This window comes from Notolepis coatsorum, assembly GCF_963971535.1.
Source record: "Notolepis coatsorum genome assembly, chromosome: 9".
Taxonomy (NCBI): domain Eukaryota; kingdom Metazoa; phylum Chordata; class Actinopteri; order Aulopiformes; family Paralepididae; genus Notolepis; species Notolepis coatsorum.
This window is the reverse complement of record NC_140173.1, coordinates 95,917,851-96,027,971: the sequence shown is the minus strand read 5'-3', so window position 1 is coordinate 96,027,971 and position 110,121 is coordinate 95,917,851. Positions and strand designations below refer to the sequence as shown.

The following is a 110,121-nucleotide window of genomic DNA, read 5'->3' as shown; positions in this document are numbered from 1 at the left end:
ACTTGACAGCACTGGTCACTAGCTTACTTGACAGCAGTGGTCACTAGTTTACTTGACAGCAGTGGTCACTAGCTTACTTGACAGCAGTGGTCACTAGCTTACTTGACAGCAGTGGTCACTAGTTTACTTGACTGCAGTGGTCACTAGTTTACTTGTAGATTACCTCACATAGGTAAGACTGCTGATGTTTTTTGTTTGTATTTTATTTTTTTATTATTTTTTAAACAAACATATAAACAAACATGACAACACACGATAAGATATACAAGCATTAATTGTCAGGGCACATCCAATGAGATCACATTTTAGTTAGTTGTCTTATATAAGATATACCCCTAATACCTGTTATCTAAAAAAACATCCTACACACATATGCTCCAGCTCGAACCCCCCCCTCCCGGACCCCACATTGAGAAGTACCTCCACTATCCCTCTCACCTAACCAGACACTACCATTATAAGCTAGCTTTTATTCTCTCCACCACTTCTAACCACATTAACATTTTGGATTCATTGAGACCCAGAATTCTTGCTGTAGATATTTCTTGGTAAATTACATCGAGATATGTAAGAGACCAAACTTTACGGCAAATCTTTTCCGGTTGAAACCAGCGTGATGCGATCAGCTTTTTAGCTACTGTGATACCCGATAAAACCAATCTCTTTAGCTGTGGATTCACTGCAAACTCAAAAACATCATTCAATAGTAATACCGAGGGGTGTACAGGTATATTCCAAGATACTAGTTTTGATATTTGTTGGGTCACATCTTTCCAGAATGCCTTAACTGGTGAGCAGTCCCAATACATGTGCATAAATGTCCCTTCGTCCCCATTTGTACATTGGGAGCATTTGGAGTCTTGTTTAAGCCCCATTCGGCACAGTCTTATAGGAGTCAAGTATGTCCTGTGAATATAGTTAAGATTGATTTGTTGATGATCCGGGTTCCTTGATGTAAGTCGGACATTTGCCCAGGCTCCTTGCCAATCAAAGTCATTTTCCAGGTCTGGTATATCCCTCCTCCAGACAGAGTCTAGTTGGAGGGTTTCATACGAGGACGTTAGTAATTGATGATAAAATTCTGAAACAAAACCTCTCGATGTCTCTCTTTCGTAGAAGAATTTGTGGTATCTGTGGTGTTCAATTGGTCTGTCTAATGGAACACCGTGAGACTTCAAACATAGCTCTAACTGTTTGTAAAAAAGCCATGTGGACTTGGTGAGATTAAATTGTTTGCGTATTTCTTTATCACTACAAAAACCCTGTTTGTTAAAAACATCCCCTAATGAGTGTATGCCTTGCTCTTCCCATATAGGGAATCTTATAGGTTGTTTTCCAATTAAGAGTGCATTGTTATTGAATAAGGGAGTATGATTGTGCCATTTTTGTGGGTTAGGATATTTTTTTTGTGATTCACGCCATATCCGGATCGCATGAGTAATTATGGGTCCAAATTTTCGTTCACAGTACTTGATTGGTAGTTTAGTGTATGCTATGTCCTTCAGTCTATGTGGGGCTACTATGTTTTCTTCTAATTTTCTCCAGGATACTAATGCTTGGGGGTGCTGCTGATGTTTGACAAGATCTATTAAAGTGAAGGATGGGCCAAGCACAGAGAGGCATTTCATCAGCAACCCAATGCATGTGTGTTCCTGTGTATGTGTGTTCATGTGTGTCGCCCATCTCACATGTGTGTGTTCATCTGCATGACAAATAAAGACTTCTTCCTAGAATAGATCACTTACACTAACTAACCCATGAAATGAATTACCCTAAAACCATACTTATATTCACCACGGTATAAAATGGGAATGTATGGATGAAAAAATGATTTCTTTTTCACATGTTGAACGATAGATACTCGATGTCAAATGGGCAATAGTATTGTATCCATAGCTATAATATATAATAGTTATAGCCCTGCAAACACCGCCACGTATTTCTATACTTTAAAGCGTTGGCCTTTCAACCACACAGTACACAGCGCCCTCTGGCGCTGAATGAGTTAAGCCCGAGCCCTATTTTCTGAAAATCCGCCTACTTCTACAAGGTCCATTTGCATGTTCTTGGTATCTAGGGATATCTATGGACCTCAGTGAATGTATTCCCAGTGTAAGAAATAGTGTGTATTACTAGGCTTGCTTAAATTGTGATGAAACAAAGAGTATGAATTATGATTTTTCTTTGCATCTTTGACAGTGAATAACACCATGCTAAAAATGACCAGACATGAAGAACTGCCACTGAGCTTGCGAACCTTCTTGAGATCATGTGTACAAAAAATCTAAGGAAATGAATAAAGGAAAGATGATTAAACAAAGGTTTTGTAGATACAGTACTGAATTCTCCCATCCGGACCAATGCAATTTGAAATATTATTATAGAATATAGAATAGCAGGCCTTTAAATGACCTTATTATAGCCAATTTGCACATTTATGGATTGTGCCAAATCTTATCTTTCAAATGGGGGAGTTCAATTTGGATTTAGTATCACCAGGCATGCATGAAGAACAGAGAATGAAATCTACTGTATGTACAGTAGGTTTCTTATTCTTGCAAGAGTTCAGCCATTTTGAAACTGATTTCAAATCCGATTGTTGCTAAATGCTCAATAGGGGAGACAAACTAACTGCGCTCCAATATATGCCAATAACGTTCAGTTTTGTGGTATATTATCCAGTAATAAGAGATATTTAAAAAATTTACCTTTGGGAAGTGTATTTTAAGTGTATTTTTTTATTCCAACGCTCATTGAAAGCTCTGGATGTCCTCTTCAAAATCAATCAAAATTACTACAATTACCGATGGTAGCTTTTTCAAAATGGCCGGCTTTCGTGATCAAAACACAAAAGAATACTAAAATCGCACTAATAACACTTTAACCTATTGGTAAACTAACGTATTGATGATATACATTATAACTGCTGTTGTGACATGGTTATATTTATACTTGAATACGTTTGAAAAATAAAATGATAATTTTGTCAGACAGTGTGGAGAGATTGCGGCCCGTGCGGACCGCACCGGCAGAAGAAGTTAAAGGTAGTTGAAATAAGTAGGCCTACTTCCTGCCTTAACTCATTGACTGCCACGCTGGCCGCGCATCCTGCGGTCAGTAGGCCAGCTTTTCGTGACTGTTTTCGCGATATTTCATGATCTTTGCGGAGCTATTTGTATATTCTATATTATAGCTATGGGGAAAATGGTATGGCTCATTTGACACACTATTTGCAGTACAATATGTAAAAAGCCGTTAGTTTCTACACTGTAGTTTATTACACGCTGAACATCGCCCATTTCCGAAAGAATCCAGTCTTTTTCCATAGATCGCAAGATAGGACGCTTTATGTGCAATAAGCCTGAATCGTTCTGGTTGATTCCCTGAACCCCCAAATCAAAAAGGTATATAACATGTAGCTACATTATGTACCTTCACAAAATCATCATGGGGGGGTAGTCTTACCCGAGAATCCGATCGTTAGCCTCGCTTATGACCGGTACAGTAAGCAACTGTGATCGTTACATAACCATGTTTCACATTCGGTAAAATAGACATAGGGGGTCCTTACCTTAGCCAGAAGGTAATCCAAAAATAATAATTCCAATGATCCCATCGGCGATCGCGATTACAAGTGTATATGTAACTAATTATATATACATATGGATAGAAATATACCTTAACACACTTAAAAGGAACACGCCAACATTATAGGAAATGTACTTACCGTCTTCTACAGAGTCAGACAAGAAGATAGATACCAATTTCCTCTCTGGATGGACCAACTAGCCTCCTGGAGTTTTAAGCTAGGCTAGTGGTGGTCCCTATCCGCTCATTTGTGCTAAGCTAGGCTAGCTTGCAGCCGGGCGATATGGCCAAAAATGTTATCACGATATATCACTAACATTTTTCATATCGTTCAATATCGATATTTTTATTAGTATTAATTTTTTTTTATGATTATTTAAACAACAAATGTATGTTCATTTTGCAGCAATTCTTTGTCGTTGCCACCATCTTTAGTGTTACAGCCCCTCACACTCCAGTTCTCAGGCTGCAGCTGGTTTGGAAGCGAAATTACCAAAATAAGGTGGCTGTGGCTCCAGGGCAGTTGAACAGTTCTGGCTCTGCTAGTTTCTTTTCTAACTTTTGGTGGACAAACCACACATGCACCGTGACTCGCGACTGGAGACTAGCTCACATAGCCAACTGTGTACAGACGGTTTCAAACTGTATTTTAAATTAGTAAGGAAACTAAATAAATGGACAAGAGAAAAATAAATCTCAATTTGGTCAGTATTGTTGGACAAGCAAAGCCATTACTTTAAGTTGCAGGCAAGAAAGACAAGTCTGTCCACTGTTTTAAAGCTGCCCTGTTGCAGGTAAAAAAATATATAAGAAATAATAATATTTAAAAAAAATTATTATCGATATTATTTGTATTATCGATTAATTATCTATTATTAAAATATATCGCGATAATTATCATTATCGTTTTATCGCCCAGCCCTACTGAACGCACAGAGAGGAAATTGGTATCCATCTTCTTGTCCGACTCTGGAGAAGACGGTAATGTTGGTCTGTTCCTTTAAGAAACACTTCCCCATTAACACTTTGAGTGCCAGCGACAAGATATCTCGTTAGTTCATGCCAACCGACGAGATATCTCGTTTTTAATAGTTATTTTTTTTATTAGTGATTTCCATTCATATTTCATCAATCTAGCCTCACGTTACCAGTGGGGATCTGTCTGAACTCGAATAGGGAAAATACCGCCACCTATCGTCTCCCGGATGGTAATGCATGCATTGGAATGGACTCAATGAAAATGGATGAGAAAAGAAAAATCCGGAATCCCCATTTTACTTCTCAGGCAAGTAACCCGAGCCGATCGGACTCATTGTGGACAGTCAGAATAGCGTGGAATATATATTTCCAGTACCCAGGGTTGGATCAATAAACGCGATCGATATTTGGAATGGCGATCAGGAATTGGAATAATCTTTTTGGAGAACATCTGATCTGAGGTAAGGAATCTATTTTACCAGTATTGGGATAATCGGAGCTATTTTCACCTATATATCAGCGTGTGCCATGTGTGTGTGTGTGTGTGTGCGATCAGGAAATAAGAGAATCGATTTTTCAGCCCGCTTCTATAGCGTGCATAAGTACACATATACTATCAATAATCTAGCGTTTATTTGAAAACGATTCATAAATAGGCCGAAAAATGACAACGTGTTTTGTGTATTCCAGTAAAGGGCGTTTATCACAGAATCTTCTGAAATCTTCTGGAAGTTTCAAGAAACAAGCGTTTTTCAAAATGGTATGAAACGGAAATGAACAGATTAAAAAACAATCCGTTTCGACAACGTTGACTGCAAACAATAAGCGACGGCCACATTAGACACATAGCCATAATTTAAGCAAATATGAGAGCTCCATCATTGAAGTGGGTGGTGGCATTCAAGGGGGTAAATAGGAATCGGAGGCCGGCACTGAAAGTGTTAATAATAGTCTGTTCTGTTGGTTACATTTCAGAAAATGGCGGATGAGCTTTAGTGGGGGTCTGGGGGATGGTGTGTACTGTGTCTGTTGTTAGACGGTCTGTAGTTGGTAGAGTTTATTTCCTCTCTTCAACAGGAAGCCCTGCTCATTCAGAGAGCTGATCAGACCTTCAAAGTCCAGGACCTGGAATAGACAGACAGAGACGTGAGTGAAATAACTGTCAGTATTAGCTAGCTCTGTCCATTCAGGGCTGTCACATGTAGTTTACATTTACATTTACATTTAGTCATTTAGCTGACGCTTTTATCCAAAGCGACTTACAAGTTCTGTACGACAAGCCATCAGGAAGGGCACAACTCTATCAGCTGAGCAACAATGTTCATCAAAGTGTTGAGTGCTACAGTGTAGGTTAGTTTATTAGGACAAGTGCATGACAGTACGGTTAGTTAGGGTTAGATTTTTTTATTGTTTTTTTTTTTTTTTTTTTTTTTTATTCAGATAATGGTTGAAGAAGTGCGTCTTTAGTCGACGGCGAAAGATTGGACGTGATTCGGCTGTCCTAACTGGGGTGGGTAGTTCATTCCACCATTGTGGGGCAAGGACTGAGAATAGGCGACTTCTCTTTGATGACCCTCCCGGAGCTTGGATAGGAGTAGGTCTGAGGCGGCCAGAAGATGCAGAGCGTAGGGGTCTTGAGGGTGTGTTGTGGCTATTATAGTTTGTTGTGGCTTAATTGAAGCCTGGAGTTATACCTTAATTAGCCTCTAGGGGAGGGATGATTCAATTCAACCACTTCTTTCCGTTTCTTTAGGTTTTCTAGCGCCCCGGACAGACCAGACGTGCGCGGGTTCCGTGCGAGATCGCGTGCCTGGCCTGGCACACCTACTCAGACTTCAGAGCGCGCGGACGACAGACTGCAGCGCGAGCCCTCCATAGAACCAAAGGAATTCCCAGCAGCAGCACGATCTCTCTCTCTCCTAATGTACAGTCCCCTCCCCATCATATGTATATACTCTGTCAGGATCTATGGGTAACAGTACTGTATATTTGAATATCGTATATGTCACAAATGTAACAGTACTAAATACCTGTATGTCATGTATGTCCCTATGCCATAAATGTCATGTATGTTGTGTATGTCATAAATGTCACTATGAATTGAAAATGGGGGACCCTGATGAAAACAAAAGTCTTTCTCTGGTCTGCATCCCCTTAACAATTGTGTGTATTGAGCCGTACTGTATTGTACCCATTCTGCAATCTGTTAAATAAAGTTTTCATTCATTCATTCATTCATTCTCTCTCTCTTTCGGGTATTTCTATGTTTACTTCTCACAACTATTGGACTTTCACGTGTCAGGCCAGGCATGGGGGGGGGGGGGGGGGGGGGGGGTTGTTGTGATTTTTGAATAGGGCCTACACAACATGCCTATAGAATACAGGCTATTTTTAATTATTATTATTTATTTATAATAATAAAAAAAAAAGGCCAGTAGGCCATGACCAAAATAAATAAATAAATAAAAGTTATCCAGATTTGGACTGATATGATACTGTAGTGAATTCCTGTGATTGTGGTCATAGATAATTAGTCTTACAGTATGTGCAGGGATCATTTCCAGAAGTATTTAGAAGTAGGTTATATAGGTGACAAGGTGGATTGACTGCTATATCCTGCTATTATTATTATTATTATTATTATTATGCAACATTGTAGGTTATTATATATATATTTTTTATCCACTTTTTCTCTTTTCTATTTTTCTCCCATCCCAATTTTGTATCGTCCAATTCAACCCTCCCCTGTCTCAAACGCTGTTTCTTGCCTCCCACAAGCCGGCTGCAATGTGGACGAAGCCATACATAGCACGAGTCCCCTCCGATACTCGAGGTAGCAGCCGTCGCATCTTTTCACCTGCGCGGCGCGATCTTTCAGCGTCAGGGGTCTGCGCTTTGGAGGGGCGCCGCCCCCATCGCTTCTTGATTCTACTGTGCAGGCGCACCAACCGACCTGTAGGAGTCGCTGTCCACAACGTCCGATCCCCACCCCTCAGTTTTCCCTCCCCCTAATACTGCCAATTGTATTAGTACGGACGACCAGCCAAACTGAAAACAATGTGGAGAGCTGGGCTCGAACCCAGCGTCTCCAGAATTGGTGGTGAGTGCCTTTCCCACTGCACCACCTAGCCGCCCTGTAGGTTATTATTTGATATCAGTATATAGTTATAGATATAGTTCTTCAGACGGATTCCTACGCCACTATAAAACTACATTATCAATGGTTTGGCTGAACAAACAGACAGACAGACAGGCAACCAGATATACAGACAGATAGACAAACAGACCAGACAGACAGACAGGCAACCAGATATATAGACAGACAAACAGACAGACAGACAGACAGACAGACAGGCAACCAAATATATAGACAGACAAACAGACAGGCAACCAGATATATAGACAGATAGACAAACAAACAGCAAGGCGCGCGCCCGCTTGCGGTCAGTGTGCACAGCTACGTCCGTTAACATGGGAGCGGAAGTGAAGCGGCGGTCGCCCGTCCGTCTGTCCGCCTTGAATCGCGTCTGGTCTGCCGGGGCCGTAACAAACTTTCACTGGTTCATGTTGTACCTCTGGCCAACCACTAGAGGGCATGCTTACTCTGTGTTCTTGTGTTACACATGTTCCCTCCACTATGACAATTAGAATATTGGAAATTCTGTCGAAATTCTGGGACAGGTATTTTTGTCAAATGAGGGTGTTTTTGACCAATTGCAGTTCAAATGAAACAGGAAATGTGTTAATGGTCTAACTGCTGGCAGGTCAACAGGTTTACCACCACAAAGCCTGTTCTCTTGTCGTCCTGACGCTGTCCCAAATGATAATACAGGATGTCCCAAATGACATCTCAAGCCCTGGTGTGTGTCTGTGTTACCTGTATGTTCAGCCTCTGGGCCAGTGCTCTCAGCTGCTGCAGGTCAAACAGCTTCTCATTGGTCCTCTGGGCATGCGTGTGCAGCGCGTTGATCAATCGTTTAGCAGTGCTGCGCTGACTCATACCCGCCCCTAACTGTGAACGCTCGAAGTCCAGACCGCCAAGACCATCTGAATAGGTATCTGCCAGACTGCATGCACACGTGTACACACACACACACACACACACACACAAACACACACACAGATTCTGAGCTTCATTCTGAGTTGAATTCCAGCTGGATTCAGAACCAGAACCAGAGCTTATCGTTAAACGCGACTCTTCCTGTTAAAGTCTTTAATGAAATAAAGGTATCTGCCATTCTGAGGTCATGTTAGTTTGTTTGAACTCTGAGCTCTGTGTAGTAACCTTATCAGGGCCCTGTTCCTCGTACCTGGCTAACTGAGTTAGCCGGATAATTTTCAGCATAGCTTGACTTAAGCCAGACATTTCCGTTCCCCGACGTCGGATTGTCTAAGTCGCTATGGCAACAGATCAGAAAGTTTGAACCTGGTCGAAGGCAGAGTTTAGTTCAGTTAGCTGGATAACCTGCATGGCCACACCCTCGCAAAGAAATGCAGCTCGCTTCCTGAAATAATTCTCACAGTCTAGATCCCATTATACCATTCTGAATTATGTTTTTGTGCTTCGTTCTTCTAGAGGGGGCTTTTGAAATGTAAAATAATATACCTAAGATGCTGATAATAAATCACATTCAGCCTATAGATTTACTTTGTCCTAAATAATGCACATCATATTTATACGGATACGGCGCTCGGAGTCGCGATACACTGCATGTGGTTTTTTTAATGGAGGCACATTGCAAATGTGAATCCCGCAGGGATATTTTTAATGAATGAAACCTATCGGGCGTTTGGCTCCGATTAGTTTAATATTCTTCGCTGTGTATTTCAAGCATACATTGAAGCGTCTATGCGTGGATTGTGGATATGAATTATGAGGAATCTGAATCTGTGGATTGTTTAATTGTATCACTGTCACTGTGACAGTCACGCGTTAGTGATATTGTAACTGGGTTTAAAATATGAGGAGATGCGCTGTTTGATGGATTTGATGACGTGATGTGACTTGATAAATTGAATGAGCCTTTGACTTTGAGAAAATGCATTTATCTTTTCAAGCACTGTTATCTGATGATGAACATGAGGTGTCACTGGTATAAACCAAAGGTTAATCAATTCAATGCATGTATGGATGATGTCAAACAGATTAAAACCTGATTAATAGTGTAACTGCAAGCCTCCCTCCAAGCCTCTCTTTGGGAACCATGTATTTATATAGTACATAATACCTAAGCACATACAGTACAGATATCCTCATAATATAATTCGTATCAATTAGATATACTATTTGGGCTTGTTTTATCCTTATTCTGAAAGAGTTGAACTAATTATTTTCGCTAGCAAGATCTCATTTGATTATTCATTCCATTAAGCCTACTGCCAGCAGGCACATTTAAAGAAATATAATCAGATTGATTGGGGTAATGAGGGACTTAAAATTAGCCTATAGATTATGCATTTAACTTCTCTGCGAGGCTATTGAGCCGTACTGTATTGTACCCATTCTGCAATCTTGTTAATAAAGTTTTAAATCAATCAATAAATCAATCAATGCCGTTGGAAAATCAGGATTTCTGCGATCTACACCTGCTGTCTTTTCAGGTGAGGCGGCCGCGTGCAATTATCCAGAGTATCAAGTCTGGTTCGAATTAACGAGACTGAATCCACCTTCGAGGAACAGGGAAAGCCTGGATTCAAACATCGGGTTAATTGAATCTGGATAATGGGACTTTTGATCGACTTAGTTGAACCAGGTACGGGAAATAGGGCCCTGCTGTTATATGATGATGTCATGCTGGTAGGTTAGTGATGATGTCATGCTGGTAGGTTAGCGATGACGTCATGCTGGTAGGTTAGCGATGATGTCATAGTGATGATGTCATGTTGGTAGGTTAGTGATGATGTCATAGTGATGTCACCTGTGTTTCATGATCTCCACCACATCTTCAGCGTCGCTCCTGGTAGCGACTTCCCTCAACTCCAACCTGGCCCGAGCCTACACACACACACACACACGTCGGTATTGGCACCAGAAGATAGACAAGACAGCCAGAGACAGACAGACAGACAGACGGACACTAACCTCAGTCAGTCTGACCAGGGACTCCAGCTGTCTGGTGGTGATGGGCGTGGCGTCAGCAGAGTGGGCGTTGGAGCGCAGCGTCAGGTAGAAGTCCTGCAGCGTCTGAGCCGCATCCGGAGACAGAGACGGGTGGACGAACTGTCGGGCGTAGCTGATGTACTTCCTCAACAGACAAGCGGGGACAGCGTCCAATGTGTCCCCGGCTGGGACCTGAGACACACACACACACACATCTATAATACACACACATTACACGTACACAACTATAATACACACACATTACATAGACCACCGCAACACTTCCGGGATTCTGAAATCATGGAGGAGATTGCGGGGGGAGCAAATGAATGAATGTGGATGACAGCCTTGATGTAAGTAGTTGCAGCTACGTTGGAATGCTCCCGCCCTCTGATGAAACATTCCAACGCGGCTTCGCGCGCCTTCAGAATCCTTTAGCAATCTGCGCATGTGTACGGGGAGTAGGTGCTGAAAAAGGGACTTTAGCTAGGCTGATTAAGTTCCGATCGATTTGGTCGCGCCGTGTTCAGGAGACTCCGGTACATAAAAGTCTATTCGATCATGTCTCTAGCACCCACACAGCCGTAGCTGCAACCACTTACATCAAGGCTCTCATCCACATTCATTCATTTGCTCCCCCGCAATCTCCTCCATGAGCTCAATGTAACGCGGAAGTGCAGTGGTCTATACAGGACTATAATACACACATTACACGTACACAACTATAATACACACACATTACACATACAAATTACACGTACACAACTATAATACACACACATTACACAACTATAATACACACATACAACTATAATACACACATTACACGTACACAACTATAATACACACACATTACACATACACAACTATAATACACACACATTACACTTACACAACTATAATACACACACATTACACGTACACAACTATAATACACACATTACACATACAACTATAATACACACATTACACGTACACAACTATAATACACACACATTACACATACACAACTATAATATACACCCATTACACATACACAACTATAAGTCAAGTCAAGTCAAGAGTTTTAATTGTCACGGCATACAGGTATACAATGAAATGCGGCTGGTCTTGCCCGCGACGATGTGCAATACAGTGGTACAACATATAATAGAATCCAATAAAATACAGTGGTACAACATATTAATAGAATCGAATAAAACAGTGCAATAAACAGGTACATGGTGTGCCATCTCGGTATCTGTACATTAGTATTTACAGAGCATATAGGACATGCTAGGTAGCTTTAGTAGTGCAATACACTGTTCCTGATGTTATACTACTTTAAGTGGCCTTTCCTCTGGCCATAAGTGTGCGTGTGTGCGGCATGAGTGTTAAAGTGGCTGCTAGTGTGTGAGCGTGCTCAGCGTGCGTGTCGTGTATGTGCTTGTGTGTGGATAGTTCAGTTTCTGTGTCTCTCAATGTTCATTGTTCAAGGCTCTGATGGCCTGGGGGAAGAAGCTTAGCCTAAGCCTCTCCGTCCTAGTAGCTGGAGTTCGCAGGCGTCTGCCTGACCTCAGCAGCTGGAACAGGCTGTTATTGGGGTGGTGGGGGTCTTTCATTATCCTGCAGGCTCTGGATTTGCACCTCTTGTTGTATAGAGCCTGCAGGGGAGGTAGCGCAATACCCGTGGTACGCTCGGCTGAGCGCACCACTCTCTGTAGGGCCTTCTTGTCCTGTGCCGTGCTGTTCCCATACCAGGCAGTGATGTTTCCGGTCAAGATGCTCTCTACAGCTCCTGAGTAGAAGGACTGGAGTATCTTCCCCGATACTCTGAACTTCCTTAACTGTCTCAGGTGGTAGAGGCGCTGCTTCGCTTTCTTTACTATAATACACACATTACACATACAACTATAATACACGCATTACACATACAACTATAATACACACCCATTACACATACACAACTATAATACACACACATTACACATACACAACTATAATACACACACACATTACACATACAACTATAATACACACGTCATGGGGCTATCCCATGCCCTATAATGGTTGCCTGACTTGCCCGTCTTAATTGGTTTAGCCCTGGTCCCCACATGTGGTCATACTACCAAACATTTAGCTTAGGCCTTTGGCATTGTTTGGTAGTATGAATTGGTGTGCGTGTGCGTGCGTATCTGACCTGGAGGCGTTCAGACAGGGGTGTGTCTGAGGGTTCCAGCAGCAGTGAGCTCTCTGATTGGCTATCGTTGGCCCTGGTAACCATGATACTGCTGACTCCGCCTCTTCCTGCCCTGGTTGCCATGACGTGCTCTGACAGGCGACGATCATGCGACTCCTCAGGGACGTCCAACAGCAGGAAGACGATGTCGAACCGAGAGAGCAAGGCAGAGCCCATCCTGACACACACACACACACACACGGTTTGCCGATGACATGCTTTATCGGGGTGTGTGTCTTGGATGGGGATGTGGTGGGGATTGATGTGTGGGGTGTTTGGGGGACTGGCTGTTTCGTAATTTTTTTTGTCTTTTATACCTATTCTTATGTCTGCAATTCATGCATTGTTTTTTATTCTGTCAATTATATGCAGATTTTATGCCTACGTTCATTTTATACTAATTGCTGTGGGGCACTCTGGACTGCGGTCCATGTATGAAAAGTGCTATACTATATAGATAGTTATTAATATGTATTATTATTATATTGTAAAAAATGTATGCATTGAAATGTCTGTAAGTCTCGACGACATTGAAAATGAGCTTGACCTCAATTGTCCTTTCGAGAATAAATAAAGGTTTGAATGGAATTGAATTGACATATACTGTACCTGATTTACACATACCAGTCTGATCTCAGTCTGTCTGTGCGTCTATCTGATCTATGTAACTATCTACCTGTCTATCTACCTACCTACCTACCTACCCATTTATCTGATCTATGTAACTATCTACCTGTCTATCTACCTACCTACCTACCTACCCATTTATCTGTCTATGTAACTTAACTAACTATCTATCTATCAATATCTATCTATCTATCAATATCTATCTATCTATCTATCTATCTATAGTATCTATTCATTCAATATTTATTTAATCTCGAAAAAAGATAATTGAGCAAACTCATTTATAATGATACTGAATACAGCACACAATAAATATAAAAATAAAAACAAAAAAGGTCAATTAATAAAACAATTAAAAAACAACTGCAGACTGGGGTGAAATGGTTGGTGATTAAGGATTTAAACTGACCAAGTGATACTAATCATGTATAGTAAACAGATGGATAGCAAGCTAGCCACATAGTATAACTGTAGATTGTATAGTATAGCATTGTATAGTAGTGTACATAAGACCCAGTGCCTCATCCGTAGCTAACAGTGTATTGCACTATCGCAGGACCTCAGCATGTCTACCATGCTTTTTGTAAACTTTATGTACATATACCTGATATGTCTTTATTCTTATTACTTGTATTATTGCACAATGTCTTATTCTCATCCTATTGGATTCTTATTATTGTATTATGGCATTATTGTATTATTGCACAATCGTTGCGGGCAAGACCCCCCGCATTTCACTGTATACTTGTATGCCGTGACAAATAAAACTCTTGATGTGACTTGACTAATATCTTGGGTTTGAAACTGACCAAGTGATACTAATACTTTGGGTTTTACGGGAGGACCACCCAACCTTATGGGCAGAGTGATATACAGAAAAACTGCTTCAACGTCCCTCTTTATGCTGATCATCAGGAAGCTGGTTCTGTTCCTGTACAGGAAGCCAATCCTTTGCCGCAGTTTAATGGCACGATTGTCTATTTGGTATTTAAAGGGGCTGTAAGAGCCAATTTACTGGTAAAGTGCCATATGTTATATTTTATGTATTTGTTTTGATTTCTGCCATTATATGCATTGTGCCTGCCAAGTTGGGTTCATGGCAGCAGTTCCCTTTGCTCACCAGTAGGTGGCTTACCTTGTGTTTAGAGCCTCTATGTTTTGATCAGACGAGTAGCCTACACAAGCCACAGACACGTCAATTAAGTTCTAGCCGGTTTCAGCCTCCTCAGGGCTTGTAGGTTTATTGTTTTTCAGTCACAAGGTAATTCAAGCCTTTATAGGGGTACTTTAACAAAAAACAACAATTTATTTTGCACATAATCCCACACATATCCCAAGGCTCTAAACTGTTTTGCATACATTGATGTAGATGAAAACATTTTGATATAATGATTGCAATAGGGAATCATCATTTCATTACATAATTTCATTGAGCTGTAATTAAAAACAACACAAGGATTCAGTGTCCTCTGATGACATCACAGGAGGATATATTCAAACTTGTGAACTCTCAAACTAAATGAATGTGTGCAAAATATTTTAGAGCCTTGGATAATGTGTGAGATTATGTGCAAAATAAATCGGCTTTGTAAATCGGCTTTGTTGAAGTGCGGTGAAGTGCCCCTTTAACTGTAGATGTGTCATCCAGCCCGTCTGTCTGTCTTACTTACTTGAGGTTCTCGGAGACGGTCTTGGCTCTGTTGTAGTGGCCTCCGGTGGGGTTGGCAGCAGCGATGACGGACGTCCTGGCGGGGAGCGAGGACACGATGCCGGCCTTCGCCAGACTGACTGACTGCTGCTCCATCGCCTCCAGTAGAGCCTGCTGCTGAGTCCCCAGCTTATCAAACTCATCTATACAGCACACCCCTACACAGTACACACACACACACACACACAGTTTATCAAACTCATCTATTACAGCACACCCCTACACACAGTTTATCAAACTCATCTATACAGCACACCCCTACACACACAGTTTATCAAACTCATCTATACAGCACACCCCTACACACACACACACACACAGTTTATCAAACTCATCTATACAGCACACCCCTACACACACACACACACACACACACACACACACACACAGTTTATCAAACTCATCTATACAGCACACCCCTACACACACACACAGTTTATCAAACTCATCTATACAGCACACCCCTACACACACAGTTGATCAAACTCATCTATATAGCACACCCCTACACACACACAGTTTATCAAACTCATCTATACAGCACACCCCTACAGTTTATCAAACTCATCTGTTACAAAGGGTCAGATTAAACCGAATATATATATTTATTACTTGAGATATATTGTATAATATTTGTATATCGTTTGATATCCCTTGTATATTCTTTGTACATATACACGGAATATCCCTTTACCTAGGTACAGGCCAGACCATAATATTCGTTCTCCTATTGGACAGCGACCCCCCTAGGCGCCACGGCCATACCCCCAATGTCTAGTTCAAAGTCACCGCTAAGACATGTCTCAACATGCCCAGGTTTGCGCAGGAATACGAGACAGAAATGAGGTTGGCACTAGATTATTCATCTTACGTATATAAATACGTCGCAGGTGGATACAGAAGCACTTAGTCTTAGTTACCCTCAAACGAGTTAACCCAACAAGTTGAAGCCTTCATCACGAGTCAACGACCAAGTGAAGTGAGCAACCTTGCGTCTAAATAGAGCACTTAGAACCGTGTGCGAATAGGATAGTAAAAGTGTCAGAGCTTAGTGAAATAACGTCAAGTTCGACCTAGTTAATGTGAAGTACCGTGCACAGGAGAATCTACACCGGTGAATGCAGAGCCTTTTCCGGCTGGATTATATTGATTTTGGTACCGTGGTTGCTGGAGCAGAGAACCGTCTACCCCGCTGCTGTGTGGGATTTACCCGTGAGGAGCATCACTCGAGCCCGTCTCTAGGAAGAGGCTGGCTGGCTTTCATCCATGCTGCACGCATACTTGGATTATAGCTGCTGCTTTCGTCTGCCGATCGAGGGAGTATATGTACCGCCTCCCGTAGCTGGAGCTTATTGATTCCTCGTTGATCCGGACTTTTGCATTCGAACGTTCCTCTCCCCTGCTGGCTTACAACCGGAGGGAACCCCCTTAGTATCTCCAGCTGACCTACGAGTGTGCCTTATATAATTCTTATGCTACAGGTGGTATTAATTATCCCCTTCGTAATATGCTCATGGACTTACGCTCTTGACCTATTCATGTACATTCTTCGCCTTACAAGCGCAACTCTCATTCTTAATAAATGTAAGATAATCTTGGTGCTCTTCTAATAAATATTACAAACAGTACTTTCTTGTTAAGCCGTGTTATTGTGGGGGTGTTCATCACATATACATGTGTACTGTATGGCCAGTAGTAATGTACATAACGCAGTAGTGGTTTAATGATACCAAATTGTACCCCTCAGTTACATCATCTATACAGCACACCCCTACACACACACAGTTTATCAAACTCATCTATACAGCACACCCCTACACACACACACAGTTTATCAAACTCATCTATACAGCACACCCCTACACACACAGTTTATCAAACTCATCTATACAGCACACCCCTACACACACACAGTTTATCAAACTCATCTATACAGCACACCCCTACACACACACACAGTTTATCAAACTCATCTATACAGCACACCCCTACACACACACACACACACACACACACACACACAGTTTATCAAACTCATCTATACAGCACAGCACACCCCTACACACACAGTTTATCAAACTCATCTATACAGCACACCCCTACACCAGGGTTTCCGTTAGAAAAAATTGTTGCCGGTCTCCGTGTCCTGCAAGATTTCAATCTACCGGACAAATGGGATCAATTCCGGTCAGAGTTTATTGAGCTTAAAAACAATTGATAGGCAGGCTATATAAAGAATGACATCCTCAAGGCATGTAGATTTATAATATTTTTTACTTAAAACTAGGCTACTTTTGCATATACAGTCATTATATTCCAAATCAAATAAGTCCAGAGACTCCGTGCTGCTGCTGACTTTAAATCAAATAGGTGTCTCTGGGCAGTCGGCCCGACATTAAATACAGCAGTGTGTTATAATCACATTTTTATGAGCTAACGAATTCCGTTATATTGGACATTTGTATTAATTATCGTGAAATATAAACGTTGCGTGATGACTATTATATCTCCACCTCCCAGTCCCAACGAAGAACATACAAATAGTATGCAACTGCAGAGCCGCAGAACCAGCGGCGCTTTCAGGTCCGGTCACAGGCCCGCTCAACAGCGCCACCCACCCAACAGCTGAATTGCCAATGGCTGAATTGGAGTATTGCACTGTGCGTGCACAACTGTCAGCTCTGCGGCTCTGCAGTTGCATGCTTCTCGCAAATCTAGCTCCCGCTGCCAAAACAAATGAATCTCGACATCGCTTCACCAATAGTCGTTATCAGAACACTACACACATATCATAATAGAACACACATCGTTGTCATTATTAGACCTGCTTGGTGAAGCAACAATGAAACAAATGTAACTATTTTAATACAATTCAAATTGTGCTTAGAGGGAATTATTTTCACTGGACATTATGACCGGAGAGATTTAAATATGTCGGACTTCAACAGATTTTGCCGGTCAAAAACCGGTAATTACCGGACAACGGAAACCCTGCCCTACACACACACACACAGTTTATCAAACTCATCTATACAGCACACCCCTACACACACAGTTTATCAAACTCATCTATACAGCACACCCCTACACACATACACAGTTTATCAAACTCATCTATACAGCACACCCCTACACACACACAGTTTATCAAACTAATCTATACAGCACACCCCTACACACACAGTTTATCAAACTCATCTATACAGCACACCCCTACACACACACACAGTTTATCAAACTAATCTATACAGCACACCCCTACACACACACAGTTTATCAAACTCATCTATACAGCACACCCCTACACACACACACACACACACAGTTTATCAAACTCATCTATACAGCACAGCACACCCCTACACACACAGTTTATCAAACTCATCTATACAGCACACCCCTACACACACAGTTTATCAAACTCATACTCATACACACACACACACACACACACGCACCTTGATCAGCCAGGACCAAGGCTCCAGCCTCCAAAGCGTAGTCCCCTGAGCCTGGGTCTCTGGACAGACTGACTGTTAGTCCTAGACACATAGATATTATATTATTCTGAGCCTGGGTCTATGGACAGACTGACCGTTAGTCCTAGACACATAGGGATGCACGATAATTATCGGGTCAATAATTATCGGGCCGATATCAGCAATTATGACGTCATCCCGCTAAAAGTATTGATAGCTCCGAGAATAATTTCTTTTTTACACTTTTTTTACACTTTTTTTTTCCGTGTCAACGTTCACACGCACAATATATGCTTACTTAGGATTTGACTTGATTCAACAACAAAGCAGTCGGGGCAATGGCAAGCCGAAAACTGTCGAAAATTTGGTTATTTGAAGTTTGGATTTTTTTTTTTTTGAGACTAAAGTACCGAAAAAAGGTACCGTTGGGTACCGGTATCGATTCACAGGTACCGGTACCGTATCGGTTCAAATGTGAACGGTACCCATCCCTACTGACAAAGCACAATACCTGTTGGTTTTTAGTTCACTCATTGTTCAGGGAAACACATTGTTAATGACATTGACGGATTGTGAATTTTGTGATTGACTCAAATTATATTTATTTGGAAAAATAAATATAGTCACTTTATTTGAAGAGTCAAAACTGTTCTCTTGGCTTTGTTTTGTTCATAGTAGTAACGCTCATGTCATGATAAATCTGGTTAGGTCAAAACTACATTTAAAACTTTTTTTAAATACATAAAAAAAAAAAATTATAATACAATAAATATATATATATATCGGTTATCGGTATTGACCTTGAGGAGCATAAAGTTATCGGTATCGATATCAGGGTAAAAAAATCAATATCGTGCACCCCTTATATTATTCTGAGCCTGGGTCTCTGGACAGACTGACCGTTAGTCCTAGACACATAGATATTATATTATTCTGAGCCTGGGTCTCTGGTATGTGTGCAGGGTTTGCTGATTAATAGTAATTCATTGAGCGCTTATCCTTAACATTAGGGCACAAGTATCTTGTGTTGTTTCATACATTTGAATGAATTAATTGTATTAATTAATAAATAATATTTTACATGTATTAAAAATAATGATTTACCTGAGGTGGTGGTGCTGTTGCCACACACATAGATCCCTCTGGGAGCCACATTACACACAGCCTACACACATACACACACACACCGTTTTGTTTGAAACCATCAATCAAATTCTACATACAATGGGTTAAATATCCTAGAGGTTGAACATGGTTGAAAGTAGAGATAGGCATTTACAGGCATAGTACAGGTGAGGATAGGTGGGCATATCAATGTTTGAATATCCCTGTTAACCGTCTGTAGTGTGGTAGTGAAAGGGTTACCCTCCTGTAGTGTTTCAAGTTTCAAGTTTCTTTAATAGTTGTCATACAGAAGTACAGAATACTTTCATACAAAATGCTTCTTACTGTTACGCTCCAGAGACTGTGCTAGACAAGATAGTATCAAATAACATAGAATTTAGAAGAAGAAAATGAGGTCACAGTATAGACATATGTACAATATTCTGAGTTACCATATAATATACAATACTATGCAGTGTACTAATGTACAGTACTATATAGTGCAAAGCAGAAATGGGATGAGGTACAATTTAGGTACAATTTACAGTAAGGTGTACGAGTTGTAGTGCAATCCTTCATCAATAAATATAAAGTGTGGGGAGTGGGTGCTACAGTGTGTTTGTTTAAAGTGGGTGTGTGCTATAAAGTGTGTGGAGTGGGTGCTACAGTGTGTTTGTTTAAAGTGAGTGTGTGCGTGTGGATGTGTGTGCTATGTGCGTTTGGTGGTTGTTGTTGTGTAGTGTTCATTGTTCGTTTAGCAGCCTGATGGCCTGGGGATAGAAGCTTCTTCTGAGTCTTTCTGTGCTCGCCTTGAGACTCCGGTATCGCTTGCCTGACCGCAGCAGTTCAAAGAGGCAGTTGTTCGGGTGACTGGAGTCTTTAATGATTCTCTTAGCCTTGCCCTTGCAACGCTTGTTGTAAATGTTCTGGAGGGTGGGGAGCCCCCCTCCAATTGTGCGTTCGGCTGAACGTGTCACTCTTTGTAGTCTGCTTCGGTCTTGTGCAGTGCTATTCCCAAACCAGGAGGGGATGTTGCCAGTCAAGATGCTCTCTATTGTACATGAGTAGAAGTTCTTAAGGATCTTCTGACTGACTTGGAACTTCCTTAGGCGCCTGAGGAAGTAGAGGCGTTGTCGTGCCTTCTTCACAACACTGTCAATGTGTGTGGTCCATGTCAAGTCCTCGGATATGTAGGCTCCGAGGTACTTAAAGCTGTTGACTCTCTCAACCGGTGCCCCGTCGATGCTGAGGGGGCTGTAGTCCTTGACCCCCGACCTCCTGAAGTCCACAATCATCTCCTTTGTTTTGCTGACGTTCAGGGAGAGGCTGTTTTCCTGGCACCATCCCGCCAGGACCTTGACCTCTTCCAGGTAGGCCCTCTCGTCGTTGGCAGAGATCAGGCCCACCACCACTGTGTCGTCAGCAAATTTGATGATTGTATTGCTACTCCGCTGAGCCACACAGTCGTGTGTGTACAGGGAGTAGAGGAGGGGACTCAGAACACAGCCCTGGGGGGCCCCTATGTTGAGGGTGATGGATGAGGAGGTGCAGTTGCCTGCTCTCACCACCTGGGGTCTGCCAGTCAGGAAGTCCAAGACCCACTGGCAGAGGTCATAGTTCAAGCCCAGGTCCCTGAGCTTGGCTATGAGTATGGAGGGGACTATGGTATTGAATGCAGAGCTGTAGTCGATGAATAGCATTCTCACATAGTTCCCCTGCCTCTTGTCCAGGTGTGATGCTGCTGTGTGCAGCACATGGGCTATGGCGTTCTCCGTGGACCTGTTGGGGCGGTATGCAAATTGCAGAGGGTCCATGTTGATGGGGAGGGAGGAGCAGATGTAGCCCTTTACTAGCTTCTCAAAGCACTTCATGGCTATGGAGGTGAGAGCTACAGGGCGGTAGTCGTTGAGGCAAGCAGGCTTGGATTTTTTGGGTACAGGGATAATAGTGGACTTCTTCAGGCAGGTGGGGATGACAGCCTGTTCTAAGGACAGGTTAAATATGTCAGTGAATACTGGGGCCAGTTGGTCGGCACAGACTTTTAGGACGCGGCCGGGGATGCCGTCCGGACCTGCTGCCTTCCTGATATTCACTTTTTTAAAGGTCCGCCTCACCTCATGCTCTGTTACCCTGAACACTGCGTCTCCATCAGCAGCCGACCCCCCCCCCCCCCCCATTGCCGTGGCTTGTGGGCTGGTGTTGTTATTACCAGCATCAAACCTCGCATAGAAGGTATTGAGGTCATTTGCTAAGGAGATGTCACTGTTCAGTTTGAGGGAGGCGCCTTTGTAGTCTGTCATCGTTTTGAGCCCCTGCCACATAGCTCTAGAGTCAGCTTGTTCAAACTGGTGTGGTAGTGAAAGGGTTAACCCTTTGTCATGTGGCAGTGAAAGGGTTATCCTTCTGTAGTGTCACAGTGAAAGGGTTAACCCTTTGGTAGAGTGGTAGTGAAAGGGTTAAAAAGATGTAGGTAAATTGGATGTAATGTAGTCTGAAGCGTTATTTTCTGCTTAATGAGCCTGGCTTCTGTCCTTCACTCAACAAATAATCACAATTATGTTCCTTTAATTTATTTCATTATAGTAGTAGTAGAGTAGTAGTAATAGTAGTAGTAGCAGTTTGATGAACATTGTTACTCAGCTGTAAGAGTTGTACCCTTCCTGCTGACTTGATAAAAGCGTTAGCTAAATGACTAAATGTAAATGTAGTAGCAGTAGTGTGTTTACCTGAAGCATCTGGCTCTTGCCCAGGCCAGGGTCGCCTACCACCAGAATGTGAGGGTCTGCTCTGATTGACAGACTGCTCCTGTCTGTCTGCCTCTGTCGCCCTCCAAACAGACACAGTGACAGGCCTGCTTTCACCAGCTACACACACACACACACACACACACACACACACACACACACACACACACACACACACACACACACACACACACACACACACACACACACACACACACACACACACACACACACACACACACACACACACACACACACACACACACACACACACACACACACACACACACACACACACACACACACACACACACACACACACACACACACACACACACACACACACACACACACACACACACACACACACACACACACACACACACACACACACACACACACACACACACACACACACACACACACAGTTATGTCTGTCTCCCTCCTATCCGGGTTCAGTAATCGTATCTGTAATCTGAATTGTGTAATTCCACTTTTACCATCTAAATCTGTCATCTAAATCCCATTTCTAATCAATAAAGTATAATGTGTAATATGTAATCCCTAAAGTATGTGTAATCTATAAAGTATAATGTGTAATCTATAAAGTGTAATCTATAAAGTATAATGTAATCTATAAAGTATAATGTGTAATCTGTAATCTATAAAGTATAATGTGTAATCTATGAAGTATAATCTGTAAAGTATGTGTAATCTATAAAGGATAATGTGTAATCTGTAGTCTATGAAGTATAATCTGTAATCTATAATGTGTAATCCGACTCACCAGATGGCCGTAGATGGCAGGACACAGAGAACTGAGAAAGGACAGGAGGAGATGATGTAGATATGATTATGTTATGATAATGATATTGTGATAATCCTCTGAGACCCACATAGACCCATTTCTTGTATTTTTTTTAGGGGGGGCAGGGGGTCTTTAGGGGGAAATAGCAGGTCAACAGTAGATGCCACATACTGTAGAAGTGGTGACATCATCTGAAAACTGGGAACCTGGAGATTAATTTGTAATCTTAATTAATTTCGGCAATGGAAAACCGAAAAGGCTGAGTAGAGTAGAGTCGAGTCGAGTATGTACCATGCAGTGGAAAAGCACCAAAGACCTTGAGGAACATATTAACACATTGTCCGCCATGGGTTATATCCATCAATATAGCCAGTCTGCCACCGTTAAAAGCCTATGGAGATGTTTACCTTCTTTGCAGGGCTATAACTTTTTAAATTGTATTGCTATATTGACATTACTATGGCCCATTCAACATTGATTATCTATCGTTCCGGATGTGGGAATGTTATATTTTTTCATTCATACATTGTTGTGTTAATACCGTCTTGAATATAAGTATGTTTATAAGCTTTTCTGCTGTAATTCCAAAAACACTAGTTATAGGCCCAAACGCATATGATAGATTATCGATTGCCTTTTCTTTCCTATACACGCTATATTAAAAAAATTCAAATGTATATGATCGGTATACATTATGCTTCATCATGCGTGGAGGAAAGGGGGGGCGGGGGTCGTCTATAATTCCTTGATCGTCAGTAACGGCTTTATGTAGTATGGGTTGATATATTGATCAGACTGTTTGCAAACAAAGAAACGCACAATCGGGTTGAAAATAACGTTACTGTTCTCTTACCGTGTGCCGATGAAACTGGCGGAGAAAGATCCCAATTATTCGACGGCGATCACCTAGATCCATTTCCGGTTTGTATGGCGCAATAAACGCCGAAATCATATCGATTATTGCGTTATGGCAGCGATCCATATGCACTATATTGTTTGTCTGTAGTCCCGTAGCGAGATGTGACTGCCGGAGGAATTTCCTCAACGCACCGATAATACTTTCCGGTTTTTGAGTGTGTAACTCGCCCGACCATCCACCAGGCGGCAGTATTGAGGCGTTGCAGTACAGCGATGTTGTACAGCGATGTTGGCGGTCAACGCATGGCGGGCAATAACGCTGGACAGCGTTTTTGGTGCTGGATGTGTTAAGAAAGAGTGCAATAAATTCTTTTATTGAAAAAATAAGAATCGTGTGAGAATCGTGATCTCAATTCTTAGAGAAAAATCGTGATTCACATTTTAGCAAGAATCGCCCAGCCCTACTTTGTATATATTATATTTATCTATTTTTTACCTTATTTTTCTAGCACTCGCTTGTATTTAAATATGTTTAAGTTAAGTATTGTGTGATTTTGTGTGAAGGGCGGACTAGCAAAGTAAAATTTTCATTGTATGGCAAACTGTCTGTTTAACTGTGCACATGACGATGAACAATCTTGAATCTTGATTGACAGATTGTAGAATGGGTACAATACAGTACAGCTCAATACACACAATTGTTAAGGGGATTCAGACCAGAAAAAGACTTTCGTCTTGTTTACATCAGTGTATGTCATAACATTTATGACATACACGACATACCGATATACAGTACTGTTACATCCAGACATTTATGGCATACAAGATACAAATATACTAGCATCTTACTGTAGTTTTGATAATAGTGATACTAGCATCTTACTGTAGTTTTGATAATATAGTGATTCAGATTCAGATTCAGATTCCTTTATTGAGCCATTTGTGTAAAACACATGTAATTGTTGCAGCAATACAGTGTATGCATTTTCTTTTCTTTTTTCACAGTAAACAACACCTGTGGAGTGGAAGTCCTTGTTTCCCGCAACCAGCCACGGAGTTCGTCCATTTTATACTAGCATATTACTGTAGTTTTAATATATAGTGATACTAGCAGCTTACTGTAGTTTTGATCATATATAGTGATACTAGCATATTACTGTAGTTTTAATAATATTATATAGTGATACTAGCATCTTACTGTAGTTATGATCATAGTGATACTAGCATCTTACTGTAGTTATGATCATATATATAGTGATACTAGAATCTTACTTGAGTTATGATCATATATAGTGATACTAGCATCTTACTGTAGTTATGATCATATATAGTGATACTAGCATCTTACTGTAGTTATGATCATATATAGTGATACTAGCATCTTACTTGAGTTATGATCATATATAGTGATACTAGCATCTTACTGTAGTTATGATCATATATAGTGATACTAGCATCTTACTGTAGTTATGATCATATATAGTGATACTAGCATCTTACTGTAGTTATGATCATATATAGTGATACTAGCATCTAACTGTAGTTATGATCATATATAGTGATACTAGCATCTTACTGTAGTTATGATCATATATAGTGAGAGAAAACGGGGTTTATTCAATGTATGTGATGTATAGATTGGGGGGAGATGGTAGCATCTAAAGGTGCCAGGTCAGAGAGGTCGAAATGTGCTTGGCTTAGAAGACGGTGATAGAAGAAGCGGTTCAGAGGCAGTATGCCAGCAGAATGTTTAGCAGGGCCGAATGTTGACATTCCGATCTGGAACAAGCTGATAGCGCCACAGAGCGAGGGAGAGGGGTGACATCCTTAATGAAACAGTAGAAACTGCGTTTTGATGTGTGTAAAGGTTAAACGCGGTTGTCATGACAGCGCGTCGCATGACAACCAGAAGAGGGGCGGGGCTATCGTTGCTATGACGAAGATCTATAAGTCGAACAGTGTTTCCGGGTGTGAGGCAGACCAAAGAAACAAATCCCACAGGAGGGAAGAGACCAAGAGACTCTCTCCTCTCATCACGGAGAGGGGGGGGGGGAGAATGACACATCATCATTAGCTTCGGCTAACACGAGGAGGGTTTAGGCTACGACCAGGCCTGACCACCATTGGACTGAATAGCAGGAGGACGATAGACTGAACACACCGAAATATCATTAGAATAGATCTTACAAGGACAATACAATCTGTTAACATCTGAGCTGAGGCTTCTGTTTATATCAATAAACAACGCTTCTCCTTGTAAGGTATTACGCTGTGTCAAAATGTCAAATTCTTACGAAGGTGGAGAATTATTATGGTTTGCGGATCGCACTAACGGGGAGAGATAAGGATCATATCAGCCAGTATATGAGACGTCAGGACCATTAAAAGTACACAACGCAGAGGAATTGGATGGAGAGAGGATAACACAAGAAGACGTGATACTGGCCAGATTGATCAGAATCTAACAGTTGGTGCCGTGACCCGGATTTGCAAGAGATAAGAACAACGGAAAAAGACTTTTCAATGCGGTGACAAGTGAACAACAGCCATCATGGACTCGAGCCAAGCCGGCAAGCGAGGCCAGCCAACCATGGGAGAGAGTCGAGTCGAGCGATCAGGAGGCAAACCAGCGCTGTAGGAGAAACAGCGCTCAGGAGAAAGATGTGAGTTCACTGTGCACACACGGTTGTTTTGATCTTTTAAGCCAAATAAAAACGAACAGATAGGGCATCCGTAAATAAGGAGCGACAGAGAAGCCAGCTGTAATAATATGAGCAGAGAGCCATGGGGTTTTGAAAAACCGAGATGGGTGTTATCTACAGAGAAGGAAAAACAAACGGGGCAGGCTGCACGGTTTTGGTTTAAGGAGGGAAAATGCGAGATGAGGAAAAGAGGGGGGAATGCTGAACCAGACTGAAAAATTGTTATGGCGGCATTGTTATGACAAGACTGTCGCCTGAGACGGCCCACCTTAAACTGGTTGCTGTGGTCTCAAGACGGCCGGAATTTGTCGTGGCGGGAGGAAAGTCGATTGGGTATTTACCTTAAACTGTGTATTATGTCCGATAAGCAAGAGTTTAGTCCGGGAGAAGCGTCCCCTGATATGGATAGGAAAGAGAGAAAAAAAGCAGTGTTTTTAGGCCTTGGAAGGAAGGGCAGCAACCGTTTGTTTGAGAGAGTAGCCATTATGAGCGAGACAAGATGGCCGCTAGGAGCCACGAGGAGGATGAGATAAGATGAGAGGAAATGTCAACAAATTTGCACCAAGACAAGATGGCCGCAAAGAGCCACGAGGAGATAACAACAGATAAGAACCAGGAAGTGACACGTCAACTAAAACACCATAGAGGAGGAGTAGGTGGCCACCTAGTGGAGGAGGGGGGGTAGTGCTGGGGAGTTTATTACCCATAGGGGAATATTTAGATATAGGTCTGTACTACCATCTAGTGGCGGAGTGGGGGAGTGATTCAAGTTTAGAATCTACTGGGAGAGGGTAGATCTATTATAATAATAATATTGATATACAGGTTAATTAAATAGAGTTTAATCATACAATGGATTAAATAAGAATTGCACAGAGAGAGGAGGTGCAGTTATTTGAATGGGTTAATTATGGAATAAAGAGGGAGTTTGAATTCTAGTGGGGCTTTCTCACACCTGATAGATAGGCAGTCTTCAGAAGACACGTCACCAGAAGAACTGGCGCGTGCTGGGGGTCAACCTGGGATGAAGATGAGAGAGCGGAGTGGGTATCGGTTATCTGCTGGTGTCACGACGGAAGATGACAAACAGGGACAGATATGGGTGTGGAGAAGGTGGTAGACTAATAGCAAAACAAGGGAAGTCGAATGTACAGACGACTGCTGGTGTTGTGTTTCTGCTTTCAGCGGGGGGAGACACCGACAGCGGTGGAGATGACCAGGAGACAGACTGGAGGAGGAGGAAGCAGCAGGGGCCAGGCACCGCAGCCTGGCACACAGATCATCCACGACGAGAGAGAGGAGATGGCGGCGGTGGGAGAGCAGATGTGGAGAGGACAGCCAGAGCACTGAGGCCGTAGCAGACCAGAGGAGAAATGTTTGCCTAGAGGACCGCGCCCTGGAACGGGGACCAGCTCAGGAAAGGAGCCATCACTGAAAGGGGCCCTTGCCCTAGAAGACGGGACCGGCCCAAGATGGGGAGTGTACTGTAAGAGGGAAGGGAGCGCTCTGATTTGACGTGGGGTGTACCTGAGTAGGGGGGCCAAAGGGTGTGTTGTCTGAAGTTGCAAATCTGTGTTTTTCTCTGTCTCTCTCTCTCTCTCTCTCCTCCCTGACCGTTGTTTGTCCTTTCTGGTTTAGGTGTGATGCGTGTAATGGAAAACAATAAGGCAACAGGATAGAATTGTTGAGAGCAGACGGAGGGGCCCTAATTGTTATGAGTCTATTTTTGGGTATAATTAATTGAAAAACCAAGTAGTCTGTTGATTCTGAAGGTTGATTAAGAATCAAAGGGGGGAATGAGAGAAAACGGGGTTTATTCAATGTATGTGATGTATAGATTGGGGGGAGATGGTAGCATCTAAAGGTGCCAGGTCAGAGAGGTCGAAATGTGCTTGGCTTAGAAGATGGTGATAGAAGAAGCGGTTCAGAGGCAGTAGCCAGCAGAATGTTTAGCAGGGCCGAATGTTGACATTCCGATCTGGAACAAGCTGATAGCGGCACAGAGCGAGGGAGAGGGGTGACATCCTTAATGAAACAGTAGAAACTGCGTTTTGATGTGTGTAAAGGTTAAATGCGGTTGTCATGACAGCGCGTTGCATGACAACCAGAAGAGGGGCGGGGCTATCGTTGCTATGATGAAGATCTATAAGTCGAACAGTGTTTCCGGGTGTGAGGCAGACCAAAGAAACAAATCCCACAGGAGGGAAGAGACCAAGAGACTCTCTCCTCTCATCACGGAGAGGGGGGGGGGGGGAAGAATGACACATCATCATTAGCTTCGGCTAACGCGAGGAGGGTTTAGGCTACGACCAGGCCTGACCACCATTGGACTGAATAGCAGGAGGACGATAGACTGAACACACCGAAAAATCATTAGAATAGATCTTACAAGGACAATACAATCTGTTAACATCTGAGCTGAGGCTTCTGTTTATATCAATAAACAACGCTTCTCCTTGTAAGGTATTACGCTGTGTCAAAGTGTCGAATTCTTACGAAGGTGGAGAATTATTATGGTTTGCGGATCGCACTAACGGGGAGAGATAAGGATCATATCAGCCAGTATATGAGACGTCAGGACCATTAAAAGTACACAACGCAGAGGAATTGGATGGAGAGGATAACACAAGAAGACGTGATACTGGCCAGATTGATCAGAATCTAACAATAGTGATACTAGCATCTTACTGTATTGTTATGATCATATATAGTGATACTAGAATCGTACTGTATTGTTATGATAATATAGTGATACTAGCATCTTACTGTATTGTTATGATAATCAATAGTGATACTAGCATCGTACTGTATTGTTATGATAATATATAGTGATACTAGCATCTTACTGTATTGTTATGATAATATATAGTGATACTAGCATCTTACTGTATTGTTATGATAATATATAGTGATACTAGCATCTTACTGTATTGTTTTTTTTTTTTAATATACACTTTTTCTCCCATTTTCTATATTTTCTCCCATCCCAATTTCGTATCATCCAATTCAACCCTCCCCTGTCACGGACGCTGTTTCTTGCCTCCCACAAGCCGGCTGCAATGTGGACTAAGTCATACATAGCACAAGTCCCCTCCGGTACTTGAGGTAACAGCAGTCGCATCTTTTCACCTGCGCAGCTCGATCTCTCAGTGGCGAGGAGTAACGCGTGGGAGGCTCACGCTGCCCCCGACACTTCCTGATTCTACTGCGCAGGCGCACCAACCGACCTGTAGGAGTCGCTGTCCACAACGCCCGATCCCCACCCATCAGTTTCCCACCCCCTAATACGGCCAATGTGTATTAGTACGGACGACCAGCTAAACTGAAAGCAAATGTGGAGCGCTGGGCTCGAACTGACGAGCCCAGCGTCTCCAGCATTTCGTGGCGAGCGCCTTGCCCACTACGCCACGTAGCCGCCCGCATCTTACTGTATTGTTATAATAGTGATACTAGCATCTTACTGTATTATTATGATAATATATAGTGATACTAGCATCTTACTGTATTGTTATGATAATATATAGTGATACTAGCATCTTACTGTATTGTTATGATAATATATAGTGATACTAGCATCTTACTGTACTATGAGTCTCAGTAGGTCAGGCTGGGACTGAATTTCCTGGATGGCGTACAGCTCCTTCAGACTAAACTCCTCCCCTCCACAATCACCTGACACATCCGACCTTTGACCTACACATTCAAAAACAATCAAACTTTATAGACGCACACATTCAATAGTAAATCTTTATTAACACACACTCAAAGAATGCATGGGGACCCAAATGATGTCTTTGAATGTGTCTTTGATGTCTCATTTCTTCAGAAACATACTTCAACCTCATTCATTTCCACTAACATTCCAATACCCCATTAACTTCACTTTAACATTCCTAAGTCAAAGGTTGAATTAAAGGTTATTGATTGAAAACGTTAATTAACAGATTGCAGAATGGGTACAGTACAGTACAGCTCAATACACACAATTGTTAAGGGGATGCAGACCAGAGAAAGACTTTAGTCTTGTTTACATCAGGGTCCCCCATTTTCAATTCATAATGACATTTATGACATACACAACATACAGATATAATAGTCTAATCGAGCGGTTGTCAAACTACGGGTCGTGACCCAAAGTGGGGTCGCGGGTAGGTGACAGTGCATTGGCAACTAAAAAAAACGCAGATCAAGTTTTCCACCCGGCAGCTGTGTGTATTTGCCATGTCTCGCGCCTTCATCAATGGAGGCCGACACACGTATTCCAATACACATCTCACTACACCCTGCGCATTTATAATCGCGGGAGGGGGGTCTGGTCTTTTGTGTGTAACCTGGACTCACAATGGATAGGTTTGTTGTCAGAAGCGTTGCTGGTTGGCCGCGATGAAATGGGCTCTGCCTCTGCGCATAACCAGCTGCTATACCACACTGAAGTGAGGTGGCTATCTGGAGGCAGAGTATTCGCCTTTGTTAACTCTGAGAAGAAGCGCGGATTTTCCTTGCAGACAAAAACAACACATTGGCAGAGAAATGTGCTGATAATGAGCTGGAAACTCCGTTAGTGTCACTCCAGGATAATTCGCGGAGATTTGGGGGCATTTACTCAGCTTGATGGCTTTTTGTAGGAACAGAATGCAGGAGGCGCTCAATGATCTTTCGTGTGACGAGCTACTGAAAGTCAAGTGCACTGGACAGTAGGGGTGGGGGGAAAAATCGATACATAGTAGTATCGCGATACTTTGCGTGGCAATACTGTATCGATACAGGGACGCCAAGTATCGATATTAAATTATTCATTAAAATTTAAAAAGAAAAAATCTTTTTTTGTATAAGTAAGTTGCATTGTTCATTTCAATACCTGTAATAGTACAGTAGTCCACACACGCATGTGCATTCAGTTAAGTTGGAATATGACTGTAATACAAACAGTTCAGTTTGTCAGGTACATGCAACACAGATTAATACAAACAGTTCAGTTTGTCAGGTACATGCAACACAGATTACAGTGTTTACATCTGTCTGCTTGAGAAAATACCATGTTCTGCAATAAAAATGATTAAAGTGAGATGAACAGACTAAACTTTATTTTATTAGATAAAACATGTTAACAGTTTTACTTTGCAGTTAAAAAAAATAAAAAAATTGATAATAAAAAATATCGCAATATTCACGATATATCGAGTATCGCGATACTATTGTATCGCGGCTCAAGTATCGCGATAGTATCGTATCGCGAGGTCTCTGGCGATTCCCACCCCTACTGGACAGGCCCTCGCAAAGTTCTGGATATTAGTCCGGAACGAGTACCCAGTGTTGTGTAATGCTGCGCTGATAAAGCTTGTCCCCTTTGCATCAACATACCTCTGTGAGGGCGGATTTTCAGAGTGGAAGCGGATCTCTGCCAAAGCGCACAAGAGGGCATTTTCTTTTCATGTTCTGGCAACATATTTTGGCTAAATATGCCTCGTTTTATAAATGTGTATACAGAAACAATTCCATTGCTTTTGTTGATAATATTCATTCATTTCATTGATAACATAGTGCTGTAATTTCATTTTCTAAACATCGTGCTTTTATTTTGATATTCCTTATTTCCACGTTGAAATTACGCGATACATTAAGTGTGGGGTCACCAAAAGAAATCCTAAATAAAATGGGGTCATGGTATAAAAAAGTTTGAGAACCCCTGGTCTAATCTAATCATCTAATCTAATCATGACATTTATGACACAGATATACAGTACAGTTACATTTGTGACATACAAGATATGCAAATAAACAAGTTGGGTGGGTGGGAGGGGGGTTCAGACATTTACGGGGGCCAGTTTCAAATTGCAGCCTCCTGTAGGTGCTCTTTGAGAGCGTTTTGAAGGTGGGTAGTGATTCACATTTTTTTACGGCTGTGGGTAGGGCGTTCCACATTGATGTGGCATAATTGCGGAACGTGTTTAGTCCCTTGTTTGAGCCGAATCTGGGTTGGACATGATTTGTGGAACTCCCTCGGGTGTTGTGGTCGTGGTATTCACTGACCTTTGGGAAGTATTTCGACATGTACATGGGTATATGTGGTGTAGTGTATCTTGTAGACCAGGCCCATTGCAAGCTGCTGTACTCTGTCCTCTGTCATCTACTCTAAGACATCCTAGGTTGTCAAAATGGGCAGGGGTGAGGTGGGTTCTAGGAGTAAGGTCAAGCAGTAGTCTGACCAGTTTGTTTTGTGATGTTTGTAATCTTGTTTTTAGTGCCTTTGAGGTGCTTTGGTACCATGAGGGGCAAGCATAGTCGTAGTACCCTTGAATGAGTGCTCCTGTTAGAGTCTTCAGGGTCTTTTTGTTTACCAGAGAGGAGATCCGGTACAAGAATCTTGTTCGTTGCTTGACCTTTTTGATTACATTGGATGCCATTTTGTCACAGGAAAGATTTGCCTCTAGGATGGAACCCAGGTATGTAATTTCATCTTTCCTTGTGACCTTGTTATTACCTTTAGTGTTTCTGACAGAGCTAAGGTAAGGCTTAAGTTAAGGGTTTTTACCTTTAGTGTTGCTGACAGAGTTGGCTTCGATGTAGAGCAGGAACATACACTGGTCCTTCCTACCTCTGGAACTACCTACACACACACACACACACACACACAGTTTGTCTACAATAAATTGTAACCCTGCCTATCCCCAGTGACAAGTCAATGTGTGTGTGTATGTTTGGAGTGTGTGTCTGTGTGTGTGTATGTTTGGAGTGTGTGTGTGTGTGTGTGTGTGTGTGTGTGTGTGTGCGTGCGTGTGGAGTGTGTTTGTTTGGTGTGTGTGTGTATGTTTCAGATTCAGATTACTTTATTCACCATATTGCAGTACAAATGGAACGTGATTCGACGTTTACAGTGCATGCTTTTTTCACAATTAAGAACAATACAACAGTAAATAAATAATTATAAGTAAAGTGCAAGACAGGACAGAACAGTGAGACAACAACAATAAGACTGTAAAAAGTGCAGTGGTTGGGGACATGGATACAGTGCAGCCAGGGGAGGAAATTAGGCCATTTTACTCGCCAAATGAGAGTATTCTTTATGTTTGGCGAGTGATTCATGAACACACTGGCGAGTAGTAAACAAAACAAAAAAATCATTCTGCAATCTGCTGATTCGCTCACTGGCACAGGCCGAACTCTGACTCCCCCCTTATGATTTCTCCTATTTGCGCCTCATAATAATCCATAACCAATGAACATCATCGTTGCGCTCTAAGCTCCTCCAATGAACACTAGTTTTCTAGAAGATGCCGCCCATCTAGGGGAAGTGGATAGACCACTGCGTGCGGCCCTACAGACTCCTGTCACCGGCTTGACAACGTAGACAAACTTAGACAAAAACACATAATAATAATAATAATAATAATAATAATAATAATAATAATAATAATAATAATAATAATAATAATAATAATAATAATAATAATAATAATAATAATAATAATAATAATAATAATAATAATAATAATAATAATAATAATAAATAATAATAATAATAATAAATCAAATTTATATAGCGCCTTTCATAGAACCCAAGGTCGCTTTACAATCAGGACAAAAAATAGGGCAAGGAAAGTAGGGGGGGAGGGGGAAGAGGGGATGAGGGAAAGTAGGGGATAATGGACCTAATTTAATCTAAAACTAACTGATGGGGAAAGCCTTGGTGAAGGTGTGTTTTTAGAGCGGATTTGAAGGTGTCCAGGGTTGGGGCGTTGCGGATTTCGGGGGGGAGAGAGTTCCAGAGGGTAGGGGACGCCACGCTGAAGGCTCTGTCCCCAAAAGTCCGTAACCTGGTGCGAGGGATGGAGAGGAGACCTAGATCAGAGGATCGTAGGTTCCGGGATGGAGTGTACTGGTGGAGGAGATCAGACAGGTACCGGGGGGCGAGGGCATGGAGGGATTTGTAGGTGAGGAGCAGGAGTTTGAAGGTGATGCGGAACCTGACTGGAAGCCAGTGGAGATGGATGAGGGTGGGGGTGATGTGCTGCCAGGGCTTGGTGTGAGTGAGAACCCTGGCAGCTGAGTTCTGGACATACTGGAGCCTGTCCAGGGCTTTGCTGGGTACCCCGAACAGGACTCCATTACAGTAGTCCAACCGGGAGGTGACAAATGAGTGGATCAGGGTCTCCGCCACAGAGTCTGAGAGTGAGGGTCGGAGACGGGAGATGTTCCTGAGGTGGTAGAAGGCAGACTTGGTGACAGATTTGATGTGGGATGAAAATAATTGCATGTAGAGTCGTCGCTTTCGGATATCAGTGCGGTCTGACATGGGGGCAAACAACGGCACACGACGAGTCTCCTTCAAGTCGGATGAAAATGACAAGTGGGCGTGAGGCTAACCCAGCATTAGCCGGCTAGCTACCTAGCATGTAACAAGCTACCATAACACGCGTTCAACATAGTGGACGACTATACTGAGCGGCTTTGCTTAAATGCAGCCGAGTGACATTTTATTATTACCGAATTATTACCGGGTTTCCCCCCATATCACCACTCGCCCATATGCCCTTCACAACGGTGATGTTGTCATACTTGTCATTCAGAATACACCTGCTGAACCCCTAGCGTTGACATGAGATTCGATTCCAATGTATTGTCATCATACAGCACAAGTACAGTACAACCAGAATACGTTTGGCATCCAACCAGAGTGCAAATGTAACGAGTCAAGTTCAAGTTGTTTTATTTAGCCATTACATTACAGTGAAATGCTTGGTTCCTTCACTGCCCAGCCCAACCCAGTCCAACCTAGACCAGCCCAACTTTCCCTGCCCAACCCAGTCCAGCCCAGCATCTTTCACTGCCCAGTTCAGCCCAACCCAGTCCAGAATAGTTCCCTCTTTCATGTTAATATGTGATATCCTAATATTTTGAAGAGTAGAGACGGTGTGATTAATATATGTTTTATGCTAATATTGTGAAGAGTAGAGACACTAAATGTTTTATGGTAATAAATATTTTAAAGAGTAGTAGCCTCAACTAGAGCCACTATCAGTTATATCTTATAAAATGTTCAGCTGTTACTATCAGCTCTATATTAAATTTTTCAAAATGTTCAGTTGCTATCGCATGCACTCATCTGTGTTTCACTACACACATGGGTGCATGCTTACCAGCTGTTCGCCTGTTTTTAATGCAACATGCAACACTAATATCACCGACATCTAAGAAGGGAGATCCCCCCTTGAATTGGCCCTTCTAAGGTTTCTCTCCTCCACATTTTTTCCTATTGTTAGGTTTTAGTGAGTTTTTCCTTACCTTCGCGTGGGGTACGTCTGGTTGTTGCATGCATTTATTATTTATTTTGAGTTTATGGACCTTATGGTATTCTTGTTTTTTCTGGACTTACTGTGTTTTTTTTCTTCTTGACTTGTTTAAAGACGTGTCTCTGTTAAGCACTTTGAGTTGCACTCAGTGTATGAAAGGTGCTATATAAATGAAGATTATTATTATTATTATTAGAGACACGGTGTGATTATTACTATGATTGAAAATCAATTTAGACGAAGACATACAAAGAAGTAATTATCACAATTAGCGATTTATTTATGGCTGGTAAAAAATCTGTTTGGCTGGTAAAAAAAAATCATATACTCGCCAGTTGGCTGGTAAGCCAAAAAGTTAGTTTCCTCCCCTGAGTGCAGCACAAAGTTCATGTTCAAGTTCATGTTTGGAGTGTGTGGGTGTTTGGTGTGTATGTTTGGAGTGTGTGTGTGTGTGTGTGTGTGTGTGTGTGTGTGTGTGTGTGTGTGTGTGTGTGTGTGTGTGTGTGTGTGTGTGTGTGTGTGTATGTGTGTGTGTGTATGTTTGGAGTGTGTGTGTGTGTGTGTGTGTATTTGGAGTGTGTTTGTTTGGTGTGTGTGTATGTTCGGAGTGTGTGTGTGTGTGTGTGTTTGGAGTGTGTGTGTGTGTGTGTGTGTGTGTGTGTATGTTTGGAGTGTGTGTGTGTGTTTGGAGTGTGTGTGTATGTATGTTTGGTGTGTGTGTACCGTCGTTGGTAACCCTGACGATGCCCGTCACTGTAACAGTGTCTCCAGGGACACAGCTGTCACACAGGTCTGAGGTCAGATGACACTCTACAGTACGTGGAATACGTCCCGCCTCCCGCTGCTCTCCACCAATCAGCTCCTGAACCCTGCAGCAGCATGGAAATAATCTGAGTCAGTCAACCAATCAATGTATCAACCAATCAATAGTATATATTTCATGAATTTACTGTATTTCCTTATCTTTCTGATTTGATGAAGCTTTAGTTTAGTTTATTTGACAATTATTAAAATACATTACATGTTACAACAAGTCATGCATATTAAAATGATCAAGGATAGCACAAAAAAGTCACAGACTTATTTCCATTGTGGTCCTTGGTCTCAGCAGCACATGGTATTTACATAAACATGTATTACACATATTATCATCAGCCTACAGTATATTGCTAAAAATATAATTAAAAAGTAAAATACAACATTATTAACCCTTTGGGTGCCGTTCATGAGAATCTTCGTTTCTGTGGCCCAGCGGTTGAGTGCGGGCAACGAAGATAAAAATCTTTGTGTTGTTTTTCCTTTCTTTCGATATTAATATCCTATTCCATGTCACGGAGCTGTATTTTGGCTGGAAAAGGCATATTGGGACTCCGAAGGTGCAGTACCGGCCAGCTCCTGGTAGTGGCGCTGTCTCAAGAATGCAGTAACCCCTGTTGCAGACCTGGTGTCACACTGAACGCTCCGGGTGGACTTTTCTGTTAGCCTGAAGCGAGGGCTTCACCAGATCGCATGGAATACTTTTTGGGACGCCGGATTCATTATGCTGTATGTATAGGGTTATGGCGTGTGCCAAATGGACTTATGATCTACCAGATGGCGATCAAATAATTGGAAAATTCTTTTTGGAATCCAACCGGCCATTCGTGCAAGGATTCCATAGCCATACCCCAGATCAGTGTATGTTGTGGTAATAACGAATGCCGTTATTGGCAATCAATTAATCACAAACGACCCCCCCCCCCCCCCTTTCACGCATTCATGATGGAATAATACCGATCATATGCATTTGGATTTTTAATTGTAGCGTGTGTAGGGACGACACGCCAATGGATTTAACGTTATTAGCGTTGCGCCTTATAAATAGCCTCACAGGAATGATCCCAGATCATTCCGATATAACACTCATATTCACCACGGTATAAAACGGGAACGTATCGATGGAAAAATTATTTCTTTATGGCATATTGAACGGAAGCTTCATACTGTCAATTGACAATGATATTGGATCCATAGCTATAATATAAAAAAAAATATTGATCTTTTTCCCCCTCCTTTTTCCTCCGATTTTCTCCCATCCCAATGTTAGTCGTTATGCCAATTCCCAATCCCCTTCCTGGTCGCTGCGCACTTAGCCCCCACAGTCGTTCTGGGAGAGTGGAGGCTATCACGTGCTTCCTCCGACACACGTCTAGCCAATCAACCGCTTCTTTTCACCTGGCAGCGCGGACTCTCACTGAGAGGGTGTAACGTGTGGAAGGATCACACTACCCCCCTTAGATCCTATCCGCGCTGAGCAGGCGCCCCGACCGAACTGTAGGAGTCGCTGTTTACAACGACCCGGACCCACCCCGCCAGCTTTCCCACCCTCTAATACTGCCAATTGTATTAGTGTGAACAGCCAGCCAAGCTGGTGACAACGCCGGGAGCTGGATTCGAACAGGTGAATCCAGCGTCTCCGGCGTTGGTGACGAACGCAATCTCCGCTACGCCACCTGACCGCCTCCATAGCTATAATATAAAATATAGGTTTAACTCTACAAACAACGTGACGCACAGTGAACGTTTGTAATGGAAAGCAGGCCTGACAACAGCGGGCCCAGTCTAATGGCTGGCACTGGATGTGTTAATACAATATATACAAAATGTACAGACACACTAAAACTAAACTACATTAAAACTGGAACCTTCCTTAATTACTCTGGGACATTTTCTAGAAGCCAATTCCTAACGTTCACCTTGAAACTATACAGGTTCAAGATCTGTTTGGTGGTCAAAGGCAACTCATTCCACTCCTGTGCTCCTGTGTGAGCAAATGAGCACTGTCCCAGCTTTGTTCTACACCTTGGAGGATGTAGGTTTGCTATGCTAGATATCGTTTTGTGGCTGTGTGATTCACCAACACTAGGAAAATAGTTGCTAAAATATTTGGGGGCCCTGTTATTTATTATTTTGTGTACCATGTTGAGCCTAAGCTGGGCTACTCTGGCCTCAACTGGTAGCCAGTTGAGCTCCTGAAAATGTCTCCTCCCAACATGATCACGAGGGCCTAGGCCCATCACAACCATGATCAGCTTATTCTGCGACACCTGTAGTTTCTTCTTTAATGAAGCTGACAGTCCCCCAAACCAGGCTACACTAGCATAATCAAAATGACACTGCACCAGGCTGTTGGCCAGTAGTCTTTTCCCTGTCAAGTAGATTGGCCTTTCTAGCCAAAAACCTGGTGCAGGCATTTACCTTACCCAGCACCTGTAAGGCCATTCCTTGCCCCGCCCCAGACTGTCATCCAGCATACAGCCCAGGTACTTCACTGCTGTTCTTGCTGCTATAACCTCAGACCCTAATTCTACCTAGAGTTCAAGAGCCTTTTTTTTATCTGGGCTTCGATCCGAACAAAATAGACTCTGTTTTGCCTAAGTGAAGTGAGAGCCTATTGTCAGACAGCCAATTCCTAACCTTAGAGAGTTCCTCTCCTAGCATTCTTTGGAGTGTACTCGGGTCCTTATGGGAGATGAGCAAAGCTGAATCATCTGCAAATAAGAATAAATTACAAGAGCATGCATCTCTCATATAATTTATGTACAATACAAATAGCAATGGTCCTAAAACACTTCCTTGCGGCACCCCACAAACTATTGGTTTGGCATTCGACAAAAATCCATTGACCTCTACCCTCTGGTACCGGTCTTTATTCCATTTTTATTCTACTCTTATCTTAGGCAATTTGATTTGTTTTGTTATTCTTATCCGTGCCCTGTTCCGTCTAAATGTTTAAATGTTGAGCGATTTGCAGTGTCAAATTTCCCTCGGATAATAAAAGTATTTCTATTCTATTCTATTCTGTCAGATATGAGGCAATCCACTTTACAGCTGTATCATTCAGTCCCAGAGCTTTCAGTTTATTAAGCAGTAGAGTAGACCAGGGGTTCCCAAACTTTTCAGGCAGCGACCCCCAAATAACGGTGTCAGAGAGCCGCGACCCCCACTATTATAGGAGGTAAAAAAAAATTAAAAATATATAATGTAGCAACCTGGAAAATATACCTATTATCCAGATGTGCTGACTTGCCTTTCTATCTCCCCTGATGCACCAATACATTCTAATTAGTCTCCGCTAATATTCTCTCGAACAATGATGCTCGCCCCTCCTTGTTCTACTCACTGGAATATGAATTATGAACAGGATTACAGGACCCTACTCTATCAGCCTCTTCCTCGTGACTAGTTGGCGGCGCCAGCAGGGGGCGGTGGCAGGCAGAGAGCGTACGTGAGAGACGGAGAAGGAAGTGGACGGAAGTGCGAGGAAGCAGCCTCTTCGACATTGGACTTGGACCGGTTCGGTCGTGTCTGGAGAGCCCCGTATTGAACCTGAGTATATTACGGGTTATCCTATGAATGTACTCGTAGTGGAGCCTTGCATGTTTCTCCCTGAATATCCCTAGTGATATACCACGAGTTATCCTAGAATAAGAACGGTATAGCCGAGTTGGGCTTAAGTTAAAGTTATTCCCTCTAGCGAGGCGCCCCGCCAGTGTGGCGCGAAGAGGACCGGTGTTTAGGAGCACCCTGCGTTATGATATATCCCGTCTAGCAGAAGGGCTGTTTGGGACCCAGAGTTTAGCTGCAGTGTAAGTGAGGGCAAGTTAGATCCGCGTGTCGACCCAGCACCAACTCTACAACCAGTCCGCTCCGGCTGTCTACAACCAGATCTGCACCCGGCTGCCTTCAGAGACCGACAGAGGTCGCTACCACCCAGCACACGCTCTCAGCCCAACACTGCCCTCTGCTCCAACCCCGCCGAGAGCGTTCTACGCCATCTTGCCTTCCGGACGACGGTGGCGCGGCGAGGCCGCCATTTTGGATGAGTACAAATGAGCATCTATGCTCTGGTGCTATCACACCGTACACAGTGTGGTGCAGCCTGCGGGCGAAGTTAACGTTGCTACTACAGTTCATAAGGGGAACCCCAAACAATATATGCCGGCATTAAGATAGGACTTTTGTAAGGTATTTGTGGGCCCACCTTTTGATTTCTTTTCATTTTCTTTGAGTGTGATAACGTGTGTGTTTAATAATACTTCCCATCTAATTAACCCTTTCCCTGTGGGGAGGTTACAGACCTGCTGCATTACAAGTAAAGCCTAGAGAGGTATTATTCTTGCCTTATAATTAAAGCCTGACCGAGGTATTATACAGGGCGACCCAGACGTGGGTGAGGAGTCAAACACCTTGCAGTATATTACCCCCGATACTAACCCAGAGGTGGGTGTATAAAATACGGGTTTAGGAGGTGTTGGGTCACAAACGGAATTATAGTGGGACTTCAGTCCATTTAGTCATTATCATTAAATCATTGTAACTGACCAGTATAATAACAGTAAAGAATTAGATGGGAGTTCTGTGTGGGTGTCCATTCCTGAGCCGTATTAACTATTTTGGTGTGGGTAACATACATACTATTAATCCCTTCCTATTCAACCTTCCCTTTCCTACTGTAAGGTTTCTAGTGTCAACGAGGGAGGGTACTGCTTGCGGGGGGAACCAAGTTATTTATTTACAATCCAGTCACTAGGTGTGGGAGGGTGCTAGAGGAGTAATTGGGGGAAGTGAGAGCGTGTTGGGGAGTACTGCTGACCGCCCTGGAAGGGAGAGGAAGACCAGAGTACCGGACCAGGTTCATAAATCCCGGGCCCCATCCACTCCCACTGCCAGCCTCCAGTTGATGCTCCAGACCCAAAGACGGAGGTGCAGCTAGCCAGAGTTCTACTGTGTCTCGCTACCCAGTGACTGTGCACACCCGTTCCCACGAAGCAGGGATAATCCACCCTGCTACAATAATAAGCATTGGAGGCTTTTAACCAGGGCCGGACTGGGGAAATCATTCAGGCCAGGAAATATAGTGCAAAATATAGCCCCAGTCAGGCCACTTTTTAAGCAGGGGTCTGGGGGTCCCCCACCAGGAAATCTTTTGTTACAAAGACTTCATTTCCTGCATTCTGGTGCAGGAATCTTTTTATTTGTACCCTTTAAATGCCAGTGTTTGTGATGGCATCACAAATTATTGTTAAAAAACAGGCTAGCAACAACACTGATTTTGATGGATTTTCAGTTTTTTTGTAATGTCAGATTGAAAAAAAATACAATCTTTTATTCAACTTCAGCCCTGATCATAACACCACATATTCATTTTATAATTCTAACCCTTTAAATGCCAGTGTGTGTGATGGCATATATTAGCAATATATCAAATGCAAAGAAGATTTTTCTGGGGGGGATTATTACAGGCTAGCATGCGTCAATGATTAGCAACAACAGTTTTTTGTAAGGATCCCGCCTCCACCAATCACATGCGGCTCCCTTTGTGTGTGTGTGAGAGCAAGAGAGAGAGAGAGATTTTTATTTTATTTTACCTTTATTTTACCAGGTAGTCACTAGAGATCAAACTTGTGTGAGTTGCAGTGATCTCCTGGTTGTTCCCCACCTAGGTTATCTAACTATTGCGCTGCTGCAACTAGAAACACTGGCCTGGCCTGCTTCTAAGTTCAGTGGCCTGACTGCATAAAAAAAATTTATCATCTGGCGACCCCCACTTTGGGAACCCCTGGAGTAGACCATGATTTACTGTGTCAAAGGCTTTTTGAAGATCAAGTAAGACTATTCCACACAGTTTCCCTTCATCCATCTCCTTTCTAATAAAATCAGTCAGATAAAGGAGGCATGAGTCTGTAGAATATGACTTCCCCGATTGAAATTCATATAGAAGATTGTCCTTGCCAACATATTCTGATATGTGCTGGTGCACCACTCTTTCTAAAATCTTGGACGCGACACTCAAAATGGATACTGGCCTGTAATTACCAGGCCCAGAACTTTTCCCTTTTTTGTACAAGGGCATGTTTAGTACCACTTGGTACAATGCCTTGCTCCAGGGAAAGGTTATAATATAATAATAATGCAGGACCTCTTTAGGGGGTCTTTATTCGGCATGCAACGAACTGGACATGCAATTGGAGCGGCACACACACACACGCATTGTCTTTTTCTCAGTCGCCGATGCGATTGAGTCTCTGCACTTGACCCATCCCGTCGTCCTTCCCCCCATGGGCAGCCGGGAGCAGATAGGGCGTCAACGTGAGCTGCGCCCCGGGGACCAATCCAAGTGCTCCTGCCCGTCTTCGTCAAGGACGCCACAGCGTTAGCGATCTGTTGTTGTGCATGTTTTTCCATTGGGTTTATCTTATCGGGGGGGAAACCCTTGCGAGCACGGGGAGAACATGCAAACTCCACACAGAAAGGCCTGGGAGATCACCCACCTGGGTACCTGGCTGGCATCATGGAAACCTGGTCCCCAAGCGGGAATCGAACCCTGGACCTTCTTGCTGTGAGGCGACAGTGTTAACCACTACACCACCGTGCCGCATGTGCAACACAGGGAGCTATTTCCTGTGCCCCATCTCTTAAAAATGTTGCAGAAATGTTGTTCAAGCCAGTGGCTTTTGCTATATTTAGGGTGCTTTCACACCAGAAGCTGTTTGGTCCGGACTATCGGACCAGAATTCGTTTTCTTGGATAGTCCGCTTTTTTTGGGGTGGTGTGAATGCTCAGTCGAACTCTGGTGCGGACCAAACACGCAAACTCTGGTCTGCTTCATCGGACCAAACGCGGACCAAATATAGGAAGTGAGTCACCTCTCACGAGCAGAGCGCTAAATTACTACCTAACCAATCAGATCTGTGATATGAGGTAGCGTCACGAGCAGAGCAATGTGTGTGGACAAGAGGTGGGTTGCTACGTTTACTTTAGGGAGGGGCTTTTAGACCCATGTTTTTTTTTTGCTTCGAAAAGAGGGACATCCTCTCAATATGCGGGACGCGGGACATTCGGTCAAATCCGTGCGTGCACACACACACACACACACGTTAGGGCTCGCAGTCAGTCACACAGACATTTCCACTCACTATTGTGTCCAATAGACGCGCCCTTTTCGACCACGTGACATTGTTCAGAAAGTTTAGTGCGTTTGACAAATTGCAATGTGAATGCAGACGAACCAAATGAAGAATGCAACAATGTTGCAACTTCACCCCCCCCAACCGCACTGAGTCCACCAAAACTATATGTGAAAGCACCCTAAGCTCGGCCAACATGTCTGCTACTTTCTCAACTGTCACTTTGGTCAAGGTAAACGAATTGGCCAGTACCCTAATATAATAATGCTAATAATGCAGGACCTGTCGCAGAGGTCTTTTAATGGGCATGCAACGACACTCAATGTTAGCCGTTAGCACACACGGTTAGCACACACACGCATGCATTGTTCGTAGGATCACCGATGCGATACTCCTCTGCGCTTAACCCATCCCGTCATCCTTCCCCCCAAGGGCAGCCCCAAGGGCTGTGGCGTGAGCCACGCCCGGGGACCATCCAAGTGCTCCTGCCCGTCTTTGTCACGGACGCGACAGCGTCAGCGTCGGCGATCTGTTGTTTTTGCATGTTTTTCCATTGGGTTTCTCTTATCCGGCGGGGGGGACCCTTGCGAGCACGGGGAGAACATGCAAACTCCACACAGAAAGGCCCGGGAGATACCCCACCTGGGTACCTGGCATCGCGGAAACCTGGTCCCCAAGCGGGAATCGAACCCTGGACCTACTTGCTGTGAGGCGTTAACCACTACACCACGTGCTTAGGCGGCAATGCATTAACAAGCTTGTTGGCTACTGAGGTAAAGAAGGCATTGAATTCATTGGTCACCTGTGCTTTATCAAATTCTATCTTACCTTTGATATTTAGGCCAATATTGGGCTTGCCACTGCTGGCTTTGCCCCCACAACCCATGTCTTTCAGAGCTTTCCATAGCTTCTTAGGTTCATTTTTGTTTTCCTTTATTAGATTCATGTAGTACTTTTTGGTTTCCTTAATCCATCTTTGAGCTTCATTTCTGCGTTGTTTATATTATATCAGCATCTGCTTGCTCATGGAATTTCTTAAATTTCAGCAAGGCCTCCTCCCTTTGCTTAATAGCATTTAGAATTTCTGGTTTAAGCCATGGGCTTGATCTCCGCTTTAACCTAACTTGCTTATATGGAGCCATAGTATTCACTACCTGAAGGAAACAGTGGTTAAACAAATCCCAGGCACCATCAACACAATCATTTTCCAACACTGCACACCAGTCCATGTTCCCAAGCTGCTCCCTAAAGGTCTCAACACAGTAGTTCTTGAAAGATCTGATTTTAATGTTTGTATGGCTAGAACATTTTTCTCTATGAACCTTCCTGGTACAGTATGTGATGAAGTGGTCACTGATACAGTAAGCAATCACACCATGTTGTGAGATATTGCATTTGTCTGACACCATGATAAGATCTATTGTAGTTTGGGTAGTTTTACTTATTCGGGTGGGTTCATTAATCAGCTGAGTTAAGTCAAACAGTTTGCTAAACCTAGTAAAAGCACCATGCGTTGGACAGTCCTTGTTAGATACATAAGTATTAAAATCACCCATCAAAATACATTAGTTTTTCGTCACATCACAGCTAGCAAATACATTCTCTAGATTATCATAAAATGCACTTTGATCAGGTGGTCTATAACATACATCCAATAGCACTGGTTTCGTTTTTGTCAGGTGACCTCCCCTCCATTACGACTGCGATCCTTTCTGACTAGAGTAATTGGGTATTTCTATTTCTGAATCACTGATACTGGGATCAAGCCAGGTCTCTGTAAAACAAATAACTCCCACCTGTGTTTTATAAGCCAGCAGACGAATCTCATCGATCTTTGGTAGTAAGCTCCTCACATTCAGGTGCATAAAGTGAAGTAATTTCGGGCTGAAGACTTCTTCTAGGCTCGGGCCTTGTGTTTCTTTCCTCTCTCTTTCCATTTAGTGGGCCTACTAATTCTGACAGGGATGTTTTTGACACTATTATTATGTGATCCTAGCCCAATTGCAATACTATAGTACATGGAGGAACTATTGTGGTAGGGGCTGGGATCAGGGGGACGTCAATGGTTGAGGGACCTGTCAGCACAAGGCAGCGCGTGAGGAAACACTGAGTAACTGGATGTTTTCTTGTTGCAACAGTGTCTATGAAAGGTCACACATTGATCATCACAAAGTTTTCCAGATGATTATGGATATATATTGGCCATTTTCAAATTAATATGTAATAGGAAGCCAAACAGTGTTATTTAGTTCTATCTCTGCTGTAATAGGTGGCCAGACAGTGTGATATAGTTCTATATCTGTTGTAATAGGTAGTCAGACAGTGTGATTTAGTTCTATATCTGTTGTAATAGGTAGCCAGACAGTGTGATTTAGTTCTATCTCTGCTGTAATAGGTAGTCACGGTGTGATTTAGTTCTATCTCTGCTGTAATAGGTAGCCAGAAAGTGTGGCAGAGAAGATGTTCTAAAAACATGTTATTTGAATACATCGATTTGATTTGTGGATTCAATTAAGTATTCAAAATATGTGTGCGTGTGTTAGCGAATTTTTTAATAGTCAATGCCAGTCTCCACATTCGATTTTCATGTCAGATTCGAATTTCTTTTTTTATATATAATTTAAAAAATATATATATATATATTTTCTTTTTTATAAAATACTTTTTTTATTTTTATTGAAGCAAACCATTCTTATTTAATTCCTTTTTATATTTAGAGGCAGCCTACTTTTCATAGCCTAATTGATCTAAAAGATGCACATGCTACTGTTTGTTTATTAAAGGGGAACTATCTTATAAATGGCCTTTTCCAGTGTTTAGCATTGTTTTCTAGCTATGTGGGTTTATATTAAATGGGGTCTATGTCTCTAATTCTCATTTTGGCGCATTCTTCCAATTCACATCTCACAATATTCTCCCTCACTGAATTGAGTCATCTGAAACTTGCGTATCTTTGACGTGAAACAATTCTCATCTGCATAATAATGCCTGCCTCCTCTATGTTTGAAGCGCAACCACTCGCTCAACAACAGAGCGAGTGGAAATACCGACACTTCCTCAAACGGGTTGCGTGGGTGCCAACAGAGACAGCAGAGAACGAGCGAGCGAGAGAGAGAGAGATGGAGAGGGGGAGAGAGAGAGAGATAGAGAGGGAGAGAGATAGAGAGGGGGAAACACACACGCATTTACATACAACCTCTCGACCGGCGCGCAGGGATGGGGCTTCTCCACGCATATCACTCAGGGCTCTACAGTGCGACCATTTTACTCGCATTTGCCCCTAATAATATGTGTGTGCGAACCGGAAAAATCAATTACTCACACAGTGTGCGAGTGAAGATTACAGCCTGTGTCATGCTTTTTTTCTCTCCGCTGCTAATCGTTCAAAAACTACAAGTCCCACATTGCACTCAAGCCAACGGTCCAATCACAGTAGAGTGACGTGACTGGTTTCAAGGGAAAGAAAGCAAATGACCAATCGGAAGCTTTCATTTGCTTTGTTACTTCCGGAAAGTCCGCCATTGCGCTATGCGAGACGTTCCAGAGACAGTAACATTACGTTTTATGTAACTTATTCTAGTCTTACCAATAGCAATAGATTTTAGAACACCTAGATTTATCGATAGCAATAGTAATATAACATTAATGCAACAAAATGAATGCCTTGCTTTGTTATTCATAACGTTGATGCAGTAGCGTATGTCGTTGTGTTGACTGTAACGGACATGAGAATAACATAACACTGTGTACACATTAAAATTGCGATAATCGATTCTAACATTTTCAAATAGATGCAGTTGAATTTTCCCCTTAGGATCGATGCATTGCGATGCATTGTTACACCCCTACACCAAAGTCACTGGCCCACTGTGCGTGTGTGTATGTGTGTGTGCTAACTTGGCTAGCGTTATCAACTGCAGAGGTGGGTGCAGGCGGTGTGACGTAATTGGCAGAATCGACTGTCAATCAATGGTCTACCTGACACTCAAACTCAAACAATGTTTCTGTACTGGAGGTGTACAGTATTTCAATAGCCAACCCTGAAAGGATTATTTTTCTAGAAGAGCAACACTAGCCAAAACATAGGCATTGTATGCATAAAAGGGGCAAAAGCTAAAGTTAAGTGACTGTTACTTTTGTAGCAGTAGTTCAATGTCACTGCCTTTTTATAGGCCTAGTTGTTGGCTACAACTTTGCCACAGTAGGCATTAATCACTTAATAGTTCAAATGTCTGTGTCCCATTCCCTTTTGCACACGCAGATACACACAAACGCACACAGTGGGCCAGTGACTTTGGTGGTATGTGCTATTGCACAGATGTGTGTCCCGTTTGCACACGCACGCATATTTTTTGACAAAAATAAAATAAACTCTGTTACTTGAAATATTTTCACTGTGCTCCTAAATATTTTTGTGTGCTCCTAAATTTCTTTGTGTGTGCTCCTTGGGAAAAAGGTTAGCGTAGAGCCCTGCCACTGTCAAAATATCATTGCTGCGTGCGCCCGTATTCCGATCCGTGCAATAATATTCACAGGGGTATATATTGTCATTTGAAACAAGTTACCAATGCATTGTCCCGTGTGATTATGAAAAAAGAAGCCGACTGCAGCGCATTTCCTATAGGCGGCAGCATGCGGCCGCATACGCTCCCTCCCCATTGGGATCAATTGAAAAAAGACGCTTGCGGCCATAAAAATGCGGTAAATGGACGCAGGCCCTTAGAGTACTTGATTAGAAATATAAAACAATGCATTTTTCTTTTTAAACCTTACAGATATGTTCCACAGGAATTGTGTAAAATTGCCCAAATAGTGAAAGGAATAGTAAGATAGTTCCCCTTTAAAACCGGTTGATAGGCCAATGCAATGCTGTCGGTCTTAACACATTGAGTGCCAGCAGGGGGAGCACGATTAATCGCTTGAATGCCAGCCTTTTTGGACAGATCTTCCGATACTTCATGATTTTCGCGGAGCTATTTCTATATTCTATATTATGGCTATGTGTCTAATACGCCCGTCGCTTATCAATGACTTGCTTGCAGTCAACATGTACGAAACGGATTGTTTTTTCATCGGTACATTTCCGATTTATACCGTTTTGAAAAATGGAAGTTTTTGGAAATTACTAGAAATCTTTTTTATTTACGTGGAAATAGCCATTTACTGGAATACACACAACACGTTGTCATTTTCCGGCTGATTTATGAATCGTTTTCAAATAAACGCTAGATTATCGATAGTATGTGTACTTATGCACGCTAGAGAAGCGGGCTGAAAAATCTATTATCTATGACCTGGTCAGCGCTAACGTCATATACACACGTTGTGGAATATGTGAAAAATCTGATTACCCCAAGACTGGTAAAATAGATTCCTTACCTCACATCAGATGTTCTCCAAAAAGATTATTACAATTCCTGATCGCTATTCCAAATATCGATCGCGTTTATTGATCCAACCTCGGAAACACATTCCACGCTGCTCTGAGGGTCCACAATGAATGCAATCGTCTCGGGTTACATGCCTGAGAAGTAAAATGTGGATTCAGTTTTTTTTTTCTCCCATGCATTTCCATTGAGTCCAATCCAATGGGTGCATTACCATCCGGGAGACGATAGGTGGCGGTATTTGCTCTGTTCGAGCTCATACAGTCCCAATGATAACGTGAAGCTGGATTGATGAAAAATGTATGGATATCGCTAATAAAAGCAATAACGATTAAATAACAAGATTTCTCGTCGTTGGCACTCAACGCATGGCGGCGAACAACGAGATTTCTCGTCGTTGGCACTCAAAGTGTTAAGAACCAGCGATTTTCGAATAGCACTTTTGCTAGAAAGTCCCATCCCTAGTGTGTGTGTGTGTGTGTGTGTGTGTGTGTGTGTGTGTGTTACCTACTTGATGCTCTGCCAGTCAACAGTGTGAGTGAGCGGAGAGCTTCTACTGGGAACGAAAGAACGACTCCGGCACTCTGGCTGGACACACTGAACACACGGTAGGTGAAAGGTTAAAGGTCAATGAATAGAGAAGAGGCTTGAAAGGACTTGTGACCACAATGTTGCTGGTCCAAACACCTACACCAAGCGTCCATGCACCAGGGGCAGGCTGTGTGTGTGTGTATATGTGTACCGTGTACCTTGGTGGGCGTGGCGTAGCGTCCGTGCACCAGGGGCAGGCTGTGTGTGTGTATGTGTGTACCGTGTACCTTGGTGGGCGTGGCGTAGCGTCCGTGCACCAGGGGCAGGATGGCAGGCTGTGTGTGTGTGTGTGTACTGTGTACCTTGGTGGGCGTGGCGTAGCGTCCGTGCACCAGGGGCAGGCTGTGTGTGTGTGAACAGCCCTGGCAGCAGAAGGCCAGGCGGCAGCAGAGGGGCTTGATGTTACTGACTCTCACCACCGTCCCCCTCACACACACAAAACGACCAAACACACTGGCCCTCAGCGTGCGCAGTGCCGTCACAGGCTCGTAGTTATACAGCCTGGAGAGAGAGGTGGAGGACAGAGAGGCAGGGAGGAGACAGAGGACAGACAGAGGACAGGGATAGAGAGACAGAGAAACAGATGGAGAGAGAGAGACAGAGACAGAAGGACAGGGATAGAGAGACAGAGAAACAGACGAAGAGAGAGGACAGGGATAGAGAGACAGAGAACAGACAAAGAGAGGGACAGGGATAGAGAGACAGAGAAACAGATGAAGAGAGAGAGAAGGACAGGGATAGAGAGACAGAGAAACAGATGGAGAGAGATAGAGTCGGAGAGAGGGACAGGGATAGAGACAGAGAAACAGATGAAGAGAGAGACAGAGAGAAGAGGGACAGGGATAGACAGATAAACAGATGAAGAGAGAGAGAGGGACAGGGATAGAGAGACAGAGAAACAGATGAAGAGAGAGAAGGACAGGGATAGAGAGAGAAACAGACAAAGAGAGAGAGAGATAGAGACGGAGAAAGGGACATGGATAGAGAGACAGAGAAACAGATGAAGAGAGAGAGGGACAGGGATAGAGAGACGGATGAAGAGAGAGAGCGATGGAGAGAGAGATACAGTGAGTAGACACAGACAGACAGAGAAGAGAGAGATGAAGAGAGAGAGAGAGACAGGGACAGAGAAACAGATGAAGAGAGAGACAGAGACAGGGAAATTAATATCCAGATATGTTAATGTTGTTTGTCTAGTTTCGAGTAGTTCCATCACTCTGAACTTTAACCTGACTGATCCTGTGGTCTGGTTTGTAAACGGAACAAATCACAAAATACAGCAAAAACTATTAGAACCTCAACTACAGAATGAAAACATTTACATTTAGTCATTTAGCTGGCGCTTTTATCAAAAGCGACTTAAAAGTTTTGTACGACAAGTCAGTTGTTGAGTGCTACAGTGTAGGTTAGTATATTAGTACAAGTGCATGACAGTAAGGTTAGTTAGGGTTACTTATACAACAGGTAGGTCCGACCACGCATTGTGATTGGTCGAGTGTTCTAAGCCGTGAGTATATTCATGATACATTCACGGTTAAATCACCATGAATATACCACTGCGCTGGCTTTAGAATGTTGTAGAAAGTTTCAACTGCCATCAAAACGGTAACTGTAAAACGACTGTCAACATGACCTACTCCACCGACAATATTACGTTTGATTTAACGTACCCGTTAACAATAAACAAGTGGATAGAAATAGATGACGGGCCTACATCTAACGGTAATAATAAAAAAAAAAGCATTATTAGACATTAGACAGTCAATCCATGAGCTCAGAAGACCTGTGCATGGCCCAACGTTACATTTGATTTAATGTACCCATTAACTATAAACAAGTGGATATAGAGAGGATCAGCACCTCGGACAGTTCCAGGAGTTGGGCCAGTTCAATGATGTTGAAGGCTTCTCCAGCGTGTCCAGCGCCTCTTTCGATGGATTGGCATGTCTAATAATGCTGTTTTTATTATTACCGTTAGATGTAGGCCCGTCCTCTATATCCACTAGTTAACAGGTACGTTAAATTAGACTAATACGTCATTTGTTTGCGGTCTAATAATGCTGTTTTTATTATTACCAGATGTAGGCCCGTCCTCTATCTATCCACTCGTATAGTTAACGGGTACGTTAAATTAGATATCAATCTGATTATAAAGTTATCAATCAATCAAACCTCACATTGTTAAAGGGGACATGTACTGCTATTCCTAGCACTATTTGGGCAACTTTACACAATTCCTGTGAGTGTATTGAAGACATTCAAAAAAATTCATTGTTTTATATTTCTAATCAAGTACTCAAAACCATAATTTTTCAGCTTGCGAGAGATAGATAGGATAGAGCGACAGCTTTTTTTCTTCCTTTTTTGTGTCGCGCGGACCTAGCCATCGCTCCCGGGAGTTAACGCCGGTACCTGGCTGGTGCTAACTAGCTAGCCATCGCTCCCGGGAGCTAACGCCGGTATCCGGCTGGTGCTAACTAGCTAGCCATCGCTCCCGGGAGCTAACGCCGGTACCCGGCTGGTGCTAACTAGCTAGCCATCGCTCCCGGGAGCTAACGCTGGTACCTGGAGCTAGGTAGCCAGCAGGCTAAATGCTCCCGACGCTGAACTCAGTGAACTGCCTGCGCCGGTCTGTCTGTCGAAGACCGAGGGAACCGCATCAGGCTTCAGCTGATTAGTGGTCTTCTGGACAAACCTCCCACCCCCAACAACATAATCCGAGGCAATGAAGTGTTCGCTGGAGATCTTCATTCCCTCTCCAACAGGCTGATCGCGCCGCCTGAGTGCAGCCAGCCTGAGTGCAGCCAGCCTGAGCCAACGTGCCAACAACACTGGTAGTTTGTGGAAATTAACCAACTTTCCTCTCTCTTTCACACGGTAAAATTTGTTTGAACAGCCAGGATCAATACAAAAAGAACCACAGCTGTCCCATTGTTTGGTAGGCAACATTTGACTGACCCGACAGTCCATGTTTACTATGCAGCTAACTAGCAGTGTATACACCAAACCAACACCGTGACGTCAGCAACAAAATGGCGGCGCACATGTTCATAAATGCTACATAAATTACAAATTTTTCTTAGAAATGCCTTATTTTTATAACGTGATTTTTTCTGTGGTTTATCTAAATACTAATTTGATGCTATGACTATGTGATTATCGCTATGCTTCATCTCCCCTTTAAACTGGGCATGCGTCAACCAAAGTCCTGTCGCAGCCGCCCAATCTCCGAAAACTGTTATTTGGACGAGCTGACTACATATTTGGAATCTAAATGGGTACATTCTCGCTTGATTTTTATAATAATAATAAAAAGAATGGTCCCGTTGTATGAATTCGAATAATACGTCATTTGTTTGCGTTGCCAAGCTAGTTGATAGCCTACTCCATTTGAAATTCCATAGCAACAATACATCTTTAGGAAAAAGAATTATACGCCAAGTTCACTGAAATCAATATAAAAGACCCTAGAATTGTCTGTATTCATCCTATATTTTCCCAGACGGTGCAACTTGCTGTATAAAAGCAATAATACACGAGAACCAGTGGAATAACAGGAATATTGCCACTCTGAGCACTCCAGACTAGGGCCAACTAACGTGCGGCAATGGCGATCGCCTTGAGCTTCACTCTCGTGGCTGCAGACGCATCACAGCCATGGCAATATTCCTGATATTCCACTGGTTCTCGTGTATTATTGCTTAATTGTCTCCATTCTTATTTCTGTAATTTTTTGTTTATGATCACTGATTTGCTCTTTAAGCCACTCAAATGGTAAATAGACTGCATTTATATAGTGCTTTTTATCCAAAGTGCTTTACAACTTATGCCTCACATTCACCCATTCACTCAGACATTCACACACCGACAGCGGAGGCAGCCGTGCAAGGTGCCCGGGAGCAATAAGTGTCTTGCTCAAGGACAATTCGACACGCTGCCGTGGGGGAGCCAGAATCGAACCAGGAACCTTCTCTACCTCCTGAGCCACTGTTGCGTGCTGTTGTGTTGTTATTACACTGGTGTTGTTATTACGTCCGTTCAGTTCTGATGTTTAATTCTATTTTTCAGATTGTGTGGTTCCACTGTATTTAACACTTTGAGTGGCACGGACGAGATTTTTATTTTTTTATTTTGATTAGCGATTTGAATTCATATTTCATCAATCTAGCCTCACGCTAGTTGTAAGGGCCATATGAGTGTTTTGGTTATGGATTATTATTATTATTAGTATTATTATTATTATTTCAAATAGAAGGATATGATTTATGTGAATGTTATGATTTCTGTGTAGCCAATTGAATGAACTCCGTTGTACTGTGGGTGGTTCACCTGTTAGGCGGACCAGCCACGGCGCAGCTGAGGACATAAATGAGTAATGGAAATCAGCTGGGGGGTGTAGAACGGGGAATGGCACACAGTTTTCTGACCGCTTAGAACATCGCTTAGAACCACGCTTATAGGATCGCTTCTGATCGTTTTGGATCACTTTGGTCCCTCTTCAATGTAAAAATATTTTTTCTAAATAAATCGGATATCTGTGGTATCTGACAACGGAACTGAAAGTGTGGTGACTATTTTTTGATAAAGCGTGTACGGAATACCTCCCCGACTGCCACTGGAAGCGGACCCAGGCAGAGGCCGCTACATTAAGTCAGAAAACTTGCTGTTATTGAAGCGAACCCAGGCAGAGGTGCGCTTCAGTAAGTGACTGACAAGAGAGAACTTGCAGGTTATTGAAGCGATCCCAGGCAGAGGCGCGCTTCAATAAGTGACAAGAGGAAGCCAGCAGAAGAAGGAAACTGGTTTTGTTTGGTGAAAGAAAACGCTGTGATCGAAAAAAGGAATCGATCAACCACGGCATTGGAAAGGAACCACCCATACAGCGAGTGAATCATCCCGAGGACATCAATGGAGCGTTTGTGAGTAAAGAGTATCAATGAACTACGTACGTTGCGCGCGCACACAGCGCTGTGGGAATTAAACAGTTGTGTTACAAATTGGCGAATAAATATAAGCAAGATGTCGGATTCTGAAATGGATAATATGAAAAATAATCTGCAACAATTACGAGCAGCACGTAGTGGGAAGCTTGCAGCTTGCACCCGAAAATCAGATGAGATCAAACAAATGGTGCTATTAAAAGATGGAGTAAAATCAAACCTGGCATTATTTAATAATGCACTCAGTCATTTTAAGATCACAAATGAGTCTGTACAATTGTGGATTTGGATGATGGTGAAGATGATACAACACAATGGTATAAACAGAAGATGGATGTATTCAATGCATTTATTAATGAGACTGATGATTGGTTGATGGAGGAGAATAAAAAAAGGCAAACCCTAGCTCCAGGCCAAATTGAGTCTGTGGTCCAAGGACGAGTTGATAGTACTCAAGATAAATTGGAAAAGGACCATCAGGCTGCAATAAGACCAGAGGATAGCGTTTCAGCGTTAAAAGCCACTGCACTTTCAGCCAGACAATCTCTGGATCTATTAAAGGCTGAATCAAGTCTAAAGGAGACTGAATTAAAGGCTAAATTAGAGGCTGAATTAAAGGCCACGGCACTTTCAGCCAGACAATCTCTGGATCAATTAAAGGCTGAATTTAGTCTAAAGGAGACTGAATTAAAGCTGCAGGGGGCTAAATTAAGGGCTTAATTAAAGGCTGAGAGGGAGAAACTTGACTTGGATACAGACATAGCTGCATCAATGGCCAAAATCAAAGTACTGGAATGTTTTGAATTAAAGGCTAAATTAAAGCTGCAGGAGGCTAAATTAAAGGCTGAATTAAAGGCTAAATTAAAGCAGCAGAAAGTGCCACAGACACAGCAGAAGACCCAGGCCCAGATCCAGCTCATTATCCAGCCACCCTCACAGCAGCTCCAGCAGCTCATTAGCCAGCAGCAACAGCAACAGGAGGCCAGACCGGCTGACAAGAAACAGCTTTACCACTATGAAGACTCTGTCAACCCAAGTGACAAACCTGCATGGGCCAAAGAGCAGCTGAGAAGAGGAGGAGAGGAGGCACTCGGAGAGAGAGCGGAAGTACAAGCGTAAACAGATTGAGGAGCAGCGGCAGGCGGAGTGGTTGCAGAGACAACTTCAACAGGAGAGGGCCTACCTTGTGTCTCTACAACAACAACAACAGCAGCAGCTAGCTCAAGAGAAGCTGGCACAGCAGACGCTAGCTCAGGAGAAGCTGGCACAGCAGACGCTAGCTCAGGAGAAGCTGGCACAGCAGATGCTAGCTCAGGAGAAGCTGGCACAGCAGATGCTAGATCAGAAGAAGCTGGCACAGGAGATGCTAGCTCAGGAGAAGCTGGCGCAGCAGACACTAGCTCAGGAGAAGCTGGCGCAGCAGACGCTAGCTCAGGAGACGCTAGCTCAGGAGAAGCTAGCTCAGCAGAAGCTGGTGCAGCAGCAGAACCAGCTGAAGCTAGCCCAGAGCCTGGTCCTCCAGGCTCAGCAGAACCAGCAGAAGGACCAGGTCCAGACGGCACCGACCCCGAAGCCTGCGGTGAGCCAGGCCCAGCTGAAGAAGAAGCAGCAGAGGGTGCGGCAAAGACAACAGCTGAAACAGCAGCAGACAGCCGCCACCAAGCCACAGGTGACTCCGGTTTTCACGCACCTGCAAAAGAAGCTCAGGAAGGATGCAGAGCACAAAGATGGCGGCACAAATAAACATAAGGACAAGGACAAGCACAAGGACAAGAGAAAGGAGGAGAAGGTGAAGTCCCTTGACGGCAAGATCAAGAAGGAAGAGAATAGCTTTGTCAGTTCTCCACGTGTGAATATGAAGTCTGAGCATGAAGAAGACCTCTACCACTCTCCTAAACACCAGAAGTCTCTGAAGAGGGAGCGAGATGATGTGGCAGGAATCGACTTCAAACCTAAAAAAATAAAGACCAAAAACGACAAGAAGGTCAAGAAAAGCAACCCGGATGAAGAAGAGGACATCAAGCCCAAGAAGACAAAAAACAAGAAAGGAGTAGTGGTGGACGGAAAAGACAAGTCTGGAAGATTTAAGAGGAAAGACAAGTCTGGAAGATCTAAGAGCAAAGACAACTCTGGAAGATCTAAGAGCAAAGACAAGTCTGGAAGATCTCAGAGCAGAGAAAAGACTGGAAGATCTAAGAGCAGAGAGAAGACTGGCGTATCTAAGAGCATAGAGAATGTACCTCTTCAAGAGCTAAGCAAGAAAGATGGCCATGCCTGGTACATACTCCATTACAGGGTGTATCATAAAAGAAAGAAAGAGAAGACAACATGAGTGGTGTTTGATTCACATCATCATTCCAAGGCACCACCATGGCAAACTCTGGAGTGAGGTGGATTGTGGATTCTCAACCCACCCCCTTGCAGCCCACTTTGGTAGGGTATGGGAGAGGCTGACCAAGAGTAAGCTAAGGTCTTGACTTGAGAAAAGGAAGCACAAACACAAGAATGTGAACATGATGTATTGGTGTATTGATCACACGACAATAATACCCAATTAAGACAATGGAACATGCATCATTAAGACCATGGAACATGCATCATTAAGGCATTTAAGTTTATTATGGACTCTTTTTAAGTTATGAATTAATCATCGACTTGAAGATTTGTTATTTTGTAACAAGGAATGTCCAGAAGACTAGAATATGGACTTTTGAATGAACATTATCATATCCATTATAATAGACTACACAGCACCCCGGAACCCTGGCCGCTCGGACGGATCCTGGAAACCCTTCCAGATGACAAAGGCTTAGTACGAAGTGTCAGGGTGAAAACCAAGACCAATGTGCTACAGAGGCCAATAATAAGCTTTGCCTACTACTGGAATCAAAGAAGAATTGCCAGCTATAATGAACACTCACCTGACCATGTTATTTGTTTTGTAATTGTGTAATTGTGTGTAAGGGCCATATGAGTGTTTTGGTTATGGATTATTATTATTATTATTATTTTTATTATTTCAAATAGAAGGATATGATTTATGTGGATGTTATGATTTCTGTGTAGCCAATTGAATGAACTCCGTTGTACTGTGGGTGGTTCACCTGTTAGGCGGACCAGCCACGGTGCAGCGGAGGACATAAATGAGTAATGGGAATCAGCTGGGGGGTGTAGAACGGGGAATGGCACACAGTTTTCTGACCGCTTTGAACATCGCTTAGAACCACGCTTATAGGATCGCTTCCGATAGTTTTGGATCACTTAGGAACATTTTGGATCGCTTTGGTCCCTCTTCAATGTAAAAATACTTTTTCTAAATAAATCGGATATCTGTGGTATCTGACAACGGAACTCAAAGTGTGGTGACTATTTTTGGATAAAGCGCGTAAGGAATACCTCCCCGACTGCCACTGGAAGCGGATCCAGGCAGAGGCCACTACACTAGTGCTGCAAACTCTCTGAGCTCCATTGGGAAAATACCGCCCCCTATCGTCTCTCCCTGTGGTACTGCACCCCTTTGGAATGGATTGAATGAAATGCATGGGGGGGGGGGGGATCCTGCTTCCTCATTTTACTTCTCAGGCAAGTCACCCGAGACGATCGAATTCATTGCAGAGCCCCAGAACAGCGTGGAATACATATTTCCAGTACCCAGCGTTGGATCAATAAACGCGATCGATATTTGGAATGGCGATCAGGAATTGGAATAATCTTTTTGGAGAACATCTGATCTGAGGTAAGGAATCTATTTTACCAGTCTTAGGATAATCAGAGCTTTTTTCACAGAGATATCAACTTGTGCCCTATGTGTGTGTGTGTGTGTGTGCTGATCAGGAAATGAGATAATCGATTTTTCAGCCCGCTTCTATAGCGTGCATAAGTACACATATACTATCGATAATCTAGCGTTTATTTGAAAACGGTAATAAATAGGCCGAAAAATTACAACGTTTTTTGTGTATTCCAGAATATTCCAGTAAAGGGCATTTATCACAGAATCTTTATATTTTTCTGAAACTTTCAAAAAACGAGTTTTTCGAAATGGTATAAAAACGGAAATGAACCGATTAAAAAACAATCCGTTTCGACAATGTTGACTGCAAACAAGTCATTGATAAGCGACGGCCAGATTATACACATAGCCATAATTTAAGATGTAGTTTATGCGTTCGCAAATATGAGAGCGCTATCATTGAAGTGGGTGGTGGCACTCAAGCGCTAAATCGTGCGCCCCCTGCTGGCACTCAAAGTGTTAAAGAGGGGGGATGTCACCCATTTTAAGAATCCCCTTCTTCTTCCTGTGCCCCAGGAGAGTTCAGTCAGTATATGTGAACACTAGGGTTGGGAATCGCCAGAGACCTCACAATACGATACTATCGCGATACTTGCGTCACGATACGATCGCGATACTAAATATATCGCGATACACTGAGTATTGCGATATATATATATTTTTTTTTATCAAATTTAATTTATTACCTTTTTTTCAACTGCAAAGTAAAACTTTGTCAACATGTTTTATCTAATAAAATAAAGTTCAGTCTGTTCATCTCACTTCAATCATTTTTATTGCAGAACATGGTATTTTCTCAAGCAGACAGATGTAAACACTGTAATCTGTGTTGCATGTACCTGACAAACTGAACTGTTTGTATTACAGTCATATTCCAACTTAAAGGGGAACTATTTTACTATTTATTTCACACTTTTACACAATTCCTGTGAGTCTATGGAACACCTCTGTAATTTTATTTGATTTTTTAATTCATTGTTTTGTATTTCTAATCAAGTACTCAAAAACAGCATTTTTCTACCTCAAGATCTTAAGCCGTTTTGAGGCTGGGCTCCAACCACTGTAACCCTAACCCTAACCCTGCCACATCAAGTTCAAGTTCAAGTTCAAGTTCTTTAATAGTTGTCATACAGAAGTACAGAATACTTTCATACAAAATGCTTCTTACTGTTACGCTCCAGAGACTGTGCTAGACAAGATAGTATCAAATAACATAATAACATAATATAGCATGAATTTAGAAGAAGAAAATGAGGTCACAGTGTTCGGTATAGACATATGTACAATGTTCTGAGTTACCATATAATATACAATACTATGCAGTGTACTAATGTACAGTACTATCTAGTGCAAAGCAGAAATGGGATGAGGTACAATTTTAGGTACAATTTACAGTAAGGTGTACGAGTTGTAGTGCAATCCTTCATCCATAAATATAAAGTGTGGGGAGTGGGTGCTACAGTGTGTTTGTTTAAAGTGGGTGTGTGCTATAAAGTGTGTGGAGTGGGTGCTACAGTGTGTTTGTTTAAAGTGGGTGTGTGCGTGTGGATGTGTGTGCTATGTGCGTTTGGTGTTGTGTAGTGTTCATTCATTGTTCGTTTAGCAGCCTGATGGCCTGGGGATAGAAGCTACTTCTGAGTCTTTCTGTGCTCGCCTTGAGACTCCTGTATCGCTTGCCTGACCGCAGCAGTTCGAAGAGGCAGTTGTTCGGGTGACTGGAGTCTTTAATGATTCTCTTAGCCTTGCCCTTGCAACGCTTGTAGTAAATGTTCTGGAGGGTGGGGAGCCCCCCTCCAATTGTGCGTTCGGCTGAACGTGTCACTCTTTGTAGTCTGCTTTGGTCTTTTGCAGTGCTATTCCCAAACCAGGAGGTGATGTTGCCGGTCAAGATGCTCTCTATTGTACATGAGTAGAAGTTCTTAAGGATCTTCTGGCTGACTTGGAACTTCCTTAGGCGCCTGAGGAAGTAGAGGCGTTGTCGTGCCTTCTTCACCACACTGTTAATGTGTGTGGTCCATGTCAAGTCCTCGGATATGTAGGCTCCGAGGTACTTGAAGCTGTTGACTCTCTCAACCGGTGCCCCGTCGATGCTGAGGGGGCTGTAGTCCTTGACCCCCGACCTCCTGAAGTCCACAATCATCTCCTTTGTTTTGCTGACGTTCAGGGAGAGGCTGTTTTCCTGGCACCATCCCGCCAGGACCTTGACCTCTTCCAGGTAGGCCCTCTCGTCGTTGGCAGAGATCAGGCCCACCACCACTGTGTCGTCAGCAAATTTGACGATTGTATTGCTACTCCGCTGAGCCACACAGTCGTGTGTGTACAGGGAGTAGAGGAGGGGACTCAGAACACAGCCCTGGGGGGCCCCTATGTTGAGGGTGATGGATGAGGAGGTGCAGTTGCCTGCTCTCACCACCTGGGGTCTGCCAGTCAGGAAGTCCAAGACCCACTGGCAGAGGTCATAGCCCAAGCCCAGGTCCCTGAGCTTGGCTATGAGTATGGAGGGGACTATGGTATTGAATGCCGAGCTGTAGTCGATGAATAGCATTCTCACATAGTTCCCCTGCCTCTTGTCCAGGTGTGATGCTGCTGTGTGCAGCACATGGGATATGGCGTCCTCCGTGGACCTGTTGGGGCGGTATGCAAATTGCAGGGGGTCCATGTTGATGGGGAGGGAGGAGCAGATGTAGCCCTTTACTAGCTTCTCAAAGCACTTCATGGCTATGGAGGTGAGAGCTACAGGGCGGTAGTCGTTGAGGCAAGCAGGCTTGGATTTTTTGGGTACAGGGATAATAGTGGACTTCTTCAGGCAGGTGGGGATGACAGCCTGTTCTAAGGACAGGTTAAATATGTCAGTGAATACTGGGGCCAGTTGGTCGGCACAGACTTTTAGGACGCGGCCGGGGATGCCGTCCGGACCTGCTGCCTTCCTGATATTCACTTTTTTAAAGGTCCGCCTCACCTCATGCTCTGTTACCCTGAACACTGCGCCTCCATCAGCAGCCGACCCCCCCCCCCCCCCATTGCCGAGGCTTGTGAGCTGGTGTTGTTATTACCAGCATCAAACCTCGCATAGAAGGTATTGAGGTCGTTTGCTAAGGAGATGTCACTGTTCAGTTTGAGGGAGGCGCCTTTGTAGTCTGTCATCGTTTTGAGCCCCTGCCACATAGCTCTAGAGTCAGCTTGTTCAAACTGGAGTTCAATTTTATCCCTGTAGCGCCGTTTGGCCTCTGACACTGTCCTCCTTACGTTGTGTCGCGCCACCTTGTGGTCATTCATGTTGCCTGCCACTAGGCCGTCATTGTATGCTTTGGTGCGCTCTCTCAGAGCTTCACGGACGGATTTGTCTACCCAGGGTTTTTGATTTGGGTAAACTTTCATTTTGGTAGTGGGGATTGTTTCTTTCACCCTAGTACAGACATAGTCCAGCACTGTCTCCGTGTAGGCATTAATGTTATCTGTGTCGCGGAACACAATCCAGTCTGTGTGGTGAAACACTGACCGGATCGTCTCTTCTGACGTCAGATCCCATTTCTGCACCTCTCGCGAGACTACGGGAGTACTTTTAATTCTCCGTCTGTACTTTGGTGAAAGGAAAATGGATGCGTGATCTGACTTGCCAAAGCCACTATCAGAATGAGCCTTGTAGCCACCTTTAAATTGCGTGTAACAGTGATCTAGGATGTTACCGCCTCTGGTGTTGCAAGTCACATGCTGATAGAAGTCGGGCAATACCTTTCTCAGATTGGCGCTATTGAAATCTCCCAGTACTAAAATGGCGGCGTTAACGTTAGCCACTTGTATTCTATTTACCTCGTCGTGTAGTCTGGAGAGCGCAACCTTGTTGCTGGCTTGCGGTGGAATATACACTCCGACCAGGACGATCGCCGTTAACTCCCTCGGGAGGAAGAAAGGACGACACTTGATGGTTATATATTCCAGTTCTGGGGAGCAGTGGTTGGATAATTCCTTCACGTTCGTTGGATCACTCCAATTTTTGTTAAACATGAAGGCAATACCTCCTCCACGTTGTTTACCGGACTCTGATGATGTCCGATCCTTTCTATGGATAAAGAAGTGATCCGCTGGTTGAATTGCGTGATCTGGAACCTCCGGTGTGAGCCATGTTTCGGTGAAGCAAAGGATATTGCAGTCCCTAACGTCTCTTTGATATTGAATCCTTGCTCGGATGTCATCCAGTTTATTGTCTATTGATTGTACATTGGCTAGCAATATACTGGGAATCAACTGCCACATTAGTATGCAGCTGAGACATCTCTGACATCACAGATCAGCACATTTTCAGATGACTCAGTTCAGTGAGGGTGAATATTGTGAGAGGAGAATTGGAAGAATGTGCCAATATGAGAATTAGAGACATAGATCCTATTAATATAAGTCCACATAGCTAGGAAACAATGCTAAACACTGAAAAAGGCCATTTATAAGATAGTTCCCCTTTAACTGAATGCACATGCGTGTGTGTGGACTACTGTACTATTACAGGTATTGAAATGAACAATGCAACTTCCTTATACAAAAAAAAATATATTTTTTTTAATTAATAATTAAATATCGATACTTGGCGTCCCTGTATCGATACAGTATCGCCACGCAAAGTATCGCGATACTACTACGTATCGATTTTTTCCCCCACCCCTAGTGAACACACACCACTCTCTCTACTAAAGCTAGAAATCAGAGAGAGAACCCTCTATCTGTGACATGACTGGGATCTGGATCTGCTACATAGATGATGAATAGTGCTCTGATTTTAATACAATTTGGTTTATATTCTAGGATTCCTGTACTAGAATTAAAAGCTAATTTGGGTGTAAAAGCTAACACACATATTATGGCCCACAATATATTTCTATATATGTTCCATGGCCTTTCCATGACACACAATGTTGTACAATTTCCATGATCAAAACAGGTCAACTCAGAGTTAACTCATTGAATGCCAAAAACGAGTATTCTCGTTTTTCAAAGCCAACCGTTGGCTGCCAAAAACGAGAATACTAGTTCTTTAGTATTATTATTCTAAACAGTCCGCCGGACCTTCTTGTGTGAATTGGAATTGAAATGACGATCGAATCCCGATAGGTGGCAGTATCGCCTACCTTTTAAACTGGGCTAGTTTACTGTGGGAAAGGGGGTTGCTCACTCACTGCTGGCTCACTCACTGCTGGCTACCACTAGCCTACGGACTGCAATGGTGAGGAAACTATTGGAGATTATTATGAAGAGGACAAAATGATGACACTTATGGAGAGGACAAAACGATCACACTTATGGATGATAAGGTGCGTTTTCACCAGAATACATTAGACTCTAGGCAATCGCCTAGACGAGCGAACTATAGGAGATTATTATGAAGAGGACAAACGGTGACGATACATCCATAGTACAAGGTGCATTTTCACCAGACTGTTGGATTCTAGTATTTTCAAACAGGCTGTTTGGATGTAACGATAACGTTATCAGTTGGGTGTTGCCAGGGCCAACTAACGTTATTTATTGTTCTGACCCAAGACTAGGGCTGGGCGATAAAACGATAACGATAACTATCGCGATAAATTATTTCCTCGAAATAAACATGAAACGTGGTCGCAAAGTTTCGATATATCGATTTTCCAAGCTTGGATATGAGCACACGCACTAACAACCAATCAGTGAAGGAGATGGCCGACAGCGGAAGGAGACCCGGAATCTAGGACTCCAGTAGTCAACAGGCTGGCTAGGATAATTAGCTTGCACGGCGCTATTTTACAGTTTACCTGCCGAGTTGGTGTGTGTTTTGAATTCTGAGGGTAACTGTTATAGTAGTGCGGGGTATACGGTGGACGTCGTTGCAATGTATTGGGGCGGAACAGAGTATTTTATGGTCATATTTAGTACATTGTCATGGAATACACCGCTTGGGGAAACGAGGCTGGCTAGGATATTTAGCTTGCACGGCGCTATTTTACAGTTTACCTGCCGAGTTGGTGTGTGTTTTGAATTCTGAGGGTAACTGTTATAGTAGTGCGGGGTATACGGTGGACGTCGTTGCAATGTATTGGGGCGGAACAGAGTATTTTATGGTCATATTTAGTACATTGTCATGGAATACACCGCTTGGGGAAACGAGGCTGATTTAGCTTGCACGGCGCTATTTTACAGTTTACCTGCCGAGTTGGTGTGTGTTTTGAATTCTGAGGGTAACTGTTATAGTAGTGTGGGGTATACGGTGGACGTCGTTGCAATGTATTGGGGCGGAACAGAGTATTTTATGGTCATATTTAGTACATTGTCATGAGATACTCTGCTTGCTATGGCTAACTGCTAACGTGCGCGGACTGATGACGACATCAACTCGACTCTCGAGACATTCGCGGCAGCAAAACAAGTCTATTAATAGCCCGTCCATCGGCTAACTGGCACTGTCCGCTTCCATTCATTGTGCTAAGCTAGGCTAACGTGCAGCCAGATAGCCTTCTACTGAACGCACAGAGAGGAAACTGGTATCTATCTTCTTGTCTCTCTCTGGAGAAGACGGTGAGCCAATTTCCCCAAATGTTGGCGTGTTCCTTTAACATGTTCAAATGTTAGATTTCTTGTTGGACAACAAGCAAGTTGCCTCTATTGTCTCTTTTCCACTGCATGGTACCTACTCGACTCTACTCTACTCTACTCACTTTTGGTACCTGGTACTTCGTTCGTTTTCCACTGCAGATAGTATCCCCCCGTCAGTGTAGCTGGTCGTCATAGCGAGGGCGCCGTGACGTCATCTTCAACGCGACACAGACAATAGAGGATTTCGAAGCTAAATATGAAGCTACCTTCACAGTGTATTCTGCGTCCTTTATTGGTGAAAAAAAACCAACAGCAACACAATTTACTAGGGCTGTCTTAAATACTTCGAAGCTTCGTTCGATGGCACAAGCTTCGAACATTAAAAAAAAATCGAAGTTTAAAAAAAAATAAAAAATTTAATAATAATAATTTTCTTTTCAAAAAAAGTTTCTCAATTTTTTTTTTTACTTCGATTTGTGTGTTTGTGTGTGTGTGTGTGTGTGTGTGTGTGTGTGTGTGTGTGTGTGTGTGTGTGTGTGCGTGTGTGTGTGTGTGTGAGAACTACCCATCCCAGTTAGGACAGCCGAATCCCGTCCAATCTTTCGCCGTCGACTAAAGACTCACTTCTTCAACCATTATCTGAAATGATAAATAAAAAAAAATAAAAAAATCTAACCGTGACTAACCTTACTGTCATGCACTTTTCCTAATAAACTAACCTACACTGTAACACGCAACACTTTGATAAACATTGTTACTCAGCTGAGTTGTACCCTTCTTGCTGTCTTGTCGTACAGAACTTGTAAGTCGCTTTGGATAAAAGCGTCAGCTAAATGACTAAATGTGTGTGTGTGTGTGTGTGTGTGTGTTTCCATTGGGTGGGGCCGGGGGACAAATACACTGGAGGAAAGTAACCCAGCTCAGCACTGCCCAAATTATATCATCACTATTGCCTGTTTGAAGGATATCATCCTCAAATACATATACACCTACATGCCTTGTAGAATTCCACACATAAGAAAGAAAGATACTGGGATGAATAAACAAAATAGGAAATAAAATTTAGATAAGGTGCTACTGAGATGTTTTAGTGAGTTCTTTGTTTTTTTGTGGAAGTTGCCCTTCTTAAAAATGCATGAACATTCACTGATAATTGGTCTGTAGTGGAGTCTACAAGGTCTACATTGCCGGACCATGTAGAATCCGGACCTTGTAGACTGACATAATTCTGTGCATAGTTTAGTCTAAACAGGCCATATTTCAAATAATCAAAATCTTACTTCATTCATCTTAAACATTCTTGATTTGGGGGATTGGTAGTTCCCATGAAATCTGAAGTTGTTCAAACGACAACAGCGATCCACCTTGAATTAAATCACACAGCCGAGTGAAACCTTGTTAATTAATCCAACCCACTTTATTTATAGAGCACATTTAAAAACAAAGTTTACGAAAGTGCTGTACAAGTCCCACAACATAAGATAAAAAATAAAAAAAATAAAATAAAAAATAAAAGATTTTTGTATTTTTTTTTGAAGCTTCGAATTAAAATCGAAGCTCGGCCCCGAAGCTTCGATTGCCAAAAAAAGCTTCGAAGGTCAGCCCTACAATTTACCACCAAGAACAAAGAGTTTAGTCTCACAAAAAGATTGCACATTTGTTTAGCTTATGTGCTAATGTGACTGGGATTTTCCATTATAACCGTTAGCATTGCGGCTAACGTACATTAGCTAATAAGGCACTGGTATCATAGAATAGAAATACTTTAAATCATCCCGATTTGTAGTGTCAAATTTCCCTCTGGATGATTAAAGTATTTCTATTCTATGATACCAGTGCCTTATTAGCTAATGTATGCTAGCTAAACTAAATTAGCGATCTTTTTGTGAGACTAAAACGCGAGGCTATTTAAAGATGGCGGGTTTGTGTTTTGTGCAGGACGTCCCCTGTGTAGTGCAATGATAATGTAGTGACGATTCTCTCTTCTGACCAATCAGTGGTCTGCAGTGTTTCACGTCACTTTCTGGTATCACTTCTACCTGCTTGGAACCTCGACAAAGCAGGTACTAAAAAAGTACCAGGTACCATACGCAAATGTTGGCAATGGAAAACCGAAAAGGCAGAGTAGAGTCGAGTAGGTACCATGCAGTGGAAAAGAGGTATAAGACGCACAGGACTTGGGTCTGTTGCAGTGTGGAATGCCTAAGTCCAGTGTGTGTGTGTGTGTTACCTGGCATTGATGTGAGGGATGTTGATGATGGGCGTGGCCCCAGGAAGCCCCTCCCCTTGCAGCTCTGCTGCTTGTTTCTCTAAGTCTGTGGTCAAGACCTACACACACAGATTCAACAGATCCTGTTTCTTGAAATGCAGTCACAACCCAACACATACACAAACATACCTACATGTGTGTATATATGTATGCGTGTGTGTGTGTGTGTGTTACCTGGTGAATGGCCAGTCCCAGACAGTTGAGGATGGTCTCTGGCTGGTCTCGCAGCTGATTGGCTAGTGCAGGCAACGCATCACGTACCTCCCTGTGCCCAATCAGGTCCTCATAATCCACCAGCACACTGCCCTGACGCTCAATCTCATCCTGTATGCACACACACATATACATAAATCTATACACTCTTACATATACTTTTTAACACTACACCATACACATGAACACATCTATTCATTACAAAGATATTTGCACTACATCTCTACCTCATTTGAACATTTTGTACTTTAGTTTTTGTATATTTTGTAGTGTTTGGTCTTTATTCTTTTTTACTGTAGGAAGCACAATGTTAGGAGGCTTATACAGAACAAATTTGCACTGCACTGTTGCATAATTCCACCAACATTAACCGTCTCACCAGAAAATATAGAATGTCAAACCAGATTTCCTTTCTGGTTGAGGAATATGCATAATAAGATTATTAATTCACATTCAATGTAGAGCTGGTTTATTTACAGATTTCATGGGAAATGTGTATATTTAATGTGGTAATAATGTGTACATTTTATCATTAATATTCAAATTTAATTTGCTTCATTGCAGCCTATTCAAATTGTATTCTTAGGGACAATTGAAAGTCCTAATACATACAAATATACATACACCCACCAGACAGGAAATCTGGGTAGAAAACATTTACTGCAGAGGTCAAGGGCACATCATGGCATAGATTTTACAGACAAACATAAAGTAAGCCAGCCAGCCAGCCAGACAGATAGATAGGTACCTTATCGTACAGGTGAATCTTAGAGGTGAAAAACTTTTCAAATACTTTGACCTTCTCCACACATGGAGAACTCTGGATAAAACCTGCACACACACAATCATGATTAGACAGACAATGTATATGTATATTAGATTCAAATGCACAGCAAAAGTACAGCACAATTATATATAATATATCTTCATCATCACAAAAGATGAAGACAGATTAGATTAAACACATTCAACTCAAACAATGATGATGAACACATATTTCAAAACACACACACCTTCAGTAAAATAGAGGGCCCAGCCTTTATAAGGACATAACCTGTCTAGAGTAGACTGGCACACACCTAGAGAGAGAGAGAGAGAGAATCATGATAATTAAATGAATGAAGAGAGAGGGTACAGAGAGAGATACAGATAGAGAGAGATAGAGATAGAGATACAGCGAGATATAGAGATACAGAGATAGAGATATATACAGAGATGTACAGAGAGAGATAGAGAGATATACAGATATATATATATAGAGAGAGAGATATACAGAGAGATACAGAGACAGAGAGAGATACAGATACAGAGAGACAGAGAAATGGAGTGAGAGTGAGACAGAAAAGCAGAATCACGATATTTAAATTAAATTAATTTTCTCCCTAATGCCTTAAATTTGAAAACATGCATTGTAATAGAAAGTTATTTCAATAAAGATATACCTGTAATAGAAAGTTATTTAAATAAAGATGTTAACATATATAGAGACCAAGGGCGGCTACGTGGTGCAGTGGGCAAGGCGCTCACCACGAATACTGGAGACGCTGGGTTCGCCTGTTCGAGCCCAGCGCTCCACATTGCTTTCAGTTTAGCTGGTCGTCCGTACTAATACACATTGGCAGTATTAGGGGGTGGGAAACTGATGGGTGGGGATCGGGCGTTGTAGACAGCGACTCCTACAGGTCGGTTGGTGCGCCTGCGCAGTAGAATCAGGAAGCGATGGGGGCGGCGCCCCTCCAAAGCGCAGACCCCTGACGCTGAAAGATCGCGCCGCGCAGGTGAAAAGATGCGACTGCTGTTACCTCGAGTATCGGAGAGGACTCGTGCTATGTATGACTTAGTCCACATTGCAGCCGGCTTGTGGGAGGCAAGAAACAGTGTTCGAGACAGGGGAGGGTTGAATTGGATGATACGAAATTGGGATGGGAGAAAAATTGAAAATGGGAGAAAAAGTGGATAAAAAAAAACATATATAGAGACCTACTGTATATTCTGATTTACAAAAGGTTTAAAATGTTCACCTCTCTGACTGCTGGGTCTCTGAACTCCTCCTCCTCCTCCTCCTCCTCCTCCTCCTCCTCTCCACCCTCCTCCTCCTCTCCACGGTCTCCCCCTCCACCCTCCTCTTTCATCTCCTCCTCCTCTCCATCCTCTATTCCCTCCCCTCCATGAGCCCCTCCTGGAGTCCTCTCCACTCATCCCTCTGTGCCGGAGAGAGAGAGAGAGAGAGAGAGAGTCAATGGGGAACCAACGTTACAAACCCACTCAATTCATTTTAACCTAGTGTTGTGTCATCGGTGTATAGATGGAAATTAATGGAAGTGAATGAGGAGCCTGACATCTGGGAGAAATGGTGGTGTGGACAGTGGTCACTACACTAGCTTACTTGTAGAATACTTTACATAGAGGTAACACTGTTGATTGACTGCTGAAGTTCCACTAAAGTGAAATATCCCTTTACGTTAGCTAACGTTAGCTAGCAAACGCTAACATAACGTTAATGTTACATACAGTAAACGTTAGCAGGCTGTTTAGCTGCAGGGAGCTCCAGTATACTTTCCACTGACTTTCTAACGTTTTCTAAGCACAAAATAATCTCACAATCTCTCAGCCATCTAATACTATTGTAAGCTATTTAATGTGTTCTATGTTATTATTATTCAAGTTTCAAGTTTGTTTTTATTTGTCACGTATAAGGTACACCGTACATGTACACATTACAGTGAAATGCTTGGTTCTGTATGAGCCCCTGAGAATGTGCTTCATACAGTAAAAAAGTAAGTAAAATAGGAATAACACTATAAGGGAGGTGTAGTCTGACATCACTGGTTGTTCCACCCATATAGGGATTTATCATTGGGAAATGGATTATCGGCTATTGTAACAATTCTGCCGCATGGAAATTGACAAGCTTCCATTTTTGCACAAAATGAGTTCCCTTCTACCACTAACATTATTGTTTAAGCATTTCTGGTTGAAATAAAAGGTAGTTATAAGGTTTTTAATTTGTCGTAAAAAAAGAACTACATTTACCAGTAGGCAGCCTGTTGTTCACTAGGCAGCCTGTTCCATGCTGTCGCCTAATCCACGTCACGGCCAGCTGATACCAAGCTAGCTAGCTAGCTTAGCTAACGTTAAGAGTAATAATAATAACTTTATTTGTATAGCACTTTTCATACAGAGGTTGCAGTTCAAAGTGCTTCACAACAGTAAAAAAAATACAGGCATGAGCGAGCATAGCAAGGTATGGTAAATCACAGTGTTTCACATTAGGATCTAGCATCCTAATAGGCTCTCTATTCAGTAATACAATTAATAAAATAGTTTAAAATGATTAAGTTTAAAAATAGTCTAAAAATTATAAAATAGAACGGACATACAACAGTAAAAAATACAGGCATAAGCGAGCATAAAAATTAAAAATGTAAATAGCAAGGTTACAGTAAAAAGTGTGATAAGATTGTTCAATCAGATGAAAATGGCCCAGTTAGGAGAATCAACCTTGGCTAGGCGGTGAGGTTCACGATGTACCTAACTGGAATGGTAAACAACTTTGCTAGATTTAGGTCAAAAGTCATCTTCTCCTCACAACAGAGCATCACTCCAACATCATAGAACCGACATATGAATTTCATTGGAAGTGTATGAAAGTAGGTAGGGTAAGAATATAGCAACGTATGTAAATCACAGTGTTTCACATTAGGATCTAGCATCCCAATAGGCTCTCTGTTTACAGTTTGATTCAGTAATAATACATTTTTTTTTTTTTAAATAGTCAAGAATTATACAATAGAACGGACATACAACAGGGTATTTAACATACAACAGCACAGTGTTTCACATTAGGATCTAGCATCCCAATAGGCTCTCTGTTTACAGTTTGATTCAGTAATACAAATAATAAAAATAGTCATCAGTAAGAAGTAAAAAGTGTGATAACCGACACATGAATTTGATAGGCAGTGTATAAAAGTAGGCAGGGTAAGAATAGTGCAGGTAAGTACAATTTGTGTCAGGATATCCCTGATGTTTCTATAATAATATTTCCCCTTGCCACTAGGTAGTAGCAGATATCTATCTTCAGATAGTTTCCTGCATTACCCCACAGTGAAATGCCTGAGCAAAGAGATAGGTTTTAAGCTGTCTTTTAAAGATGTCTAGCGAGTTGGCTTCTCTGATGTTTTGGGGTAGTTTGTTCCACAGTTTTGGGGCATAGTTGATAAAGGCTGCATTACCGATCCTCTTTTGACTGTTTCTGGGAGCCTCTAGTAGTCCAGCAGCTGATGATCGCAGTGTTCTTGCTGGTGTGTAATTTATGTGAGTGTTGGCGATGTAGCTAGGTCCCTGTCCATTTAGAGCTTTGTATGTAAGGAGAAGGACCTTAAAGTCAATTCTAAATGTTACAGGAAGCCAGTGTAAAGCAGCTAAGACTGGACTAATGTGCTCTCTCCTTTTGGTTCTAGTTAGCAGTCGGGCTGCAGAGTTTTGGATTAGCTGAAGCCTCTCTGTGGTTTTCTTAGGGAGACCTGTGAAAAAAGTGCATTACAGTAGTCTAACCGGCTAGATATGAATGCATGAATTAGCTTCTCAGCATCGTTCTGATTAATAAATGGTCGTACTTTTGCTATATTTCTGAGATGGAAGAACGATGTTTTCGTCACTTTGCTAATATGAGAATTGAAGAGTAGCCCTATTGGAGGTTAACGTTACCTCGCTAAACGTACTAGACGTTAGCAATGTCTACTGTCGTTAACCATTTTAAATCGGGGCATGTAGAGGCGTTTCGGGACAGAGTAAAATGTGCACTGACTGCACACATCATGCCGGCTAGCAAGCTAGCTAGCTAGCTACACGTCACGGCCGGCTCATACCACGATAGCTAACGTAACTAGCGTGAACATTACAAGCTCAAAAACCTTATAACTACTACTGTCGTGTCCATAAGTTCCCTGGCAGAATACTTTGTTTGTGAGGACAAACGTATACAAAGAGGAGATAACCATTTTAAATCGGGGCATGTAGAGCCCGCCGTAAAAACAATAACGTTATAAACTATACACTATGTACAACGAAACAATGATTTACCTTAGTATTTACAGTGATTTAATATGCAGCGAATACAAATAATGATAAGGTGGTTGTTGCTTTTAGAAATGGTGGTTGGCTTCATCATCTGATAAATGGTTATGATCACCAGAGAGATACTAGCCACAGATTCAGGGTCAGTTATTTTCCCATTGTACGAATTGTTAAGCTTATGGAATGTAAGGGAAATCTGATCCTAGGTCTGCGACTAAAGCCAGGCGTCTACGCTGTGGTGATGTCAGTCAGAAGCGCCAAATAGCAGTGTAGTTTCCCAGCGAACGAAAACATAAACGTTGTTATTTTGCTACCTTTACGATTAATTGTGAATATTTTCATGTTGAGCTATAGATTGTGGATGAATACGCACAGAAAGGTACACCATGCCAATGTCCATGCTTTATTTGTTTTAAACGATTTAGAAATGGGCAATGGGGAAATACATTAAGTGGAACAGAGGGTGGAACAGGAAAAAACGAAAATGACGTAACCACTACACCTACTATACAATAAAAGTTTTTATGTACATGAGGTACACAAACCTTTTTTAAGGTAAGGTGCAAATTCAAACGAGGTATGAATGTAGTGCAAATCTTTAATAAATAGATAAATATAATGTAGTGTTAAAGTGTCTAACGTGAGTATTAAGGTGAGTGTTTGTTTGTTTGTTGTGGTTGTTATTGATGCTGAAGTTATTAGGTGGAGTTGAGCGCCCTCTTAAGAACATCAATAATAACATAGATAGAACACATGAAATAGGCAGCTTACACTATGAATACAGACCGTCAGTAGATCCTCCTAGAGGTTTATCAGGCTGCAGATGTGAAGACTAGAGCTTTGCCTTTGACAGAATCACAATAAAAGAACAAAATGTCGAAGAAGACAAATTCCCCTCCTGTGCCGCTGAAATGACGTCGGTCCATCTGATTGGAGCCCCTTGCTTGATATCCGCATTTCGTCCCATTCGCGTTACTCTCTCGCGATACTTGTCGTGTCGTCGTGTGAAGTAGTTCATCCGCGTGAATACCAACCCAAGCCGCATTTCTCGGAGACGCTCTCTGATTGGCCGACGCCTGTTTCTACACTGGTTAAGCTTAGGCACTCTTCGAAGTTGGTTAAGGTTAGAGTTTGTCTTAGAGCGTGACGGCAAGTTCTTTCGACGGTTAAGCTTAGGCACTCTTTCGAAGTTGGTTAAGGTTAGAGTTTGTCTTAGAGCATGGCGATAGAACGCCAGGTAGTTTGCAGGCTGTTTGACGTGGAAATGAGCAAAGACACAGCTCGTCACGGATTGGGCAAACGCGTCAGTGGCCAATCAGAGAGCGTCAGTCAGTGCCAATCAGAGAGCGTCTCCGAGAAATGCGGCTTGGTTTGGTATTGATTGATTGATTGATTGATTGATTGATTGAATTTATTGATTGAAAAGTTTATTAACAGATTGCAGAATGGGTACAGTACAGCTCAATACATACAATTGTTAAGGGGATGCAGACCAGAGAAAGACTTTCGTCTTGTTTACATCAGGTTCCCCATTTTCAATTCATCATATGACGTACACGACATACAGATAGACAGTACTGCTACATCTATACATTTATGACATACCAGATCTGCAAATACAGTACTGTTTGTGATACAAAAAGTGTCCAGAAAAAGAGTGTATATACATTTGACGTAGAAACTGTACATTGGAGGAGGTTGGGTAGGTGGGGTGGGGTGGGGTTGGGTGGGGCTGTACATTGGAGGTGGGGGGGGGGGGGGGGGGTTGGGTAGGGGGGGGGGGGACACTGTACACTGTACATTTGGAATACTGACAAAGCCATACTTGGTCTTTACTGTACAACTGGGTTAGGACATTTGTAGGGGCCAGTTTTGAATTGCAGTCTCCCGTAGGTGTTCTTTGAGAGTGTTTTTTAAAGTGGGTAGTGATTCACATTCCTTTACAGCTTTGGGTAGGGCGTTCCACATTGATGTGGCATAATTGCTAAACGTGTTTAGTCCCTTGTTTGAGCCGAATCTGGGTTTAACATGATTTGTGGAGCTCCCTCTGGTGTTGTGGTCGTGGAATTCACTGACCTTTGGGAAGTATTTTGACATGTACATGGGTATCTTAGTGGTGTAGTGTATCTTGTAGACCAGGCCCATTGCATCTAAGCCATCATAGGTTGTCAAAATGGGCAGGAGTGAGGTGGGTTTTAGGAGTAAGGTCAAGCAGTAGTCTGACCAGTTTGTTTTGTGATGTTTGTAATCTTGTTTTTAGTGCCTTTGAGGTGCTTTGGTACCATGAGGTGCAAGCATAGTCATAGTACCCTTGAACAAGAGGTGGACGCAGGCAAATACTGCGGCATGGTCATGCTGGACCTACAAAAGGCCTTTGACACGGTCAATCACTCCATTCTGATTGACAAGCTAAAAGCAATTGGTTTTGATAGTCTATCAGTGAGCTGGATGCAATCCTACCTTGAGGGGAGGGAACAGATGGTGGAGGTAAACGGTACCCTATCCCCCCCCCCTCACAGTGAGCTGTGGTGTTCCACAAGGAAGCATACTAGGACCGCTACTGTTCCTAATTTATGCAAATGACATGTCGTCAGCTTGTGACTGCAACTTGTTCCTGTTTGCGGACGACTCAGCCCTGCTGGTCTCTGACAAGAACAAGTTACAGGTTGAAAAAACCCTCAGCTCGGAACTAGGCAGAATCTGCATATGGCTCGCTGATAACAAACTATCATTACACATGGGCAAAACAGAGTCCATTCTCTTCGGTTCAAATAACAAACTCAGCAAGACCGACGGCTTCTCAGTTACAGTGGGTGACAATATTGTCACAAGGAAAGATGAAATTACCTACCTGGGTTCCATCCTAGAGGCTAATCTCTCCTGTGACAAAATGGCATCCAATGTAATAAAAAAAGTCAACCAACGAACTCGATTCTTGTACCGGATCTCCTCTCTGGTAAACAAGAACACCCTGAAGACTCTGGCAGGAGCACTCATTCAGGGGTACTACGACTATGCTTGCACCTCATGGTACCAAAGCACCTCAAAGGCGCTAAAAACAAAATTACAAACATCTCAAAACAAACTGGTCAGACTACTGCTTGACCTTACTCCTAGAACCCACCTCACCCCTGCCCACTTTGACAACCTAGGATGGCTTAGAGTAGACGACAGAGTACAACAACTTGCAATGGGCCTGGTCTACAAGATACACTACACGACCAAGGTACCCATGTACATGTCAAAATACTTCCCAAAGGTCAGTGAATACCACGATCACAACACCAGAGGGAGCTCCACAAATCATGTTAAACCCAGATTCGGCTCAAATAAGGGACTAAACACGTTTCGCAATTATGCCACATCAATGTGGAACGCCCTACCCAAAGCTGTAAAGGAATGTGGATCACTACCCACTTTCAAAACCTCTCTCAAGGGACACCTACGGGAGACTGCAATTCAACACTGGCCCCTGTAAATATCCTAACCCAACCCCCTCCAATGTACAGTCATTTACCTAGTATGGTTTTGTCAATAGTTCAATGTACAATTGTGTTTGTTTGTACAGTGTCTCCTCCCCCCCCCCCTCAATGTACAGTGTTACTTGTTTATACAGTGTGCCCCCCGGCCCCCCCCCCCAACCACCTCCAATGTAAATTACCCAGTATGGTTGTCAATATCCCAATGTACCCAACCCCCCCCACCCAACCTCCTCCAATGTACAGTTTCTACGTCAAATGTATATACTCCCTTTTCTTGACTCCTTCTATATCACAAACAGTACTGTATTTGCAAATCTGGTATGTCATAAATGTATAGATGTAGCAGTACTGACTATCTGTATGTCATGTATGTCATATATGTCTATATGAATTGAAAATGGGGGACCCTGATGGAAACAAGACAAACGTCTTTCTCAGGTCTGCATCCCCTTAACAATTGTATGTATTGAGCCGTACTGTATTGTACCCATTCTGCAATCTGTTAAATAAAGTTTTCATTCATTCATTCATTCATTCAATGAGTGCTCCTGTAGAGTCTTCAGGGTATTCTTGTTTACCAGAGAGGAGATCCGGTACAAGAATCTTGTTCGTTGGCTGACTTTTTTGATTACATTGGTTGCCATTTTGTTACAGGAAAGATTTGCCTCTAAGATGGAACCCAAGTATGTAATTTCATAGGGGCGACAGTGGCTCGGGAGGTAGAGCAGTCGTCTGGCAATCCTGAGGTTCCCGGTTCGATTCCCGCTCCTCCTGGGCAGTGTGTCGATGTGTCCTTGAGCAAGATACTTAACCCCTAATTGCTCCCGATGAGCAGGTTGGCACCTTGCATGGTTGTGTCCGCTGTCGGTGTGTGAATGTGTGAGTGAATGGGTAAAATGTGAGTAACAAATTGTAAAGCGCTTTGGATAAAAGTGCTATATAAAAAAGCAGCCATTTACCATTTACCATTACATTCACACATTCACATACTGATAGCGGAGGCAAGGAGCAGTCATCAGGAGCAGTTAGTGGTCTTGCTCAAGAACACTTCTGACACTCAAGGCTTGGGACCCCCACTGACACCGTCTCCCATCACCTCTCCCCACAGACACTATACTGTATGCTATACATAAAATAAGATAAGATATTCCTTTATTGGTCCCCTTTGTAAAATTCAGGCATCATAGCAGCATGGGGAGGGGGGCGGGGTACAGGTATGGGCAGTAGAAGACATGCATAAATACAGGTAATACAATTATAGTACAGTAGAAAAGTACAAATAGGCAGTGTAAACAATATAATTAACTCTGAATATGTGCATCTGAGCAAGTAGGCAGTGTGATCAAAGGTGCAGATGAGGGTCTGTATGCCAGTTATATTATACATTACCATAAATATGGTTACTGGCATGGGGCTATCCCATGCCCTATAAGTAGGATGCACATTGGCCATACACACACCACTCTTCTATGTATAATAACATATTGCTGGCATAGAGTTGTGGATTGTGTATGGTTAATGGGTTCTCTGAGTTGTAATGGTTGGCATTCTTAATTTATTTAGCCCTGGTCCCCTAAGCTAAGAAGAGAAGCCTTTGATCTGATCAGTCCTAATGCGGTATGTGCATTGTACTCCTTAATAATGTGTAATTCTGAGAGTGTACAAATAGGAATAGCATTCGTTTTGTATATGATTAGATATGTGTTATGTAGCCTATTTATTATGCTTTGTAGAGGACCATCAAATAATTAGTTTGTATGCAAATAGATTTGTCTACAGGTCAATTGCTTGCTGTGTCATCAGCAATTGGCCTATAATAATAATAATAATAATAATAATAATAATAATAATAATAATAATAATAATAATAATACATCCTCAATGCTGAGGCACTTCAGAGCCAAGCATGAGAAGGAGAACCAGCAGGACTCAGATCAAGGTAGGTTGTATTTATTGTAAACACATTATTATACACACAATCATTCAACACACTATACAAATGCAATATGATATAATGGTATCGCCTCATGCCTGCTTAATTTCAATGACATTTACATCAATTTATTTATTTGTCTGTCTTAGTGGACCGGAAAACAAGAGCTGGATGAGGCTCTTGTTAACATGGTGGTGAAAGACTCCCAGCCTTTTTCCATCGTGGATGATGAGGGCTTCAAAGAGTTTGTGGGAAAGCTTGATCCCACATACTGTACCTCTGCCTTCTAGACAGGCTATGAAGAAAATGGTGGTCGATAAGTACAAGGAGGAGAAGACCAAGGCCAAGGCTCAACTGCAGGACATAGAGGGCGTGAGCCTGACTGCAGATATGTGGACCTCCATTAATATGGATGCTTATCTTGCAGTAGTGAAAAATCAACATGCACTCTCTCAAAAAATATTGTTGTGCTGGGAATTGCTCCCCTTAATTGTCATCAGATGAAAAAATTTACAATTCCCGCACTCACTTTTTCTCTGCTTTTATTGTCGTCAACGTTTCGGCTATTCAGCCTTCATCAGGACAGTGGCATGAAACAATGAGGTCTCACATTCATTTTATACAATTCCAAGGTCTGTTTTGGTTGATTGCATAACAGGGAGCACCTGTGCCTTCCTGTCAATAAACCAATTGGTTGAGCTTGCAGCCCCACTGGGTACTGCAGCAAAAAGAGAGACAGAGTTAGAAATGCAATAATTCAACCTCAGAACAAAACATTTTTGAAACATCGAACAGTCATATTTACAACACAATATAGTTTAGCATATTTAATATACAGCAATATGACCGAATCATTGTGAAACATTAAACCATCATCAATGGGATTCAGTGGAACAGTTTACAAACACACACTTAAATCCAGTTCATCATTGAGTCCAAAGGTGGTCCCAAATGTTTGAAGTTCCGTTATCCAATAGGCTTCTCTCTTGAGAAGCATCTGTTTCAGATCCCCCCCACGTCTAGAAAGGACAACTTTTTCAATACCACAGTAACTGAAAGCTGTGATTGGATGGTTGGCATCTTTAAAGTGGATGGCTATAGGGCTATCTGGATTATTATTACGAATAGCTGAACGGTGTTCAGATATTCGTGTTTTTAGTGCTCTTGTTGTCATTCCAACATAGGCTTTGGAGCAGCTGCATTTTATTAGATAAATGACCCCAGTTGTTGAGCATGTTATAACTCCACTAATTTTATAGATTTTCCCTGTAAGAGGGTGTGAGAAAGTCTTACTTCTAGTGGTACAATTACATTGTGCACATCGTCCACACTTGTGGTTGCCATCAGGCAGAGATGGCATGCTGCTTGATCTTTCAAATAAACAGTCTGCATGTACAAGTTTGTCTTTCAAATTCTTTCCTCTACGGTAAGTAATTATTGGTGGAGAATCAAATAAGTGGCCTACATTAGGATCACTTGAGAGGATATGCCAGTATTTCTTGATAGAATGTTTTATTTCATGTGATCTATCAGTATAATTAAGAACACAGACAGCTGATGGCTTTCTTTTTGTCTTTCTACCTCCTTGTGTTTTTGTTTTTACTTTCTGAAGGGCCCTGTCTATGCATTCATCTTCATATCCTCTTTGTTTAAAACGTGATTTCATTACCTCAACTTGGTTGTCAAATCGTTCTTTTGTGTCACAGATTCTTTGCAATCTATGGAACTGTCCTATTGGAATAGCTTCTTTCACATATTGTGGATGGTAGCTCTCCATGTGTAAAAGGTTGTTCCTATCTGTAGGTTTTCTAAAGAGATCGGTCACTAATTTGCCATTTTCTTTTGTGATACATATATCTAAGAAGTTGACAGTGTGGTTGTTATATTCCTGGTTAAAAGTAAGAGATTCACTTTTGCTGTTTAACCAGTCTGTGAATTCTATAAGTAGTTCTGTTGATCCCGTCCACAAAAATAGAACATCATCTATATATCGTTTCCAATATTTGATGTATTGCAGGTATGGGTTCTCTGTACTATCTAGAATATTTGTCATTTCAAACAGTCCAACGTACAAGTTTGCATAGTTAGGAGCCATTGTGGTTCCCATGGCAGTTCCTTTGATCTGCAGGTAAAAATCTCTATCAACACTGAAATAGTTCTTAATTAGTACCAGTTCAGCTGCCTCAAGTAAAAATCTATTAAATTGTGCATTACTGTCTTCTTTGCTGTTCAGAAAGATCTTTAGGGCCTCTAACCCCCCTTGGTGGGGTATATTGGAATAGAGACTTTCGACATCTAGTGTACACAGTATAGTAGATTCAGGGACATGTTCAATGTTTCTCAATGACTTAAGTACATCATTTGTGTCTTTGACAAAGGTTGGCAGTTTGAAAACAAATGGCTTTATGTAGTGATCAACAAAAACTGAAAGTGGTGCTGTAATCGAACCTATTCCAGCCACAACCGGTCTTCCAGGTGGATGTTCAATGGACTTATGGATTTTTGGTAGCGTGTATAATACTGGTATAGTTGGTGACTTTGCATACAAGAAATCAAGATTCTTCTTTGTGATAACTTTGTTGTCTAAGGCCATCTCCAAAAATTCTTTTACTTCCTTTTGAAATATTTTGGTTGGATCACCTTTCAGTTTTCTGTAATAGTTTTCATTTGACATTTGTCTCTCAATTTCAGCTCTGTAGTCACTAATGTTCTGAACTACAACGGCTCCTCCCTTGTCTGCACTTTTGATTATTATTGTCTTGTCTCTTTGTAATGTCCTTAAAGCCTCGTGTTCACCCTTAGATAGATTTTAACATGAGGTATATTTTCTTCTCTTATATATTCTCTCAATATCATCATTCACTAAACGGCAGTAGGTGTCAATAGAGGAATTTCGTTTATTTGGGGGAACAAATTTACTTTGTCCTTTAAAAGGAAAGTTCTTACCCCTAGATCCATCTGCAGTATCAACAGCAGTATCAGTATCACAGATAAGTGGTTCAGATTCCACTTGCTCAGATTCAATAGGTGTTTCTTTAGGTGCAAACAATTCTTTGAGTCTTACATTCCTAGAGAATCTGAAAAAATCACATTTTGCATCAAATACATTATCTGTGTGTTTAGAAACAAATGTCAATCCTTTACTTAAGACAGAAACTTCATCAGGAGTCAGTGTCTTACTGGATATGTTGATCACATTCTCCTCATCTGTGACTGGGCTCGTGATCTCGTCCAGGGTGGATCTCGTTGGTTTGGTCTTGCCTCTCCCCTTGCCACGCCTGGTCTTCTTGTGTAGCGTCCCCGGCCTCTGTTGTTGGGTTGGGGCCTGGGGTCTAAAAAAGGGTGGGCGTTGAGGGACCCATCCGAAGTGTAGTCACTCTCTGATGTGGCTGGATTACTGCGGTTCGGCCATCTTGGTTTTGGGCGCCCACTTCTACATCAAATATTGGAAACGATATATAGATGATGTTCTATTTTTGTGGACGGGATCAACAGAACTACTTATAGAATTCACAGACTGGTTAAACAGCAAAAGTGAATATCTTACTTTTAACCTGGAATATAACAACCACACTGTCAACTTCTTAGATATATGTATCACAAAAGAAAATGGCAAATTAGTGACAGATCTCTTTAGAAAACCTACAGATAGGAACAACCTTTTACACATGGAGAGCTACCATCCACAATATGTGAAAGAAGCTATTCCAATAGGACAAGTTTCAAGTTTCTTTAATAGTTGTCATACAGAAGTACAGAATACTTTCATACAAAATGCTTCTTACTGTTACGCTCCAGAGACTGTGCTAGACAGGATAGTATCAAATAACATAGTATAGCATGTAATTTAGAAGAAGAAAATGAGGTCACAGTGTTCGGTATAGACATATGTACAATGTTCTGAGTTACCATATAATATACAATACTATGCAGTGTACTAATGTACAGTACTATCTAGTGCAAAGCAGAAATGGGATGAGGTACAATTAAGGACAATTTTCAGTAAGGTGTACGAGTTGTAGTGCAATCCTTCATCAATAAATATAAAGTGTGGGGAGTGGGTGCTACAGTGTGTTTGTTTAAAGTGGGTGTGTGCTATAAAGTGTGTGGAGTGGGTGCTACAGTGTGTTTGTTTAAAGTGAGTGTGTGCGTGTGGATGTGTGTGCTATGTGCGTTTGGTGGTTGTTGTTGTGTAGTGTTCATTCATTGTTCGTTTAGCAGCCTGATGGCCTGGGGATAGAAGCTTCTTCTGAGTCTTTCTGTGCTCGCCTTGAGACTCCGGTATCGCTTGCCTGACCGCAGCAGTTCAAAGAGGCAGTTGTTCGGGTGACTGGAGTCTTTAATGATTCTCTTAGCCTTGCCCTTGCAACGCTTGTTGTAAATGTTCTGGAGGGTGGGGAGCCCCCCTCCAATTGTGCGTTCGGCTGAACGTGTCACTCTTTGTAGTCTGCTTCGGTCTTGTGCAGTGCTATTCCCAAACCAGGAGGTGATGTTGCCGGTCAAGATGCTCTCTATTGTACATGAGTAGAAGTTCTTAAGGATCTTCTGACTGACTTGGAACTTCCTTAGGCGCCTGAGGAAGTAGAGGCGTTGTCGTGCCTTCTTCACAACACTGTCAATGTGTGTGGTCCATGTCAAGTCATCGGATATGTAGGCTCCGAGGTACTTAAAGCTGTTGACTCTCTCAACCGGTGCCCCGTCGATGCTGAGGGGGCTGTAGTCCTTGACCCCCGACCTCCTGAAGTCCACAATCATCTCCTTTGTTTTGCTGACGTTCAGGGAGAGGCTGTTTTCCTGGCACCATCCCGCCAGGACCTTGACCTCTTCCAGGTAGGCCCTCTCGTCGTTGGCAGAGATCAGGCCCACCACCACTGTGTCGTCAGCAAATTTGATGATTGTATTGCTACTCCGCTGAGCCACACAGTCGTGTGTGTACAGGGAGTAGAGGAGGGGACTCAGAACACAGCCCTGGGGGGCCCCTATGTTGAGGGTGATGGATGAGGAGGTGCAGTTGCCTGCTGTGTGCAGCACATGGGCTATGGCGTCCTCCGTGGACCTGTTGGGGCGGTATGCAAATTGCAGGGGGTCCATGTTGATGGGGAGGGAGGAGCAGATGTAGCCCTTTACTAGCTTCTCAAAGCACTTCATGGCTATGGAGGTGAGAGCTACAGGGCGGTAGTCGTTGAGGCAAGCAGGCTTGGATTTCTTGGGTACAGGGATAATAGTGGACTTCTTCAGGCAGGTGGGGATGACAGCCTGTTCTAAGGACAGGTTAAATATGTCAGTGAATACTGGGGCCAGTTGGTCGGCACAGGCTTTTAGGACGCGGCCGGGGATGCCGTCCGGACCTGCTGCCTTCCTGATATTCACTTTTTTAAAGGTCCGCCTCACCTCATGCTCTGTTACCCTGAACACTGCGCCTCCATCAGCAGCCGACCCCCCCCCCCCATTGCCGTGGCTTGTGAGCTGGTGTTGTTATTACCAGCATCAAACCTCGCATAGAAGGTATTGAGGTCATTTGCTAAGGAGATGTCACTGTTCAGTTTGAGGGAGGCGCCTTTGTAGTCTGTCATCGTTTTGAGCCCCTGCCACATAGCTCTAGAGTCAGCTTGTTCAAACTGGAGTTCAATTTTATCTCTGTAGCGCCGTTTGGCCTCTGACACTGTCCCCCTTACGTTGTATCGCGCCACCTTGTGGTCATTCATGTTGCCTGCCACTAGGCCGTCGTTGTATGCTTTGGTGCGCTCTCTCAGAGCTTCACGGACGGATTTGTCTACCCAGGGTTTTTGATTTGGGTAAACTCTCATTTTGGTAGTGGGGATTGTTTCTTCCACCATAGTACAAACATAGTCCACCACTGTCTCCGTGTAGACATTAATGTTGTCTGTGTCGCGGAACACATTCCAGTCTGTGCAGTCAAACGCAGACCGGAGCGTCTCCTCTGACGTCAAATCCCATTTCTGCACCTCTCGCGAGACTACAGGAGTACTTTTGATTCTCTGTTTGTACATTGGTGAAAGAAAGATTGACGCGTGATCTGATTTACCAAAGCCACTATCAGAATGAGCCTTGTAGCCACCTTTAAATTGCGTGTAACAGTGATCTAGGATGTTACCGCCTCTGGTGTTGCAAGTCACATGCTGATAGAAGTCAGGTAATACCTTTCTCAGATTGGCGCTATTGAAATCACCCAGCACCAAAATGGCGGCGTTAACGTTCGCCACTTGTATTCTTTTTTTATAACTTTCTTTTTATTGTTTTTCACAACAAGCAAACAATCACAAACAACAAGACATAACAAAAACACAATCCCGGGCTGCATTATTAGTGTCACTTTACAAAAATATACTTCTATTTACCTCGTCGTGGAGTCTGGAGAGCGCAACGTTGTTACTGGCTTGTGGTGGAATATACACTCCGATCAGGACGATCGCCGTTAACTCCCTCGGGAGGAAGAAAGGACGACACTTGATGGTTATATATTCCAGGTCTGGGGAGCAGTGGTTGGATAATTCCTTCACGTTAGTTGGATCGCTCCAATTTTTGTTAAACATGAAGGCAATACCTCCTCCACGTTGTTTACCGGACTCTGCTGTCCGATCCTTGCGATGGATAAAGAAGTGATCGGCTGGTTGGATTGCGTGGTCAGGAACCTCCGGCGTGAGCCACGTTTCGGTGAAGCAGAGAACGTTGCAGTCCCTAACGTCTCTTTGGTATTGAATCCTTGCTCGGATGTCATCCAGTTTATTGTCAATTGATTGTACATTGGCTAGCAATATACTGGGCAATGGTGTTCGGTGGCGTCTGGATCTCAGCCTGTTACGGATCCCAGCTCTCTTCCCTCGCCGTCTGATTCCTTTGTCTCTGGGGGCGAGATCCGGTCCTGATGTCCTCAAGATCTCAACAGGCCATTGTTTTGGTTCAGAGAGCTGATCCAGAGAGTAATCCAGTCGGTAAATTTCCCGTAATCCAATGTCTATAAGTGACTGACGGTCATACACATTAAATGCACCTACTGTTGGTACAGACAAAACTCTTAAAACTATAAATATTAACAAAAGTAAGCACGGTCTCGACGGAGCGGACAGACAGGCAGCCGGTCGTAGCGGCGCCATCTTTCCCAGTTCCATAGATTGCAAAGAATCTGTGACACAAAAGAACGATTTGACAACCAAGTTGAGGTAATGAAATCACGTTTTAAACAAAGAGGATATGAAGATGAATGCATAGACAGGGCCCTTCAGAAAGTAAAAACAAAAACACAAGGGGGTAGAAAGACAAAAAGAAAGCCATCAGCTGTCTGTGTTCTTAATTATACTGATAGATCACATGAAATAAAACATTCTATCAAGAAATACTGGCATATCCTCTCAAGTGATCCTAATGTAGGCCACTTATTTGATTCTCCACCAATAATTACTTACCGTAGAGGAAAGAATTTGAAAGACAAACTTGTACATGCAGACTGTTTATTTGAAAGATCAAGCAGCATGCCATCTCTGCCTGATGGCAACCACAAGTGTGGACGATGTGCACAATGTAATTGTACCACTAGAAGTAAGACTTTCTCACACCCTCTTACAGGGAAAATCTATAAAATTAGTGGAGTTATAACATGCTCAACAACTGGGGTCATTTATCTAATAAAATGCAGCTGCTCCAAAGCCTATGTTGGAATGACAACAAGAGCACTAAAAACACGAATATCTGAACACCGTTCAGCTATTCGTAATAATAATCCAGATAGCCCTATAGCCATCCACTTTAAAGATGCCAACCATCCAATCACAGCTTTCAGTTACTGTGGTATTGAAAAAGTGGTCCTTTCTAGACGTGGGGGGGATCTGAAACAGATGCTTCTCAAGAGAGAAGCCTATTGGATAACGGAACTTCAAACATTTGGGACCACCTTTGGACTCAATGATGAACTGGATTTAAGTGTGTGTTTGTAAACTGTTCCACTGAATCCCATTGATGATGGTTTAATGTTTCACAATGTGTTACAAAGGATCAGATTAAACCGAATATATATATTTATTGATTGATATATATTGCATAGTATTTGTATATCGTTTGATATCCCTTGTATATTCCTTGTACATATACACGGAATATCCCTTTAGCCTAGTACAGACCATAATATTTCATTCTCCTATTGGACAGCGGTCCACAGGCGCCAGGGCCATGCCTCCAGAGTCAGGTTCAAGGCCACCGTCAAGACATGTCTGTACATGCCCGGCCTTGCCCAGGGATACGAGACAGAAATGAGGTTGGCACTAGATTGTTCGCCGTGCATATAAATATGGCGCAGGTGAATACAGAAGTAGAGTTACCCAATAAGTTGAAGCCTCACCCACGATACTCCGTGCGGTGAAGTATGGCCTGTTTGGCCCCAAATAGAGCATTGAGACCGCGTGCGAATTAATAACTGAATTGTCAGAGTTTGGCGCTATACCGTCGAGTGCGACATATTTCTATTAAGTCAGTAATAGTCTATTTGTGTATAGTGTATCGTGCGGCTAAAGTTCTACAGTGACCAGCATCACCAACGCTTCCTCGTACCAGCTAGAGTGCTTATCCAGGCTGGGCTGCTTTCATGGCGCTTTCACCCGAGGAGACCTAGACGAGAACCGTGTGGACATGTACACTGGATTAATCTACCCGACGACTACATAGCCCTTTGCGGCTGGATTATATTTGTTTTGGTCCTGTGATTTATGGAGCGGAGAATCGCCGACGCCTACACGTGTGGGATTTACCCTGTGAGGAGCCACGTCGAGTCTGCGCCTCAGAGAGCCTGAGGCCGGCTAGCTTTCTTCACTGTGGAGCTACAGTCTACGGAGAACAGCTGTATTCGTCTGTGGATCAAGAGACTATTGCACCGTCTCCTGTACTTGGAGTCTCCTTAGTCATCGTTGACCAGACTCTCTACTACCGACAGATCCTCTACCCCTGCTGGCTTACAACCGGGGGGACCCTTCCAGTATCTCCCGCTATATATGACTAGTGTACCATAGATATAATTCCCTAAGATTCAGGTTGTATCACGTTTGACCTCTTGCGTAACCAGAGAATGGACATTCATTATTGATTTGCCTACGCACATTCCTTTGCCTTATAAGCGCATCCAAAGTAAAATAGAGAAGTATATTATGTACCTTTTGCTGCAATAAATACTTAATTACCACTTTGTGTGGAACCGATTCATTGTGGGAAGTGTTCATCATATTTATATATCATGTACTGTATGGCCAGTAATTAAAGTACATAAAGCGGTAGTGGTTTAATGATACCATACTTATCAATACAGTCAGGGAATTGTACCCCTCAGTTACAATTGGTCCTTCGAGCTGGAGGGTAACTAGTGTAATATTAATATAGTGGTATTAATATTGACATGGCCTATGATGAACACTCCACAAAACGGTTCTCCTAAAGTAGATCGCCCGCAGCGTAGACGGCAGACACCTCAGTACTTAGAGGATTACGTTGCCAATATACTACCTAGCTTTCTACAGACGGTAAACGCGGAAAAAGTAGATAGTAAAATTATGTCCGACCCTATCGACCAGGCTACCCCGCCAATAGAGGCCCTAGTGGGTTCTAACGTAACTGACCAAGCTCACGGTAGGGACCAGGAGGGACCCGACATGACTTTACCCCCCGCCAAGACCGAAGAAGTAGTCCCCGGAGAGCTCCAGGATAAAGACAGCTCTCCAGGGATGGAACTCTACCCGCTACAAGAAGAGGAGAGCACCCCGGAGATGGATCTCCAGGACTCGCCACAGGAGAACAGATCTCCAACGAGTACTGCCAGGAGCGGATCACCTCAACCAGCGTCTTCCCCCAGCGAGGCGGACAAGATGCTGGCACAGGCATTCCTCGCCAGCCTAGCAGCCTCAACAGAGCGCGATCGACTCCAAGCACAGACGCTTAGTGAGCGCGAACATTCTTCCATGGAAAGAGAACGCCTTCAGGCGCAGCAACGGAGCGACGAAGATCGTATACGTCTAGAGATTAGACGCCTTCAGACGGAAGAGAATATGGTAAGGGACCGGGCCGAAGCCCAGCGCGCCGCCGCCGAAGCCCAGCGCGCCGCTGCCGGTGCCCAAAGAGAAGCAGAGCGCGACCTCACTCTCACCAAGCGCGAAGCCGAGCGCGACCGATTACAAGCGCAGATAATGGAGCAGCTGATCACCAGGGCAACACCTCCTCCCTCCGCACGGGGTTCCAGGGCCTCGTCAAGACAAGGGTCAAGGGCACCCTCCCCTACCCGATCAAGCGACCCTGAGCCCGACCACCAGAGAGAGCCTATACCCCCCTCCGAACCCCTTCCCCGACCGGTCCAAGTGAGACCCAGCTACAAGGAAGAAACGGTCTACACCGCGGAGAGGCTAAATAGACGAATACAGGATCTAGAGGACCTGCCAGAGGAAGAAGAAGAGGGAAAGGAGGAGAGTCAAGCCCGACAGCAGCACAGTACTCCACAGGACCAGGAGGTCCAGTACAGCCCAGGCTCTACCCCCGCGGCTCTGCGCTACAGACCCCCGACTCAATTCACGGGTGAGCTTGACGCACGACCAGCCCCGAGGAACAGCACCTGGATACGCGGGCCATGGTACCCAGCAGGTACCAGCCCACCAAGAGGCATAAGAGGAGACTCGCCTAGGAGGCCTCTCTTCCAACGCTCACCGATGTGCCAGCCATCCATGGCATCATACATTGGCACACCGACGTTTCCGGACTTCACCCACGAGAACAGAGCACAGTACACGGAGCTACGAATGTGCTTAGAGACAATGATGTCCGATGTAGCTGATGAACCGTACAAGTATGCTATCCTACTGAAGCACCTCAAGGTGCCCCGAGCGCACAATATAGCGCTGGCCTATGCCACCTCTACTACCCCATACACAGCGGCTCTAGCAGCACTCGACCAAAGATATGGACGCATATGGGACTACGTAATACAAGAGATAAGGCATATTGACCGCCTACCCCCAGCCACAGACAATCGCTCACTAGATGACCTGTCTATCAAGGTACAATCCCTGGTAGGGATGCTGGGGGCGCAAAGAGAAAAGGGTATGCACGAACTGTACGCGAACTCTAATGTCGAGAGGATTTTAGAGAAGCTTCCGCCCGCCCGACAAGAGCGCTTCAGGCGGCAAAGAGACCACCGTGATCCTAACGGTCCCGAGCCATCCCTCCTAGACCTAGCCGACTTCCTGGCGAGAGAAGTCAACAGCCTACGGTTGGATACGTTCATGCGGAGCACACCAAGCTCCAGAGAGGGACCTAGGAGAGCAAACGATGGCCGCAGATTGGTGACCGTCATGCACCAATCAGAATCAGTACCGAGCAGCAAGAACCACAGTACCCCCTCGATGAAAGACAAGTGGAAGATGGTGTGCCCGTACTGCGAAAAGGAACACTGGTTGTCACAATGTGACACGTTCAAGAAGATGACCGCCGACGAGGTGAGTCAATGGATAAAGTCCAACCGACGCTGTTACCGATGTGCGCGCAGTCACATGGCAGCCGATTGCCGCTTAAAGAAGAGGTGTAATCGGTGTGACGGAGCCCACCTAGATGTCCTACACGACAGTAACAGAAGAAAGCCTGCACCCTCAAGCAGCACAAAGGCAAGTGTTATGTACATTGACCCCGCCAGCAGCGGGGGCGCCCGGGTGCTCTTAAAGGTGGTCCGCGTAACACTGAGTTACCAAGATAAGGTCATGGACACTTACGCCGTCCTTGACGACGGGTCAGAGAAGACCCTTCTCCTCGCGTCCGCTGCGGCCCAGCTGGGGCTGCGGGGGAGCGAAAACCAGATGACGATTCGGACAATAAGAAGAGATCTAAAGACGATAAAGGGCGAGAATGTCTCCTTCACTATCGCAGCAAGCGGGCAGCCAGAGAGACGGTATAGGATTACTAATGCTTTCACCAGCCAAGAAATAGGCCTGTCGCAGTACACCTACCCCATCGCCAAGCTGATGGATAAATATGTGCACCTGCGTCAACTACCTATACCGCTCATAGACGGTGCCACCCCGACCCTGCTGATAGGCTCCGACCATGCAGACCTCATCGTCCCGATTGACCGGGTCCACACAGGGCCCAGAGGCTGTCCTGCAGCAGTCGAGACCCGCCTAGGATGGACATTACAAGGCTCCCTCGCTAAGTCTCGTAACCGAACAGCAGCCACTAACTGCCTCCACTCCAGAGTGACAGAAGAAGACACCACCCTCCTACAGCATGTCGAGAGGCTATGGACACTAGAGACAATGCCCTTTAAGAACGAAAAGAAAGACATTCGTTCCAAGGAAGACATTTACGCTATAGCCCTCCTCGAGCAGGGGACAAAGAGAGTCAAAGTCAACGGAGTGATGAGATACGCAACTCCACTCCTGAGGCGAGAGGGTATGCCTACCTTCCACGCCCCAAAAGAAGCGACGGAGCGGTATCTATTGAACACAGAGCGGCGCCTAGCCAGAGACCCCGCTCAAGAGACGGTGTACCGCGCTGAGATTAACAAGCTAATCACAGCGGGACACATAAAGAAAATTGACATTAAAGAGGCCGATCAGACGACCGAATCATGGTACGTGCCGCACCACAAAGTCCACCACAACGGCAACGATCGTATTGTGTTCAACTGCAGCTACCAGATCGGATCACAAAATCTGAATAAAGAGCTCTTGCCCGGCCCAACACTCGGCCCCTCTCTACTAGGCGTGTTACTACGTTTCCGCCAAGACAAGGTGGCCATCAGCGGCGACATCAAAGGGATGTTCCTGCAGGTGAGACTAGTGGAGGAGGACAAGCCCCTGCTGCGGTTCCTATGGAGAGAGAGGATCGGGGATGAGCAACCAGCCATCTATCAATGGGAAGTCCTCCCTTTCGGAACCACATGCAGCCCATGCTGTGCTACGTTTGCACTGCAAAAGCACGTCGCAGAGGACCCAGCAGCTGATGAAGAGGTCCGACAAAGTGTAGGAAATAGTTTCTACGTGGACAACTGTCTGCAAAGCGTCTCGACGCCAGAAGAAGCCGAGGCCCTTCTACTCAAGCTCCGCGCCTCCCTGATCAAAGGCGGCTTTGATCTCAGGCAGTGGGCCAGCAGCGACCCGCAAGTATTGCGCAGCCTCTCCCCCGAGGACAAGGCAGCAAGCAGCGAGACCTGGATGGCGACCATCCCAGGAGAAGCCCAAGAAATGACATTAGGACTAGTCTGGCGCTTCAAAACAGACTCGCTCCATTATAAACACACACCCCTGACCAAGGAGCAGGGAAGGTCGACTGCACTACCAACCACCAGACGGAGTGTATACAGAACACTCGCCAGACAATATGACCCGTTGGGATGTATTCTACCTTACACCACCAGGGCAAAGATGATTGTAAGAGCGTTATGGGACAAGGACCAGGGCTGGGACGACCCCATACCCGAACACCTTGCATCCACATGGAGAGAGTGGGAGACGGAACTCAGCTCACTCCCAGGTGTCAACATACGCCGCAGCTACTTCCCACCCACAGTGAGGCCGGAGACGTGCCAGATGGACCTGCACGTCTTCAGCGACGCCTCCGAAGTAGCCTACGGTTCGGTGGCCTACTTGCGTGCCCGAGAGGAGGGAGGAGAAATACATACTGCTTTCATCCTGGCTCGCTCAAGAATAGCCCCACGAAAGCAACAATCTATCCCGCGTCTAGAGCTCTGCGCAGCCCTAGCAGGAGCGCAACTCGCCACGTTAATCCAACGTGAACTCACCATTCCGGTGCAAAGAACAATCTTGTGGTCAGACTCCACGACAGTACTCACATGGATCCGGTCTGATTCGTGCAGATACAAGGTCTTCGTGGCAGTCAGAGTCACAGAGATTCAAGATTTAACAGAAGTAGCAAGCTGGAGGTATGTGGACACAAAACACAACCCAGCTGACGTCATCACCCGGGGAATGTCCCTGGATGACCTCACCCGTCACAACCTATACAGTGACGGGCCAGAGTTCCTCAAGCTCCCGGAAGAAGAGTGGCCTACACCCACCCCACGGGAAGCGAGTAAAGAGGAGGCCGAAAACAAGAAATCTATGTTCTGTGGATTGAACACACTCGTCTCCACAGACCCCGACATAGACGATTGCCTCACCCTAGAGAGTGCGCAGCTAAAGACATTCCTGTGGCACCACCCAGAGGTTCAGCTCACTACTGACATTACAGCAGCTGACTACGAAGAAGCAGAACTTCTTCTACTACAACGAGCCCAGAGAGACTCGTTCCCCGATGAGCTAGACTGTCTACAGGGAGCAAAGCCCGTCCCATCAGACAGCAGACTGCTCCACCTAGCCCCCGAGAGCGACGCCCATGGTCTCATCAGAGTGGGTGGTCGTTTGCGGAGAGCTCCAGACTTACCGGATGACGTCAAGTACCCGATAGTCTTAAACAGCCGACACAAGGTCACAGAGCTGATCATAAAGAAATACGACGAGGATGTGCATCACGCCGGGGCAGAGAGAGTCTTCGCGGAGATCAGACGTCGTTATTGGATACTGCAAGGGAGAGAAGCAGTGCGGCGCTTCCAGCGAACCTGTCTAGACTGTCGTAAGTGGCGAGCGCAGCCCAGTATACCCCGGATGGCTGACCTACCTCCCTGTCGCCTCCGACTCGGCGACAAGCCTTTTCACTCCACCGGTATGGACTGTTTCGGCCCGCTGTATATAAAGAAAGGAAGAGGAACCGAGAAGCGGTGGGGTATTGTATTCAAATGCATGACCACCCGAGCGATGCATATAGAACTCCTTCCAACCATGAGCACAGACTCATTCCTTATGGCCTTCCGAAGATTCACATCGCGGAAAGGCAAACCGTCTATATTATTGTCTGATCACGGGACAAACTTCAAAGGCGGAGAAAGAGAGCTGAGAGAGAGCTTCCAAGCTATGGGCCCAGAACTTAAGACCCACCTCGCTCCATCCCAGATTGACTTCCAGTTTAATCCCCCGAACGCACCTCACTTCGGTGGAACTTGGGAACGAGAAGTACGTTCAATAAAGACAGCCCTGTACGCCGTGCTTGGGGCCCAGACCGTGGCGGAAGAAGTCCTAATGACAGTCCTCACGGAGATCGAGGGAGTATTGAACTCAAAGCCCCTCGGTTACGTCTCAAGTGATGTAGCAGATGTCGACCCAGTCACCCCCAACACACTCTTGATGGGGCGGCTGGACCCTGCGCTACCACAGACAATGTACAGGCCTGAAGAAGCGAACGGCCGAAGAATGTGGAGGTACAGTCAAGTATTGGCTGACAAGTTTTGGAACAGCTTCCTACTCCACTATCTACCGTCTCTACAGACCCGCCAGAAATGGGTGAAAGAGAGAGACAATTTGACAGAAGGGACAGTCGTCATGATTATCGACCAGTCACTACCCCGAGCTATGTGGCCGGCTGGCCGCGTAAGCAAAGTGATCACCGGTGCCGACGGAAAGGTCCGAGCAGCCGAAGTGCTCGTCCAAGGACGGATCTACACCCGACCCGTGGCGAGGCTAATAGAACTGCCAAGGCTCCCCGATACTATCGATGACGACCATGACCCATGACTTTGTGAACTGCCCGACCCCTCACAACAGACATTGAATAGTGGACAGTGCGGTTAATCTGTCTCTGCTTAGCTAATTAGGTGGGACTAATTAGGAGGCGGCTGTTACAAAGGATCAGATTAAACCGAATATATATATTTATTGATTGATATATATTGCATAGTATTTGTATATCGTTTGATATCCCTTGTATATTCCTTGTACATATACACGGAATATCCCTTTAGCCTAGTACAGACCATAATATTTCATTCTCCTATTGGACAGCGGTCCACAGGCGCCAGGGCCATGCCTCCAGAGTCAGGTTCAAGGCCACCGTCAAGACATGTCTGTACATGCCCGGCCTTGCCCAGGGATACGAGACAGAAATGAGTTTGGCACTAGATTGTTCGCCGTGCATATAAATATGGCGCAGGTGAATACAGAAGTAGAGTTACCCAATAAGTTGAAGCCTCACCCACGATACTCCGTGCGGTGAAGTATGGCCTGTTTGGCCCCAAATAGAGCATTGAGACCGCGTGCGAATTAATAACTGAATTGTCAGAGTTTGGCGCTATACCGTCGAGTGCGACATATTTCTATTAAGTCAGTAATAGTCTCTTTGTGTATAGTGTATCGTGCGGCTAAAGTTCTACAGTGACCAGCATCACCAACGCTTCCTCGTACCAGCTAGAGTGCTTATCCAGGCTGGGCTGCTTTCATGGCGCTTTCACCCGAGGAGACCTAGACGAGAACCGTGTGGACATGTACACTGGATTAATCTACCCGACGACTACATAGCCCTTTGCGGCTGGATTATATTTGTTTTGGTCCTGTGATTTATGGAGCGGAGAATCGCCGACGCCTACACGTGTGGGATTTACCCTGTGAGGAGCCACGTCGAGTCTGCGCCTCAGAGAGCCTGAGGCCGGCTAGCTTTCTTCACTGTGGAGCTACAGTCTACGGAGAACAGCTGTATTCGTCTGTGGATCAAGAGACTATTGCACCGTCTCCTGTACTTGGAGTCTCCTTAGTCATCGTTGACCAGACTCTCTACTACCGACAGATCCTCTACCCCTGCTGGCTTACAACCGGGGGGACCCTTCCAGTATCTCCCGCTATATATTACTAGTGTACCATAGATATAATTCCCTAAGATTCAGGTTGTATAATTACCTCCTGCGTAACCAGAGAATGGACATTCATTATTGATTTGCCTACGCACATTCCTTTGCCTTATAAGCGCATCCAAAGTAAAATAGAGAAGTATATTATGTACCTTTTGCTGCAATAAATACTTAATTACCACTTTGTGTGGAACCGATTCATTGTGGGAAGTGTTCATCATATTTATATATCATGTACTGTATGGCCAGTAATTAAAGTACATAAAGCGGTAGTGGTTTAATGATACCATACTTATCAATACAGTCAGGGAATTGTACCCCTCAGTTACACAATGATTCGGTCATATTGCTGTATATTAAATATGCTAAACTATATTGTGTTGTAAATATGACTGTTCGATGTTTCAAAAATGTTTTGTTCTGAGGTTGAATTATTGCATTTCTAACTCTGTCTCTCTTTTTGCTGCAGTACCCAGTGGGGCTGCAAGCTCAACCAATTGGTTTATTGACAGGAAGGCACAGGTGCTCCCTGTTATGCAATCAACCAAAACAGACCTTGGAATTGTATAAAATGAATGTGAGACCTCATTGTTTCATGCCACTGTCCTGATGAAGGCTGAATAGCCGAAACGTTGACGACAATAAAAGCAGAGAAAAAGTGAGTGCAGGAATTGTAAATTTTTTCATCTGCTTATCTTGCAGTGACATGCCATTATGTCCATGAAGGTGACGCTGCAAAGATGGCCACTGTACCTTTGGGAGTGCTGCCATTACCTCAAGTGCATAAAGCTGAAAACATTGCAGCTGCTATGAGGTCTCTCATGGAGGAGTAGGGCATTGAAACCAAGCTTAAAGGTTAAGTAAAAGATGATACAAATTGAAAGCTTTAAGTACTAATTTACTGTTGTGTTTCTCTTTCAATGTCTTTCAGGATGCTGCGACTGAGAGAAGGTCCCCAAATGCCACGGCAAATGCCACTGTAGAGGTCCAGAGGTACATCACTGATCCTGCCCTGGAAAGATCCCAAGATCCACTGTTGTACTGGAGCAACCACAATACTCTGTTCCCTCATTTGTTCAGACTGGCAAAACAGTTTCTCTGTATGCCAGCCTCTTCGGTTCCATGTGAACAGGTTTTTTCTAAAGCTGGAGAAGTGGTCAGCAAGAAAAGAAACCGCCTCAGTCCAAAAACAGTTGAAAAAAATCCTATTCCTCAATAAAAATCTTTGAGTCTCATAATCACACCCTGCCCTAGTTACACAAGCACAGCCATCATCATTATCACTGCACATCCCGTTTCCCAAGCACCCCCTCTCCGTCCCAACTACATATATTTACATATATATCCCCAGAAGGATGAAATCAAAGTAAAAACCTAGTAGAAAGTAGAAACTAAAGAAAACAAAAGGCTGCTTAACAAAAAATGTATGTAGGGAAGAGAAAGATGTGTTACATGCCAGTCTCTTTATACTCTGTGGGGGTGATGGCTGGTACCTGTGAGGGGGAGGGGGACTGATTTGTCATTGGGGACACCTGTTATTGTTATTTTTTTTTGTTACATTTTTTTTTCTTCTTTCCCAATTCCACTGTGCCAATTCTCCCCTCCCCTGTCTTGAACGTTGCTCGCATATGCCCCCCACTGGCCGGTTGTAAGGAGGATAGAAGCCTTGCATCACGTGTCCCCTCCGATACATGAGGAGGCAGCCTGTCACATCTTTTCACCCACCAGCGTGGACTCTCATTGGCGAGGTGTAACGTGTGGGAGGCTCACACTACCCCCGCCATTTCCTGTCTCTGCTGTGCAGGCTTCCCCAACCGACCTGTAGGAGTCGCTGTCCACAACGTCCAGATTACCAGCCATCGACTTCCACCCGCTAACTCTGCCAATTGAGTTAGTATGACTGCTGGCCCAAGCCGCAGGCAACACCGACAGCCGGAGTCGAACCCGGTGTCTCTTGCGTTGGTGACGAGAGCAATGTCTGCTGCGCCACCCAACCGCTCCGGACACCTGTTATTGTTATAAATGAAGTGGGAGCGCGTAACACTATATATACATATACACTATATATATTACAAAACAAACAATTCAAAACATTGCTTTACATCCACACAAAACAGGTTTGTTTAGCAGTCTCCTATTTCGCCAGCAGAGGGCACTGAAACGAACCTTTGAATGAATTAATCTATGTTCAATACATTTGGTGAAGTGGTTCATTACTGGTTCAGTGCTTCATTTGGCCATCACTAGTTCCCATAGCCAAGGGCCTAGTTGTTGGGCGATATTTAGTTTGTAGGAGAAGTTGAATAGTTTTGTATTTATGTTCTTATTTAATTATTGTAATTAGTTGTGCTGAAGCCTGTTTTTTCCACTGGGGAACAATGTGTGTCATATGTTATTGTACATAAGCATCTGTCACAATGTCTTACATTAACACACCCTTCCTGAACTATTATATTTGCACATATACTCCAAACTGTGAGCATCTGAACATGACACTGTTCATATATTTTGCACAATACTGCACAATTGCACATTATATATATTCTATATTCTATTCTATATTCTATTCAATTGTATTTATATTCTAATTTAGTTTATATTCCATTTTATTTTATTCTACTTTAATAAAAAAGTAATATACTCCTACTTGTTTTGTAAGTGTTGATATTGTCTGTTAAGGTTGATGCACCAAATGACAAGGACACATTTGTATGTGCTTACTTCCGCTGCTTTTGACACCATCTCACAATCAATCCTCCTAGACCGTCTGGAAAGTATCCTTGGCATCACTGGTACCCCCCTGTCCTGGTTCACATCCTACCTGACCAACAGGTGGCAGTATGTTTGAGTCTGAGAACGGTGCTTCTCTCTATAAATCCAATGTATTATTATTATTACTTGGCAATAAAGACTTTTCTGATTTCTGACACACTGCCAGGAGGAGCCGGAATTGAACCGGGAACCTTCTGATTACCAGACAACCGCTCTACCTCCTGAGCCACTGTCGCCCACCACATAATAATAGCGTCTTATAATCCCATGTGGGTTGGATGGGTCACTTACGTGGCATGACACATTAATAAACAAATCATTCATTAATTTATTCATCCTGTCAGTTTATCAATCTCATGTTGTTACACAAACGTGTCACCAGGGGGTGCCCACAACAGATGGTAAGATGGTGGTCAGTTGTCCAATCAGAGACAGTACCTGTGACTGTGATGATCTCACTAATGACCAGGGGTGTAAAAAGTACCCAGAAATTATACTTAAAGTGAAAGTATGGGTACCGTCTCAAAATCGTACTCAAGTAAAAGTCAGAGAGTATCTGGCTAAAAACACACTTGAGTAAAAGTAAAAAAGTTTCTACTTTTGAATGTAGGGCATACTTAACATACTAAAAAGTTAAAAAAAAAAATTATTCCGGGGCAATGAAATCGATGGTTATCCTATAACCCTAGTTATACGACTACTGGCAGAGCGTCTCGCTCCGCCTATTGGACTACACTTGTGTGCCTATTGCACTCGCCTGAAATCATACACCTTACATCTACCATAGCCACGCCTACCTCCGGTCGTATATAACCCGGTGTAGTGGCCATGCTCACCCTTCCGAGTCTGAATTTCACGTGAAAACAGCCAAGGGTCCTCAGGGTTTGAAAAGCGAGACGCTCTGCCAGTAGTCGTATAACTAGGGTTATAGGATAACCACCGTTATACTTCCTACTGGCTTCGCGTCTAGCTCCGCCTATTGAACTAAATGGGAGGAACAAAGCACGTAGCCCTGATAAATGTACCCCCTGAGGTCCCTTACGACCACCAAAGCGGGGAGGGTCCTATCCCCACACACAGGAGCGGGACGATAGGACTCCGATACTATGCGTAATAGGGCGCAGCTTCCCTAAAACGCACGACGTGAGTGGACCGTGCGTAATCAAACCACTGTCCACATCACCACACAGCCCTGCTAACCCGCTAGGGGCGGGTTTGCAGAAGAGGTCCCAGCCCTAAGGACCACACGAGACAGAACTCTCAAGCCAGGTCCACGAGATAGAACCTGACCAAAGGACCTGGGCCCTCATTCATCAACGTGACGTAGAAAATGTTCTATTTCCACACGTAAGCACAGAATTTAGAATGAGTGCACGCACAAAATAAACGGGATTCATCACACGTGCGTACGCAGGTTCTACGCACACCTGTCATGATAAATATCACCGTGGCCCTGCGCAGAGGCTCGTGCACACTTTCACGTATTTGCATACCAAAACCGCCCCGATTAACCATATACGGTAATGGACACCCCCATGAAATGTGGAAGAATGGACTAAACCGAGGGAAGCGTGTTATGACTGAGACAGGCTGACAGACGTGTACACGTACGGTGATGTCGGATATGATATCTATTAACCATTGCTGCCTGGGCAGCGCAAACACTAATAAAGACCGTGCTGGAATATGACTGCCTTTTTCCGTTTTGTTTGATTAATACCCAGGGATTAAAGTTCTCCTCAATTTTATTCCAAATCGCGACGGATTTTCCGTCAATCTTCTACCTGCTGCATATGATTTCTAGAGGCATACAATCTATTTTGATGTCAGTATTGGGTAGCCTATATAAACAATAATACAAGAGCATATACAAGAACAATGAATCTTCCTGCCATGTTGTAGCCTATATGCCATGTGTAGCCTGCCTATATGTGATCAATACAAACTTGAACTTGAATTCCATCATGTCTGTGTGCGGGTCACTGCGGGAACTCACAAGGCTGTTGTCACAATGTAAATAAGAACGTGCACTGAAAAGTTACAGTATGTAGTTGGTTGATTATTTGTATGACAGTCAGTAAACCCTTGCAAAAAGTATCCGTTTTATTTAATGAATTGAAAACATGCAGCATGCCTTTCCTCCCGGCATGCAGCAACAACATGTATGAGACAAATGCGCATCGCAACATTGACTGAGTGGAATCCCTTTCTATTCACATAACTGCATTTGTGATGGAGCTTTGACAGCTACAGTAACAGTCTATTGCTCGATCCATCTCCAATATCACGATGGACCGTGCCGGTGGCAAAGACCCGAGGGTGGAGAGGACTTGAATGAATTCCATCATCATATTTATATGTTGTGTCTGTCCACTATGTTTGTTATTGCAAGGGTTTTGTAATACACATACACCCTGGTGTCATTGCAATGCGTTTTTTATTCTTTCTTATACAGTAAAAAGGGGGAAGAACACTATATCGTGGGTGTTCATATGACTTGTATTCTGCTTACAGCTTCGAAATTCCACTTGTTTCGTTTAACGTAAAGCCTTTTAAATATAATCAAAACGTTCCCGTGTTTCTGCGGTCTGTGCGCAAAATAATAACGAGTTGAGCTACGCAGAGCGCAGTCAGTTAGTACACCCCGTATATTCCGATAATGCTATATAAACCATGCTGCATTCATTCTGAGAGAAATATCTATTATTCCAAATGCTATTTATAGGGGTTTGACCATAATTACACTACTGTTGCTATTTTACAATGAACTATAATGAATTACGGTTCATACAGAACATGCCAGTGTTGAAACGAATGCACAGAAGCTCATTTCCTTGTTGTAATAATATATTCTACCAACGGGAGCCAGGTACGCATGGTCCGAGCTGTGCGTAAATATAAGCACGAAGTCAAGTTCAAGTTGAAATTGATTAATCCCACACTCTGCTTAGAAATGGTCGTACGCACAGCTTAAGCACATATCTGTGCGTAAGGCACGTTGATGAATGAGGGCCCTGGTGAGGACCACGAAGACGCAGCATATATGTCCTCCACCGTGGCTCCTCCAGGCAGGGCAGCAGAGACCGCCGCCCACGGGTGGAACGTTCTCTGACGCCTGCGGGGGAACCTGCCCAGCCATGGCGTAACCGAGGGCAACTGCCCTAGTGCGACTAGTGTGACAGGCGTTGTTTTTGACAGCGCCTCACCTCCATCAGGGCCACCGTGACATTCTAACGAACAGTTGACTGGCAGCCCCGAGGTCCCACGTGCGTCTTAAGACATATCGCCAGCGCACAGAATAGGAAAAAGGCTGTATTCCACCTCACTTGCGTGAGAGGGAGGGTGGAACGGCCCTAGCACCATAGCCCCGGAGCGCTATAAGAGCTCCGGACAATTTCTGGCACAAAGGCTGGGTCGGGTCCACAGAGTAATACCCCCTGTATATAGACAGGTACTCTGGTCGACCCGAACGAGCGTATAACTCACCCGCTCGTCTAGCAGAGGTGATGGCCAGGAGACACGCAGTCTTTGAAAGACAGCTGCTCCAATAGATTACGCTCGGGAGGTTTAAAAGACACCCAATAGCCTAACCAGGACTAATTGGAGGTCCCGGTTAGGGGACAAATCAAGTTTTAACAGGCTTGAGATGCTGTGTGCCCAGCAAAAAAACTTTTTCCCAGAGGGCGGTGGAATCAAATCAAATCAAATCAAATTTATTTGTAAGGCCCGACAACACACGTTAATGTCCCCATGGGCCGGACACGTCTTCTTTAAACAAGTCAAGAAGAAACATCACATACTAATAGATAAGGAGATGGGGAATCTATATAAACTCAATCTGTTAAGACATGTAGTTACAAATCCTAGAGGAGGACTTGGAAAAATGGATGAACCTCCCTCTCACCTTACTAGGCCGAATTAATGCTATAAAAATGAATGTCCTGCCAAAGTTTCTTTATATATTTCAGTCCCTCCCAATCCAAGTCCCTTCTAAATTTTTCTCCTCCTTGGACGGATTGATCAGACGGTTTATATGGCGAGGTAAATCCCCAAGGATCGCCTTAATTAAACTTACTTTAGACTATACAAAGGGAGGACTGAAACTTCCTAATTTTAGATTGTATTATTTGGCGGCACAAGCCAGATTTTTGGCTCAAATGTTTGAGGGGGACCTCTCAGCCTCATGGTTGAACATTGAATGTCTAGACATCAACGAGACCGCCCCGTCTGATACCTTGTACAAATGGGACGTGAAATCAATTAAGACCATCACCCAGAACCCCTTCATGATCCATTCAGTCCAAACCTGGTTAAAATTACAAAAAAAAATTGGACACAATAGCCCTCTATCACCTAAAACCCCCCTATGGGGAAATAGGCTTATACCTATCTTATACCAGAATAGAGACTTTGAGTCCTGGCCTTTACAAGGTATCACTCGACTGGAACATTGTTATGAAAATGATGTTTTTATGTCCTTCCAGCAAATGAAAGAGAAATATCAACTTCCTGGAAGAGATTTCTTTAAATACCTGCAACTGAGAGATTTTGTGAGGGTTAACACTCAAGGTCAATGGAAACTACCAGAAAAATCTCCCATTGAAAGTCTTTTTCATAATGACCAAAGGATGGTGAGAACCATCTCTCAAGTCTATAACACCTTACTACCCTCTCTGCCGACCACTGAACCTGATAGGTCCAGGACTAGATGGGAGAGAGATTTAGACACAGAAATTGATCCAGGCCTCTGGGAGGACCTATGTAAAGATGGGGTCACATGCACACTAAATTCAAGATATAGACTGATTCAATTCAATTTCCTGCATCAGGTCTATTTTACCCCCTCCAAATTACATGGGTTCAACTCTAGTATCTCGTCCCTCTGTTTTAGGTGTGGCCAGGAGGAGGGCACGTTCCTTCACTCCACTTGGCATTGCATCAAACTGCAAAGTTTCTGGGAGCGGGTCTGTGAGGCCATATCACAAATTCATAATATAACATTTCCGACTGATCCCGAATTATGCCTCCTTGGTAACTTTACAAACTCAAACCTTACACACAGTCATTCCATCAAGCTTACAGAACTCCTCCTGGTTATTGCCAAAAAATTTATTGCAACAAAATGGAAGTCAGATCTCCCTTTGCCATTTGGGATGTGGCTTTCAGAGGTGAAGAGCTGTATCCCTCTAGAAAAGGTGACTTATTCACTAAGGAATAGGGTTGATCAGTTCAATAAAATTTGGCAGCCTTTTCTGGAATATCTTGGAGGTCTCCCACCCGACTTGACTGAATGACCTCATTGATCTCTCTAGTAGCTCCATTCTGGTAAAGATGTGTTAAAGATGTGTTGAGGACATCCTGTATCTCTCAATGTCTCTGAAAATATTGTTATTTTTTGTTATTTTTTGTTGTTGTTGTCGTTTGTTTCTGTTTTCCTGATGTGTTTGTTTACATATGTAGGGACCTTTATCACTTTATCTTACACATTTACCATGGCGTATATAGGCACCCACATGTAGTTGTTGTTATTGTTGCTGTTATTACTGTCCTGTAATTGTCTCAGTATTGTCATTTGTGTATGTTTTGAATAATGGAAAACCAAAATAAAATATATAAAAAAAAAGAAGAAGAAACATCACAATAGGTCAAGAACAAAACACCATTAAGTAATTTTTTTTTTTAAATAAATGCAAAATAAATGCAACACTCCCAGACATACCCCACGAGAAGGTAAGGAAAAACTCACTAAAACCTAGCAATAGGAAAAAATGCACCACAGGCAATGTGGAGGAGAGAAACCTTAGAAGGGCCATTCAAGGGGGGATCTCATGGAGAGGGACCGTGTCGGCCACCCGCCCCCTGCGGACGGGTGTCCCCCAGGGCTTGGTCCTAGGACCCCTTCTCTTCTCCCTCTACACGAAATCACTGGGTAACATTATCACGTCTCATGGCTTCTCGTATCATTGTTATGCCGATGATACTCAACTCTTCCTCTCCTTCCCTCCCTCAGATATCCACATCTCTGAGCGGATCTCGGCCTGTCTGTCCGATATCTCGGCCTGGATGACGACCAACCACCTCAAACTGAACCTAAGCAAAACAGAATTGCTCCACCTGCCGGCCAAATCCTCCCCCCTGACCGACCTTTCCATCACAGTCGAGAATGCAGCTGTGACCGCGTCACCAACCGCCAAGAACCTTGGTGCTGTCCTCGACGACCAGTTGACTTCTCTGCTCACATCACAGCGACAACCAGAGCCTGCAGATTCCTCCTGAGCAACGTCAGAAGGATCCGCCCCTTCCTGACAAAAGAATCCACCCAACTCCTCGTCCAATCAACAGTCATCTCCCGCCTCGACTACTGCAACGCACTGCTTGCTGGCCTCCCGGCCACTGCCACCAAGCCTCTTCAACTCATTCAGCGGCCCGTCTGATCTCAAACCTACCGAAGTCGGCCCATGTCACCCCACTTCTTAGGGACCTGCACTGGCTCCCCATTGCTGCACGAATCTGCTTCAAGGCCCTCGACCTGGCATACCGTGCGGCAAAGGGAACCACTCCCGCCTACCTCCGGTCAATGGTCTCTAACTACACACCCTCAAGACCCCTACGCTCTGCATCTTCTGGCCGTCTCAGACCCACTCCTATCCGAGCTCCGGGAGGGTCATCAAGGAGAACCTGCCTTTTCTCAGTCCTTGCCCCACAATGGTGGAATGAACTACCCACCCCAGTTAGGACAGCCGAAACTGTCCAATCTTTCGCCGTCGACTAAAGACGCACTTCTTCAACCATTATCTGAAATAAAAAATTTATAAATAAAAATAAGAAAAATCTAACCCTAACTAACCTTACTGTTATGCACTTGTCCTAATAAACTAACCTACACTGTAGCACTCAACACCTTGATGAATATTGTTACTCAGCTGATAGAGTTGTGCCCTTCCTGATGAATTGTCGTACAGAACTTGTAAGTCGCTTTGGATAAAAGCGTCAGCTAAATGACTAAATGTAAATGTAAATGTAATGCTCGGCATGGTAGCCGCAAAAAAGATTATTCTAGCCGATTGGAAATCACCTAGACCCCCGTGTTTCCAGAAATGGCTCAATGAAATGATCACAATCATACAGTTGGAGATGATCCGCTTTTACAGATACAAAGAGCACAACAGGTTTTCAGACATATGGAGCCCATTCATTGACTATCTGAAGGACAAATAATTGCACTCTGCAGAGACTCACTCCTGTATACCTCATGTTTTACCTGTACTCTTGTAACACCTCGCTATACAACACATTGTGTAATGTTTTAGTTAAGTCACAATGTTATTTTATTATTTTTCTGTCTGGCATTTTTTGTCTTGTCTACTCCTTTTTGTCTTTTTTGTATGTCTGTTCTTGTTTACATAAAACTGAAAAACTGAAAATAAAGTATTTAAAAAAAGAAAGCACAACAGAGGATGTTCTTCCTGCGGCAGCTGAAGAAATTCAACCTGCCAAAGACAATGATGATGCACTTTTACAGCCATCATCGAGTCCATCCTCACCTCCTCCATCACAGTATGGTACGCTGCAGCCACTGCCAAGGACAAAGGCTGTGTCATCCACTCTGCTGAGAAGGTGATCGGCTGCAATCTGCCATCTCTCCAGGACCTGTACGCCTCCAGAACCCTGAAGCGTTCAGGCAAGATTGTGGCCGAACCCTACCACCCTGGTCACAACCTGTTTGAGACACTCCCCTCTGGCAGGAGGCTGCGGTCCATCAGGGCCAAAACCTCACGCCACAAGAACAGTTATATAGTCGTACTGGCGAATCGTGTCTTGCTCTTCGCCATCGAGATGTACCTCATCTCCAGTACCTACTGTACTTCATTAATGAAAAAACAAATGCACCCAGCATCTGACCAGGCCCCGCCCCAGTGCCGTACTATAAGGCAGCAGGCGTGGTCACCATTCGCCCTTCCTCTATTTCGTTTCCATCATGGCGGATGCTTGCACCCTGTGAACTAGCGTTATGAAAAGTATAGAGAAGGGGGCTCCAGTAGCTCACCGCATATCTCGGCGCTATTTCAGCGTTGGGGAAAACCGTGCTGCGTCACGGATCTGGTGGACTCCGAGTTCGATTCCCGGACCCGCCGTCATTTATCAGAATGTCTTCCCCTGATCTATATCCCGTTTCACCCTGTATCTGTCGGTCATGCTTGACCAGAAAAGCGATAAACGCTAAAAAATCAAGTTTAAAAAAAGAAAAGTATAGAGAAATTGCGCAATGTTGAGTATTCGCCGGAGATTTGCCAACCCCTGGAATCTTCGGCATGTTCCGACGGCGCTCGTATGGGTTCTGCGACTCTGCAGCTGGATGCATTTCGATGCATCTCCGCGTCGAGTCTGTACTGGGGTCTCCTCGTCTTGTTGACAGCAGACAGAGGGACGGCGTGTGAGGTGTAGCTATCGAGCTACCTCACACTCAGGTAGGATCTGCACCACTAGGCATTAACGCTGGTGTTAGTAATGCTGCTTGTTGTTTTGTTAGACAACCAAGTTGTGTATCGGCGCCAGGGGCAGGATGTCTGGGTAAACGTCCCTCTGAGTTGGACGTTTTCCAGGCTATCCTGGAGCGCGCTGCTAATACTAAATGCTATAATGCTGGGTCACTGTTCTAATGTTCCCCGCTGTGGGATGTCACTAGGCATGACAATGCTGCCGTTGGTGATGTTGCTCGAGTTGTCCCGGGAGACAACCGAGTTGTGTATCGGCGCCAGGGGCAGGATGTCTGGGTAAACGCTGTTGTTTTCCCCGTTACCCTGGAGCGCGGCTAACGCTATGCTATGTTGGGCTACTGTTTCTGTTTTGTCTCCCTGCTGCGGGATGTCTGTCTACAGTCTTCCCTCCTCTTAACCATTCATGCTGACGGTCAATCAGTGTCTACTGTGGGAGTATTGCGGGGGGGCTTTGTTTACCTTTTCATGGGTAAATGGGCTGAGGTCTAGGGCTGGTGTGCTGTTTGTGAATATTATGAATAAATGCAGGACTGGTTCTCTGGTCAGCATCCCTTTAACGTTGTGTGTATGGGCTAGCCCATTCTACAGTATATTGGTGGTGTTTAGTTCATTTATTCATTAACCCCTTCATGGTGCACACCACAGTGGAGGTTGCTGGTTGCAACCACCACTGGTGCTCCGTGTTAGCATCAGTCCTTTGCTTTTGACATGTTGAAACAGTGCCCCGCCCGGCCGACGCCATGAGGTGGGTCGGCCCGGCGAGTGGCTGGTGGGCTGTTAAAGCCTGTACCGCCATAGTATGGAATTGGCAGCGATTGGTAACTGTGTTCGAATTGCTGTTTTTTCTGTCAAAAATTGTGTCTGGTGGCGGGGCCTTGAGGGCCAGCCGACGTCGGAACATTGCGCGAGGTTGTTGACGTTATTAGCTTTGACCTAGCTGCAAGCTATAACCGCAGGGAGTTCCCTCCTCAGGGCTCCCCTCTCCGCAGAGGATCTTGGTCTTCCGCTGGAGCGCGGGCGGTATTTGTCCTAGGCCCCACACCGCCTCACGCCGCGCAGCCAGAGGTGAGAGCACGGCCTCGTCAGCGACTATGGCGAGGCCCTCGACAGGCGGCCATGTTTTCCCCCGCCAGAGGTATCCTGGCCGTTGAGTCAACAGGTGTCCACAAGGCCGACAGCCTTGGCGGCCGAGGGATCGGCCATGTTGGATGAGCTCGGCTTGGAATATACAAGCCGTCGCCGTCCTGCCGCGAGCAGCCCGCTCTCCGATCACTCCCTCCCCCAACGCCTCTACTTCCTCAGGCGCCTAAGGAAGTTCCAAGTCAGTCAGAAGATCCTTAAGAACTTCTACTCATGTACAATAGAGAGCATCTTGACCGGCAACATCACCTCCTGGTTTGGGAATAGCACTGCACAAGACCGAAGCAGACTACAAAGAGTGACACGTTCAGCCGAACGCACAATTGGAGGGGGGCTCCCCACCCTCCAGAACATTTACAACAAGCGTTGCAAGGGCAAGGCTAAGAGAATCATTAAAGACTCCAGTCACCCGAACAACTGCCTCTTTGAACTGCTGCGGTCAGGCAAGCGATACCGGAGTCTCAAGGCGAGCACAGAAAGACTCAGAAGAAGCTTCTATCCCCAGGCCATCAGGCTGCTAAACGAACAATGAATGAACACTACACAACAACAACCACCAAACGCACATAGCACACACATCCACACGCACACACTCACTTTAAACAAACACACTGTAGCACCCACTCCACACACTTTATAGCACACACCCACTTTAAACAAACACACTGTAGCACCAACTCCCCACACTTTATATTTATTGATGAAGGATTGCACTACAACTCGTACACCTTACTGTAAATTGTACCTAAAATTGTACCTCATCCCATTTCTGCTTGGCACTAGATAGTACTGTACATTAGTACACTGCATAGTATTGTATATTATATGGTAACTCAGAACATTGTACATATGTCTATACCGAACACTGTGACCTCATTTTTCTTCTTCTAAATTACATGCTATATTATGTTATTTGATACTATCTTGTCTAGCACAGTCTCTGGAGCGTAACAGTAAGAAGCATTTTGTATGAAAGTATTCTGTACTTCTGTATGACAACTATTAAAGAACTTGAACTTGAACTTGAACACCAGCGGAAAAGGGGCTCTGATTTGTTTCCTTTGGCTGCGGGCCGCAAGCCTTCGTTGAAGCGCATGCGGCCCCACGTTTCGCTTCTCATGGGGACAGGGGCTGACACCCAGTTGATGGCTGAGCCTGGGTCTGTCAGTGAGAATGTTGTGCTGTCAAGCGGCTCCCACACCATAAGCTGTGTTTGGTTGAGCCTGGTGTTACGTCTGTCAACTACAAGTGTTGTCAGCAGGGGGGCTCGAAACATTTTTGAGGCACACAGTGCGGGCTTCCCCGACCTCGCCTTCGCCAGGCCGGGTATCATGTTGGTGCCTCCCACTCCTGAAAGATTGGCAGTGGTCTCGCAGGCGCGCGTGATTTGGGTGGTAGTAATATCACTGCAGGGCTACGGTGTGTAGGAACCCATGGGGGCCTCACACCTTGCATGTCCAGCTGCAGAACAACTCCTCAGCATGTTCTGGAGGGGTGTTCAGTGGGGGAGCTTTTGTCACCTAGACTGATGTCAGCTTCCCCCGTATCAAACCGGCCCTTTCTGTCGGGCCCCCCCTTGGGTGCGATTGCCTTGTGGGTAGTGTCAGGGTCAGATGTCCCGACACGGAACATTCTGCTCGCACGGGTCCAGGGTTGGCTACGCACAGCGGGTGGGACCGGGCCGCCTATCTACAGTTCCTAGCGGACCTGCGCCAAATGGCGGCGGGTGCGTTGGGAGTATCATCACATATGGCTACAGCAGTACCATATGTCGAGGTGGATGGAGAGAACGCTGAGGTGGGGGCCTGGTTCTCCTCCATAGACCTGTAGGATGCGTATTCGCATCCCCGATCTTCCATCCTAGGGCTTACCTACGCTTCCTTTGCAGGGTTTAGCGTATGAGTACCAGAGGCTGCCGTTCGGCTTTTCTCTGGCTCCCCGCATTTTCACCAAGTGCGTGGAGGCCGCACTGGGGCCTCTGTGTCATCAGGGGTTACGAAGTGTATTCTGCCCTGACGACGTTCTGGTCCTTGGCGGTCAAGGTGGATCGTCAGGTCTCATACCAGGCAGGTTTCCTACCAGCCTGGGGTTTGCTGTAGACTGGAAGTAGAGTACTCCTCTTCCCAGTCAACGGGTGGAGTGCTATGGGCATCCCTCTCAGAGCGTGTTGTCGACACGCTCGGGAGGTTCCGTCCTAGGACGGTTACGGCGCTGTCCGTGATACGCCTGCTCGGTATGATGGCATCTGCTCATTCCGTGGTCCCTCTTGGCCTCCTCTTCACCCCAGGAGGAGGTTACGGAGGTGGTTTTTTTCCCAGTATGGAAATAGACCCGGTGAGAGGCAAGTGGAAGCGGCTAAGGTTCCCGTGTCAGTACTGGGGGACCTCGCCCCCTGGGGAGGGCCTGGGGTCCTCACCAGGGGGGTCCCCATGGGCACGTTACAGTAGGCAAGACGCTCAGCCAGTACTCATATAACTAGGTTATATACATAACCTATCGTTTTTTCCCCTCTGGAGTGAGCCTCATCAACAAGGCTCGGGACCCCCACTGACCCCCCCCCCCCCCACCTGTGTTACATTAACACACCCCTACTGGACTATATTACTTGTAT

The 110,121-nt window shown here is 44.0% G+C and overlaps 1 protein-coding gene across 1 annotated transcript; it reads right to left on the bottom strand.

Moving 5' to 3' along the window:
- Positions 1-426: 426 nt before the first annotated feature.
- On the bottom strand, positions 427-70,097 carry mcm8 (minichromosome maintenance 8 homologous recombination repair factor; the record flags this gene model as incomplete). Its single annotated transcript, XM_084321939.1, has 20 exons — positions 427-5,691; positions 8,444-8,633; positions 10,485-10,561; positions 10,649-10,858; positions 12,846-13,062; positions 15,182-15,377; positions 18,678-18,758; positions 19,800-19,860; positions 22,526-22,663; positions 23,331-23,361; positions 30,493-30,604; positions 33,444-33,518; positions 36,925-37,070; positions 50,049-50,134; positions 50,431-50,629; positions 67,647-67,744; positions 67,860-68,009; positions 68,647-68,729; positions 68,912-68,977; positions 69,920-70,097. 20 exons carry the CDS (start codon positions 70,095-70,097, stop codon positions 5,599-5,601), a joined length of 2,487 nt encoding a protein of 828 aa, XP_084178065.1. The 3' UTR covers positions 427-5,598.
- Positions 70,098-110,121: the final 40,024 nt, after the last annotated feature.